Source organism: Adiantum capillus-veneris, chromosome 4 (genome assembly GCF_014529385.1).
Source record: "Adiantum capillus-veneris isolate H3 chromosome 4, ASM1452938v2, whole genome shotgun sequence".
NCBI classification, from domain to species: domain Eukaryota; kingdom Viridiplantae; phylum Streptophyta; class Polypodiopsida; order Polypodiales; family Pteridaceae; genus Adiantum; species Adiantum capillus-veneris.
The window spans coordinates 17,098,020-17,203,019 of NC_140934.1; the positions used below are offsets into that span (position 1 = coordinate 17,098,020).

Consider the following 105,000-nt stretch of genomic DNA (forward strand, 5'->3'; position numbering starts at 1 on the left):
CCGCGACATTCAGTTGAAGGGAAACTCATTGTTGCTTAGTGCTTACTATTTGCAGAGTTTTCTGCCTCCATCTTGCCATTTTCAGCCACTATCTGCTCTTATTGAAAGTGATTGTGGCCTAACAAAAGTCTTGCTGCAACCACAGTGGGATATAGAAGGTCATCAGCATTTCTTAATAGATGGTTCTTTTTCGAGCTTGTTTGAGATGCTTCATTCAGACACATTTATACAGGTATCTGACAATGAGAAAGGAAATGACAAAGAGATATCTGAAGATGTTTTAAGCATTGTGCATCTTGAAAGTAGTGGTGACGATATAGGACAGCTCAAAACTCATTCAATCGTCATTTGGATTAAACAAAATCCAGGGGCAAAAAAGTTAAATGATCTGTTAACATTATGTGGAGCTCCTTTGCAAGTTGCTGAACTTCCACAACATTATGATGGAAATTTTTGTTTTGAGTTACCTGCGACTCAGGATAAAACAAAACGAATGACAGGGATGGAACAACGCTTTGATGGTCACTTGTGGACTCGCCCATTTGTGACAACCATGGCAATAGCATGCACAATTCGTCTAAGCCACTGTTTGGGATTCATGCAGTGTAATTATTCAACGTGTCCTCATTATATTAAGGAACAAGAATTCAATAGTAGAGATTTTCATGGATATTTGGACAGACAGGTGAAAAAGGACTACCTTGCAATGGAAGAGAATACAACAATAACTTGTCATTATTGTCAGAAGGTTGTTACTTGTGTTGTTGCTTGTCCCTGCAAAATCTATTATGTTTTGCCTAGAGATGGCACAATGTCGCGACTGGCAATACATGTTGGTAAACATTGTCATAATGTTAAGGCAGGTACCTCTAGGGCTGCTATTTCAAGAGTGCGGAAACTGGTAGGTGCAGTACTAAAAATAGAAAAGGGTGGCCCAAGAAAAATTCAAATGTTGGTGGCTCAACAACTTGTTCTTCACTCCTTGATTGGTGAGGAAGCTGAAGCTACATCCGATGTACAATTCAATGATTTTTTGGAAGAAATGATGCCATTGGTTCAAACCAAAGGGTAAGAAAACTCAATTTGGTTCCTTGAATTTGTTAATTTTTTAACTATTATAAATTTAGCCTTCTTGTGATGCATCGTGTAGGTTTTCTTCAATTGTTTCAAAGGAGAGAAAGAGTCAAGGTGCTGTTATTGGGGATGGATATGATAATATTTTATTGCTTCAAAAAAAGTGCATGTTTCCTTTTTTTCATGGGAGTAGATTTCCTGGACAGGGTGAAGAGGATGACAAGTGCTTCCTATTTAAAATGTCCACTAAAGGACCAGCTTCTGGGATTGATCTAGTAAATCGGATGAAAAGAACTGAAACTGGTGACTTGAGAAATGCGTGGGTACATTTTGATTTTACCCATAGAATAGATGGATGGGCAACAATGTCATGCTCAGTTTATGATCCAAGGTAATCTTTAAGTATTTAAATATCTCGTATTTTTTTATCATTAAATAAAAGAAGATGTGTGAAAATGTTTATGTTGAATATCTTGCAGCATACGATCACTACAAATAATTGCTATATGTGAAACTAAAGAGGAGGATGCAAAGACTCAAGTTATTTTTTGGGAGAGCCTTAATTCAACAATGGAAAAGTACGGACATGGTGTAGCTGACTTTGCAGGTTTTATGTCTGATGAAGCTAGTGCAAATTGGAATGCTATTCGAATAGTCTTCAATGGCGGGCCAGATAATATCATGGAGGGACGTGAACGATCATGCCTATTTCATTGGGAGCAGAGTCTCCACAAATATGCTAAAAAGTGGATACCTCAACATCTAACAAATCAACACATTGATATGTGTGAGGACTAGAGAGCTTGTAACACCATTGTGCTTGCATCTCAAAAGGCACTTTCAATTCAAAAGTGGTGGAGACAACATCTATCTACAGAGAGCATCACAAGAGTGAGCAGATGTTTTAAATGGTGGGAGCAACGAATTTCACACTGGGGAGGAATTGGAACAGATGTAAGTACCTTTATGACAATCTATATTTTTAGAAAAAATTCTTTTCATACATGAAATTTATAAATTTTAATTCATGTTTTTTTGCATTTCATAGGGTGGTCTAAGTCCGTGGGAGCGGGCACAAATTCCCAATGTTAATTTATCAGAAAGTGTACATGCCAGTTGGTTAGCAGGTGAAGGTGGAAAGGGAAAAATATCCTTGTATGATGCATGTGTAACATATGTTATAAACTCATATATTCAATGTGCAAAGCGTTTGGGATATACTACTGGGCGTTATATAGGAACGGGTCCCACAATGGAGACCTTGCTTTCTCGAGTTGAATCTCAGCAAACTCCAACTCCAACCAACGTGGCCCATCTATTACACGAGGCTGTTGCAGGGACTCCCATGTATGCACAACCAATTTTGCATGGAGACAAAGAAACAGTACAACGCAAAAAGAGGGGCAGAACAGGAACAAGTAGCTCCCATCGGCCGGAATATGTCATGGAATCTAAGCAACGAAACCATCGCGGTCGACCAAAAAAAATCAAGCTTGATACCCAAGGACCAGGTATTTCTAACATTCCGCTGCAAATTAGTGACAGTGATGATGATATTGGATCTCAAAAAGAAACAACCACACCTTTGTCATCTAAAACAAACAATGTGTTTGAGAGTGATGTGCCACGCACTCAGTGGGCCCTCAGGAGAATGCCCATTCAAAGTCAAAGAAAATTTTTTGGAACAGTAGGGAGAAAAAATTGTGACAATATCTTGCATAGTCGCTCAATTGGTCTTGTTGCTCCATGTATATGGTCCGAAAGAATGTTCAAGGGTAAAACAATCGAGCAATGGTTATGGTTTTGTAATCATGATATTTTGCATACCCAATCAATCAAAAGACAAGTCAAAGATTTACCTCCTGCTCCAAATGTTTGGCCAGTAGCAAGAGGGACAGATATCTCCACACAGGAACTTGCCGCGTTGCATCAGAGTGGATTTCGGACAGAGAATTCAATGGTAAATCCACAACCTCTTGCTGGCGACTGCAAAGAAGGTGGTGGCAGCTCGAGGAAGAAAAAGTGGAGGCATGGAATCTCTAAAGAGGCCATGAAGAAATTGGAAGCATGTAATAGTATGACAATTATATTTTTGGATGAAGTGAAAAGGTCTCAAGAGCATGTAATTTTCCGAGTTCTCACTGAAAATAGTTATGAGATTCATATAAAACAGAGTCCAGCATGCACGTGTCCGGATTTTCAGAAGCGAGAGAATACCAACAAATCCTTTTTGGCATGCAAACATATGTACTATGTGTACACAAAAGTGCTCGGACTTGAACCTAAGGAGCACATGATTATTCATCAGCCAACCCTCTCACCAATGGACATCGCTTTTATTCTTGGACAACCAAGGATGATTTCTCCCTCCATTTAATTACAACTGGTTTGGTATGCTTCTTTCACTCAACTAGAATATTGATCTATGATATGAAAGTGTTTTTCTGTATTTATTTTGGTTTATTATACTTGTGATTATTTATCTTGAAAAAACATTGTTTATGCAGCAAAGGATTTCAAATTTCAAGCAAAAGATATGAAGCATCTTGCAAGCTATTTGGGAGCAAATTACTTGCCTTTTAGAGTGACCATTACATTTATGGCGACTATCCTTTTTTGTACTCTAATTTTGATCTTATCCTGTGGTAGTTTTGCGAATGTACTTACATCCTCAAACTTATGTTGTTTCAAAAAGCAATTGCTTGGGAAAAATAGTATTGTCTCTATCTGGCATTATTTTTTACGTCATCACATTTATATATGCTGTGGATTATATTTAACTCTGAAATTAGTGTTGTCTCTATTCTGCATGATTTTTTACTTTATCGCATGTTTATATGCTGTGGATTATTTGACTCTGATCACATGCGTTGCGAGCATATTTGACTCTAATGGCATGAGTTGTGAAATGGTGATTTTATTTGTTTACATTTTTTCCGTCGTTATGCCCTCTCGGTCTCTCTCTCTCTCTTTCTCTGCGTAGTGATATACAACTCTATGATTTTACTTTCTCTCTCTAGAAGAGAAGTCACTCTCTCTCTCAAGGATTTATGATCTCTTCTTCCAATGGTAACTCGCATAAATACTATCTCTCTAGAATTTATACTTTCTCTCTTCGTCAACCACACATATATGAAGTCTTATGACGATTGAAAATTACATTAAATAGATACTTTATGCTATGACACATATTTGGTTAAAAAAACTCTAAAGATTGCTAAAATTGTCAAAAAAAACTTGAAATGAAAAACTCGCAAATGTTAAATCCCCGTGCAAAGTAAGGAACAATATCATATCCATCTATAAAACTTTGTGGTTGGACCATCTTGAATAGCACACACATCCAAAATAGCCAAGATGTGTTCCCATTCTAGTGGCTTCAATGCTTCTTCAAGGAATGGTTTTGGGATATAATACTTATCTTTGATCGCCCTTCTAGGATACATTCCTCTTGCTTTAAGCTTCTGCATTGTGAAGCTCCACACATCCACAGTCCTTTAGGCTTACCCAGTCATGCTGAAAGTTTCAATCTTGCTATTGTAGCGGAATCAAACTCTTCTACTGGTGTTCTCGTCACACATCCTTGTAGCTATGGTCTTTCAACTTTATCCTTGTTGTGGTTTCCATGCATCTCTGGTAGATATGGTCATAACCCCAATCTTGGATCATTTTCAATTGTCGCATGAATGGTCTTCCTAGAATGATGTCATAGTTGTTCTTCTTCCCAAAATCAACAATAGCAGAGGTTTGCTCATATTCAGTGCCACAAGAAGTAACAACTACTTTTTCTAGCAATCCTATGGGCCTTTCCATGTGTCTGTCTGCAAGATGCAATTTCATCCTGGTAGCCCTTGCTACTGGTTTTTCCCATTTTTTTCAGATCTCTTTTGTTGCAATGGAAATTCCAGCTCTGTTGTCAAGGATTTCTATGGTTTTTACACCTTGTAATTCCACAAGAAGAGTAGTGTTCCCATCTTCTCCCTTGTAGTGCTCACCTACCTTGTTTAATGGAACTGGCCTAGTGTTTAGCTGAGGCATTTCAAGCTCTTTGATCCATGAGTTGATAGGTCTTTCACACCATATTTTTGTAGGCATTTTTCCATAGTAGTCCACATGTTTTGTCTTATTATGAGCAACTTGGCTAATGTTATTGTACAGGTGGCTGGTATCAAAAAATTGTCTATTAACGCTTTTGAATCAATGGCCTTGTTGGAAGACAGTCTTTATGATGGGACTACAACAACATTCAACTTGGCCTCGTGCTCTCTCATATGGGATGGTAGTGTTCTTAGCAAATGGGGTTGACTATCCAAAGACTGTACAGATCCTTTGTCTCCCCAACACAATTGCACTTCTAGATTCATTTGAGATACAGTCTCAAATTTCTCTATTGGTGGAAGAAACACTCCTCCTCCATCACCAGTCCGGCTTACTCGTCTGCTTAGCTCACAAGGTTCATTGGCCTCTCTGACTTGTTTTCACAGTTCTTCAAGACCATCTATTTCTTTACAACCCTCAGGTATAGCTAGGTGAAATCCCTTGGAAGAGTTATCCATGATATTCAACACTATTTTTGGTTCTAATGTTGGATCTCTAAGCTTTTGTCCGTACTCGTGGCTAGAATCTAGCTCTATTCGTTCCTCATTTGGTGGGATTATTGGTGTAGATAGGACAAGAATCACATCCTTAGGTTTTCCAACTAGTGTTTCTGCTAAAACTTGGGTTGTTTGAATCATTTTTTGGCACATTTCAAGCCTTTGCTTTCCACATATGGATATGTCATCCACCACTCTTCTTGGGTTTGGTTGTTTTTGAGCTGCACTTCATAGGCTTTCAAGAGGGCATCTAATGTCTAATTAACCTTCTCAACCAACATTGATCCTCCTGGACTAGCACTTCTTGGTTTCTCTTTTGTGGATGGTTCTTCTGGAGGTGACACTTCTATGCAACAGAAGGTACGACCCTTTCCTCATGATTTCTTATCTTCTGTTTAGCTTGGGTGAGCTCCTCAACTACGGAATTTTTCTCTCGTTCCCTACGTGCCTTCATCATAGCTTTTCTAGCTTTCCAACTATTCCGTTTGCTCTTGGTTTTATGACTAGGTGTGTTGGTCTTTGGTTCATCTATCCTTGGACTCATAGTTTTTGTTTTCTCTATCTTTGCATTCTCACCAGTTTCCTTTTGAGCTTGTGTTCTTGTAACTACTTGAATTGGTACAATGTTTTTGTTTTTTGAGCTATTCGGTAGCTAAATGATTCTTGAGATATTTGTTGTGACCTTTTATGACTCAGTTTAGGTTTTTTGGACAGTCAAGGATCAAGTGAATGATGCCACAATTAAGACAATAGGAATTTACTTGAGTGATCTCCATCTGAGGACATTGTTTAACCAATTGGTTGTCACAAATTTTGGGACAATCTATCTCTGGTTAAGGAGCTTCTTCTTGCAATTCCTCTTGGCTGTAAACTAGGCTTTGACCTTGTAATATTCAATAGCCTAGTAACTTGTGTGTAGTTCAAAATAGCATGAACATAGTGAGCATTTCATTAGAATAGATTCCGAATGAGGATAACAAGAGTGCTTGGGTGGAGAAAGCAACGTAAAGTATAACACCTAGTTAGATAGCATGAACAATACTTCAAAAGAGAGACAAATTTAGCTATTGACAACAGTTGAGGACCAGATTTATATGGGGCCAGTCCCCCCTCCAAAAGGCTTTGTATTATGGTTTCTCCCATCAAGAGAGACATTTTACAATACAATTCTTTGTGTTCCGTCAATACTAGCTAGTGCGATGAAGATGGAAACTTCAAGCACTAAGCAAAACACTTATTAAACACAACATCAATTCCCTCACGGTCTCAGACCCAAGACCTCACACACCTTCGAAGATGGTGAGAGCTAGCGGGGTATGAGAGTAGATTGAAAGGAAGAAGGAGTAGTCTTACGAGAAAGATGTACATCTCCTCACATAATCACTCATATTAACATAGCTTAGCTTAGTAATTAGCATGTTAGAGGATATGAGCATGCATGGAAGCTTGGCTCTTGGTTGGATTTGCATCACAAAGCCAAGAGTTGTTGGTGTAGGCCTCCCTTCTCACAAGCTTGGAGTAGGTGATAAGCTTTCCATTAAAGCTTGAGAAGGAGAGAGAGAGAGAGAGAGAGTCTTCTTACTCCACACATGGACTAGTGTGAGTGAGTATGCAATAATTCCTTGAGAAAATCAGTCCCCCTCTCTCACTTGGTCGACCCCTCTTGCTATTTGCTCATGCTCACACCCTATTGGCCCATGCCAGGCTTAGCCAATGAAATTTAAGCAGCATCAGTGATAGCCTTCTGACATGTGTCTCCCTTTCCCCTTTTGTGAGATATTTAGGTAGTTAATTAACACAAATAAAATCTCATTGGACCCCTTTGTCTCCTGGTCAATAGGAATTAGGCAAGCCATTGTGATGCGGAATGCTCATTGGACCCCTTGGGAGACTGTCCAATAATCTTCTAGAGAGCTTAGTTCTTATTGGTTATTTTATTAAGTGTTCTTAAAATTAATTAAACTAGATTTACTCTAGTCTAATTCTCATTGGTCCACCTCCATGACCATCCAATAGGATTTGAGTACACCTTGTGGGCATCTGGGCTAGGGAGTTGACATGTGCCCCTCTTCCCCTTTGTGTAAAGGAGCTTGTGAATGTGTGTGTGTGTGTGTGTGTGTGTGTTTCTCTCTCATCTCCTACTTCTAGGGCTCATCCCCTCCTCTGTAGGGATGCATGAAGACTTTTTGAGCACACACAAAGCATCAGTTTTCCTAGCTCTTGACCGTTGGACACAACCTTTGAATTTTGGAACCTTAGCATTTTGGAAGTCTTAATGGGTTGAACCTTAGGGTCTTTTGAGCCCATTGTTGCGCCTTGATCTTTTGCACATGGCCCCCCCTTTGGATCACTATTGTGGTTAGTCTACCAGCTTAACCAATATTCTAGCTTTTTCTCCCCTAGCACTTCCCCATATTAAATTATCAGTTTAACATGAGAAAATAATTTAGGAGAATTAGATATTATTTATGATGACATTACCTCTCTCTTAAAATCATAGTCATCCTCGACTATGGGGTAGACAAGATAAAGCATATTCATTATTCCTTTTTCTAGTGGGTAGAGGATCCCTATGTTACCCTACGACATCGTTCCAGAATGGATGACTAATCCATTTGGCGCTTGAGAGCCTAAGCTGCCGCAAGCATGTTTGCACATTAGTCCTATCAATCTTCTATAGTAGAGTGACAAGCTCTACTTGGTGTTTGGGAGACGTCGTCTCCGCAAACTTGATCTAAGCATGCATACTACTTTATATTTGTGCATAATAAAGAAAAAGAGAGTCTTATAAGATAAAAACTTTTCTTGTTTTAAACATTTGTACATTTGCTTACTCTAGGGAAGCATTGTAAGCATTGACAAGGTTTAGGTTATCCTTTAGTTGTATGCCTTGCATCCATCTAGCATCTTCAAAAGGATAATTTTTAAACTTAATAAGATATCATCGGATAGTCTTACCACCTCTTAGTACCTTGTCTTCATGTCGGAGAATGGACTTGGGCTGCAGCACCTCTTCTTAATCCTCGATCTCCGGTGGGTCTTCAATAGTTGGTTCTTGAAGTGGCTCTCCTTTGTAAGGCTTTAGTAGGCTCACATGGAAAGCATTGTGTATCAGCCAATGGCTGGGCAATTTGAGTTGATAGGCCATTTCATTGATTGGCCCAAGAATTTGAAAGGGAACACAGTACCTTTTTGCTAACTTAGCATAGTACTTTTGATGTCCCGTAGGATTCTTGCCTGACGTGTGCCTTAATCGAGCCTTTGGAAATTTGAGTAAGACCCAATTATTTTCTTTAAAGGCTTGGGCTCTATGCTTGTCAGCAGCATTCTTTATTGACTTATTGAAAGCTGGCGTATCTACACTGGGTATGGTGTTACCCATTTCCTTAGCATCTATGTACATATCTTTTTCCCTAAACCTAAAGTAGATTTTTCTTTCAGAGAATTTAACATTGGCAGCCATGTGAGCAAAACCATGGTGCCTCTAGGATTACATCCTCGTTCTTGAGAGGAGAGATAAAGAAGTCCTCTTTGTCCACATAGCTTTGGACATGGAGCCTCAATTTCTCGATTAAGGGAGTGGTTGAAGCTTCTTGCCCCTTGAAAGCACCATCTGCGGGTAGGACATCTCCCATCTCGTAAGCTTGTATGCCTAGCTTGGTGGCCAACTCTGTGGATATGAGATTGTGAGTAGAACCAGGGTCAAAGAGAATAAAAGCATCATGTTCTCTTACCTTTCCCCAAGCATGGCATAGAGGAGATCCTTTGTGGTGAGTTTTCTCCTCTTGGATTTCGACCAAGGTAGCTCTAGGAGGCTCATGGCAGGTGTTCTTTTGGAGACAAGCCCGATACGCATGCCCTTGCTCGCCGCACTTGAAATAGCGGTTATCCTTGCGATAACGCTCAAGCTCTTCAGGAGAGAGTTTGTTTTTGCCTTTGTAAACTCCCTTCTCCTTAGCTTTGTGGTTATTGAAATTGCCATTAGAAGACTTTTGGACATTGTCCTTCCCCTTAGCCTCATTGGAACCCTTGTTTTCGGTGGGCTTAGAATTTCTCTTAGCCCCTGTTTGGAAATTGATTTGAGAATCCACCATAGTATGGTGTATAACCGCCGATATGGTGTGTGGCCTTTGAGAGTTGACATACTCCACCATTTCTTCAGTTAAGCCCGCACAAAATTGTTGCTTTTGCTCTCCAAAATCCAACTTTTTGAAGATAGTGGCTTTGAGTTGTAAGTCCCAAAACTTGTCTACATATTTGTGAATGGATTTGTAGCGAGAGAGCTTCAAGCTTCACCATTCGGTGAGTACTTTGTCTTTGGCATTGGTGGCCAAAAACTGCTCCATAATGGAAGCTCTCAAATCTTTCCATGTTCATGGAGCTTCACCGTTGGCCCGTAGGCTAGACCACCATTGTCTGGCAAACTTTTGAAAGTGCATAGCTACATGGTGTAGCTTAGAGGACTCCGTGAAGCCCTCATCTCCAAACGCCACATTGAACTGTTGGGTAAAGGCCAAGACTTTGTCCGTAGCACCAAAGGTGCCATCGTAGGTAAGGAAAGAGATGCTCTCCCTCTTTGAACTTCTTGAGCTTGGACGACCTCTTCCACACAGCATAGGATTTCCTATGGCCTCTTCTTTTTTATGGTTCAAAAGTTGCACCATCACTTTCTTCAGAAGATGAAGAATTTGAGGAAGATGGAGAAGAGGGTGACCTTTTTCTCGCCTTTTTCTTGCCTTGATCTTCTTTGTCTGCACCGTCACTTTCATAAGAGGAAGAGGGTGAAGAAGATGGAGAAGAGGGTGTCCTCTTTCTCGCCTTTTTTTTCTCTTGATTTTTGTCATCCCTCTTTGAAGTATGGTATGGAGAAGTGTGTGATGGTCTTCTCCATTTTGGAGGTGATGGAGAGCGTTTAGCCCGCCATCTTTGTGGAGCCATCTCTATCGAGGTGGCAGGAGACTCACTTCTTTCTCGTTCCTTTGGTGGAGGCTCTTGAGTTCTCCTTTGAGATGGAGATGCGTCATCAAGGAGAAAATTTTTGAGCCCTTCGTATGGATCCTCTTCTTCTTCCCGAATCAGAGAGAGGCCTCTTTTGGAAGTCTCACAAGGAGGCTTCCTAGGTGCTCTCTTGTCATGGTGGGGAGTTTGGAGAATCCCATGAGCACGAAGCTGCCATTGCACTTCACTTTGGAGGGATGGACTACCCATGGCTTGTGAAGCCTAGAAACAAGATAGTTAGCAAGCATAGGGGCATCATTAGTAGCTTGCTCACTAGCAAAATCAAAGTTATCAACATTAATTCCACTATCTTTACTATTGTCAGACATTCTAACAACATTTAGGTGTAAAATTTTTAGGTGTACTTTGGCACTTCAAGCCCTAGTTGCTACTCCTCTTTACCTCTTTAGAAAAAGCACTCAAGCTACTGTACCCGTGGCTCAAATACCATTAATTGCAAGGAATAGAAGAGAAGGTTTTCCAACACCAAAAAAGCACCGGCTCCTGTCAAGCTTCTAATAGCTCAATATTGGTTAAGCCATAGGCAAGCCCCGTAGGACTCCACTATTAAGACCATAGCTCTTGACGGTGATGCCTCGTTATTTGCACGAAGGCAGCACACTGCAAGGCTGAAAAATCCCTATTCTACTTACTCAAATGCAATTAATAGTACCAACCATTTATAGCTAGCTTGAGGACCTCCCTTCTTGAGCAAGAAAAGAGAAACCTTGTGCTCTAATACCAATGTAACATTTAATGGCCTAGTAACTTGTGTGTAGCGGAAATAGCATGAACATAGTGAGCATTTCATTAATATAGATTCCTAATGAGGATAATAAGAGTGCTTGGGTGGAGAGAGCAACACAAAGTATAACACCTAGTTAGATAGCATGAACAATACTTCAAAAGAGAGAGAAATTAAGCTATTGACAACAGTTGAGGACCGGATTTACATGGAGTCCGGTCCCGCCTCCAAAAGGCTTTGTATTATGGTTTCTTCCATCAAGAGAGACATTTTACAATACAATTCTTTGTGTTCCATCAATACTAGCTAGTGCAATGAATATGGAAACTTCAAGCACTAAGAAAAACACTTATTAAACACAACATCAATTCCCTCACGGTCTCAAACCCAAGACCTCACACACCTTCGAAGATGGTTAGAGCTAGCGGGGTATGAGAGGAGATTGAGAGGAAGAAGTAGTCTTACGAGAAAGATGTATATCTCCTCACATAATCACTCATATTAGCATAGCTTAGCTTAGTAATTAGAATGGTAGAGGAGATGAGCATGCATTGAATCTTGTCTCTTGGTTGGATTTGCATCACAAAGCCAAGGGTTGTTGGTGTAGGCCTCCCTTCTCACAAGCTTGGAGTAGGTGATAAGCTTTCCATTAAAGCTTAAGAAGGAGAGAGAGAGTCTTCTTACTCCACACATGGACTAGTGTGAGTGTGTATGCAATAATGCCTTGAGAAAATTAGTCCCCCTCTCTCACTTGGTCGACCCCTCTTGCTATTTGCTCATGCTCACACCCTATTGGCCCATGCCAGGCTTGGCCCCTTTTGTGAGAACTTTAAGTAATTGATTAATACAACTTAACTCTCATTGGACCCCTTTGTCTCCTGGCCAATAAGAATCAAGCAAGCCATTGGGCTGTTGAATGCTCATTGGACCCCTTGGGAGATTGTCCAATAATCTTTTAGAGAGCTTAATCCTTATTGGTTCTTTTATTAAGTGTTTTTAAAATTAATTAAACTATATTTACTCTAGTCTAATTCTCATTGGTCCACCTCCATGACCATCCAATAGGATTTGAGTACACCTTGTGGGCATCTGGGCTAGGGAGCTAACATGTGTCCCTCTTTCCCTTTGTGTAAAGGAGCTTGTGCATGTGTGTGTGTGTGTGTGTGTGTGTGTGTGTGTGTGTGTGTTTCTCTCTCATTTACTACTTCTAGGGCTCGCCCCCTCCTACGTAGGGATGCATGAAGACTTTTTGAGCACACACAAAGCATCCAATTTTCCTAGGCTCTTGACCTTTGGACACAACCTTTGAATTTTGGAACCTTAGCATTTTGAAAGTCTTAATGGGTTGAACCTTAGGGTCTTTTAAGCCCATTGTTGCACCTTGCACTTTTACAGATGTCCCTCCCTTTGGATCCCTATTTTCCCTCCTTTGGATCCCTACTGTGGCTGGTCTGCCAGCTTAACCAATATTCTAGCTTTTTCTTCCCTGGCACTTTCCCATATTAAAATGATCACTTTAACATGAGAGAATCATATAGAAGAATTAGATATTAGTTATTATGACAGATCTAGCGAAGCCTCTATTCACAATGAACCACAATGTCATTTTGTCCATCTCATACCTTCTTTCTTCACGTCGAAACGCAGGAGGTGGAGGTTGTAGCAGCCTCACCACTCCATGTATTTCTCTCATCTTCTATCACTTTGAAGGGTAGTACCTACTTTGGTTGTCATAATACATTGAAGTTGGTACTAGTGCTTGTTTATTAGATGCTTCCATCATCAGTGTGTGTTTGGAGGATGCAGCGGACGAGCACCCAAAGAGCCGGCTACACCCCACACTTCATTGTATATCTTTTTTTTCGAAGAAGTCTTGTAACTAGAAATCAATGATTCTTGAAGTTTATTCATCTAGCCTATGATTCTCTATTTTTTGTTCAAAACCTCCAAGCCTTGTAAAGTGGCCAATGGCCGTGGGAGAGGGTCCCAAGTCTTTGGGTCAAAACCCTTAGTTTTCAAAAGTAACACCATCATTATCTCTAAGGAATTTTTGGACGTCGACTATGAGCCGCAACTCTGGTACGTCTTGTAATCAATCTTTCTCTTTGTTTGGCGTCGACTATGAGCTGCAACTCTGCTACGTCTTGTAATCAATCTTTCTCTTTGTTTGGTAATCAAAAATTGATTTTGATTAGTGCAATGTGTTTCTTGCCTCTTACTTTTGAATCTAAGTGTAATCATTCTCAATTTTTTGTGGTTTGCGACAACTTGTTTGTGAGCTAAATGCATGGATTTGAGTGCTAGAATGGTTATTTTTTGATGTTTTGACCTTGGAAGAGTGTTTCTATGCCATAGGGCTACCTTTTTGGATAGTTTTGTTGCATTTTTTGCATATTTTTGGGATGGATCGTGATTTTGATACCTCCTCAATGACCACAAAACTTGGTAGGATTGTGCCCTTAGGTGTTGTAATATGCCTCTTTAAGTTTTGTTGCATCCCAACATTGTTTAAATGTCAAAAAGGTGTGATGACCTAGAGTGGTGAGATTGGACATAGGCAGATTTTTGGACTAGAGAGTGATAGATTTTCTTTAGTAGATTGCAAAGTTTTGTAGGTTCACTTCTTGAGAGTGACAATCTCAAAGAATCTCCGTGCCCCATCTCAAGTTGGTACCCTGAGTATTGACGTATGTTAGTGCCAGATAGCTATGTTGCAGACGTCCATCGCCGTGATCCGCTAACATTGGCACCGTTGTTGGGAATACGATCCTTAGGTGATCAGTGACCTAGTCATACAAAAAACCCTCCTTTTCAGAGATTTTGACACCCATTCCATTTACACTTAGGCAGTAAAGAAACTAGATGGGGGTTTAGTATTTGATAGAGATTGAGTCCAGGGCTGACCAGCTCTACTCTTTAGGAGCAAGGAGAGTTGTGAGTGAGATACAAAAGGCATTTCATTCTTTGTTTTTCTCTATGCTTGAAAAGGACTGCTTCTCCATCCTTTACATTGTTGTTTTTGCATTATTCATTTCTATTCATAGATTCAATTTCAGTTCATAGGAATAGGTTAAGTAACATCTTCAGCCATGAAATGGGGCTAAAAGAATGAGCCTTATCATACACCGAGCGACATTTTTTTAGCGAATCAAAATCCGAGCAAAAATTAAGATGGCATGGGATTAATTGTTGAGCCCTCTTCTCTATTGACTTATCCAATAAATGGAATTTCTCAAGATCCCATTCCAAGCATGCTAGCTACCTCATCACTTTGAAAGGCACGCAACAATTTACCATCGATGGCGTCCACTATGGAGAAATCATTGGGTTAAGCCATGCCGTTGCAATAGCCTAGTTGCTAAGTTCGAGCTCCTTCATATTAAAAAAAAAGGCTTTGTTGTTTCCTCCGATTGCGCACATCTGTGCTCCAGCACTCAACAACACTTGGAAACTTCTTAATACACCACTTGCAATTTTGATCCTCGCTTTTGGCACCTGCCACCTCCGTTGCCTTTTCCTCTTTTAATTCACAAAGCATCCATCAAGAGTCTTCATTTTTAAAAAAAGGGTCCTCCCGTTGGTCTATCTCTATTACATTAAGTGGAATCTCCAGCGATTCCGTTCTGGAGCGAATAATCCAACTCAAAACTACCCCCACTGTTGTGCAGATCAACCTCGGGACCTTGACTGTGGTAGAGGGTGTCCTGCCATAAGCCATGGGAGCACTAGCACTTGCTCATCAAGAACGCAGGCCCAATTTTTTTATAAAAAAGGCCATTCATTGTCCCACCCTCCCTCGCGCAGGCACGCCATCACTCGGCACCTCCTACTATAGCACCACTGCTTTGTGCGATGCCAACCAAGGGATCCTCGCTGCCACCTCCCCCCTCCCCCCCTCTGCTTTCCATTTCATTTTCTTTATTTTGCATTTGCCTTTAACTCTTCAAAGAGATTTTCCTTTTGACAAATTGAGCATCTCTTGATGTTCCCGTTAAAAAAAACAAAGACGATGTCTCAATAATCGTAACTTCCACATGCCACTTGACAGATTCCCATCCCCCCCCCCTTCGACAGCTTGTGATCGTGCGTAGCTGGCAGTCTCTCCCTCCCTTGGCTTCGGCCATTTGCATGTGAGTCCTCCTTTGCCTCTCTCTCTCTCTCTCTCTCTCTCTCTCTCTCTCTCTCTCTCTCTCTCTCTCTCCATTGGATTTTTGCCCATTTCCACTTCAAAGGATCTCCAACAAATTCATGTTAAAACAAAATGCGTACTCCCTTACTCAATGCCACATGTTCCCTTGCCTCCATGTTGGCTCTAGCCTCACTGTGCGCCACCTGGCTCTCCCCCGGTTCTCCAAGGCACCTCCCATGTTGTGCGATAGCATGATTGCTACTCAACTCCTCAACCGCCACCCGTCCTTCAATCCGTCCGTCCCTTCCTTGGCTCGCACAACACCTAGAGACCCCCCTTCCATTTAACTCTTTAAGACCCTTAGAAAGTTTTTTTTTTTAAAGACCCTTAGAAAGTAGACTCAACTACAACACCTTACTCAAAATTGTTGGCACCTACTGGCTCATCTTAAAAGAAAATCAATAGGCCGAAATATTACCCCCCCCCTCCCCAAAAAAGACATAATGATGCACATAAGGCGTTTCCCCAACCTGCCTCCCCCCGTTTTCCCTCCGTTCCACCGTTGCTCTTGTCGCACATGCCTCTCCCTCTCCTCTTCCCCACTCCTCTTTTTGTAGCTCTATTGGCACACAAGCTTGTATTGCCTACCTAGGCACAGATAGCGGCATAGAGAGAGAGAGAGAGAGAAGAAGAAGAAGAAGAAGAAGAAGAAGCCTCTGTTGCACATGTTGTCTAGCAACCTTCAAAACCTAGGCAGAGATAGTAGCATAGAAATAAGAAGAAGAAGAAGCAGCAACGTTGGTGCACATGTTGCCTCACAACCTCCAGAGAGAGAGACAGAGAGAGAGAGAGAGAGAGAGAGAGAGAGAGAGGACTTGACGTGCGACGAAAGAGAGCCGCTTCTATTTCCAGTGAGAAAGAGAGAAACGCATATGTACATCCACCCACTTGGCAACACTCTCAGTGATTCCCCTCAATCCGGTTTTCTTTGAAATTGAAGAGGCATACTAATGTTCCAATAAAAGGCCAAAACGTTTTCTTCATTTGTTTTGATGGGAATCACACGAGATGCTCATGCTTGGTTTAAGTTAAACTTGGAGGTTGAGAAGTTGAGATCAATTTTTCCCTGGACTTTTCCATAAAGTTGGGGATGTCATACAGATGACTGGAAATGGAAAGGGGAAGGGTGATAAAAATGAATGGAAATGGAAAATCGGAAGGGTGAGGAGAGTTGAAAGAAAAGAGAGAGGTCTCATTCACCATCTATCAGCGAGACATTTTTTGCGTAGGGACAAATGGAGATAGAGGGCAATGCGGGAGCAACATTGATGGATTTTTTTTACGCACGCACTGTGAGGGCAGAGAGAGAGAGAGAGAGAGATTTTTTCTGTCTTCATCTTGATTGGCTGAGGAAGAGTTGACTGGGAGATGGGTAGAAGAGCAGCCCGCCACTGTCACAAGCTATGTTGCTACAAAAGCAGGGCAGCAACTTGAGCTCGCGAGGATATCAGTGTCATGGGCTGAGCTTGAGAAGGTGCTGGGTGTAGGTTGTCATAGCCACTTGGAGCTATGAGCTGGCATAGTGCTTCTCTGATTTGCAATGGGAGGAGTGATCGACGCTATCGCTATCAAGAGCTTTGTGAGGGGCGAAAGGGAGTTGTGTCTGAGCATGAGCATAAACTTATTCAGAGCCAAGTTGAGAGAATCTTGAGGTTGAATTAATGAAAAAGTTTTAAAATGGAGCGCAATGTTCAGGGAAAATGTGTCTCGGCTTGATAATACTCCAGCCACTTTGAATTTCAAAAAAGGCGGCTGGGGACAAGGGGGAAAACTAGTGTAAAAACCCAGACATGATTTTTCCCTAGCACTGATGGAGTGGGTGAGAACAAAGCCATGGCGATTCATAGGTAACAATCTAAACGAGCAAGGCGATAGGGTCACGAGCATCAGATGGCAGGGGCCAACCAACACGCACACGAAGGAGAGAGAGAAGGGGGGAGAGATACTTTCGTAGCAGCACAATGACTGGACGAATGCAAAGGGCAATTTTTTTTGCATCGCGCTCTCTCTCATGGTGCGAGACAAGCTATGGACGCCAGACTGTGTGTGTGTGTGTGTGTGTGTGTGTGTGTGTGTGTGTGTGTGTGTGTGTGTGTGTGTGTGTGTGTGTGTGTGTGTGTGTGTGTGTGTGTGTTAGGGAGGGTGTAGAAGATGTGTGCGCGAGGCAGATGGGGATGGCGCTACAATGGATGGAAAAGAGTAGATGGGGAGGGTCGCTGTAATTGATGGCAAAGAGCCTTCATTTTGTTGCGATGGTCTGGATCGTGCCCTCGCCTTCCAACTCGGTCTCTCTCGGTCTCCTTGCCTTGCATGCAATCATGCCTTGTACTGGCTATGTCATGGCCTCTACCGCTCGATCTCTGCATCGTCGCCTGCTGCTCGATGCTCAATACAGTCCGTGTGTCCGTGACCTTAGGCAGGAGTTTTAAAGTGGGGGGAAGAAGCCAGATACTTCAAGAACTCCATCCTGCATTGGTCACCCTGGCTCTCCAAAGTTGTAGATCCGCCACAAACTCCCTATTGGATTGAGACAGCCAAGAAGCTGAATAATAAGGGTCTAAACCGGATTGAGCACTTCTAGGACAGTGGCAACAAGAGTTGGAAAACCATTGACCTTATGGTTGCCCAATACCAACTTAATAGCTTGGAGGTCTTGCTTGTCCACAAAGTGATGAAAGAGCTTGACAACCTAGTGATGCCAATTTGTGATTCGGAGTTGGACTCGAATGCCTGGAAATGGCCCGGAAGCAATCTATTGTGGATACCCCATACTAAAAGCATTTATCAGACAATGATGCAAAAGAAGAATTGGTCTAACCCCCTTAACAAGCTATGGAAAAGCAATGGCAAAGGTGGGAGTATGTAATGGAGAACATTTGGAAGCCAAAGGTTCCGCAGTACATGAAGGTATTCTTATGAAAGGTTGTTGGGGTGCTTTACCGATGGGGGTGAAGATTCGGGAGAGAGGGATTGGGTCAGATCGATGCTTGGGGTACAGGTTAGCTAGTGAAGATCTAGCCCACCTATTCATGGACTGCCCAGTTATAAAAGGCCTCGCAGGGAAAGTATGCAAGTGGGTCCAGAGAACATGGAAAATTAGTTTTTTCAAGACTGACCTATGCCTTGGAGGGAAAAATTCAGGTAGTCCGGGACTCCTCGTTAGCACTCAAATCGTCTTCTTTCATAATATATGGCAAACAAGGAACCGCCGTGTTTTTGAAGAAGGATTTGAGATGGCAAGCTTCGCAGAAATTATATAAGAAAGCAAAGTGCTAATATGGGCACTCGGGTGCAAGCAGCACTCGGAGGATTGGTCTAGGACTACTTGTGCCTTGTTGTCAGCAGATGGAATGCCTAGGATGGGGGCAAATCTTGGCCATCGGTAAATAAAAGATATCAGAATGAGGCGGAGTGGTAGGGGGGGTTGCCCCGATAGCCATTGTAATTATGATCCCTGGATGTTGTCATGGCTTAACATGAGCATGACTTTTTTGGGCTGTTCAATATAATCCACTCACAATTGTGAGTTTTGCTTTTTTTTTTTTTTTAAGGTTTTTTTTTTAATTTTACATATTCACTACAAGAGAGTTTTTTTTTTTTTTTAAGCCTCCCTAATGGACTCAAAGAGAGAGAGTTTAAAAATTTAACTAGGGTAAAGGGGCCATATAAAAGACCTTTAACAAGCTGCCAGGCACATTTTGTGAGTACTGCTCTATTTTGAGCGTGGAGGGGTGCAATTGATAGTTGCAAGCAAGAGCTATCTGCAACATAATCAATGGTGCAATCATTAGTTCATAGGTTGAGATCGGTCTCACTCTTCCTCTTCACATGTATCAAAAACAAGGGCCAATAGCGCTTCAACCTGATGCCATTTCGCAAACGTTATTGCCAATGTGCCTCGAGCACTGATCTAGCGGACATGATGCAGCCTTAGCCGCTCTAACCACAAAACCCTTCCCTTTTCGCTATCCTAGAGGTGGTGCTTTCAAATATCATTTTTTGGAGTTGATGGGTCCACAAACGGGGACCCACCCCATTAATGGCTCCTTTACCCTACAAGAGAGTTTTTCTTTTTTTTTAAGCCTCCTTAAAGGACTTAAAGAGAGAGTTTAACTCCCTAAGGATCTGCGTCGATGCAGATCCTTTAGGGAGGTTTTTTAAAAAAAATTAAACTCTGTCTTTTTGGAGTCCTTTAGGGATGTTTTTTTTTAAACTCTGTCTTAAGGGTTTGATGGAGTGTCTCCTATTGAGCGACTCTAGCTTGCAAAGTTTAGGGGAGTCGAGAAGCTCAGGCTAGCCTGTGGGCAGGGCGGTTTGCTCTTCAGAGGTTGTTAGCATTGCTCTTTCGTATGGTAACAGGACCCTTGTGGAGGTGGGTTATCGTTGGATGGAGGATCTTGGATCTCCGGCCTTGAGGATGTGCTTAGTACGTGTCCTCTCACATTTTTTTGGACCGAGGGAGGCCATCCTCTTCTCCCCTTGCTTGGGGGCAAATGGCGACCAATACTTCTTGTGTTTCGGACGGTTTTGCGGCGGTCCTGAAAAGGGGGAGTTTTGTAGCATGACTCCCCTCTTTGGTGGCTCTAATCGTTGTTGCCTCTGCCTTCTTTGCTGGCGTTTGACTAGCCTGTAAAATCTTGTAGTGGTTCTCATCCGTCTGGCTCTGCTACGGTTCTTCTGGTGGTTTTGGGGTATGTTGACGTGGTGAAGGTCTTTTTTGGCTTGTTGTTTGTGGATTTTCGGCTTTGATATCCCAGCCTGGTGATGGAGGGTTATGCCTCCCCCCTTATGCAACCATGTTCCCTTATCAACCATGTTATACCAATAACACAATTGAAGAGAGAGAGAGAGAGAGAGAGAGAGAGAGAGAGAGAGAGGTCACTATGGAGTCTTTGTTAATTGCATGCACGATGAGAGCGGGAGGCGGGGGGGGGGGGGGATTAGAAAAAGTGGGGAACAAAATCTTAATGGATTTTTTTAAGATTATCTCTTTCAAGAAAGGCAGGGAAACAAGCATGCAGTAGTCGACACAACACAAACTTCTTGCTCGACCTTCAATTTTGTCTTTTGGGATCAGCGTAGATTCATCATAAAAGCTAAATAAAACTCAACAAGGATATATTGGTTAACAAATAGCAACAAATAGGTGACAGTCTCAATTTCCAGCACCCTAAAATATTCACGATACTCAGCTAATAAGGTTGCCCCATGAGCAAAGAGTTGAAAAATACTAAGGTCTACTGTAATTGAACAAAGAGGTGAAAAATACTCTAATATAGTGAAAGAGTGGGGGCAAGGGGTTTCTTGCAAGGTTAAACATTGATGCACAAGAAGGCTTGCAGTTAATGAAAAAGTACCTCTCACTAACTCGCTCGATTTTATCATTGATCAAAAAGGTTCGCTCGGAGTTTGGGATTCCTCGGAGGAACATAGGCAACATCTCCAGGTGATTTTTCAAGCATTGAGGGAGAACAAGCTTTTTATCAATCAAAAGAAAAGTGAATTTTTTACTTCAATAGATTCAATACTTAGGTCATATTATCTCTCAAGATGGTATTTGTATGGATCCATCAAAGTTGGAGGTAATAAAAGCATAGCCTAATCCAAGGAATCTACATGAACTAAGAGGCTTTATTGGTATGTGTGCATACTATAGATGCTTCATAGCAATATTCTCTCAAATAGCAAGACCATTACATGACTTAACAAAGAAGAACGTTAAGTATTCATGGACTGCTAAGGAGAAAAATGCTTTTGACACACACACACTCTCTCTCTCATTGTGTGTTTTGCAAGTGCAAGAGCTCCATCTGCTTCTCCAAGCTAGTAGGGAAGTTGAGAGCCTACACCAACACTCTTGGCTATGGAATGCAAATCCAACCAAGAGCCATGCTTCAATGCTTAAGCTTGTCATCTTCTCCATCTTCATTACTATGCCCTTATGTATGCTAGCAAGAAGAGTGATGATAAGTGAGGAACTATTTCTTTCTCCTATGAATGTTTCTTCTTCCTCTTCCCTACCCTCATTCCCCGCTAGCTCTCTCCACCTTTGAAGGTGTTTGAGGCCTTGGGACTGAGGCTAGGGATGGTTAATGTTTTTTACAAACTCTATGTTATGTTTGTGATGCATGAAGCTTTCCATCTTCATTGCATCACCTAGGTAACAAGGAACACAAAGATTGTATTGTACCAAGTCTCTCTTGATGGGAGAATCTATAATACAAAAGCCTATTGGAGGGGGGATTGGCTCCACATAAATCCGGTCCTCAACTGTTGTCAAGTTCTCTAAACTCTCTCTCTCTTGCAAAAGTATTATTCATGCCAAGTTAATTAAGCATTATGATTAAGCGGCTACCTCTAATTAAGAATCACCCTCTATGTTCTCAAAGTAGTCTCACAAAAATGCTCTCTTTAATTCTCCTAATTCCGCTATTCTCAAAGTTCATAGGCCATTTCCATTACACCACTAGCTTCATGAGTTCATTCAAGGATGTTTATGATTATGATTAGTCCATTCTCGATTAGCCATTTCCCTTGGTTAGAGTTTAATTTTCCCTATTTAATTCTTCATAGAAACTGATCTTGATCTCATGAATGTGTGAGCTCATAGCTTTCTGTTGATGGCCCCTTAAGCTCGAAAATTGGGGCCACCTGATCTACACCTAAGTACATATAATTGTGTGAGGGAAGACTACACAAATCAAGAATAACAAGACTTTTTTGGAGGATACCCTATGTGGGGAGCTTGTAGGACTCCTGTCAAGGCAATTGGCCCCAAACTTGTGGCGCCTGTGAGGTGACCATTTCAAATCCCCATCATCTATTTTGAAAAAGGGAGTGTGGGCGACGTGAAAATCAGATTTAAATTTACTTTATAAGCCTTGTTGGGTTCAAACTAATCCGAGTCGATTGGCCAGAAAACGTATTCCCCGTGACTTTGTTCTAATCAAGCGCGTTAACCAATCGTTTTTTTTTTTTTTTTTGGTGCACCCACCCGCTAACCAATAGAATACAAAAAGGGCGCTTTGTACACCCTCCGATCAGTCAGCCAACTACACCTCAAGGGACCATTCCCATAGCACCTTGCCCAAAGGGCCTTGAGCCTCATCACTCTAAGGATCTTTCCAGCACTGCAAGTCTAGCCCCGTTGTCCACAACCAAGAACTAGTTCCCACAACCATAGCGTACAAGATTCTACATCCAACACAAGCACCTCTTTGTGCTTACACTCCATAAGTAAAATTAACACATCCAAGCACAATCTCCTTTGTATGTATGTAATAATCCTCACACAAGGTGACCATCTTTGAGTCATCCTTATACATTAGAGATTAGACACTGCCCTTTCAAAGTCAAAAGTGGTAAGACCTTCTCCACACACACAAAAGTGCACTAGAATGGGAAAGGGAGACTTAAGCAAGTTCGATGGGATGGGGTTTATACTTGGCAATTAAAACTAAAGGGGTATCTAATGAAGAAGGTTCTTTGGGGAGTGGTAAAACCTATAGGTCAAGAAGAGATCGTACAAACTAGAGAATCCACAACACAGTTTCAAAGCAAGGATGAGCACACACTTGGGGTAATTCTCATTGCAGTTGATGATAACTTTGTGCACTACTTGGATGAATCTACCACTCAATGCTTGGCAAACAATAGAACGTATGTTTGGTGCTAAAGCAGAACACTCTAAACTCTCCCTCAAAATGCAATTATATGGTTTAATGATGAAAGAAGGAGAGGATCTCTCTAGCCTCATTAATAGGCTAAAGAGCATTCACACTCAATTGGTCTATATCGAGTCACCGATAGTTGAAGAGGAAAATATAGCTATTATTTTAAAGGCTCTCACCAAAGAGTTCAATCAAATAGTGACCATCCGCAAAGAAAAGGAACCAATCCCAAGTTTTGAAAGCGTCATCAATTCACTTCAAGAAGAGGCCAAGAAGAACGACAAAAGCACTAAAGGAACCTCTAGTGGAGCATATGTTGTCACTTGTAGCAAAAAGGAGTGCCAACATTGTGGAAGAAGTTGGCACAAGCAGCAAAAGCAACTTCAAAGACAGAGATCAAGGTAGAAACTCCAATAACAAAGGCAAAATAAATATGGCATATGAAGACTTTGAGACGCCAAAGATGGTGAGGCCAACACTTGCTACATCGACGACGTACTCTGAAGCACCAACTTCTGCAACCAATACACTCGTCAAGGGGAGGCATTTTCAACTATTCCTATTGCTAAATTCTCTAGGATAGATATTTGATTGTTATAATTCTCTAGGGGAGGAAACTTTGTATTTGTTGAGTGCTACATACAACACACACAGGGACGGTTATTGGAGTGTGTGACATGTTTTGCACCTTCGTATGGAGCCTTTCCCTAGCCACTTATGAATTCCTAGATATCCCAAATGATTCCCATACATATGTAGATATCCCATTGGTGTTTTTAGATATGTTCCACTTGCATATGAAGCCAAAAAATAGGTCAAAATAGACCCCTAAAAGGATGCATACGAGTATTCCACTTGACTTTTGCTGATCATTGAGCTCTCTCACACCTCATCCATCATGTAAGGAACAAGCTCTAGCATGTGCCAATATAAGAGCACTCTCACCGTCATTTTTATCTTCAATAATCAAGCTCTACTATGCTAATTCTATTCATGGGGGGCTCATTTGAATTTTTGGCATAGCTCTACATGAAAGTCTCTTCAACCATGTTTTTTATAAGTGCAAGCATCATCCAATGCACAACGTAAGATCAAAGCAGACCAAATCTCAGGACCCACTCACAATGGTATGTCAAAGGTCCTTTAATGCAAACGTAAGATCAAACCAAACCAGATCTTCGGACCCACTCACAATGGTATGTCAAAGGTCATTAAGGGTCAACATAGACTTATCATTTGAAGATGGAGGATAGATACCCATGCCAAAAAATTTAGAAGAGGAGTGCAGTAACTAGACTAAAGCGACAAAGAACCCAAAAAGATCCTCTTACACCAATAGTGCCAAGGTTTTAAGAGATCAAAAGAGTACATCCAGACTCAAAAGATTTTGGCAATAAATTACAATTTCCAAGGAAGTAGCAGATTCAGGTCCAAACATCAAGGTCATCCCGAATTACTATCCTTCAATTCATAGTCAATATTTGGTTAAGAAATTCCAACCATGTAAGGCCATACAACAAAGCCAAAAATCCTCATTATTCAGCAATAAACTAAGGGAATCTACTACCAAAAAAATTATACAAAGTTTCAAACTGAACAAACTTATTCAAAGTCAAATTTGGTATACTTTATCAAAAGTAAATATTTCCAAAATACGAGAATAACCAAGGAAGTATAGACTTTCTTATCTATTTATCAATAGATACAGAAAGACCAACACATTTACAATCCGAATCAAGTGCGAGTGAAACAACCAATCATGCTATCCTTTTGTGGAAATTATCTTTCAGAATGACTGAATCACAGCAAGAAGCTTAATGCCAAGTGGATACTATGCTAGAACCTTTTTCCTTGTCACCTTCATTAATTAACCATTTTAGAAGAAAGAGCCCAAAGCCAACAAGAATCTCGTTTATTCTTTACAAATAAACCAGTAGATAGTGTTTAGTAAAAAACTTAAGAAGAAGAAGCTTCCTCAACTATCTCCGTGTTGCTTGGAGAAAAGCACACCAATTTTCTTACACCATTTTGAAAGTAGGAAAGAACCACCATACCATCTAGCTCTCTCTCTCTCTCTCTCTCTCTCTCTCTCTCTCTCTCTCTCTATATATATATATATATATATATATATATATATATATATATATATATATATATATATATATTAGTGAGAAGGAAAATGAGTCGGGCCGTCCTCTAGCTCTTATGTTAGCCTCAAGTATGCCCAGCCATAGCAGTAGTATTTTCCCAACCAAGTAGCCATGTGAGCATAAGGAGACGGAAGGGGCCCATTGTGTTCATGGAAAACACTATGTATCTTTACAATGATAGACATGATGGAGGGGAATACACCCATTAGATCTCAACAAAGTTACCATGCGGAAGAGACACAAGCGGTCCATCCATAGCTTTTATGTGCTTCCAAGGGTATGAGAGCCAATGTACAGAACAAGAGAGAAGATGCCCATACATCTAATAGTCAAAGCTTACATACCATGAAGCTATAATCACAATAGTAAACTCAGTACCTCCCATAACTTACAAATAGAGGGGAAAAATATGTGGGCAATTTAGTAGGGATGCCTAATGTCACTTGCATGTAGAGGGGGGACAAGAGAGATGCCCCAAGTGGATGACATCCGCGGTGTAGATAAGGAGAAAGAGTTTATAGGACCTAGAGGTCTGACAGAAGGCAGTTAATGCCTCCTCATTGACCAAGGCAAGTCAAGTGGCCCAACCAAAAGAATTGCAATGGAGGGTTCCCACTTAAATGAGCATCTACATAAGGACATAAATTTTATGAGGAGAAGCCAACCAAAGAAAAGAAGCAGTAGAGTTTTCACACCCAAGTAGGCGCCTCCATATAAGGAGGTACTTCCTATGTGAGGGAAAAACCAAATAAGGTACAAGTCATCCAAAGCCAAGTGTGCATTCCTACAAGGGGATACTTTCCATGGGGAGAAACCAAAAAAAACCATTATGGTGCCACCTATCACAAGGTGTAGGGTTCAAAACCAAGCTATTAAAACCTAGTAAAAAGAGTTATAGTTCCAAGGAGAACCCTTATTTGCAAAGAGAGGGATATCCTTCAATAGTCAGGGTCAGAAAAAAGCAATGCTTTGAGAGGGAGATAGATAAGGTGAGTAAAAAAACCAATGTTTGAGAGAGGGGGAGAGAGAGAGAGAGAGAGAAGGGGGGGGGGGGGGGGGGGGGGGGGGGGGGGATAGATAAGGTGAGTAAAAAAACCAATGTAAGAGAGAGAGAGAGAGAGAGAGAGAGAGAGAGAGAGAGAGAGAGAGAGAGAGAGAGAGAGAGGCCTAATATATGTGAGACGTGATAATAGAAAAACCTTATAAGTCAAAGAAAGATTATGTAATAAAAGATGGCTTGTTCCTTACAATACATCCTTGAGAGTGAAATTTAATGCACATGTATGTAGTTATTGAGGTTTACTTAACCATATCAACATTAAAATACCTCTATAAATATGTGCATAAAGGTAACAACGGTGTATTTACAAACCACCGGCAATCTTGAGTGAACACATATTGATGGAGTTGATGAAATTTAAGAATTCTTGGATGCATGATATATACATGCCTTCTCAAAAGCATGTTGAAGAGTTTCTCAATATAAGTTTCATCAAGGAAAAAAAGATATACAATGATTACAACTATTAATGCTTACAGACAATATAAAATATAACTATCTAATTTTTAAATTTGGCACTCTTAAATAAGTTTACTTAGAGAATCAACGCCATGTTTTCTTACACAAAAGGGATGATTTGAGGAGAATTGTTGAAAATATATAATACAGAGTATGTAATATATAATATGATATGTATAGTACATAGTATAGAATATATATTGTATATTACATATAGTATATAAACTACATACTACATATATTATATATACTGTATACTACGTATAGTATATAAACTATAGTATTATATATTACTTACTACATATTATAGTATAACACATAGTGTTATATACTATAATCTACATTTTATAGTATGTAGTCTACTTTATGTAATATGTATTAAACTCTATATTATTGGTTTTTTATAAAGGAAAAATAGTCAAAAGATACAAGATGTTTTGAATATGATAAAGGGTATGATGAAGTAATTTCCAAAAAAGTAGGTCTAGAATAAGACCATATATGTGAAGATTATCAATCATTACTATTAGCTAAATATCAATATTTTTTGAGAATGCTTATTAGTAACTCTTTTGATGATTTGAATCCTTTTGACAGGTCAATTCGATGAAACTTATGTATGAAGTAGCAAGTATGCAAGAAGTCTTTTTTTGTGTTCATTATTTTTATGCTTGCTGATCAACTATTGTTTTGGAATTTCAATTAAATACATGTATGAAAGGACCTCTAAAGAGGGTGTCCATAATTTTTGTTGGGGCTATTTGATAGACAGTGATGTCTTCTTCTTTGCACAGATGGTGTGGTTCCCACATGACTTCTCAATACCAGAAGCGACTTTACATCAAACAAGTTCACAATTACGGAAATGATTGCAACAATTTTTTTTTTTTGTGATCTCATTTTACTAATTCCTTCATGGAAAAAATTTCAAACTCTCTCCAAAGACTGAATTTTTATCAGAAAAATGTTTTAAACGATAAATGTCGTTCATGAGTAGTAGAAGTGACAAAAAAGATAGAAAAATACCAATGTGTACAAAAAACCACACAATCAATGTTGTATATAAAGAAATATTGTATTTAACACCTTAAAATATTTTGAACAGAAAAGTTTAGAGCAAAAGCTTATTTATAATAGGTTAATATCTTCATATAATTCTGGATTTGAATTCATCTAAATATATATTCATAAAAGAGCCCAGGAAAAGTCCATTTGTAATCTTCCCATGATGCCTTCAGGCAATACATTGACTATCTACACATAGGAAGCCAAGAGGCTCAATCTCTGGAAACACATTCTGAGTGTTCTAAACACACGGTGTAGTGTGGGGATTCGCACGAGGGAAAACAGCAAAATTAACTAACACATTGAAGACTACAAAATTACATGATTGTGAGAAAATATGCCATTTATATTATAAACAATGAAAAAATCACAATCTTCATTTAAGCTCCTCCATTTAAAAAATGCATTTTCTACACCACTACAAATGATGCACAATTTAGAAAAATATCAATGCAGCAGACAATACAACGGATCGCCAAGAAAGCTTTGGAATGGTTTTTTAAATCAATGCAACGAGAGCAGCAACTCCAAAAATGAATGCCTTTTTTAAAAAATCTGACAGAGGGTTAAAACATAACACATGTCTTGGAAATGCATGATGGGTATGTAGGAAAAGAGAGATCAGAAAGTACCGAAAGGTACCTAGGTACACAAGAAAAATTTAAAAAAATCCAACAAGGGCATTACGATCCTAGTCTTCCAAACAAAGGTGTTCATCTTCTCCCATGTCTACTAGTCTCTATGAATACATTTGAAAAGAGACCCAACAAATTCAGGACAAGGATGCCACAAAAGGCCTGTTGAAACATATTGTGAATGGCAATATTTTGCATAATTATATGTAAGAAAGCATACCACAATGTTTTGAGCACCCAAGGAAGCATGAATCAAGAAACTTTCTAACCATCTTTTAGTTTATTTTTGCATAAAGCTTTACATAAAAAAATTTGACCGTTTATACACAAGTAAAAAATATTTACTCTGTATTTACCATCCAAACCACTAGTGGGGTGGAGCCACAATTGAATTGACAACATTGCATTATGGAATTTCAGCATCTACACCACCGTCTGAACCTAATCCATTGAGGCACACACAATTTGTGAATTCCCCAATCCCACCAACAGGCTGAACCCACAAATACACCGAGCAGAAGTCACTTTGTCAGAAAAGAAAATTTTGAAAAAGACGCACCCCCCAGAAACTCCTAAATTCTGGACGGCAAAATGTTGCTATAAAGAAGCACAATCCATGCATCCTGCTCTTTTACTACCAATCACAACAAAGAGTGGCCTACTGAATATGGGCAATGGGCAATACTCAAGACAAACGTAATTTTGGCCATTGACTCCTGAAGCTTAGCTTATTAACAACTCCCTTATTCCTATTTACAATGTCACGCGCAACATTACTCCATGAAGGCTAGTTTTTTGTCTTGCTTCAGTTTTAGCATTGACTCCATCTTTTTCGAATCTCCCATGTTCATAATTACAAGTCAAGAGCGACATTGCTCTTGGTACTATGGATTTCTCCTTGTAGGCTTTCTTGGGATTGTTAACTAGGTAGGGAATACGGAAAATGTTCCTGTCCCCCACTCCTGAAATGACATCAACATCTCTTGAACCACTTTTCAAGAGTGTCTCTCCAATCTCTTGGCCTACTGAGCATATAAAGGCCTTAAATTTGTCTGAGTCCCTGTTTCTCTGGTGAAACAGGCCAAAAACTTACTGTAGACTGCATTCATACCTTTGGAAAGAAGGCATCTATTGGAAGATGTTTCCCGTTCCCTTCGGCTTTACCAAGACGTCCCCTTTTAGGGGGAGTTCCTTTACAAGATGGGCTGCATAACAAAGAGAAGATTATTAACTTTGTACATGAAAGCTGCAAATTATTAATAAGCATATATGCAAACGACTATAGCGTGGTATGTTGAAATGCCTACTTCAAATGCCTTTTGCTTTCTTCCTTGGAACTTCTGGAGTGCTCTTCCTGTTCACCAGAGTTGATGTGTCCATATTGTAGCATTTGAGCAAAATGAAAATCCATATGCTCTTGTCTCTCACTATCCAGAAAAGGAGGAATCTCTAATTTACAAAGTGAACAGTAACTGTCATCTACCCACTTCATTTCATTCGATAGTCTGGAATCAAATGCACAGCCACTATCAATCGGATGATGAAAACAATCACCCAAACCTTGTCGTCTCCTCTGCACGTCACTGCTATCTCCAAATCTAAAAGTGGAATGCACACACTCGCCCACTGCATTGGATAGATGATCTCTTCTTGTGAGTGTATTAGGATCAAAAGATGGAGTACTGTCGGAATTTACAAATGTCAACAAAGGTGAACAACTGACTTCAATTCTCTCAGAACAGGACGGGTCTAATGCAGCATCTTGCATACAACTACGTCTCTGTGCATTATCGTCTTCAATATCACAGGGAGAGACCTTTCCTGTCTCAGACATTTTGCACACTTGTTTATCATTTGTACAGAAAAAATCTGCTAGGGTCCGCTGGTTTAAATCCGACGCCTCCCCTTGAAAATGAGATACACGCAAACCTGCAAGGGGCACATCAATTATTTAACTTGAATAAAAGCTCTGCTAAGAAATAAGATGCTCATCTACTTCGCACCCAACTCTGCCAGATTACCTACCCATTAACCTCAGCGACACTGGTAGCTCTGCTTTCAAAAGCTTTGAAGCATGAACAAGCAGGTCCTCTTTATTGTGAATAAACATGGGAAGCGTCAATGAACGGGTCTGGACCTGTCAAAAGTAGTTGCCGGTTCAAAAATATGAAACAAGAGTATTGCATGTCGCTTATTTAGATAAGGGCAACCTCAAACTTGACTGTCTTGAGCTTCAGAGTTAATGTTCGACCCTGCAATCCTTCACGCTCCATGTCTTTGGCAACATTTTCAGCAAGTTCGTCTGCATAACAATGCTTAATCCTTGAGCTTGATACAAAAGAAGAGGTTATATTAGCATGCTTGATTATGACTTCAAATGTGATGCCTTAAAAGAACAAACAGGTGGTCTTTAATAAAAAAATCGGCAGCTTATCTCGTTACATGCACTCCAACCAACTACAGTGAGATTCATGTCAAGATAGTCAGAAGTACAGATTTGAATAGTTCCAATTTTAAGGATTGTATGCAGCACTTTATTCACATATCCAGCTAGCCAATCAAGTGGTGTCATGACATTGTCAGAGGAAGTTTGGCAACTTCCTAGAGCCGTATACCACAAACAGAGCATGAGAGCCTCAAGAAAACATCATAAAAGATTCATGTCACATGAGATACAAGAACCGAAACTCGATGATTACCAGCCCTTGATATGCAGGAGGCAACTACTCACATGACTCCCACATGGAACATTTGTAACTACTCTGAAGGCCACTCATACGGTCAAAGGCCTTATATATGTGTCTTAATCCAAACAAAACAACAGATTTTTAAAAACGGTATTGAATAGTTCAAAGGTGTTGATAACACTTTCTAAAAACACTTAGTGTTTTGCACACCTAGTTTGGCAAAGAGGCTCTCCTCACTGCTGATGGTAGAAAAGGTGCGCTCACAACTCAGGCTTTTACGTGCCTCCTCAAGTGGAGTATCAGAACCTCCAATCCCCAGACCCACTGAAAGGAAAAAATCTGCACGAGGAAATAATTTTCAAGTGTTAATGATAAAAAGTTATTTAAGAACCAAGGTACACAGCACAGTAAATACAGCAGCACTGCAATCAGAAGACAAAGAAGGTAGTGATCCACCTAAACAAACAGCTCCAGGCTACAGCCATTCTTCTACTACTACTTGTCAGCATTAAGGTCCTCACCCTCCCCAGCTTCCCCCCCTTACCCCCTTTTCCTTCAAGCCCCAAGAGAATGAAAGTTAAAGGATAAGTCCAATGATGTATGCAAGCAATGGAGGCACGTGTCTTGCAAGCAAGACCATCCAAACATCAGGTACAAGCAAAGCAGGAGGAAGCCATGAGGCAAGGCTAGGAACTTTTTCTACTTAAAGACAAACAAACTTGTCCAAACTAACCATTACAAGTGTCCTTCACGACAAAATGTATGTGGCGGGCATCTCCACCTGTCTGTTTGATGTGACATCCATGCCTAAGCCTTTGATTGGATCATTTTCTTCAATTCTAGGGCACAAGTTGGATGGCTCTATGTGAAGAACAACCCATTGTAGCAGGCTACAATGTCACTTTCACAGGACACACAGTTAGTAAAGTTGGAATGGGCTGGTTCACACTGGACGGACTCTCTGGGCTGGGCAGTGACACATGGCAGGGATACGGACTGTGGTCTAGTGAACATCGTGGCCAGGTCACCACCACTCAGTTTGGGGATAGACTTAGATGGCTGGCATTTATGAGCCGTTGGTGGCTCTTTATGGTTGTACATATGAGTAGTTGTTGGGTCATGATTATCATCTTCTTCATATATGGTCCAACGTCATCATCTAGGGTAGCAAGTCTATACACAGCACGTCTACACCATCCCTGCACATCTGAGCCTCGACACCCCCATTGTACCCGTGAGTTCTGGCTGGAGCTGAGTGTGCTGTCACGCCAGAGTTTGTATCAGTTCTTTGAGATAGTCAAGTCCATATGTTCCGGTCTGCTACTGTGTCTCTGTGTTGATTAGCTGTTATCTATTGTTTCTTGTGTTTTCATTATGTTTTGAGTGAGATGTCACACACATTGCATTGAGGAGCACCCACTGTAGAGAGCACGACACACTATCCGCGCTACAGGTGCTCTCATTTTTGGCACACCCGATGGGACCTCAACTAAAGTCTCACTCTCTGTTGAGGTACAAATCGAGGAGCTAGGTGGTTTTTACCTAGCTTCGCCTACTTTGCCTTGCACTGTGCAGCCTGCTTGGTCCAACCAGCTCTCGTCCTGGTCTAGGCCTTCCTCGTCCCTGGTCTAGTCACTTGCCCTGGTCTAGTAGAGTCTAGAAGTGTAAGGTCTTCTTGCCCAAACCTTGGTTGGGTTTGTGGTCGCTCCATGACACATACAAGGCGTTCATTAGAGCGTCAAAGCGCACTATTGAGACCTCTGTAGTACTACAACAGAAGACGACCCTTGGTATAAGTCCACCAACCTCATCACCCATACCTCCACATACGGCATCACCCATTCCTCCATCCGGTTCCACATCTTCCAGGTCACCTTTCCCAATAAAGCTCTCTCCTATTTTGTTACAGCAGGCTATTGAGCAACGGGCTCCTGAGCACGAGGCCATGGAGGCGTTGACCAATGTTTTGGCCAAGGTAAACATCAAGTTTCCTACTTTCAAGGGACTCTCCTCAAAAGATGCAGACGACCATGCAAGGAGGTTTGTATCTCTCTGTAGAGGTCGTGGTCTTAATAGAGAAGATGCTTATTTGGTGTTGTTTCCATCTACCTTGGATGGCTTAGCAAACAAGTGGTACAGTCAATTTGCAGAGAATCACTTTTTAACTTGGGCAACTTTAAGACAACAGTTTTGTGAAGCTTTCAGACCAGGGGGCTTCCAAGAAAGGGTTCTAGATGAGTTGGCCAACCTGACGCTTCAGCCCAAAGAGACTTTTGCCGAACTCATGACCTGATCAAAAGTCTCTGGTCACCAAGCTTCCTCACTTGGTCTCAACCACCAAGTGAGTTCATGGTCAAGAAATGGGTAGAGAAGGCTCTTCCAAAGACTTCTCAGCAAAAACTGAGAGAGAATCTCCGACCTGATGCCACCTTGGAGGAGTTTGTTGTGACTGCTACTAGGATAGAGGGGGCAAGGAAGCTGTTTACCGACTCTTCTCAGGTAGAGACTGCCTCTGTACTTTTGGAGAGTCCATCTGACCCTTAGACTTCTTTACGTAGGGAACTTGAAGCCCTAAAACTACAACGCGCTCTTCAAGAGGAGAAATCAATCTCTCTTAGACAGGAGAAACCCCCACATCTCGAGGCTTTGGATCAAATCAAGAGAGAGCTAGAAGAGCTTCGGTCTCAGCAGGAGACTAAGGCTATGGTATGGTGCAGCTCGTGTCGCTCTCCAGGACACCCTCCACAGGACTGTCCCCTTCAGTCTTATTGCCACTTCTGCGAAAAGTCTGGGCATGAGACAAGGATTGCTACTATATCAAGGGATTGCGGCAAATATAACAAGTCTAGGTCCTTCTCTCCAACAAGGGCTAGCACCTGCATCCAACATGGTTTCATCCCTATGGCCATCAAAACCCAATGCCACCTCTGCTGACAACACCTCCTATGCAAGGTATGCACAACAACTTTGCATCCCCCAACTTTTATCATGCTAATGCTCCTTCAGTTCCCCAAAGCTTCTACACATCAGCATCCGTCCCCATGCAACAAGGGCCAAGACCACCTCACCCCTCCAATAGGCCAATTTTGTGCTACAAGTACGGGGAGTATGGACATTATCAAAGCAAATGTCCGTTGCCACAAGGGTCCCCTCCTTGCCGACACTGCCCTGAAGCTAAGGATCGCTATAGTAAGGACTGCTCAAAACAACGTGCATCCACATTTGCAACCACAAGCCAGAACCAGCACGAGTTTACATTCCCAAAGGTTAACCTCATCACAGTAAGCACCATTCCACAAGCCCGGCCTTCCACTCTTGTAGTTGCCTCTCGAGATGGGTTGAAGCAGGTGGAAGAGCCGGTTGGTGTGCTCACACGGGCACAGAGAGATGCTCTTGGTCTCAGCCTCCCTGGTGGTCCAACTTTTTCGTCTCCAGTCACACAAATGAGTCAAACTCCCCTAGTAGCTGACAAACCAGCATGTAGTGCCAAGAGCCAACCTACCTCTCTTCTATCAGATATTGATGGTGCTTTCATGGAAGTAGTAGAGGACTTGCAGAAGCTTAAGATACCAGAGCAAGCACTGATCAAAAGAGAGAAGCCTACAGCAGACACTATCTTGAAAAACACCTTTCAGCAAGTGTCACTATATGACATGCTTCGACTTGACCGAAGTGACACCCTTTCCATCATCCAGTCTCTGTATCTTGGTGCAAGGCCTAGTGGCGGGCACTACCTGTGCAGCCCTCGAAGTCCTACATGATTTCTTATCCAGCTGCTCCCCTCACCGACTACAAAAGTCCTCGTCTCATTGTGTCTATTCTTGGGCATCAATTCTCAAGCGTCATAGTGGATGGTGGATCTGGGATCAATCTGATGCCAGAGTTTACTATGTTGGCTTTAGGTCTGCAGCCTAGCCGCCCTGCTCCATTAACTGTTACATTGGCGGACCAGAGGACAGTCTATCCAGTGGGGGCATAGTAGAGAAGGTGCCTCTGAAGGTACAAGACTTCACATGTAGCTTGGATTTTGTGGTGGTCAGTCTTCCCTAGGTGGAGGGAGGATTTCCTTTGCTTATTAGTAGACCATGGTTGCGGCACTTCATGATTGGGGAAACGACGCCATGTGGATACACAGTCCTGGCTCCCCTATGCAGCCAATTCGACTCGAAGGAGGTATGGATCCAGTGGTTCATCACAGCTCATTGTTAGTACAATCCAACCCCGACCTCGAGCAGCCCATCCCACCTGACGGATCAGTGGTTGGAAGCTACCACATCAATGCCGTGCTATGTGGTCTCTATTCAAGCCTCACCTGTGCCTGTAACACTCTCTCTCCCAGCTCCTCAGGCCGACACCAATGTCCCAAGCCCTACAGCAGAAAGTGTGCCAGTCAAAGAAGCAAGTGTGTTAGTCCCTGATGACCATGATTCAAGTGTTCCTCTGATGGAAGTCGTCGGCCTTGGTGAACCTATAACACATCACCGAAGGGAGAAGAGATCTCCTCTGCATGAGCTCGCCAATGTTCCACCTCTTCCTCGAACATCTCCCGGGCCTGACGCCCCGCCCACTCAAAAGCACTCTGCTATGTCTATGTCTGAAGACTTACCCTTTGAGGAGCTTCCGCCAGGATGGTTACAAGAGGAGTATGCAGAGTTTCCAATCGATCAAACATCAGCCCATGATGTCTCAAAGCTCCAAGAGGCAGCTCACTTTTCATCTTCCGAAGCACCCTCCCCAGTTACACCTCCTGACTCGATCAAAGAAGTCAACCTGGGCGACCTTGACAACCCTCAGCACGTCCTCTTAGCAGCTTGGTTATGGGAGCATCCCGTGTTACTCGATCAGGTAATTTCTTTTATACACTCTTTTAAAAATGTTTTTGCTTGGTCCTACAAGGATTTGGAAGGGATCCCACCAGAATTGGGTGTCCACACTATCCCTCTGGTTGAAAGGGCTAAGCCTATCAGAGGCCGAGCTTACAAGCTCAACCTAAAGAATGCAGAGGCTGTCAAGTCAAAGCTCGAAAAAATGCAAGAGACAGGGATCATTGTACCTGTGGAGCACTCTGAGTGGTTATCACCCCATGGTGATAGCACCTAAGAAGAAGTCTAATAAAATCCGTGTGTGCGTAGATTACCACGCTCTGAACAAGGTAACTATCCCAGATGGTTTTCCCACACCTTTCACTGAGCGTGTGCTAGAAGATGTAGCAGGGCATGTATTGTACAGTTTCATGGATGGGTTCAGTGGATACAATCAGTTGGGTATCCATCCAGGTGATCAGATTAAAACAGCCTTCGTGACTCCCTTGAGTATTTTTATCTACACTAGAATGTCGTTTGGGTTGAAAAATGCTCCACCTTCCTTCAATCGAGCAACGGATCATCTTCGCATCTTCATGGACAATTTTTCGACCTTCTCAGGTGCTCAATGTTCAAACCCAGTGGAAAATCTGGAGGAGCACCTCGCTCTGCTCTCTGTTGTCTTCCTCAGGTGCAGAGAAGCACGCCTAAAGCTCAATCCTAACAAATGTCATTTTTTGGTCATTGAGGGCACACTTCTAGGCCATGTGGTGTCTGCCAAAGGTTTAGCGCCTGACCCAGAGAAGATCGTGGCCATCTTGAAGTTACCACCTCCCATCAACCCGAAAGGTGTTCAGAGCTTTGTAGGCCACACAAGCTATCATCGTGGGTTTATACGAATGTATGCACACGTGGCTCAACCATTGACCCGACTCACTAGTGCTACTGTACCCTTCCAATGGTCAAAACCTGAGACTAAAGCATTTGCATACCTCAAAAAACGCCTCACTGAAGCACCTATTCTACTGGCTCCAGATTGGTCTCTCCCTTTTCATGTGCATACTGATGCCAGTCAACTGGTTGTGGGTGCTGTGCTGACTCAGCCTAGTAAGGAGTACAACCTTGATCGCCCTGTTCAATATGCAAATCGCCTGCTCACCAAAGCAAATCGCAACTACAGCACCACAGAAAGGGAAGGTTTGGCTATGGTGTATTCTTTACAAAAGTTTCGTCATTACTTGTTAGGTGTTCACTTCACTATCATCACGGATCATCGTGCGCTACGCTATCTTCTGAATAAACGCCAAGTTGCAGGAAGAGTCTAAATGGCTACTGATATTCTAGGAATTCGATTTCGACGTAGTTCTTATTCTAGGCAAGCGGCACGTCATGGCCGACCATCGCTCTCGCATACATACAGGTGAGCCCGATATTGGGGTTGATGATGAATTTCTGGATAGTCATCTCTTTAAGGTCGACACGACCCTAGAATGGTATGGAGATGTGTTACATCTGCTCTCTGCTGGCCTATATCCTGAGAATGCTTCTCCCTTGCAAAAAAGAAGACTCTTGCTGAAGTCTAGACCCTTCTTTGATTGGTGAGCAGCTCTACAAATTTGGGCCAGATGTGTGTTGCACAAGTGCGTCTCCCCTCATGAAGTAGACCACATTCTGGAAGATGCACACAGTGGTCCTACAAGTGGCCATTACCCTACTCACATCACGGCGCAAAAAATCTTACAGACGGGCTTATGGTGGCCCTATCTATTCAGGGATGCTATTGCTCATGTCAAGATTTGTGATGTCTGTCAGCGATGTGCGCCCAAGCCTAGCAAGAAGTCCAATCGCCCTCTGCAGGTATCTATGGCGTGGTTGCCCTTTGAGCGATAGGGCTTGGACTTTGCTGGTCCGATTGCTCCACCTGCTCAACCCGGCAATCGTAAGTATCTCCTGGTAGCGACAGATTATGCAACAAAGTGGGCCGAAGTGGTGGCTACCATTGACTGTACAGCCGCCACTGTCGCAAAATTTTTATATGAAAATGTTTTTTGCAGGTTTGGGTGCCCTCTAGAAATCACCAGTCATCGAGGTAGTCATTTCATCAACGACCTTATCTCCACACTCCTCACGAACTACAAGATTTTTCATCGCAAATCTCGCTCTTACTATCCTAGAGCAAATGGGCAAGCCGAGAGCATTAACAAAGTGCTAATCGCGCTTCTCAAGAAAGCTTGTCACCTGCATATAACTTCTTGGGCTCAAGCTATCCTTGGCACAGTCTAGGCTTATCGCACCTCCTTCAAGGCAACCAATAACCACACCCCATTCCAGCTAGCTTTTGGTCTAGAAGAACTTGGACCATATGAGTTCGACTCAGGTTCAGCAAGAGTGGGAAGCGTTCGCGTCACAGCAGGGATTGCTTCCGCAAACCTCTCCCGTCTCTCAAAGTTGAAGAAAGCAGAATGTTAGCTTCACACGCTCTGCAAGCCATGCAACTTCGTCGCAAAGCGTGTCATGATCGCCATCTAAGAAAGCCGAAAATAACGCAAGGAACATTGGTGCTACTCTATCAAGCTAAATATTTGAAAAAAGCTAAGAAGCTGGTCCCAGCCTGGCAAGGGTCATTCATGGTACAAGAGATTTTTCCACAGGGGGCTGGCCAGTTAGTCACTCTGACAAGTGTTCCCTTGCCACAGGGGGCTGGCCAGTTAGTCACTCTGGCAAGTGTTCCCTTGCCACTGGTAAATGGATCAAGAATTAAGTGCTATCACTCTCTTGCCCTAACTCTTTAGAAATCTGGTCATGTTATCCCTTCCACCAGCAACCGTATGACTGTCCCGTCCTCACCTCTCTCCGGCTTTCCATTTTCCCTCTTCTCAAGTCTTCATCATGTCAGTTCTCATCTCAGTTGTAATCGGTGTTATCTTTAAAATTCTCTTTGTTTTACTGTGTGCATCCATTTTGCTCTCCTCTTATTGATAGAATTGGGTTTTTGGAGTCCTACTATGATCCAGCGTTACTGCTCTGTTTCTACTGCCTCTCTGTCCTCATGGATTTGTTGAATGTCTGAGGTTCAACTCTCGTCAGATAGATTTTTGATTTTTGGTATTATTTCTAACACGTTCAAACCTGCTCTGATGTATCTCCCTTTCCCACTCTCTTATGGTGAGCTCTCACACACACACATCTATTTCTTTGCCTTTCTTGTGTGATCTCTTTCGTAACACTCTTTCAATATGCTTCACTCCTGCTACCCTACTCCTTTCATTGCTCTTCCCCCTCTCTCTCACATACATGCAAGTTTGCTCTAGCTGGGCGTGTTTGCTCTAACCTTTCTGATCGCCCACATCCTAGTTAAGGAGAAGCACCACATCCTAGTTAAAGAGAAGCAGGCAAATTTTTTATTATGGCAACACAATACAACTTTTATCTCTCCCTCTCTCTCCCCTTCTCCTTTCTCTCTCTCGTACACTGTGCCCCTTTGCCCCCTAACCGCCCCCTACCCACCCTGCCTGCTCACCCCCTATCTACCCCTCGCCCCCCCCTACCCACCCTGCCTGCTCACCCCTATCTACCCCCCCCCCCCCCCCCCCCCCATCTAGTCCTCGCCCCTACTATCTACCCGTCGCCCTAACCTATATAGCCCTATCTACCCCTCGCCCCCCAGACCAACCCTCGACCCTGTCCGCCCCTATCGAACCTCTCGCCCCTCGTTCCCTAGCCTATCTACTCAACGCCCTCCTTCGGTCCCTAACCACCTTCATCTCTGCAGGCCTACGTGCACTGTCGTCTTGCCGATGCAGGCCTACGTACTCAGTGTCCCTATCATATCTCTGGATGATGGTGTTTTTGCCGTCTTGTCACTGCAGGCCTACGTGCATTGTCGTCTGACTTCCTCGAGACTACATCCTCTGACTTCCTCGAGATTACATCCTCAGCCTGCTCTCAGATTTTCAAGCTACCACTTTCAGCAGCACAGATCTGGATTATGCGGATTATGCTGTTTACAGATTGCGATTGTGTTAGAGGCACAACGTGATGTGCTGATGGATGTATGATCCTGGGATGTTTTCTATGTATGCTCTTGTGGCCTAACAGAATCTACTCTGCAATGAGATCACTGCTATAAGCTTTTGGGGTTTTTGAAAAATACTACTAAATTGTTTACAGATAGTCGTCAATCAGTGGATATGGCAGAAGGCAAAAAACTGTTGCTGAGGAAAAGGCCTCAATCACACAGGCAGGCTAATTATGAAACTGAAGCGGAATCAGAACCTAGCAGCCATGGGGTCACGGATATGACGTCAAGTGCTCCATCTGACAAAAGTTACAAGGCCTGGGCATCAGATGCAGATTCTAGCTCAGGCTCGGACAATGGTAGCGGCTCAGATAGTGGTAGCTCAAGTGATAAAGAGAAAGATCCAAAAGGGAAAAGGAAAGTCATGAGTCACATGATCAGTCATGAAGTTGCAAGGCCTGAAAAAACAAAACACAAAACAAAGTTTTCGCTAAATTTTCACATGCAGCATCCCAAGCCAAACAACTCTTATAGATGTTCTTTCACACGACCAATTGGACAACTTGGGTATCAAATCGCTAGCTGAAGCTATCCTTCTTGATGACATACCTGTCGGCATGATTCATGAAATGTTGAAAATTTTTCCAAAAGTCAGAGTACACACTTTGACAGCTGCGCGTCTAGGACATGCAATGGGGATGACCAACTTTCCCTCATTGTAGCCAAGTACTAGGTCTTACTCAAAGCTCTCCAAAGCTGATACCATACAGGCATGCAAGGCATTGTTCGAACCTGATCATCCAAATCTGCAGCATCACAAAGCTCACTTAGCAATATTCAGATATTACTTTTTAGTGAGAGATGCTCAAGGACCAAAGAGGAAATGCGAAGTACCTACCACGTTCCCACAATGTGATGGTCTTTACTGCTTAATAAAGAACATACCTTGTGGGTTTCATCAGATCCTCTTTACATCATTGCAGACCATGGCGAAAAGGTTTAGAGCACAAGTGCAATCACCTCAATCTAGCTTCCAATGTTTTGCCGCGCCACTATTGTCTTGGATGACCGCATCAACCCTCTTGAAGTAGATGAAGATACAGCATTGCCACTGCAAGCAAAAAAAAAGTCTCTTGGCACAGATGATCAGAAGAAGAAACAAAAGAAAAGAGTCAAAGTGGTCAAAGATATGGCAGGGACACTACGACCTCTGCCATTTTCAAAGAGCCAGAGTCGGGTGACGCATCCTCCACACGTCCTTCCTCTACCTCTATCCCCGTCTCTACAATGCCGGAGGCCATCCAGAGCTCCGCTGTTCTTGGTATGCCCACTCTTGTTACTGAGGCGGTCTCTCTCCCTCAGGTACCTCTCCCTACTACTCCCGTCTATACTCATGCCACTGTTACCACACCTTTCTCACCACCTGTGGTACCCTCGTCATTCTCTCCCATCTCCAGCTCACCCACTGAACCTGCTACCACTATCACCCCGACAACCACTGTAGTGCCTCTTGGGCACCCTACTACCACTGTCACCCCGACATCGACTGCAGTGCCTCTTGGGCACTCTACACCTTCAGGTGCTACTACTGCTTCTTCCAGTGGAAGTGACTACTTCGTTGTTCAAAATCTCTGAAGAGAACTTGCAAGAGTCAAGAAATGCTATTGCAATGATTGAACTTGGTGCCGAGAAATTAGCAACTACCCACCAGAAGCACTCGGCCATATATGCGGCCATGGAAGGCTACTTGTGAGTTGCACAGAGTGCCATTGCTCATAGAGATGCTACCATTTTCACCTTGCGTAAGGCTCTGCATGCTGGATGACAGATTCAGGAGCTCACCATTGTACATATGCAATACCTAGTGGTTTTCTCTCACAGTTTTTCAGTATTCCTCTCACGGAGACGGTGAGAGGTCTTGTGGCGGGCAACTTGTAGGCAGGCTACAATGTCACTTTCATAGGACACACAGTTAGTACAGTTGGTTTGGTTTGGTTCACACTGGACGGACTCTCTGGGCTGGGCTGGGCAGTGACGTGGCAGGGATACGGACGGTGGGCAGTGACGTGGCAGGGATACTGTCACCAGCGTGTGACTACTATCTATCCTTTTTGTTGATTTCTTTCTTATTATCTATTTACTTTCACTTTTTGGAAACACCCCTCGGGAAATCTAACTGCCCTGCATTGCATAGCTAGTGTGGAACTGTCCAGAGGGAGTCCAGGCCTGAGGGCAAGAGAGCACTAAGGTTGGACAAGGACTATGGTTAGCCAAGTGGGGTCATTGACTAGCCAAAGTGGAATCCTTTGCTACAGAGGCTACATTTCAGTTTTGGATGTGGCCACAGTGTACAAAGAGGGTCGGATGACCTAGAAAGATATAATGGCAGCATCTCCTAAAATTTAGGGAACTGCTATTTTGGGACCTGAAAATGTCTTCGCGTCATTACGTGCAGTTTGACATGGGGATCATTTTGTTACTCTGTGGCCAAGTCAACAGAGGCTGCAGGTGAGATATTTTTAGACCCGAGGGTCTAAAGCGGGAAAATGCACAAATGAGTGACACTTGGCACTCTGAGGCCAGTTTACTACTTATAGAGAAGGCAAAAACGTGATTTATAGCTGGGAGGCTCATTTTGCAAGTCTCTGTCACAGGTTAAGAGCTATGGAGTGCTTGCTTTCCCTCTTATGCACAGTGCGGTGCCAGGAGTGATGCCCTGCACGCTACGCACTGCCCTCTCTCTCCCCTTTGGCAGTATGTTATGCCCCTCTAGTGGGCCCTTCATTTGACCAATGTACAGTTGTGTGGGTTCATGCGCGATTGCCGAGGCAAGAGCCTCTTGCACAGGTACTGGATTAGCTAACGGCTAATCCCCCCGCAGGTACATGTGAATTCGGAGAGGTTTCACGCCAGAAATCTCGTCCGATTCAAAGGGCAAGTAGCCCTACAGGTGCGGGAGCTCGAGGACTTGCTAGGGATGCGACCGGCACGCGAAACGGAGCCCGAAACAGTGAATTACAGCCTGCTGTGTATTTTTGCAGGTTTAGGGTTTTGGCCCTAAACGGACCCTAATACCCCCAGGAGGTTCGGGGACGCAAGGGGACCGCTGTAAAGGCGATCTGGCGCATTTTCAGGGCTGAAAACAGAGAATTCAGCGTGCTGCAGATTCTCGCCAGGTTTTGCAAAGTGCCCGTATGCGTCGGGAAAGTCGGTCAATGCGTGGGAATACTGACCGTGAAGGGTTCTAGTACAGTTATGCTGCCGAAATCGGGCTGGAACAGTGGAAATTCAGCCGAGTTTGTGCGGGGCAGCTTGTAGGAACCACAGCGTTTATTCCCTCTTTTGAACAATAAAGAAATACCGAAAGGGGCGCCTAAGTTAGGGGCCAATCTGGTGTCCGTCTACTTATACAGGTGCAATCTAGCAGCCTGTATCCCTCTCCCCTTTGATGTGTCTTGAAAGTACAGGTAAAATAGACGACTAATAATGGGTGAAAGCTAAATCAAGGTTTAAAGTAAAGTCTACCGCCCTTTTTGGATTGAACAGGCCGGTTTCATGGTTCCATCGACGGGATTAAATCACTTTTTCCCATAGAAGTGAGCCTTGGGCAGTTTTCGGCTTGAAGACACAGGGGATCATAGACGAGACACAGGGAATTGTAATTATGGCTGACAGACCAGATGATGTGACTGAAGAGGTTTCCTCTTCACAGGGTCAACAGACACATGAAGTGGGTGAGTCCTCAAGACCACCACAGACTGATGATGATATATTCAGGACCCAGTTGGCTACTGCTGTGGCTATGTTCACACAAGTAATGCAGAACCCAAGGTTTTTAGCCTTTTTGCAACCTCCTGTTCCGTCTCAGCAAGTTGGGTCACTGGATCATATTCAAAAGCCTGTTAAGGCTCGAACACAGGTGATTCATACCGCACAGTCAATGGAAACACCTGTACACTTGACGGAGAACATGCAGTCTCCACAACGTATGCCTAAGGTGCAAGAACAGGTGGCTGAGATGCCAGTTTTTCAAGCTGTACCAATTCAGCCCGCCACCTTTCAGCAGCCTATAGCTGGTTCTAATGGGCAGGGAAGCAACTTACAGGCTATGCAACAGGTCTTCCCACCACCTTCAGTACACCCTGGCTATTTTGGAGGTGGATCCGTATTCCAAAGCATGGCTGGTCATGCACCTGGAAATCAGTTTTATACGCCAGGAACAGTGTTTGCGGGTGCTCAAACGATGATGCCTAACCCCATGTACAGTGTCATGGGTATGCAACCAGGGTTTCAAAGCACTCAGGGACAATTTGGGATGCCACAAGCAAATTTTGGTATGGCTGGAATTACAAATCAGCAGCCAAATATGGCATTTCCAGGTCAAGTTAATAGCGGCCAAGGAACACAGATGAACCTTAATAGTGTTCCCATGTTTCAGTCACTTCCATATGACAATTTAACGCCGCTGGAGAGGCCAACTCCGTACAAAGAAGGTGGCAAAGGAGTGTCATTCACGACCTTTACAGGGTTTGATGACAGGAAAAAGGCTCTTTCATTCCTCCAGCAGTTTGACAAGGCCTATGCAGGGGGAAACTTTACAGAGGCTTCAAAGGTCCGCAAGGCAGCCACTTTCTTGACAGGGAATGCGGGACAATGGTGGACAACTTTATTGCTTCAAGGACAAGCTCCGTCCACATGGATTTACTTCAAGCAGATTTTTGCAGCAGCATGGTTATCTGATGATTTCGAAGCAGATGTCATGACAGAATGGCACCAGCTTAATGCTGCCACTTGCAGAAATCTGGATGATTACAATCGGAAGTTTTGGAAAGCTCTACTTCCAGTAACTTCCTATAGGTTTGTGCCATTGACAGAACAGATAGAAAAATACTGTTGTGGCCTACCCAAAGGATTGAGAAAATACTGCACAAAGACCAAAGTCACTACTTTGACGCAGCTCATCGAGGTAGCAAACACTGGCAATGGTTTGCTCAAGGGAGAAGATTGTGAATTTAACACTGGCGTCAAGGCAGGATCAGGCAAGAAAAATTCAGCCAAGAAGCACGTTCCCGATGAGGCTCCTAAAAGGACTCAGGAGTCGGCCAACGCAAGGAAAGACAAAGCTACGGCTGAATCAGAAAAAGAACCCGCAAAGAAATGGAAAAGACGTTTTCCTCGCAAGTCAGAAGAGCAAAAGAAGGTCCTGAGGACAGAGAACAAATGCTTTATATGTGAGCAGCCTGGCCACATTGCTTACAACTGTCCTACAAAGAAAAGGCCAGCTGATTCTGAAGACAAGGAAGACAAGAAAGGAAAGAAGCCCATGGCTGGTCTAGTGCCAGATATGGTGGGCGACAAGCCAAATTCAGATGCAAGTGAGCTTTGCAGAGCATGGGGAAAGGTTAGGGATCAAACAGTGCTTATCTTCTTTGATCCAGGTGCCAAAGCCAACTTCATTTCCCCAGAATTGGCTTCAAAGTTGGGAATCAGACCTGAAGAGATGGGGTATACAGCAGAGGCAGGTTTGGCATGTCCTGGCCATACAGAGGCTGTGACACCCATCATTGGAAAGTTGCGTCTACATATCCAGTCCTATGTAGATGCTGAAGAATTTTACATCATGCCACTGGACGGATGTGATGTGTTGTTAGGTATTCCTTGGTTGTTTCGTGTACAGGGAATCCTGGATGCCTACAACAAAAAGATCACTGTACAGAGCAGGGGAAAGACTCACATTCTGGATGTAAAGCTTAAAGGGGAGTCTATTCCTACTGTATCAGCTTCTGTTATTACTTCTGTAATGAAAAAGCATCTTTCTGCGTACTTGGTTTTTGCACGTGAAGTGTCAGATTGTGATGAATCAAATTTATCTGTGCTAGATAAAGAAAGGTCAATGTTTTTACAACAGTATAGTGACTGTTTTTCCGATTCATTACCGTCTCAATTACCGCCAGAGAGACCCGAGGACCATGCGATAGATTTGGTGCCAGGCTGTAGCCCACCAAATAAGCCTCCGTACAGGGTTAGTGCGGCTCAGCAGAAAGAGATAATGGGCCAAGTACAGGAGTTGTTAGAAAAAGGGCTGATTCAGCCCAGTTCATCTCCATTCTGTTCTCCAGTGTTGTTGGTGCAGAAAAAGGATGGCTCATGGCGTATGTGCATCGACTACCGTGCACTGAACAAGAATACCATCAAGAATAGGTTTCCTATACCTAGAATTGATGATATTATGGACAAATTAGAAGGAGCAGCTATGTTTAGCAGGATAGATCTAAAGAGTGGGTATCATCAGATCCGCATTAGATCAGAGGATGTGCACAAGACTGCTTTTAGAACGACGTTTGGCCTTTACGAATTTTTAGTGATGCCCTTTGGTCTCACAAATGCTCCTGCTACGTTCAATAGGATGATGGACAGAATTTTCCGTCCACACCAGCAGTTTGTTGGTACGTTCTTTGATGACATGATAGTCTATTCAAAGAATGAAGAGGAGCATAGGCATCACTTGGCCATTGTGTTCAAAGAGCTACGCAGTCATAGGTTGCTCATCAATGCAAAGAAAAGTGAGTTTTTTCTGGAAGAGATTCACTTTCTGGGACACATTGTCTCAAAGGACGGTGTCAGAATGGATCCTGCAAAAGTCGAAGCGATCAAGTCATGGCCAAATTTGAAGACGGTGCATGATGTCCGAAGCTTCTTGGGACTATGCTCCTATTACAGAAGGTTTATCCGAAATTTCGCTGAGATTGCTTCACCTTTACATGCTCTTCAAAAGAAGGCAGTCACCTTTAGATGGACACAAAAAGAGATTTCAACTTTTAATCTCTTAAAGGAAAAGATGACTTCGGATCCAGTCATTGTGTTGCCAGATCTTAGGAAGTCATTTGTGGTCCAATGTGATGCCTGCGGTAGTAGCATTGGTGCTGTGCTAATGCAAGATGGCAAGGTAGTAGCCTATGAGAGCAGAATTTTGCAAGGGCCAGAGATGACCATGCAGGTCTATGAGAAAGAGTTACTGGCTGTGATTCATGCGCTCTTAAGTTGGAAACACTACCTGCTAGGTGCAGATTTCGTTGTCCAAACGGACCATCAGACCTTGCGATACTTCTTGACACAAACAAAGTTATCTGAGAAGCATATGCGATGGGCAAATATCTTGTCCATGTTCCATTTTCAGATTGTGCATGTGGAAGGCAAGAAGAACGTTGTGGCTGATGCCTTGTCAAGGAAGCCACAAATTTCAGCTGTGTCGATTCCTTATCATCATGAACTTGATGATATGAGAGAACAGTATGCAAATGATGAAGATTTTGCAAGGGTCTTCGAGCAGCTAATGGATGGACAACGTCATGAACACTATCTTCTCAAAGATGGGTTCATGATGATGCATGGCAGATTGTGTGTCACAAAGCCATTGCGACGCAAAGTTATGGAAGAGAGTCATGTCCCACCGTATGCAGGGCATCGTGGTATCGATGCTACAGTGAAAGCGGTTGAGACATTCTTGTATTGGCCTACATTGAGAAGGGATGTGGATGCCTTTGTGCGAGAATGCCTAATATGCCAAAAGGTCAAGTTTGACAGGCAAAAGGCACCAGGGTTATTGCAACCACTACCTATTCCAGATAAACCATGGGAAAGTATTGCTATGGATTTTATCTTTGATCTTCCAAGAACGCAGACAGGAAATGATGGTATTTGGACCATTATTTGCAGATTCAGCAAACAGGCTCATTTTATTCCTGTCAGGAAGAAGATAAAGCCAGATCAGATGGCACGCTTGTTTATGAGCAATATTTTCAAGTATCATGGCATGCCACAGTCGATTATTAGCGACCGTGATCCACGCATGACTAGTTTGTTCTGGAAAGGCTTGTTTGAGAATATGGGTACCACGCTCAAATTCTCTTCGTCATTTCATCCTCAAACAGATGGGCAGTCAGAAGAGGCAAATTCTACTGTCCTAGATCTGCTGAAGTGCTATGTGTCAGAGCATAAAGGAAAGTGGGAGCAGTATTTGCCATTGGTGGAGTATGCATACAATAATACAGTGCATTCATCAACTGGCAAGGCACCTTTCGAGATAGTTGAAGGTGGCAAGAAAGTTCCTCCCATACTGCATACAAAGGACAAGATATTTGAAGCAGATAAGTATGTTCAAGACATGGATGAAATGTACAAGAAGGTCAAAGTGGCCTTAGAAAGGACTCAGGCAAAACAAAAGAAAGCAGCTGATCGTCACCGTCGTGAAGTGGTATATTCACTTGGTGATTGGGTGCTTCTACGGTTTGAAAAGGCAAGGTTAAAGAAGATGAAGGGCAAGGAAAGACTGTTTCCAAAGCTCAGCATGCGTTACTATGGGCCTTTTCAAGTGTGCGACATAATCAGTGATGTTGCATATAGGCTGAAATTGCCTGACAGTTGGAAGATTCACAATGCGTTTCATGTGAGTCTTCTCAGACCCTATGTGGGTGATGTGCCAGAAGCTATTCCAGCTGAAGATCAGCCGGAAGTCGAGGAACTTGACGAGATCTTGCTCCCTGAACAGATTTTGGCACACAAAGAAAAGAAAGTGAAAGGCAAGGTTGCTAGGCGTTACTTGGTAAAGTTCAGAAACTATCCACCAATGGATGCTAAGTGGATGGAAGAAGGTGAACTTGCAGAGTCACCAACTGTGTTATCACTTTACCTGGAAGCCTTCGATTTGCAACCTACCTTGACCCCTTGAGTTTCAAAGCTACATGGATTGTCAGTGTGACAATGGCTTCTGAAACAAATGATGTACATGGTATTTAAAGTGAGCTCAAATCAAATACCTGTTACATGAATGTTAGAGCTGTACAGATTGTCAGTTTGGCAATTGCTCTTATGGAATGTCCAAAAGTTTGGTTAGTGCTATAGAAGTGAGTATTTCTTGTCAGTTTGTCAAGGATACAGTGATTGCTTCTATTCAGGAGTACATGTGTAACTGCATTCTTAAACTGTCGGTTTGGGTATGCTCGAAAGTGTTACGGGATCCAACGTGTACTATAAGACAGTGGCAAAATGTGCAGCTACCATTTTGTCATTGGAAAGTTAGTGACTCAAAGCAATGGCAGAGTGTGCAGCTACCACTATGTCATTGGGACAGGGTTCACACGCAGGCAATACATGAGTCGACGAGGTGTTGAATACACCAGGGTTGACAATGAGCATGTATGTGTCGTATATGTGTCGACAGGTGTTGAATACATCAGTGTTGACAGTAAGCATGTACGACATAGATGCAAACGAGGACGTTTGAGATTTCAAGAGGGGGGTATGTCACCAGCGTGTGACTACTATCTATCCTTTTTGTTGATTTCTTTCTTATTATCTATTTACTTTCACTTTTTGGAAACACCCCTCGGGAAATCTAACTGCCCTGCATTGCATAGCTAGTGTGGAACTGTCCAGAGGGAGTCCAGGCCTGAGGGCAAGAGAGCACTAAGGTTGGACAAGGACTATGGTTAGCCAAGTGGGGTCATTGACTAGCCAAAGTGGAATCCTTTGCTACAGAGGCTACATTTCAGTTTTGGATGTGGCCACAGTGTACAAAGAGGGTCGGATGACCTAGAAAGATATAATGGCAGCATCTCCTAAAATTTAGGGAACTGCTATTTTGGGACCTGAAAATGTCTTCGCGTCATTACGTGCAGTTTGACATGGGGATCATTTTGTTACTCTGTGGCCAAGTCAACAGAGGCTGCAGGTGAGATATTTTTAGACCCGAGGGTCTAAAGCGGGAAAATGCACAAATGAGTGACACTTGGCACTCTGAGGCCAGTTTACTACTTATAGAGAAGGCAAAAACGTGATTTATAGCTGGGAGGCTCATTTTGCAAGTCTCTGTCACAGGTTAAGAGCTATGGAGTGCTTGCTTTCCCTCTTATGCACAGTGCGGTGCCAGGAGTGATGCCCTGCACGCTACGCACTGCCCTCTCTCTCCCCTTTGGCAGTATGTTATGCCCCTCTAGTGGGCTCTTCATTTGACCAATGTACAGTTGTGTGGGTTCATGCGCGATTGCCGAGGCAAGAGCCTCTTGCACAGGTACTGGATTAGCTAACGGCTAATCCCCCCGCAGGTACATGTGAATTCGGAGAGGTTTCACGCCAGAAATCTCGTCCGATTCAAAGGGCAAGTAGCCCTACAGGTGCGGGAGCTCGAGGACTTGCTAGGGATGCGACCGGCACGCAAAACGGAGCCCGAAACAGTGAATTACAGCCTGCTGTGTATTTTTGCAGGTTTAGGGTTTTGGCCCTAAACGGACCCTAATACCCCCAGGAGGTTCGGGGACGCAAGGGGACCGCTGTAAAGGCGATCTGGCGCATTTTCAGGGCTGAAAACAGAGAATTCAGCGTGCTGCAGATTCTCGCCAGGTTTTGCAAAGTGCCCGTATGCGTCGGGAAAGTCGGTCAATGCGTGGGAATACTGACCGTGAAGGGTTCTAGTACAGTTATGCTGCCGAAATCGGGCTGGAACAGTGGAAATTCAGCCGAGTTTGTGCGGGGCAGCTTGTAGGAACCACAGCGTTTATTCCCTCTTTTGAACAATAAAGAAATACCGAAAGGGGCGCCTAAGTTAGGGGCCAATCTGGTGTCCGTCTACTTATACAGGTGCAATCTAGCAGCCTGTATCCCTCTCCCCTTTGATGTGTCTTGAAAGTACAGGTAAAATAGACGACTAATAATGGGTGAAAGCTAAATCAAGGTTTAAAGTAAAGTCTACCGCCCTTTTTGGATTGAACAGGCCGGTTTCAGATACGGACGGTGATCTAGGGGACATCGCGGCCAGATCACCACCACTCAGTTTGGGGATAGACTTAGATGGCTGACATTTATGAGCCGTTGGTGGCTCTTTATGGTTGTACATATGAGTAGTAGTTGTTGGGTCATGATTATCATCTTCTTCATATATGGTCCAGCGTCGTCGTCTAGGGTAGCAAGTCTATACACAGCACGTCTGTACCATCCTTGCACATCTGAGCCTCGACACCCCCATTGTACCCGTGAGTTCTGGGCTGGAGCTGAGTGTGCTGCCACGCCAAAGTTCGTATCGGTTCTTTGAGATAGTCTTTGAGATAGTCAAGTCCATATGTTCTGGTCTGCTACTGTGTCTCTGTGTTGATTAGCTGTTATCTATTGTTTCTTGTGTAATCATTCTGTTTTGAGTGAGATGTCGCGCACATTGCACTGAGGAGCACCCATTGTAGAGGGCACGACACACTATCCGCTACACCCATGAAACTTGAAACCATTGACTATAGGTTTCTGTTAATTTGCTGCTGCTGTTGATGGTGGGGATTCCTGAAAAAAGATCCTCACCTCCTTAATCCACGGAGTCCATCATGAAACAACAATATGTGCTGCAAGATTCGCAAGCTAGCACACATGTCGGAAAATCATTATATTTGCCTGCCAAACCTGGCAACCTCCATGACACTTGAACCTATTTGAGACTAAGAACTTATACCTCATGATGTAGCTGCTGCTTAATTTTCTAGCTGGAAAAACATTGTCCACACAGCAAGAAAGTTGTCAAGGACAAGAATCTAGGCAGAGAGGAGAATGATAGCACAGATCATCTTATAAGAAGATGGAAAACATCCTTGCTCTTGCACTGTTGGAATATTGTTATCCATTTGCGCAAAGCTAGCAGCAGCTGTCGATTCAAATACCCCAAGATGGATGTCCTGGGCTGATTATAAAGTCATTTACTGTGGCCTCAACCCCCTTTGCCCATCACATTAAGGTTTGGCACAATAGGATTTCTCTACAAGGTTTAGAATAAGCTACTTTGCTGATTTTGTGTTTTCTTGTGTGAAAAAGGTGTGACCATTGCAGATTCGCACCGCAATGCATGAGGTTTGCATCCTCGCTAACAAGTTTATTCCCCTAAGAGGAGGTTAGCACAGCCACACCAGTCCAAATTAATGTATGCAAGGTGGCTCCAGGTTACAGTTTTACCTTCCAAAAGCACACCTAGTTACACTAGAGACCTACCCAAAGGTCACCACATTCTTACCTTCCAAATAATCAAGCTTTATCTATGCTTTCTAGAGTATACCCTTCTATATCCGCTTTAAAGTCTTTCTTCCATCAAATTTAATAATATAAGGTTGCAAAATAAGCTATTTCCTACCAATTTCAAGTCAGCAGCAAAAATTGCTTTTGCTTAGTCACATGCCAGTTCACAATGCCTAAATACTCAACGACTGGGCTAACTGAAAGCTCTACCTGTCGAAATAGGAGAAAAGACTGCTGCAATAAGCCCCCTCTTTTTTAATAAATCCTCACACACACCAATGGAAAGGACTTCCCTCAATAATCGCTCTGTCACCTTTCCAATTCCACTTACCTGCAATTAAATCAAGGGTTGAAACCTTGGACAAAAAATGTTCATTCATAATGTACAAACCCACAAATGACTACTTTGCGAATGGGTAAGGTTGAAACAAACGCCATAACTGCAGCCCGCTCATTTTGCACGATGAACTGTCCATTTGGTTTATTTATGTCTGAGCACACCTGCAGCCACAGCAATAGAACTGTTAACAAAGCAATTAGAACTAAGGTACTCCTGATCCTCAAAGCTTCTAGAATGTAAAGGCCATCTAGCCAAGGTATGTGTGCTTTTTCTTGGAACTGTAAAATGCAATATCAAAAGATCCGTCAGAAAGATAGTCAAAACGAGTTGTGTCTCAAGAATCCTATAGGAGCTGCAAGCCCCCATTAATTTTCTCTGTCGTCATTTTTGACCCTACAAAAGCTCCAAAGCTGATTGTGTTGCTCCTCGGCCACCCCCTTGACCTTAAAAGTTATCAGTGAGCTAACACTAACATAATTCACATGGCACAAAGAACCATGTGCACATGACATCACTATTTATACCAAAGAGTACACACATACCACACAGCACAGAGCATGCACTAAACACAACCTTTCACATTGAACCTTATATCCTTGTCCAGCATCACACATTAAACTCAGATAACTCTATAAAGCCATCACATCCAAGTCTAAACGTTTCAGATTAGACCATCTAGAGTATCTGATGCACTAGTACAATCACACCATAGTGTCAATCGAACTCTTAAGGTTCAGAGATAAAATGTTGCAGTTGTTGCTCTCTTATAGAAGTTCCGTAGGTGAAGTGATGTCAGCCCAGTACCTCGTAATTGCACCAAAAGGGCTCTTGCGCTCCATCCAGTAAAGAGATCAGAAAAGAGCTTGGAATTGTGCCACAACTGCCAGTTCATGTGTTTGTCTGTTCTTCCTCACCATAAATCATAGTTACCCAAAACCGGAACGGGGAACGGAGAACGGCAATGGGTATGAAATGCCATTCCCTGTTACGGATGGACACTCATGTCCTAAACACGGAACAGGGATTCGGAATGAGAAGTTGGAATGGGAACGGGGAACTGAAAATGGCCATTGTAACTATGCCATAAAACGAAGAAACTCTAGAAAGAAGAAAGAGGGGGTGGGGGGAACAGGACAGCTCATATTTTAGTCCCCAATACTGGTGTGTCAGCTCAATTTTCTCTCCATCTCTTTCTCAGTCATGCTTCTGAGTAATATTTTCATTGATCGAATTGTTGTTATTGCTATATAGTATATACTCCCCCCTTGTGACAGCCATAAAGTCACCCTTAATAGCTTCTTGTCCTGTGTATTTATAGAAGCTACATCAGCCCTCAGATCTGCAAATCTAAGTCCCCTATCTCTCACTTAGAAGTACCCAGAATAGCCACTGTGCGTGACAGAAGGCCATGGGGTAGAATGGGTGCAAGGGTTACGATGCCCCAAAAAACACGTTCCGCAACAAAATAACAGAAAGGGTTTCAGAAGTGGAACATTTTGGCAAAATTGTCGATAAAAATTCATACAACATAAATGCATTCAGTGCAGGTGACGGGTCTTGTTAGTATATGTATTCCAAGGTCAGCACAATAATTCAGGTCCAAACAGCTTAACGATGAATCAGGTTCCACCTTTTCAGCAATCGTTGAATACCCCTTCTTCATATTGACTAGCTCGGCAGGTAACAAGAATAATATGACATTGCTAGACTGCACATGGAGGAGACCAGGACATCACCTATGAATCTTAGCAAGTACACCTCAAGAACTGCAGTAAAAATCTAGGATAGCATCCCAAAAAGTGCAGCCCCTAATCCCACAGGTTTGTTAATGTCCACAACACACACCACACCACAAGTATGAAAATGATAATGTAGCACCTATAATCTTTCATAAAGAAGCAATTTCATTGTCTGCTAGCAATGATACTTCTATCAAATTGAACGAAGAAAGACATTTTGTCAGTTATGTTGAGAACACTAGCAATATTTACGTGTCCTTGTTGGGAATTTGCCTAGCAAAAAATTTTATCAAGACAAACTTAAAAGGCTAATCCAAGGTCCATCCCCGGCTGCTAAACTAAAGAAGGTGAAACCATGCAGCAAATCAAGAAAAGAAACAGCCAACCTTTGCAATCAGACGATTGGGCCCTACTCCCGCACTGCATGTCAATCCAGTCAGATCAAAGACTCGCCTCCTGAGTTCTTCTGCAATCTTGAAGTATAATGATACTAAATACCCAAAACCTTAGAAAGGATTCAGTAAGCATCAAACACTTACTTCTGCAGAGCTCAAGTTCCGAAGAGAGCACTGTTCTGTGATGTCCAAGTATGCTTCATCCAAGCTTCTTGCAAGAAAGTGAGGATCATAGTCACGAAAGACTGTCACCAATCACCCCACAATACATTTTCGTATTTTTAAACATTCGCGGATTGCAGTTTTAGGCTCAATGACAAAATGACACACAGCATCTTCTCAATACCTTGACGAACCTTTTCACTGTAAAGAGTATACTTCTCAAAATTTGGCCGAATAAACGTCAGATCTGGGCACAATTTACAAGCAATAAACCCCGGCATAGCCGCCCTGACTCCAAATTTGCGGGCCTGAGACGTGAAAAATGCGGTGCCAATGTTAAACACACAAAAACTAAAAGAATCATTATGAACACATACAAGTAAGCGCTCTGGACTTTCTGTTTTCATGATAAAACAGCTCCAAAAACCTCATAATTTGCTGTACAAATCATGGACATCCCCCCTACAGCCATGGGTTTCCCAACCAATGTAGGATCCTCCAAGGTCTCTACAGCCGCATAAAAAGCATCCAGATCAACGTGCATCCAAATACGCGAAAGATCTCGTTCCACTTCAAAAGTGTTGATTTTGATATCAGCAACCTAGCCAAGAAAAAATGAATGAATTTCTAAAAGAGTAGAGAAAATAAAATTTGTAACAATATATGCTCAACCTTTTCATGGCTGGTAATGTCGGATTGAGTAAGAAGAGCAACTTGCGTTTGCATGTACTGGATTTTCTGCAGAACCATAGTCTCTCTGCGTTGTTCATTTTCAAAGTATTTGGACCCCTTGCTCATCTCATAAACCACCCTCTGAACCTTCTCCTTATCCACTCCATCCATCCCTGCAGTTCGGCAAACGGTTCATCATTAGACTATGCCCAAATGATGCCAAAAGCATACATCCCTCTGTGCCTGTTTGTATGGGTACCTGCTTTGGCGTTGGTAAAAACAGTGTGATAAGAGTGCCATGGTCGGTCCGACGCCATGGCTCGAGCAGCAAGCCCGCGCTAATCAAATTTGAAGATCGTTTGCTTACTGCCGAAGCTTGCGACTTTCACAAACGTCCCTCAACATTTGTAAAACAAGTGAAAGGGTCACAAAAACAATAAGAAGTGATAAAACAGGTGTCACTCTTTGGGAAAGGATTGCCTCAGCTTACTCTTGAGCCGATTAAAAATCGAAACTAGCTAGCTGCAAACCATGGTCAACGGAAGAAAATCCGATGACATATGTGAGCAAGTCGTCCAAAAATTTTACAAATCTCAAAATTTCTACTAGTATTTTTGGTTTTTTTTTTTATGAGGAGGAAATTCGATGAACAACCGCTCAATAAAAGAGACTTTCTCGAACGTCAACACTGACTGGAATCAAGCTATAGAATGCAAAAAATGTAAAGCCATGTGAAGTTGTGAAATGAAAGGTGAAATAAAAAGAACTAATTAATATATATGTGTGTGTATAGAAATTATTAGAATTATGCAAGATGAAGCTTCACTTTAGCATTCTAAAAACAATAGAATGCAAAAAAAAACATGTGTGTGTGTGTGTGTGTGTGTGTAAATTTACTAAAATTATGTTGGTGAAGCTTCACTTTAGTATTCTGAAACAATAGAGTGCAAGAAAAGTAAAGACATGTAGGATATGAAATGAAAGGTAAGTCTCTATCATACATACACCGAACAATGAAAGTCTCCCTAACCCAACACAACACTAAGGGTTTCTTTTAGAAAGCCAAAAATGAGCACTCAATGACAGATGATCGACGTTTATGAAACAAGGCCGACACTAACACGCAAACGGCGACAGTCGGCACTGCCTGCTATTAGAGAGAGAGAGAGAGAGAGAGAGAGAGAGAGAGAGAGAGAGAGAGAGATAGACTTAGCACATGAGGCCAGACGGCCGTCGTGCGACGGTTCCTTCATTCCAAGAATATACTCCGGCCGACCGGCAATATTGAGCGCATGATAGCCAGTCGGCGCCCAATTGGTGGCCGACTGTCAAGCCGCCAGGAGCTTTGAGCGGATAGTGGCCGGATGGAGACAATAAGCCCCAGATCTCCCTAAAAATTATTTACTGAGTTTCTTTTTTTTTGTTAGTTGCATAGTTGCGCGCTACGGGGGGAGATCCACTTCGTCAAAGTCACCTAGGATTTTCGAACCCAACCCCTCCACAGGCCATACACACGTTCTCCTCGAAGGTTGCCCAAGCCTTTCAAGGATAGAATGCTTTTTTTTGTTTTAAATGTCATGCAAGCATACATCAATCAAACAGCACACACAAGCAAACAGTGAAACATATGAGGCCGTAAACACGCAAAACAAGCATATGAAACAAGCAAATGATAAAGTATGCACACACGTAGAAACATGCAACAATGCAAAAATAAAAAAGCGTACCGTTAGATCCAGCTATTCTTGCAGAACACATAAAAAAACAAAGTCAGTTTGATTCGTCCAATCAATGCACGCATTAAGATTCGCACTCTAAATTTTGCGAGATTCGCTTATTGAAATCCGTATATAGTGTCGTGCACATTCTTAGGCCTGTTGCGCGCTGACGCATCATCGCACGCCACCTCAAGGCCTCCTTCGCATTGGGGTGTGGGTCGATTTGCTCCAAAGGCTGCGGTTCACCCTTCAATTACACAAAATTGTGCAATACACAGCAAGCGCTAATAACCAAGGGAGCAAAGGGAAGATTATGTCTATCAAAAACATTCTTTTGTGGCAGGTCTTGGCCACCTTTGGATTTATAAGCTTTGAGAAGAAAACTCGTTGGCTTATACGCTGAATCCCTCATAATATACGGCCTCACTCTCAAGCCGCTCACTTCTAGAAGAGGCGTATTCAAAACCTCGTTCCGCTTCATTTGAGCATATATTGTAGACCCCTTGAAGGCTGTGGAGTCGTGTGTGCCTCCTGGTGCACTACAAACCACATTCCAAAATATTTTTCTGGAGTCAACAATGCCCTGAAAAAGAATGCTATGGAATCCATGGCGACTAACATACTGTGCAGGAAAAAAGTCGCCCTGAGGCTTGCGTGCAAGGTTTATGTGAGTGCCATCAGCAGGTTCGTAATGTCGTGAAAATCTTCTATGATCTTTGCTAGTCGCCTACCCGAAGGCGTCTCTAAGTGGGTCCGGACAAGCATCTCCTGAGTGGTGAGTGTTGTGATGATAAGCTTGGTATACTTCCTAATGGTAGAATCTCCCATGCCAAATAATTGACATAATGTTCTGCAAAATGGCCATGTGCAAGTCTCCGTTGCACGCAACCAAGTGCTTGATCAGCTTGGATTGGCACCCTACCCTAGACCATCCATGCACATCAAGACACGGGATATGGGGAAGGATCAATTCTTTCAGCTCATGAAATGCCTCGTAAGACATCCTATAATACATCCTAAAAATAGCTTAACAGTTTACTCGCCTTGATGTCCAAATAGCTGATCGAATGACATTCCAAAATGTCACCTGCCTAGGGAAGCACCACCACATACGTGGCTCCATCCCAATCAAACCCTCCTCTATCAAGCCAAACATGGATGTAATGCAACAGACTACACAACCACTCAAACAAAAATACATAGACTGCATTCTATGCCTACTACAATCCTACCCTGGGTCTTCCTCACTAGGGGAAACAAAACTCAGATTTAGCAACAACAAAAGAAGCAATTCAGCTACATCAATATCCTCCATCCTACATTTTCAAAAAACAAAATAACGTATTAAAGAATAATACCAAGAAAAGTATGATTCCATTTAATTCCTCCCTCTCTCGCTCCCTCCCTCAAAACAATTTTATGGCGATTAGTAAAGTACCTTGGGTTTGTTGACAGTCTTTGCGAGGTCTAGTTGAAATTTTATGTACATCTCCATTCGTCGAGCCTCTTTGTCCATCCTAAGCTTCAACGATCTTTCTTCTTGGGCAGCCCGCTCCTTCTCGCAGTCTTTCATTGTTTGGGCCACCCCTTTCATCCCCTTCCTGAGCACTTTGGCAATAGATCCTAGCGATATGCGTTTGGGCTCTTTCACTTTTTGAGCTTTAACTCCAGGAAGGTTTCGACCTGAGGGATCCGTGTTGCATCCCCTGCATCCACTGCGCCAGGCACACTCACAGCCTCCTCTACAATAGTCTCACCCTCGTCTCCACCCTCGCCCCATGTCTCTCCCCCTCATCCTCTCCATCATTCACTATAAGAGGTACTTCACATAAGCGACGCTCGTAGTGCGATGCTTAAAAGTGAAAAATCCACGGCGTCGCTATGGTCGTCGCTAGTTTACTTGTAACTTAGCGACGCTCATAGCGATGCCCATAGCAACGCCGACCGGGATAAAAAATAAATCGAGAGCGCTCGAAAACTCAAATCTCATATCTGAGTTTCCGACGCTCAACCAAGCAAAGGTAAACTGCGCTCTCCCTCTCTCTCTCTTTCTTCTCCACACACACACACACACACACGAGGAGAGGAAGGAGAGCCAGGTATGCTCCTTCCCTCTCCTCTCTCTCATGTTCCTTTCCCCTCTTTCTGTCTCTCTCCCTCTCTCTCTCTCTCTCTCTCTCTCTCTCTCTCTCTCTCCCACATACACACAGACACACATTGTGTTTTTGAGAGAGAGAGAGAGAGAGAGAGAGAGAGAGAGAGAGAGAGCACATGCATAAACAAAAAAACACACACACACACATGCATAAACAAAGAATGCATACACACACACATTGAGAGAGGAAAAGAGAGAGAGAGAGAGAGAGAGAAAAGAGAGAAGAAGAAGAAGAGAGTTTTAACGTCGTAGGAAACTATCCCAAGAGACCTTAAAGATCTAGCCGACGAGGAGTTAAACTCAAGACCTGTTATTCAAGAGGGGCATAACCAATCTACCACACTTGGGTGATAGAAAGGTTATACCATTTTCCTCTTTTTATTGGCGCGCACACACACACACACATACACACACCCGAGAAGAAGAGATTTTTAACGTCGTAGGAAACTATCCTAAGAGACCTTAAAGATCTAGCCAACGAGGAGTTGAACTCAAGACCTGTTATTCAAGAGGGAAATGGCATAACCAATCTACCACACTTGGGTGATAGAAAGGTTATACCATTTTCCTCTTTTTATTGGCACACACACACCCACACACACACACTCGAGAAGAAGAGAGTTTTAACATCGTAGGAAACTTTCCCAAGAGACCTTAAAGATCTAGCCGACGAGGAGTTGAATTCAAAACCCGACGAACAAAGAGAAAGAGAGAGAGAATAAAAAACCAAAAAGAGAGAGAGAGGGGGAGAAGACGAAAGAGAGAGGTAAGGGGAGAAAACAAAGAGAGAAAGAGATTATGTTAAAATTTAAATTAGATTAGGTTAGATTACATTTAAATTTATGTTTATGTTGAATTTAAGATTAGGTTAGATTTAGATATACGTTAGATTAGATTTAGGTTTATTTAGGTTAGATTAAATTAGATTTAGGTTTATTTTTAGTTAGATTTACGTTAGATTAGATTTATGTTTATTTACATTAGATTTAAATTTACGTTAGATTATATTAAATTTAGGTTTATTTTGAGTTTAAGATTAAATTAGATCTAAATTTATGTTCGATAGACCATGTGGACGACCAGCAATTCCACCTGCATGTTCGACTGTTGCTGCCGAGAGAGAGAAAGAGTGAGAGAAGAGCGCGCGCGCGCGAGCAAACAATAAATTTGAAATTTAAAATCGTGTTATGAAGTGAGGCGCATTCACATCTATGCAGCTAGTAGCCCCATTGGTATGCCTTTTACCCTTCAATGGAGCGAATCACCACATGTTCAATTAAGTTAGATTTAATATTAGATTTTAGATCGAGTTTTTATATTAGAGTCTACCATTGAGATTACGACTAAAAAAAATAGAGTTAGACGAACGGTGATCCCTCTCTTCCTCTCTACGGATGCGATCTTACATTGGAAAGCTTTCAACGGCATGATACTCAGATTGGAGGCCAACATGTAATGTGTTAAGTAATCCCTCGCACAAAGATCTACTGTGAAAAGATGTTAAGATGCTGTGAAATGCTACAGCTAGAGAAGAGGCAAAGGGGTTTTGTCCACTACATGCACTATCATGTAGACATGGGTGTGTAGATTTCTTGTATCCACAAATATAGGCATTGACCAATAAAGACGAGATTATAACCCGGTGGTTCTGATCTCTGTGCACCTCTAGACCGAGGTGTGCCGAGATTGGAGATGACTAGAGAGTGTGAGGTAGTTTATGGTGTGAACAAAGAGAGAGAGAGAGAGAGAGAGAGAGAGAGAGAGAGAGAGAGAGAGAAAAGACGGAGAATGCCAATAGAAGATTACATTTGTTGTCCAGGTTATAAGGTTTTTACCCTCATTATGAGTAGTGACGAGGATGTGGGGCCATCCAACCGAAACACCTATCTCTCAACGAGGATCTTATGTCCTTGTAATCAATGCAAGCATGTTGTGCGACGGACAAGACGCGTTTCTTTGCAGCACATTTGCGAATTTGGCGAGTTCGATCCATCTATTATAGATCAAGTTGTTGCCAATTATAACTCGTCGGACTCTGACGATGGCCAACAGGCGGTAATCTTGCAACCCAATAGACGTGTTCACAGGCACTTTGGTAAAGCAACATATGTGAGGCCACAAGATGTAGCCTCTGACAACTTGGGGGAGGATCATGTAGACCAAGCCAACTACAACATTCCCCCGTGGTTGACTACGAATCAGGGGCACCTATGGCTAAGCTTGATTGTGTCGGGCGGTATAAAGTGAAGAATATGGATGTGTATCTTTGTCCACTATTGGAAGAGCTACAACAATTGTGGATTGGCATAGAAGTGGTGGATATGAGCGGACACACAGGTCGACGGAATGCTTTGATCAGAGGCATTCTAATGTGGACCATGCATGACTATCCCGGACTAACAGAATGTCAGGTGATTTACACTTAAACTCAAACACTGTAAATCTTGGTTTTTCTCAAGCTTATCTATTATCATGTGTATACATGCAGGGCTTCAAACAAGCGGATATAGAGCATGTGTCACATGTGGACCTAGACTGTATGCACATCGAGCGCCCTCATTGAAGAAGAAAATCTATGAAGGTCATCAAGCGTATCTTCCAGAGAATCATGTGTTATGTGATGGTTTTTTGGGAAGAGAGCCATCAAGGATGTCTGCACAAGCATGGTTAGAGCAGAAGGAGATGTGTGATGACGGTTTTCCCCCAGGGATGAAGAGACTCTCTCTATGGTACGAGCTACCATATTGGCCCCGACTCATGATCAATCACTTGCTCGATCGAATGCACATATTCAACAATGTGGGTAATCTGCTATGGGACCATTTGACCGGCAAGAAAGAGACTTTGGGAGCCACGATTGACCTTAGAAATGTGGATCGTATGGAGTAATATTGGCTACAGATAGCATCCGATGGATCAATAAAACTCCCTAAAGCGCCATGGATTTTCAGAGGAGCCCAAGAACGCAAAGTAAAGGAGACCATTCGATCTTTGCGGACCCCCACTGGCGTAATGCACTCGCTCCGAACGTGTTTTACTAAAGAAGGAAAGCTTACAGGTTTGAAGTCACACGACTGGTATAAAATGTGTCAGGTATGTTCATAGTGGAATATATTATAGTGGGAATTGTGTAATAAAATCGTGTGTGGACTTTAATATCATTGTTGCACGTGTTTTGCAATTTATTTTACCGGTGGCCATTGAGGGATGTTTGTCTCTTGACGTCCGTAACACAATCTACAAACTTGTGAAGTTGGTGCAATGGATCTCGCAAAAGGAGATCAACATAGACTCCATACCATTCGCTAAACTAAACGATGTAGAGGTTGTGTGCATGTTTGAGAAACACTTTCCTACTACCATGCTAACCATGCGAGGATGAGAGAGAGCTCTCTTAAAGCCATAAATATTATATTTGAACAATTTAGCTCCATTTTATTATGTATAATGGCTATTTTTCCATTTCTGTCTATATGCGTCATTGTATTTAATGGTCTTTGCGTCCACTCCAGGTACGTATGCTCTAGGTATGTTCTCACAAGCAGGGACGACGAGCATTGTGCTCCGAGTGGGATGTAGACTGAAGCTGCAATCGCGAAGCTGGTTTGCTCAATATAGATGCTGCTCATCCCACCGCTAGATCTAATTGATCGGGTGAAAGAGACACTAAGAAGCACTACTACTGCTTCTTAGCGTCTCTTTCACCCGATCAATTAGATTTAGTGGTGGGGCAAGCAACTTCTATGATCAGACCTTCGCAATGCAGCTTGAGTCTCCATCGCACCCGGAGCGCAGTGCTTTTACAAATTCACAAAAATTCAATGAAATCTCTCTACACAGAAATCCCTCCCCCTTTATGAGTCTCCTCTGTGTGTGTGTGTGTGTGTGTGTGTGTGTGTCCATGTTTTCTTCTCAATTCATTCAATATTAAGTTTAAATGTTCGTGTGTTTAATGTAGGTATGGATGATGAGGAGTTTCTTTCTTCTTTGTCACCCGAGTACAGACAGTGGTACGTGGAGCGTCATTGCTCTGGAGCACCATCACACGTTCCTACTCCTTTAGTGTCTCCCTCTGTTTTGGAGCATTCAGCACACTCCGAAGCTTCGGTGTCAACGAGACAATCTTCACACTCGTCTAGGCACCGACGCTCTAGTGGTGGCGACGGCGGTTGTTGTGGGGATGCCGCCATCGATGCCTTGACACCACCTCGTGTTCGACGAAGCTCTTTATCCTTCCCTTCTTTGTCCGCCCCCACACCAGCCACGACATCACCATCTACACCAGGTTTTGCGCGGCTAACGGTCGTTCCTAGCAGATACACACCACTAGCTACTCCTCCAAGAGTCACTCCAGTCGTGACTCCTCGCTTCAGGGCCCAGACTCCAGTGGAGACACTTGACGTCCGTACCCCCGTCGACACGCCGCTAGAGACCCCTGCCGGGACACCCAGGTTCACGCGTCACCGGCGAGAGGGCTTGCCTTACTCCGTCGACTTCAGTGGCGGCATCATCTTTGATGATGAAGGCAAGAAGGTGATCTCGCGCATGCGCGGTCTTTGCTCGCAAGAGTTTAGACACTACATACTAAACACCTGGAGTGAAGTACCAAGTGATTTAAAAGATAGAGTCATCAGCATGCTGCATGACGAGTTTCCTGTTTCAACACGGGATGACCGCTTCAATGAAAACCTGATGTAGGTTCGAATGCGCGAATACTGCAAGCACAAGCGTTCCAAAGTGCAAAAAGCAATTAAGCATGGGTGGAACAGACCAGATTGGCTGGCCAAAGAAGATTGGAAGAATGCGAAGAAAGAAGCGCACGAGAATCCCGACAAGTGGAACCAACAAAAGGAGGCAGCCAGAGCGCGAGTAGAGGCAGGGAGCTTGCACCACTTGGGGAGCGGCGGGTGGGCATCATTTGATGCCGATTTTGTAAGTGTTTTCGCATTGCTCTTTAGTCTGCAAAGCACCTTAGTCTGCAAAGCACGATAAGCACCTCAAGCTTGGGCCGGTTTCCCACTTTAAGCACAACCCTAGCTTGCCTAAGTTCAAAAGACTTTTTAACACTAACCTGTGGAGGTCTTTAAGCTCCATTAGGTAGCATTGCTCTTTGACAGACCATCTCTCATTTGGAGCCTTTTACCTTGGCCCCGTGTTCAGATAGATCCATAAGCACATGTCTATTCCTAACCCTTGTTCCCGTTTATTCTCCCACATTGAATGATTAGTTTAATATGACAAAATCATTTGGGTTGGTTAGATATTAGATTTTATAACAATCTTTTAGCTCAGCACGACAATTTCTTAACGTCTGAAAGAGAGAGGTTTGAGATGGAGGTGCAAAAGGACAGGGTCATTCTAGATGACATGGTGGTGGTTCACTCTAGAGATTGTGATCCCAAAGGAGATCTGTACAAAAAATACAATCAGTTGCCACTATCATATAGACTTGAGTGGTGTCCTATGCAAAAAAACGAGTGCAAGCTAATCCAAGAGTCCTTTGGATTTCTTTTAGATTTGAATTTACTATTTGCTAGTCTTATGAAGAACCTTGATGAAATCATGGAGGAACAAGATCTACCACCAGATAAACAAGAGGATGTGGAGAAGGACTACGATGAAGTGGATGAGATAGAGGAGTCTATTAGCTTTGAGGCAAAAGCAAAGGAGGTTGAACAATGCAAAATGTTGTCTGTGAAAACATCAGAAATCAAGCTACCATTAGATGTGTCTAGATTCAATGAAACAAGCTGAGTTTATGCTTTCTCATGTGCGAGAATTTAGATTTGGTGACAGGACATACATTTTTCTCCATGAATTCAAATAAGTTTTGACCGAGGGAAGACTTTTCACTAGGCACCATCTCAAAATTCCACGAGTGGCTTATGATTTTAGAGAGAGGAGTGGATTTGTTTCTAAAGGCAATAGTGATGATGAGGCAATGAGAACCTTCAGTAACCCACTCGAGTGCCTCAAACTTTGTTTCCAAAAAGTGGAGAACTATAAGGAGACACTCCCTGATGAGGCCACTTTTCAAGCAATCAAGAATAGCCCGAAGCCCTCAACGAGTAATGAAGAAGCACATGACACTACAAGCCATGCTTAACATTAGCGACGCTCATACTGCGACGCTCAAACATGAAAATGCACGACGTCGCTATGTTAAAGTAACATAGCGACGCTCATAGCGACGCCGACATGGCTAAAAAAATAACCAAGAGCATTCGAAAACTCAGATCTCAGATCCGAGTTTTCGACGTGTGCTCAAAGCAAGCAAGGTAACGCTCTCCCTCTCTCTCTCTCTCTCTCTCTTTCTTCTCCACACACACACACACACACGAGGAGAGGAAGGAGAGCCAGGTATGCTCCTTCCCTCTCCTCACTCTCTTGTTCCCTTCCCCTCTTTCTCTCTCCTTCTCTCTCTCTCTCTCTCTCTCTCTCTCACACACACACACACACACACACACACACACACGAGGAGAGGAAGGAGAACCAGGTATGCTCCTTCCCTCTCCTCACTCTCATGGTCCCTTCCCCTCTTTCTCTCTCCCTCTCTTTCACTCACACACACATTGTGTTTTTGAGAGAGAGAGAGAGAGAGAGAGAGAGAGCACAAGCATAAACAAAACACACACACACACACACACACACACATGCATACACAAAGAAATCACACTCACATTGAGAGAGAAAAAGAGAGAGAGCATGTATAAACCATAAATGCGCACACACATGCATAATTAAAGAAAGCACACACACATTGAGAGAGGAAAAGAGAGAGAGAGAGCATGCATAACCCAAAAAGCGCACACACATGCATAATCAAAGAATGCACACACATTGAGAGAGGAAAAGAGAGAAAGAGAAAGATATATATAAAACAGAGAGAGAGAGAGAGAGAGAGAGAGAGAGAGAGAGAGAGAGAGAGAGAAAAGAAGAAGAAGAAGAGAGTTTTAACATCGTAGGAAAGTATCCCAAGAGACCTTAAAGATCTAGTCGACAGGAGTTGAACTCAAGACATGTTATTCATAAGGAAAATGACATAACCAATCTATCACACTTCGGTGATAGAATAGTTATACCATTTTTCTCCTTTTTTTATTGGCGTGCACACACACCCGAGAAGAAGAGAGTTTAATTTAATGTTGTAGGAAACTAATTAAAGAGACCTAAAAATCTAGCCGACGAGGAGTTGAAACCAAGACTTGTTATTCAAGAGGAAAATGGCATAACCAATCTACCACACTTGAGTGATAGAAAGGTTATACCATTTTTCTCTTTTTATTGGCACACACACACACACACACACAAGAAGAAGGGAGTTTTAACGCCGTAGGAAACTATCCCAAAAGACGTTAAAGATTAATTAGGGTTTTAGTAGACTTACGTTAAATTAGATTTAGGTTTATTTAAATTAAATTAGATTAGATTTAGGTTATTTTTAGTTAGATTTACGTTTGATTAGATTTAGGTTTATTAATTTAGGTTTATATATGTTATATTAAATTAGATTTACGTTATTTAATTAAGGCTAGAAGAAATGGCGAAGAAATCGTTTAAGATAAGGTTAGAAGAAATGGCGAGAAAATTTCTTGCGCTCACAGCTTCGACAGTCCATGCAGACCAGCAATTCCACCTGCATGTTCGACTGCTGCTACCATAGAATAAGCCGTCATGTTTAGCTAATGGAAGAGCAAATTGAGTATACACAGAAATTAGTGATGCAAGATGACGATTCCAAGGGTCACACACACACACACACATCACATCCCGTCAAATCTAGAATAAGAATTAAGTGCCTTGAGCAGACATCAGCTACATTGCAAGAATGACGTACCTGCATGCTACAAACAAAGATCTACTATGAAAAGATGTTAAGATGCTGTGAAATGCTACAGCTAGAGAAGAGGCAAAGGGGTTTTGTCAACTACATGCAGTATCATGTAGACGTGGGTGTGTAGATTTCTTGTACCCACAAATATAGGCACTGACCAATAAAGACGAGATTATAACCCGGTGGTTCTGATCTCCGTGCACCTCTAGACCGAGGTGTACGGGGATTGGACATGACTAGAGAATGTGAGGTAGTTTACAGTGTGAACAGGGAGAGAGAGAGAGAGAGAGATAAAAGACGAAGAATGCCAATAGAAGATTAAATTTGTTGTCCAGGTTATAAGATTTTTGCCCTCATTATGAGTAGTGACGAGGATGTGGGGCCGTCCAACCGAAACACCTATCTCTCAACGAGGATCTTATGTCCTTGTAACCATTGCAAGCATGTTGTGCGACGGACAAGACGCGTTTCTTTGCAGCACATTCGCGAATTTGGCGAGTTCGATCCATCTATTATAGATCGAGTTGTTGCCAATTATAACTCGTCGGACTCTGATGCTGGCCAACAGGCAGCAATCTTGCAACCCAATAGACGTGTTCGCAAGCGCTTTGGTCAAGCAGCATATGTGAGGCCACAAGATGTAGCCTCTGATAGCTCGGGGGATGATCATGCAGACCACATTCCCAACGAGGCAATGTTTGAGCCCGAAGTTGATGAAATGATCGAGACGATCATGGATTCAGAAAGGCTTGTCTATGATGATATGAAAAGTGAAGCCGATACGCCATTGTATAATGAACCACGTGTGTCTAGATTGAAAGCGCTCCTGGTTCTTCTCAACATGCAGACAAAGTTTGGATGGAGTGACACTAGCGTCACAGCGCTTTTCAGGTGATCTATTACAATTAGTTTACTTTAATAAAACTCTAAATGTATAATGATCTGATAGATTTTTACACAATTCTACTGTATTTTTATGTTGTGTAGATTGCTCAAAGAGCACATACTACCAGTTGATAATGTAATGCCAGATTCTCGAGAGGAAGCAAGAAAGATTTTGCGAAACTTGGGGATGGATTATAATTCGATCCACGCTTGTCCTAATGACTGCATTCTTTTTAGAGGGGAATACATAGACATGGAGAAGTGTCCGAAATGTGATTCCGAAAGATATTGAGTAGATCTCCACGGAACAAAAATTCCACAAAAGGTTTTGCGACATTTTCCTCTGCTTCTTCGCATCAAGCATTTCTTTGAATGTAAGTCCATGGCCGCCCTAGCATCATGGCATGAGGAGAATAAATCTTCGGATGGTGTGCTACGGATTCCTGCAGATTGTGCAGCCTGGAAACATATAGATGGAACATGGACGGATTTTGCCAGGGAAGCTCGAAATTTGCACTTAGGCCTGGCTATGGAGTGCGTAAATCCATTTGGTCAAAGATCAACATCTTACAGTGTATGGCCCGTTGTCATCGTCAACTACAACATTCCCCCGTGGTTGACTACGAAGAAGGGGCACCTATGGCTAAGCTTGATTGTGCCGGGGGGATATAAAGTGAAGAATATGGATGCGTATCTTCGTCCACTATTGGAAGAGCTACAACAATTGTGGATTGGCATAGAGGTGGTGGATATGAGGCGACACACAGGTCGATGGAATGCTTTGATCAGAGACATTCTAATGTGGAGCATGCATGACTATCCCGGACTAACAGAATGCTCAGGTGATCTATTCACAGTCCTCACTCAGACACTGTAAATCTTGCTTTTTCTCAAGTTGATCTATTATCATGTGTATACATGCAGGGCTTCAAACAAGCGGTTACAGAGCATGTGTCACATGTGGACCTAGACTGAATGCACGTAGGACGCCCTCACTGAAGAAGCAAATCTACGAAGGTCATCAAGCGTATCTTCCAGAGAATCATGTGTTACGCCACCGAGGATGTCTGCACAAGCATGGTTAGAGCAGAAGGAGATGTGTGATGACGGATTGCCCCCAGGGATGAAGAGACTCTCTCTATGGTACAAGTTACCATACTGGCCCCGACTCATGATCAATCACTTGCTCGATCTAATGCACATATTCAAGAATGTGGGTAATCTACTATGGGACCATCTGATCGGCAAGAAAGATACTTTGGGAGCTAGAGTTGACCTTAGAAATGTGGATTGTATGGAGCAATATTAGCCGCAAACAGCGTCCGATGGATCGATAAAACTCCCTAAAGCACCATGGATTTTCACAGGAGCCCAAGAACGCAAAGTAAAAGAGACCATTCGATCTTTGCAGACCCCCATTGGCATAATGCACTCGCTCCGAACGTGTTTTACGAAAGAAGGAAAGCTTACCGGTTTGAAGTCACACGACTGACATAAAATGTGTGAGGTATGTTCATAGCGGAGTATATCATAGTGAGAATTGTGTAACAAATTCGTGTGTGGACGTACTTTAATATCATTGTTGCACGTGTTTTGCAGTTTATTTTACCGGTTTCCATTGAGGGATGCCTGTCTCTTGACGTCCGTAACACAATCTACAAACTTGTGAAGTTGGTACAATGGATCTCACAAAAGGAGATCAACGCGGACTCCATACCATTCGCCAAACTAAACGCTGTGGAGGTTGTGTGTATGTTTGAGAAACATTTTCCTACTACCATGCTAACCATTCAGGTGCATCTTCTTGTTCACATAGTTGATGAGGTGGAAATAGCCGGCACAGTACATTCTAGATGGATGTTCTTTTTAGAACGTTTCATGAAAACGCTCGAGGGATATGTGCGTCAGAAGGCACGTCCGGAGGGTAGCATGGCAGAAGGTTGGCAGGTATCAGAGTCCCTAGTGTGCATTGGAGAGTGCCTAGACGGATTTGATAAAGCCCGGGACACGCTATGGCGAACCATAGATGATGAGCGCATATCTGGAATTGTCATGTGCAATCTCGGTGTTGAGAAGAAGATGACGGAATATCTAGAGGCTAAAATCAATCGATTTTGCATGCTTCACAATCCAGTCATGCAGAGTGGATCTCACAATATGAGGATGCAAAGCAAGAGCGACAAAGGACAAGAATCGAGTGGATACGGGGAAGACGACCAACGATGCACTATCCGACGGGTTTGGAGAGCCTACCAACATTCATGAGCTTAAGATGGTTGCACAACCAACTGAAGGGTGCACAACAATGCGGTCAAGAAGTGACTGAGGAAGAGTGGGAGTACTCTAGGGGTTGCGCGACCAAGGTAAGTTTGCAATGTACGACTAGTAACTTTCTAGATGTTTGAACGGCTACTCATAATCTTTTTTGGTTGTAGTATAAGTCATACACAGCAGCATGGTGTAAAGGTCGACATTTTAGGGTGGAACGGATCGACAAAAAACGTTTTACTCAAGATTGTGGAATCATGACAAAATTTGAAAAGTCTAGTCGACGACGGTCCTTTGATGCAGATCCTGTGGTGGCCGAATTCACTTACTTCGGCACGCTACAAGAGATTTTGAGGATCGATTATAGAGGATTTTTTGTCGACTTGTTCGACGTGCAATGGTTCAAGATAATCATGGAGGGTCGCAACGCTGCTGTGCGTATACGTAGAGGAGAGTCTGGTTTTCTTGAGGTGGATTCAACTAAGAAATGGACTGACCTAAGAGACACTTTCGTACTACCCGAGCATTGTGAACAAGTAAGTATGTAAATAGTTAACGTGTGTTTTAGAATTTATGTGCTTGGAAGCTCTCATGTAAGTTATGTGGCTCTGGCAGGTGATATTTCATCCCACAAAGTCTGTATCCAACTGGTGGTACGTCATAGAGGTAGCCCCTCGTAGTGCACGGACGTATGAAGGCTACCATGAACCAATCACAGCGGCATCAATGGAGGAGATCGGAGAAGATGCCCAGTCAGAAGCTGTGGAGGTGGTGCCAGATGAACATCATGCTGCTACTCTCTATGGGGTGCATGCAGAGGATCTACAAAATGAAACAGAGGACATCTGTTTAAACGGAGAGCTCTATATAGATATAGGAAGTTATGCTGAGCTATGCGAGGATGAGAGAGAGATCTCGTAAAGCCATAAATATTGTATTTGAACAAGTGTGCTCCATTTTGTAAATTCAGAGTTATGCACTTGCCTCTTTCATCACTCAAGTTGAATCGAAGAAGAATGCTTTCTGTTGCTGCTAGCCTTTGAACATTCCAAAGCTACAAGTACTGGAGTGTTCTTGTACGATTCTCCGGATCTTTAAGTATTTGCATCATTGCGTCATTGTATTTAATGGTCTTTGCGTCCACTCTAGGTACGTAAGCTCTAGGTATGTTCTCATTAGCAGAGACGACGAGCACCTCCTCCTCCTCTCTCTCTCTCTCTCTCTCTCTCTATCTACTTGTCCATGTTTTCTACTCCATTCATTCAATATTAGGTTTAAATGTTCGTGTGTTTAATGCAGGTATGGATGATGATGAGTTTCTTTCTTCTTTGTCACCCCAACAGAGACAGTGGTACGTGGAGCTTCATCTCTCAGGCGCACCATCCCGCGTTCCTACTCCATCCACATCTCCCTCTGTTTCAGTGTCCTCAGTGCGCTCTGAAGCTTCGGTGTCAACGAGACGATCTTCACACTCGTGAAGGCACCGACGCTCTAGTGGTGGTGGTGGCGGTTGTTGTGGGGGTGGCGCCACCGATGCTTCGACACCGCCTCGTGTTCGACGAGGCTCTTTACCCTCCCCTTCGTTGCCCGTCCCAACACCAGCCACGGCATTGCCATCGACACCAGGCTTTGCGCGGCTGAGTGCCGTTCCCCACAACTACACACCACTAGCTACTCCTCCAGGAGTCACCTTAGTGGACACTCCTCGCTTCGGGGCTCAGACTCCTGTGGAGACACCTGGCGTCCGTACCCCCGTTGACACGCCGCTAGAGACCCCTGTCGAGACACCGAGGTTCACGCGTCAGCGGCGAGAGGGCTTGCCTTACTCCATTGACTTCAACGGCGGCATCATCTTGGATGATGACGGCAAGAAGGTGATTTCGCGCATGCGTGGTCTTTGCTCTCAAGTGTTTAGACACTACATACTAAACACCTGGAGTGAAGTACCGAATGAATTAAAAGACAGAGTCATCAGCATGCTTCATGACGAGTTTCCCGTTCCAACACGGGATGACCGCTTCAATGAAGATGTGATGAAGGTTCGAATGCGCGAATACTGCAAGCATAAGCGTTCCGAAGTGCAAAAAGCAATCAAGCATGGATGGAACAGACCAGATTGGCTGGCCAAAGAAGATTGGAAGCATGCGAAGAAAGAAGCGCGCGAGAATCTCGACAAGTGGAAGCAACAAAAGGAGGCAGCCAGAGCGCGAGTAGAGGCAGGGAGCTCGCACCACTTGGGGAGCGGCGGGTGGGCATCATTTGATGCCGATTTTGTAAGTGCTTTTGCATTGCTCTTTAGGTTTGATAGTTTAGGATTTAGGGGTTTTTAAATTCTAACATGATGGATTCTTTGTATGTTTTAACAGTGGTCGATGTGACAGGACGTGACCCCACACCGTACAACCGCGAGTACGCAGGCAAGAAGGGCTTAAACGCCCCGATGGACATTATGAGTTCTCGCGGTGACATGGTTAATATTAGGGTTTACTCTTTTCTATTTGTTGTATTGTTTTATAAATTATATGTTTATGCTTACAAAAAGCTGTCTTATTGTTTTTTTTTTTTGCAGAATCCGACAGATGCGCGGCTTGGACGCGATGAGACGTTTGATTAGACGACGTCAGTCTAGCCCTAGCTAGATAGCATTAGTTTCCTTTTGTCATAGCATATGTATCATGAGATGACGTTTATACGTCTTTTTGAAAACCATGTATATTTTTTCAATAATGACAATGGTGTTGTAACTATTACATTTGCAAAGTTTAACAATCAAGTGATTTTGCCCGTGATGTGTACAATTGTCATTGATTTACTTTCATCAGTTTACTTTTGTCAATTTTGTATCTTTATTCTGCAAACAATACTATGGATGATGAGTTAATGGTTATATTGTCTTGTGGGCGACTACTTTGGGTCTATATCTAAGCTTGCACTTTCTTTCAAAGGTGAATCTGGGCTTATCTTGGATTCATTTAGGTTTACTCAATTATTGAAACATGCATTCAATATGGTTGATGGGTTGAATGCCCTGCCACCATTTTTTTTTCTCTAGGGCGTCGCTATGACTGTCGCTATATAAGGCTTTGCAGTGTCGCTATAAACGTCGCTATAGGTGGCATGTAAACGTCACTATGATCGTCGCTATAGGTGTCACTATATAGCGACGCATATAGCGACCGTTATAGAGACGTTCCCATATTGACGCTGTTAGTGACGGTCTTAGCGACGTCGGGGAGTATAAAAACCCAATGTATTTTTGTCACTAACAGCGTCACAAGTGCACACAACCTATTGTAGTGATTGCAGCCATCACCCTCGTGAGTGCCCTGACTCCCTGTATGAGTGCTTTGCGAGCTAGCACTATCAAAGGCTACTGGAATGCCAACACATTGTGGAGTGGATGACCACAAAGTGTCGACCACCTCAAAGTATCCCCATGTGGACCTTACCCCCCCAGTGGTTGTTTTTTTTTATTTTTCTTTTTTATATTTTTTTCTAAGAGTGTCTATGTGGTTCCTGACCTGCTCTTGTGTGAAGGTGCCAGTGACCTCATTGTTTAATTGCAATGTAACTTCATCCCAGTCTTTCGGTCGCAAATCGCCTTTGTTCACATGAGACCATCGATCTTCGTAGTATTTAAACAAGGTCGATGTTGCAGGCTCGTCCCACACTGGTATCGCCACACGAGGGCGTTTAGCCCCCTTGGTGGACTCACTAGATGAGGTCACAAGAGGACGCAATAGAACAATAGATGGGGTAGTGGACAAAACAGAAGGCCTAACATTCAATGCGGGCATGGTCGTAGAAGCCCCCATGCAAGAAGTAGGCCCCATGCGTGGAGGATTGAAGCCTTGGGGAATCAAGGGAGACAATGATGCAGGTGGGGGCCTTGGACGTATGAAAGAAACACCTGGAACAACATTCGGCTGGAGAGGGATGGTCGACTGGCTCAATCCTATGTTCTCAATTGGCTGACCCTCGCTCAATGAGCCTCCCCAACCATCCTCCTTAAGCAATTGCATAAACCCCAGGTCTTCGTTCAATTGGGTTTCAAACATTGTTTCATGACCACGCAACCCACTAGGCTCTCTCGAAGGAACACTCTCTTGGTTGCCTAACGCTCCCTCGTTAACCCTAGCCATTCGTTGACCACCTCTAGTTGCTTGGGGATGCATGCATTGTAGTGACTCATTGGAAGCTCACCTGCACATATCCCTAACAATCAATGACATGCATTCATAGAGAAAAGAAGAAAACCAGCATTTCAACTATTGGGACATACCTAAAACCAAAAAGCTATTCTAATCAAAGACTATTTAAGAAATTTGTTTTTTGCAAATGTATAAAATGTACACAGTACCCATTATTCATTGCACAAAACTCATAAACCATAGAAATTTGTTTTCTACATAGTACTCATTATCCTAATACCATACTCATTAACCATAGAAATTTGTTTTTTGCACATTGCTCATAAACCATACACAATTTATGCGATAGTGAGTGAGCGTGTGTGTGTGTGTGTTTTTTTTTTAGATAAGCATGGCATGGATGTGTGTGTGTGTGTGTGTGTGTGTGTTTTTAAAATAAGCATAACATGGCATAATCAAAGATTGTCTGTGTAATTGAGCAACATGGCAGAATCGAAGACTGTGTGTGTGTAATTGAGCAGCATACCTCGATGCCTTCAACAACGTTTGATCGCGAGCTTGTGGAGGAGAAGATGTGCGAAACAGCGAAAGGCAACAGCGAATATATGCAAGCAAGCCGTTGTGCATGCCGGCAAGGGGATGGAGGGCCGTTGCGGTCTCTTGCTTTTGATTGGCCAGCCAAATATGGCATGGCTAGCCTGAGTGGGGAGACCTAGCTCTTCTCGGCGAGCGGCTAGCACAAAATGCTCACTACGAGAGAGAGAGAGAGAGAGAGAGAGAGAGAGAGAGAGAGAGAGAGAGAGAGAGAGAGAGAGCTCTTTGACTGCGTTGATCGGCAGAAAAAAATGAGAGCACGCTCTTGACTACTTTGAATGGCAGAGAGAGAAAGACAATCTATTTTTACTAGGAAGCCTAAAAGAAAGCTTTTTAAAAAATGTGCACACAATTTGATAGGCCCCACGCCTATGTCACTGCCTGCAAGCAGGCAATGCCAACAAGGCCATCACTAAATTGCCCACGGCGGCACTGAGAGAGAGAGAGAGAGAGAGAGAGAGAGAGGAGAGGGAGAGAGAGAGAGAGATAGATTACTCATAATCAAGAGAGAACTACTGCTGAGGTTTAGTAAGGTTGAAGTGTACTGGAATCTCTCTTTTTGGCCTGCCCCGAAGGGGTGAGGCCTTAGTGATGAATGAAAAATGAGAGGATATTTTTTTTAAAAATACAATTTTTTCAATTGGTTGGAAGAGATGAAAGATGCTCATTACAAAGAAATCCAAAATATTTTCACATTGGTAGTTCATGTAAAGTAATCGTAGTTCTGCTCAATTTTGAACTCAATTATCAAAGAGAATCACTTCAGATTCTCTCTCTCCCTTTTTTAGGCCACAAGATGCTAGAGAGAGAAGGTGAGGGAGGAAGAGACCCATGGGCTATCAGATTATCCAATGATTAGTTATGTTTGCCAGATCCTCTCTCTCTCTCTCTCTCTCACAAACACACACACACACACACACACACACACACACATCCCCCCATCCCCTCTCTCTGCAAGTCACACGCAGGCTCCCGATCCCCTCTCTCTCTCTCTCTCTCTCACACACACACACACACACACATTCTGTAAGCATCACAGTGTGGCATCAAATCCACTGACAAATTAAGAGGAAAAACATTATCTAAGTTTTGTTGTGGTGCTTCTTTCACCAGATGTGAAGAGAAGCGCCCTCTGCAGATGTTATCACCTATAATGGTTTTACCTTGAAGGCTTGTGGCAAGATGTGAGTTTATGAGAGAGACAATCAATGGTCTTTCTAGATCTTCTTGCAAGATCGGTGAGACAATTCACAAGGAGACTGGTCACGTGTTGTTGGAGAAAGGTGTTGTGCTTGGCTGTTGGGTAGCGACATGGGCGGCCTTCTCTCTCTTGAGCACAACTCTCTCTCTCTCTCTCTCTCTCTCTCTCTCTCTCTCTCTCTCTCTCTCTCTCTCTCTCTCTCTCTCTCTCTCCTCTGTGTGTGTGTGTGTGTGTGTGCGCGCGTGGTGAGGGCCATGGCACGGGCACAGACACCCTGGGTTGGAGGCTACTCTTCGCTGATGGTAGTTGAGGCAACGTGCTGCAAGGTTCAGCAAGGAGCTGCGTTTAGGAAGGGTAGAGTCCATAGCAACCAAAGCCCGGGTGGAGCTATTGTTGGGGACCAGTCAAGTTGTAGACGAAATAATAATCTTGAGAAATGGCATAACGTAAGAGATTTGAGGAGGGGGGAGGGGGAAAGAGAGAGAGCTTTCAGGAGCCATTTTTGCGCATTAGGCAGTCATAGAGAGCTATGTTCCCATAGTCTCTCAGAGCAGCCAGTCTTCAAGGCCTAGCAACTATGAAGACGATCTTGGCTTTGCAGACCATGGACATCCAAGATGGGGTGAAGTTGGAGATCAAGGCCAAGCAGAACCGTGTCGCTAGCCTCTGCGTGCAGCTTACTTGCCGCTTCAAGCACCACAACCTGGACATGCAGATGATCGAAGACGACAAGAAGCTCAAGCTCAAGGCCTGGTTTGGCTCCCGCAAGACCATAGCTACCATTCGCATTGTCCTCAACCATGTGCAGAATCATATCACCGGTGTCACAAAGGATTACTATTACAAAATGTGTTTTATGTGTGTCCACTTTCTGATCAACGCCAATATCTCCTCTTCCAATGATAACATTGAGATTCGGAACGTCCTAGTGAGAAGCGGGTCGCACTACAAGAGGTTGTGTGCACTTGTGACGCTGTTAGCGATGAAAATACATTGGGTTTTTATATTCCCCGATGTCGCTAAGACCGTTGCTAAAAGCGTCAATATGGGAACATCGCTATGAGCGTCGCTACAGACGTCACTATATATCGACGCCTATAGCAACGACCATAGCGACGTTTACAAGCCACCTATAGCGACGTTCATAGCGATGCTACAGAGCCTTATATAGCGACGCCCGAGAGAAAAAAAAATTGGTGGCAGGGCATTCAACATGCATCAACCATATTGAATGTTTCAACAATAGAGTAAACCTAAATGAATCCAAGATAAACCCAAATTCACCTTTGAAGAAAGTGCAAGCGTAGATATAGACCTAAAGTAGTCACCCACAAGACAATATAACCATTAACTCCATCATCCAATAGTATTGTTTGCAAAATAAAGATACAAAACCGACAAAAGTAAATTAATAAAAGTAAATCAATGACAATTGCACACATCCTAGGCAAAATCACTTGATTGTTAAACTTTGCAAATGTAATAGTTACAACATCATTGTCATTATTGAAAAAATATACATGATTTTTCAATAGTTACAAAAAGACGTATAAACGTCATCTTATGATACATATGCTATGACAAAAGGAAACTAATGCTATCTAGCTACGCTAGACTGACGTTGTCTAATCAAACGTCTCATTGTGTCCAAGCGGCGTATCTGTCGGATTCTGCAAAAAAAACAAGAAGACAGCTTTTTGTAAGTATAAACACATAATTTATAAAACAATACAACAAATAGAAAAGAGTAAACCCCAATACTAACCATGCCGCCGCGAGAACTCAGAATGTCCATCAGGGCGTTTAAGCCCTTCCTGCCTGCATACTCACGCTCGTACGGTGTGGGGTCATCGACCACTATCAAGACATACAAAGAATCCATTATGTTAGAATTTAAAAACCCCTAAACCCTAAACTATCAAACCTAAAGAGCAATGCCAAAACACTTACAAAATCGGCGTCAAATGATGCCCACCCGCCGCTCCCCAAGTGCCTCTACTCGCGCTTTGGCTGTCTCCTTTTGTTGCTTCTACTTGTCTGGATTCTCACGCGCTGCTTTCTTTGCATTCTTCCAATCTTTTTTCGCCAACCAATCTGGTCTGTTCCACCCATGCTTAATTGCTTTTTGCACTTCGGAACGCTTGTGCTTGTAGTATTCGTGCATTCGAACTTTCATCAGGTCTTCATTGAAGCGGTCATCCCGTGTTGAAATGGGAAACTCGTCATGCAGCATGCTGATGACTCTGTCTTTTAATCACTTGGTACTTCACTCTAGGTTTTTAGTATGTAGTGTCTAAACACCTGAGAGCAAAGACCGCGCATGCGCGAGATCACCTTCTTGCCTTCATGATCCAAGATGATGCCACCGCTGAAGTCGACGGAGTAAGGCAAGCCCTCTCGTCGCTGACACGTGAACCTGGGTGTCCCAGCAGGGGTCTCTAGCGGCGTGTCAATGGGGGTACGGACGTCAGGTGTCTCCATTGGAGTCTGGGCCCTGAAGCAAGGAGTCTCGACTGGAGTGACTCCTGGAGGAGTAGGTAGTGGTGTGTAGCTGCTAGGAACGGCCGTCAGCCGCGCAAAACCTGGCGTATGCCGTGGCTGGTGTGGTGGCGGGCAAAGAAGGGGAGGGTAAAGAGCCTCTTTGAGTACGAGGCAGTGTCGAGGCATTGACTGCGACATCCCCACAACAACCGCCATCGCCACCATTAGAGCGTCGATGCCTAGACGAGTTGTGAAGATCGTCTCGTCAACACCAAAGCTTTGGAGCGCGCTGAACGCTCCGAAACAGAGGGAGACACTAAAGGAGTAGGAACGCGTGATGGTGCTCCAGAGCGATGACGCTCCACGTACCACTGCCTCTACTGGGGTGACAAAGAAGAAAGAAACTCATCATCATCCATACCTGCATTAAACACACAAACATTCAATCTTAATATTGAATGAATGGAAAAGAAAACATGGACAAGTAGAGAGAGAGAGAGAGAGAGAGAGAGAGAGAGAGAGAGAGAGAGAGAGAGAGAGAGAGAGGACTCATAAAGGGGAGCGATTCCTATGTAGAGAGATTTCGTTGAAGTTCTGTGAATTTGTAAAAGCACTGCGCGCCAGGTGCGATGGAGACTGAAACTACAATCACGAAGGTGATCCGTCTCTGCTCATAGATGCTGCTTGCCCCACCACTAAATATAGCTGATCGGATGAAAGAGACGCTAAGAAGCAGTAGTAGTTCTTCTTAGCGTCTCTTTCACCCGATCAACTAGATCTAGCGGTGCATCTATGAGCAGAGATAGATCACTTCCTTCGCAATTGCAGCTTCAGTCTCCATCGCACCCGGAGCGCAGTGCTCATCGTCCCTTCTTGTGGGAACATACCTAGAGCATACGCACCTAGAGTGGACGCAAAGACCATTAAATACAATGACGCAATGACGCATATAGACAGGAATGGACAAAAAACCACGTGAATACAATATATATTATAAAACGGAGAAAAATTATTCAAATACAATATTTATGGCTTTAAGAGGTCTCTCTCTCATCCTCGCAAAGCTCATCATAACTTCCTATATCTATATAGAGCTCTCCGTTTAAACAGATGTCCTCCGTTTCAATTTGTAGATCCTCTGCATGCACCCCATAGAGAGTAGCAGCTTGATGCTCGTCTGGCACCACCTCAACGCCTTCTAACTGAGCATCTTCTCTGATCTCCTCCATTGATGCAACTGTTATTGGCACATGGTAGCCTTCATACGTCCGTGCACTACGAGGGGCTACCTCTATGACGTACCACCACTTTGATGCAGACTTTGTAGGATGAAATATCACTTGCCAGAGCCACATAACTTACATGAGAGCTTCCAAGCACATAACTTCTAAAATTGGATGTTAACTATTTACATACTTACTTGTTCACAATGCCCGGGTAGTACGAAAGTGTCTCTTAGGTCACTCCATTTCGTAGTTGAATCCACCTCAAGAAAACCAGACACTCCTCTACGCACAGTAGCATTACGACCCTCCATGATTATCTTGAACCATTGCACGTCGAACAAGTCGACAAAAAATCCTCTATAATCAATCCTAAAATCTCTTGTAGCGTGCCGAAGTAAGTGAGTTTCGCCACCACAGGATCTGCATCAAAGGACCGTCGTCGACTAGACTGTTCAAATTTTGCCATGATTCCACAATCTTGAGTAAAACGCTTTTTGTCGATCCGTTCCACCCTAAAATGTCGACCTTTACACCAGGCTGCTGTGTATGACTTATACTACAACCAACAAAGATTATGAGTGGCCATTCAAACATCTAGAAAGTTACTAGTCGTACATTGCAAACTTACCTTGGTCGCGCAACCCTGAGAGTACTCTCACTCCTCCTAAGTCACTTCTTCACCGCACTATTGTGCACTTTTTAATTGGTTGTGCAACCATCTCAAGTTCATGAATGTTGGTAGACTCTCCAGACCTGCCGGATAGTGCATCGGTGGTTGTCTTCCCCGTCTCCACTCGATCCGTGCCCTTTGTCGCAAGATTGCACATGACAATCCTAGATATGCGCTCATCATCTATGGTTCACCATAGCCTGTCCCGGGCTTTATCAAATCCGTCTAGCCACTCTCCAATGTACACTAGGGACTCTGATACCAGCCAGCCTTCTGCCATGCTACCCTCTGGACGTGCCTTTTGACGCACATATCCCTTGACCGTTTTCATGAAACGTTCTAAAAAGAACATCCATTTGGAATGTACTGTGCCAGCTATTTCCACCTTATCAACTATGTGAACTAGAAGATGCACCTGAATGGTTAGCATGGTAGTAGGAAAGTGTTTCTCAAACATGCACACAACCTCCGCAGCGTTTAGTTTGGCTAATGGTATGGAGTCTACGTTGATCTCCTTTTGTGAGATCCATTGCAACAACTTCGCAAGTTTATAGATTGTGTTACGGATGTCAAGAGACAAATTAACATCCCTCAATGGCCACCGGTAAAATAAACTGCAAAACACGTGCAGCAATGATATTAAAGTCCACACACGAATTTGTTACACAATTCCCACTATGATATATTCCATTATGAACATACCTGACACATTTTATGCCAGTCGTGTGACTTCAAATTGGTAAGCTTTCCTTCTTTAGTAAAACAGGTTCGGAGCGAGTGCATTACGCCAGTGGGGGTCCTCACAGATCGAATGGTCTCTTTTACTTTGCGTTCTTGGGCTCCTGTGAAAATCCATGGCGCTTTAGGGAGTTTTATCGATTCATCGAATGCTGTTTGTGGCCAATATTGCTCCATATGATCCACATTTATAAGGTCAACCCTAGCTCCCAGAGTATCTTTCTTGCTGGTCAGATGGTCCCATAGCAGATTACCCACATTCTTGAATATGTGCATTGGATTGAGCAAATGATTGATCATGAGTCGGGGCCAATATGGTAACTCGTACCATAGAGAGAGTCTCTTCATCCCTGGGGGCAAACCGTCATCACACATCTCCTTCTGCTCTAACCATGCTTGTGTAGACATCCTCGGTGGCTCTCTTCCCAAAAAGCCGTCACATAACACATGATTCTTTGGAAGATACGCTTGATGACCTTCGTAGATTTGCTTCTTCAATGAGGGCGCCCGACGTGCATTTAGTCTAGGTCCACATGTGACACATGCTCTGTATCCGCTTGTTTGAAGCCATGCATGTATACACATGATAATAGGTAAGCTTGAGAAAAACCAAGATTTACAGTGTTTGAGTTTAAGTGTAAATCACACGAGCATTTTGTTAGTCTGGGATAATCATGCATGGTCCACATTAGAATGCCTCTGATCAAAGCATTCCGTCGACCTGTGTGTCGGCTCGTATCCACCACTTCTATGCCAATCCACAATTGTTGTAGCTCTTCCAATAGTGGACGAAGATACACATCCATATTCTTCACTTTATACCACCCCAGCACAATCAAGCTTAGCCGTAGGTGCCCCTTCTTCGTAGTCAACCCACGAGGGAATGTTGTAGTTGACGATGACAACGGGCCATACACTGTAAGATGTTGATCTTTGACCAAATGGATTTACGCCATCCATAGCCAGGCCTAGGCGCAAATTTTGAGCTTCCGTGGCAAAATTCGACCATGTTTCATCTATATGAAGATTTATTCTCCTCATGCCATGATGCTAGGGTGGCCATGGACTTACATTCAAAGAAATGCTTGATGCGAGGAAGCATAGGAAAATGTCGCAAAACCTTTTGTGGAATTTTTGTTCCGTGGAGATCTACTCTATATCTCTCGGAATCACATTTCAGACACTTCTCCATGTCTATGTATTCCCCTCTGAAAAGAATGCAATCGTTAGGACAAGCGTGGATCGAATTGTAATCCATCCCCAAGTTTCGCAAAAACTTTTTTGCTTCCACTCTGGAATCTGGCATCACATTATCAGCTGGCAGTATGTGCTCTTTGAGCAATTTACACAACAAAAAAAATACGATACGATTGTGTAAAAATCTATCAGATCATTATACATCTAGAGTTTTCTTATTAAAGTAAATACATTGTAATAGATCACCTAAAAAGCGTTGTGACGCTAGTGTCACTCCATCCAAACTTTGTCTGCATGTTGAGAACAACCAGGAGCGCCTTCAATCTAGAGACACGTGCTTCATCAGACAATGGTGTATCGGCTTCACTTTTCATATCATCATAGATAAGCCTTTTTGAATCCATGATCGTCTCGATCATTTCATCGATCTCGGGCTCAAACATTGCCTCGTTGGGAATGTGGTTTGCATGATCATCCCCCGAGCTATCAGAGGCTACATCTTGTGGCCTCACATATGCTGCTTGACCAAAGCGCCTGCGAACACGTCTATTGGGTTGCAAGATCGCTGCCTGTTGGCCAGCATCAGAGTCCGACGAGTTATAATTGGCAACAAGTCGATCTATAATAGATGGATCGAACTCGCCAAATTTGCGAACGTGCTGTAAAGAAACATGTATTGTCCGCCGTACAGCATGCTTGCATTGATTACAAGGACATAAGATCCTCGTTGAGAGATAGGTGTTTCGGTTGGACGGCCCCACATCCTCGTCACTACTCATAATGATGGTAAAAACCTTATAACCTGGACATAAATTTAATCTTCTATTGACATCCTCCGTCTTATCTCTCTCTCTCTCTCTCTCTCTCTCTCTCTCTTTGTTCACACTGTAAACTACCTCACGTTCTCTAGTCATGTCCATCCCCGCACACCTCGGTCTGGAGGTGCACGGAGATAAGAACCACAGGGTTATAATCTCGTCTTTATTGGTCAATGCCTATATTTGTGGGTACAAGAAATCTACATACCCACGTTTACATGATAGTGCATGTAGTGGACTAAACCCCTTTGCCTCTTCTCTAGCTGTAGCATTTCACAACATCTTAACATCTTTTCACAATAGATCTTTGTTCGAGGGACTACTTAGCACATTACATGTTGGCCTCCAATCTGAGTATCATGCCGTTGAAAGCTTTCCAGCTTAAGGTCGCACCGTAGAGAGGAAGAGAGGGATCACCGTTCGTCTAACTCTAATTTTTTTACGGTAATGTCAAAGGTAGACTCTAATATAAAAACTCAATCCAAAATCTAATCTTAAATCATAAACATGTAGTGATTCACGGCTAATTGAGTATGGTTAGTGTGTGAGTTAATAGGTGTCAGATTTTGATGGGAATATACATATTGTTGTGTAACTAGTGGAAAAAGTGCACCTTCATTGACATGCACTAAAATCTAACCTAAATCTAAAAAAAGCTAGTCCATCGAACATAAATCTAGATCTAATTTAATCTTAAACTCAAAATAAACCTAAATCTAATATAATCTAACATAAATCTAATCTAACGTAAATAAACCTAAATCTAATCTAACATAAATCTAACTCAGAATAAACTTAATCTAATCTAATCTAACATAATCTAACCTAAATAAACTTAAATCTAATCTAACGTAAATCTAAATCTAACCTAATCTTAAACTCAATATAAACATAAATCTAAATGTAATCTAACCTAATCTAATTTAAATTTTAACCTAATCTCTTTCTCTCTTTGTTTTCTCCCCTTACCTCTCTCTTTCGTCTTCTCTCCCTCTCTCTCTCTCTTCGGTTTTTTATTCTCTCTCTCTCTCTCTCTCTCTCTCTCTCTCTCTCTCTCTCTCTTTTGTTTTTTCCTTTCTCTCTCTCTCTCTCTCTCTCTCTCTCTCTCTCTCTCTCTCTCTCTCTCTCAATGTGTGTGTATGCATTCTCTGTTAATGCATGTGTGTGTGTGTGTGTGTGTTTTTTGTTTATGCATGTGCTTTCTCTCTCTCTCTCTCTCTCTCTCTCTCTCTTTCTCTCAAAAACACAATGTGTGTGTGTGTGTGTAATTGAGAGAGAAAGAGAGAGAGAGAGAGAGAGAGAGAGAGAGAGAGAGAGAGAGAGGGAGGGAAGGGAATTTGAGAGAGAGGAGAGGGAAGGAGCATACCTGGCTCTTCTTCCTCTCCTCGTGTGTGTGTGTGTGTGTGTGTGTGTGGAGAAGAAAGAGAGGGGGAGAGGGAGAGTGAGGGTTACCTCTTTGCTTGAGCGTCGAAAACTCAGATCTAAGATCTGAGTTTTCGGGCACTCTCGGTTTATTTTTTACCCCTGTCGGTGTCGCTATGGGCGTCGCTATGAGCGTCGACAATCTTGGAGAAGGAGATGGAACTCTTGCATTTTGCACTTCACACAATGAGAGAGAGCGAGAGAGAGTCTGTGTGTGTGTGGTCGACCCCCTCCCTTTTTTGGTCGACCCCCTCTTCTAGCTCAAGATGGAGCTCATTGGACCCGTGCAAGCTTGACCAATCACATGCAGAGTGCATATCAAGTAAGCATGCTAGCCTTGGGACAAGTATCCCGCTTCCCACTTCGAGAGAAAGGGCTTGATATATGCATAATCAATTAATTTAATTAACTAAATTATCATTAGACCTCAAGAGGGCAACGAATAGGCTTTAGGAACACAATGAGGGCAACATGAAGAGGAACTTGACAAGTGTCCTCGTTGCTTCTTTAGACCAAGCTTGACTTGTGTGAGGTTGTGTGTGTTCTCTCTCTCTAGCTCCTACAATGAGGGCTCACCCCCCCTTGATTAGGGACTTTTCGGAACACCTTGAACCCTTCAAGCGTGGGGAAGGTTCTCACTACAAGCTCAACTCAAGCTTGGAGAAGGTTCCCACATCAAGCTCAGCCCTAGCACCTCAAGCACGACAAGCACCTCAAGCACCTTAGTCATCAAGCACGACAAGCACCTTAGTCTGCAAAGCACGATAAGCACCTCAAGCTTGGGCCGGGTTCCCACTTTAAGCACAACCCTAGCTTGCCTAAGTTCAAAAGACTTTTTAACACTAACCTGTGGAGGTCTTTAAGCTCCATTAGGTAGCATTGCTCTTTGACAGACCATCTCTCATTTGGAGCCTTTTACCTTGGCCCCGTGTTCAGATAGATCCATAAGCACATGTCTATTCCTAACCCTTGTTCCCGTTTATTCTCCCACATTGAATGATTAGTTTAATATGACAAAATCATTTGGGTTGGTTAGATATTAGATTTTATAACAATCTTTTAGCTCAGCACGACAATTTCTTAACGTCTGAAAGAGAGAGGTTTGAGATGGAGGTGAAAAAGGACAGGGTCATTCTAGATGACATGGTGGTGGTTCACTCTAGAGATTGTGATCCCAAAGGAGATCTGTACAAAAAATACAATCAGTTGCCACTATCATATAGACCTGAGTGGTGTCCTATGCACAAAAACGAGTGCAAGCTAATCCAAGAGTCCTTTGGATTTCTTTTAGATTTGAATTTACTATTTGCTAGTCTTATGAAGAACCTTGATGAAATCATGGAGGAACAAGATCTACCACCAGATAAACAAGAGGATGTGGAGAAGGACTACGATGAAGTGGATGAGATAGAGGAGTCTATTAGCTTTGAGGCAAAAGCAAAGGAGGTTGAACAATGCAAAACGTTGTCTGTGAAAACATCAGAAATCAAGCTACCATTAGATGTGTCTAGATTCAATGAAACAAGCTGAGTTTATGCTTTCTCATGTGCGAGAATTTAGATTTGGTGACATGACATACATTTTTCTCCATGAATTCAAATAATTTTTGACCGAGGGAAGACTTTTCACTAGGCACCATCTCAAAATTCCACGAGTGGCTTATGATTTTAGAGAGAGGAGTGGATTTGTTTCTAAAGGCAATAGTGATGATGAGGCAATGAGAAAGTTCGAGTGCCTCAAACTTTGTTTCCAAAAAGTAGAGAACTATAAGGAGACACTCCCTGATGAGGCCACTTTTCAAGCAATCAAGAATAGCCCGAAGCCCTCAACGAGTAATGAAGAAGCACATGACACTACAAGCCATGCTTAACATTAGCGACGCTAGAACATGAAAATGCACGACGTCGCTATGTTAAAGTAACATAGCGACGCTCATAGCGACGCCGACATGGCTAAAAAAAAAACCGAGAGCATCCGAAAACTCAGATCTCAGATCCGAGTTTTCGACGTGTGCTCAAAGCAAGCAAGGTAACGCTCTCCCTCTCTCTCTCTCTCTCTCTCTTTCTTCTCCACACACACACACACACACACACGAGGAGAGGAAGGAGAGCCAGGTATGCTCCTCCCCTCTGCTCACTCTCTTGTTCCCTTCCCCTCTTTCTCTCTCTCTCTCTCTCTCTCACACACACACACACACACAAACACACACACACACACACACACACACACACACACACACACACACACACACACACGAGGAGAGGAAGGAGAGCCAGGTATGCTCCTTCCCTCTCCTCACTCTCATGGTCCCTTCCCCTCTTTCTCTCTCCCTCTCTTTCACTCACACACACATTGTGTTTTTGAGAGAGAGAGATAGAACGAGAGAGAGAGAGAGAGAGAGAGAGAGAGAGAGAGAGAGAGAGAGAGCACAAGCATAAACAAAAAACACACACACACACACACATGCATACACAAAGAAATCACACACACATTGAGAGAGGAAAAGAGAGAGAGCATGTATAAACCAAAAATGCGCACACACATGCATAATTAAAGAAAGCACACACACATTGAGAGAGGAAAAGAGAGAGAGAAAGAGCATGAATAAACCAAAAAAGCGCACACACACATGCATAATCAAAGTATGCACACACATTGAGAGAGGAAAAGAGAGAAAGAGAGAGATATATATAAAACAAAGAGAGAGAGAGAGAGAGAGAGAGAGAGAGAGAGAGAAAAGAAGAAGAAGAAGAGAGTTTTAACATCGTAGGAAAGTATCCCAAGAGACCTTAAAGATCTAGTCGACAGGAGTTGAACTCAAGACATGTTATTCATAAGGAAAATGACATAACCAATCTATCACACTTCGGTGATAGAATAGTTATACCATTTTTCTCCTTTTTTTATTGGCGTGCACACACACCCGAGAAGAAGAGAGTTTAATTTAATGTCATAGGAAACTAATTAAAGAGACCTAAAAATCTAGCCGAGGAGGAGTTGGAACCAAGACTTGTTATTCAAGAGGAAAATGGCATAACCAATCTACCACACTTGAGTGATAGAAAGGTTATACCATTATTCTCTTTTTATTGGCACACACACACACACACACACAGACACACACAAGAAGAAGGGAGTTTTAACGCCGTAGGAAACTATCCCAAAAGACGTTAAAGATTAATTAGGGTTTTAGTAGTCTTACGTTAAATTAGATTTAGGTTTATTTAAATTAAATTAGATTAGATTTAGGTTTATTTAAATTAAATTACATTAGATTTAGGTTTATTTTTAGTTAAATTTACGTTTGATTAGATTTAGGTTTATTTACGTTAGATTTAGATTTACGTTATATTAGATTAGATTTAGGTTTATTAATTTAGGTTTATATATATTATATTAAATTAGATTTAGGTTATTTAATTAAGGTTAGAAGAAATGGCGAAGAAATCGTTTAAGATAAGGTTAGAAGAAATGGCGAGAAAATTTCTTGCGCTCACAGCTTCGACAGTCCATGCAGACCAGCAATTCCACCTGCATGTTCGACTGCTGCTACCATAGAATAAGCCGTCATGTTCAGCTAATGGAAGAGCAAATTGAGTATACACAGAAATTAGTGATGCAAGATGACGATTCCAAGGGTCACACACACACACACACACACACACACACACCACATCCCGTCAAATCTAGAATAAGAATTAAGTGCCTTGAGCAGACATCAGCTACATTGCAAGAATGACGTACCTGCATGCTACAAACAAAGATCTACTATGAAAAGATGTTAAGATGCTGTGAAATGCTACAGCTAGAGAAGAGGCAAAGGGGTTTTGTCCACTACATGCAGTATCATATAGACGTGGGTGTGTAGATTTCTTGTACCCACAAATATAGGCACTGACCAATAAAGACGAGATTATAACCCGGTGGTTCTGATCTCCGTGCACCTGTAGACTGAGGTGTACGGGGATTGGACATGACTAGAGAATGTGAGGTAGTTTACAGTGTGAACAGAGAGAGAGAGAGAGAGAGAGAGAGAGAGAGAGAGAGAGAGAGAGAGAGAGAGAGAGAGAGAGAGAGAGAGAGAGAGAGAGAGAGAGATAAAAGACGAAGAATGCCAATAGAAGATTAAATTTGTTGTCCAGGTTATAAGATTTTTGCCCTCATTATGAGTAGTGACGAGGATGTGGGGCCGTCCAACCGAAACACCTATCTCTCAACGAGGATCTTATGTCCTTGTAACCATTGCAAGCATGTTGTGCGACGGACAAGACGCGTTTCTTTGCAGCACGTTCGCGAATTTGGCGAGTTCGATCCATCTATTATAGATCGAGTTGTTGCCAATTATAACTCGTCGGACTATGATGCTGGCCAACAGGCAGCAATCTTGCAACCCAATAGACGTGTTCGTAGGCGCTTTGGTCAAGCAGCATATGTGAGGCCACAAGATGTAGCCTCTGATAGCTCAGGGGATGATCATGTAGACCACATTCCCAACGAGGCAATGTTTGAGCCCGAAGTTGATGAAATGATCGAGACGATCATGGATTCAGAAAGGCTTGTCTATGATGATATGAAAAGAGAAGCCGATACGCCATTGTATAATGGAGCACGTGTGTCTAGATTGAAAGCGCTTCTGGTTCTTCTCAACATGCAGACAAAGTTTGGATGGAGTGACACTAGCGTCACAACGCTTTTCAGGTGATCTATTACAATTAGTTTACTTTAATAAAACTCTAAATGTATAATGATCTGATAGATTTTTACACAATTCTACTGTATTTTTATGTTGTGTAGATTGCTCAAAGAGCACATACTACCAGTTGATAATGTAATGCCAGATTCTCGAGAGGAAGCAAGAAAGATTTTGCGAAACTTGGGGATGGATTATAATTTGATCCACGCTTGTCCTAATGACTGCATTCTTTTTAGAGGGGAATACATAGACATGGAGAAGTGTCCGAAATGTGATTCCGAAAGATATTGAGTAGAATTCCACGGAACAAAAATTCCACAAAAGGTTTTGCGACATTTTCCTTTGCTTCCTCGCATCAAGGATTTCTTTGAATGTAAGTCCATGGCCGCCCTAGCATCATGGCATGAGGAGAATAAATCTTCGGATGGTGTGCTACGGATTCCTGCAGATTGTGCAGCCTGGAAACATATAGATGGAACATGGACGGATTTTGCCAGGGAAGCTCGAAATTTGCACTTAGGCCTGGCTATGGATTGCGTAAATCCATTTGGTCAAAGATCAGCATCTTACAGTGTATGGCCCGTTGTCATCGTCAACTACAACATTCCCCCGTGGTTGACTACGAAGAAGGGGCACCTATGGCTAAGCTTGATTGTGCCGGGGGGATATAAAGTAAAGAATATGGATGCGTATCTTCGTCCACTATTGGAAGAGCTACAACAATTGTGGATTGGCATAGAGGTGGTGGATATGAGGCGACACACAGGTCGATGGAATGCTTTGATCAGAGACATTCTAATGTGGAGCATGCATGACTATCCCGGACTAACAGAATGCTCAGGTGATCTATTTACACTCCTCACTCAGACACTGTAAATCTTGCTTTTTCTCAAGTTGATCTATTATCATGTGTATGCATGCAGGGCTTCAAACAAGCGGTTACAGAGCATGTGTCACATGTGGACCTAGACTGAATGCACGTAGGACGCCCTCACTGAAGAAGCAAATCTACGAAGGTCATCAAGCGTTTCTTCCAGAGAATCATGTGTTACGCGACGGCTTTTTGGGAAGAGAGCCACCGAGGATGTCTGCACAAGCATGGTTAGAGCAGAAGGAGATGTGTGATGACGGATTGCCCCCAGGGATGAAGAGACTATCTCTATGGTACAAGTTACCATACTGGCCCCGACTCATGATCAATCACTTGCTCGATCCAATACACATATTCAAGAATGTGGGTAATCTACTATGGGACCATCTGATCGGCAAGAAAGATACTTTGGGAGCCAGAGTTGACCTTAGAAATGTGGATCGTATTGAGCATTATTAGCCGCAAACAGTGTCCGATGGATCGATAAAACTCCCTAAAGCACCATGGATTTTCACAGGAGCCCAAGAACGCAAAGTAAAAGAGACCATTCGATCTTTGCGGACCCCCATTGGCATAGTGCACTCGCTCTGAACGTGTTTTACTAAAGAAGGAAAGCTTACCGGTTTGAATTCACACGACTGACATAAAATGTGTCAGGTATGTTCATAGCGGAGTATATCATAGTGAGAATTGTGTAACAAATTCGTGTGTGGACGTACTTTCATATCATTGCTGCACGTGTTTTGCAGTTTATTTTACCGGTTTCCATTGAGGGATGTCTGTCTCTTGACGTCCGTAACACAATCTACAAACTTGTGAAGTTGGTACAATGGATCTCACAAAAGGAGATCAACGCGGACTCCATACCATTTGCCAAACTAAACGCTATGGAGGTTGTGTGTATGTTTGAGAAACATTTTACTACTACCATGCTAACCATTCAGGTGCATCTTCTTGTTCACATAGTTGATGAGGTGGAAATGGCCGGCACAGTACATTCCAGATGGATGTTCTTTTTAGAACGTTTCATGAAAACGCTCGAGGGATATGTGCGTCAGAAGGCACGTCCGGAGGGTAGCATGACAGAAGGTTGGCTGGTATCAGAGTCCCTAGTGTACATTGGAGAGTGGCTAGACGGATTTGATCAAGCCCGGGACACGCTATGGCGAACCATAGATGATGAGCGCATATCTGGAATTGTCATGTGCAATCTCGGTGTTGAGAAGAAGATGACGGAAGATCTAGAGGCTAAAATCAACGGATTTTGCATGCTTCACAATCCAGTTATGTAGAAGTGGATCTCACAATATGAGGATGCAAAGCAAGAGCGACAAAGGACAAGAATCGAGTGGATACGGGGAAGATGACCACCGATGCACTATCCGACGGGTTTGGAGAGCCTACCAACATTCATGACCTTAAGATGGTTGCACAACCAACTGAAGGGCGCACATGCGGTGAAGAAGTGACTGAGGAAGAGTGGGAGTACTCTAGGGGTTGCGCGACCAAGGTAAGTTTGCAATGTACGACTAGTAACTTTCTAGATGTTTGAACGGCTACTCATAATCTTTGTTGGTTGTAGTATAAGTCATACACAACAGGATGGTGTAAAGGTCGACATTTTAGGGTGGAACGGATCGACAAAAAAAGTTTTACTCAAGATTGTGGAATCATGGCAAAATTTGAAGAGTCTAGTCGACGACGGTCCTTTGATGCAGATCCTGTGGTGGCGGAATTCACTTACTTCGGCACGCTACAAGAGATTTTGAGGATCGATTATAGAGGATTTTTTGTCGACTTGTTCGACGTGCAATGGTTCAAGATAATCATGGAGGGTCGTAACGCTGCTGTGCGTATACGTAGAGGAGAGTCTGGTTTTCTTGAGGTGGATTCAACTAAGAAATGGACTGACCTAAGAGACACTTTCGTACTACCCGAGCATTGTGAACAAGTAAGTATGTAAATAGTTAATGTGTGTTTTAGAATTTATGTGCTTGGAAGCTCTCATGTAAGTTATGTGGCTCTGGTAGGTGATATTTCATCCCACAAAGTCTGTATCAAACTGGTGGTACGTCATAGAGGTAGCCCCTCGTAGTGCACGGACGTATGAAGGCTACCATGAACCAATCACAGCGGCATCAATGGAGGAGATTGGAGAAGATGCCCAGTCAGAAGCTGTGGAGGTGGTGCCAGACGAACATCAAGCTGCTACTCTCTATGGGGTGCATGCAGAGGATCTACAAAATGAAACATAAGACATCTGTTTAAACGGAGAGCTCTATATAGATATAGGAAGTTATGCTGAGCTATGCGAGGATGAGAGAGATCTCTTAAAGCCATAAATATTGTATTTGAACAAGTGTGCTCCGTTTTGTAAATTCAGAGTTATGCACTTGCCTCTTTCATCACTCAAGTTGAATCGAAGAAGAACGCTTTCTGTTGCTGCTAGCCTTTGAACATTCCAAAGCTACAAGTACTGGAGTGTTCTTGTACGATTCTCCGGATCTTTAAGTATTTGCATCATTGCGTCATTGTATTTAGTGGTCTTTGCGTCCACTCTAGGTACGTATGCTCTAGGTATGTTCTCATTAGCAGAGACGACGAGCACCTCCTCCTCCTCCTCTCTCTCTCTCTCTCTGTCTCTCTCTCTCTCTCTCTCTCTCTCTCTCTCTCTCTCTCTCTATGTCTATCTACTTGTCCATGTTTTCTACTCCATTCATTCAATATTAAGTTTAAATGTTCGTGTGTTTAATGCAGGTATGGATGATGATGAGTTTCTTTCTTCTTTGTCACCCCAACAGAGACAGTGGTACGTGGAGCGTCATCGCTCAGGCGCACCATCGCGCGTTCCTACTCCATCCGTATCTCCCTCTGTTTCGGAGTCCTCAGTGTGCTCTGAAGCTTCGGTGTCACCGAGACGATCTTCACACTCGTGTAGGCACCGACGCTCTAGTGGTGGTGGTGGCGGTTGTTGTGTGGGTGGCGCCACCGATGCTTCGACACCGCCTCGTGTTCGACGAGGCTCTTTACCCTCCCCTTCTTTGCCCGTCCGGACACCAGCCACGACATTGCCATCGACACCAGGCTTTGCGCGGCTGAGTGCCGTTCCCCACAACTACACACCACTAGCTACTCCTCCAGGAGTCACCTTAGTGGACACTCCTCGCTTCGGGGCTCAGACTCCTGTGGAGACACCTGGCGTCCGTACCCCCGTTGAGACGCCGCTAGAGACCCCTGTCGAGACACCAAGGTTCACGCGTCAGCGGCGAGAGGGCTTGCCTTACTCCATTGACTTCAGCGGCGGCATCATCTTGGATGATGACGGCAAGAAGGTGATTTCGCGCATGCGTGGTCTTTGCTCTCAGGTGTTTAGACACTACATACTAAACACCTGGAGTGAAGTACCGAATGAATTAAAAGACAGAGTCATCAGCATGCTTCATGACGAGTTTCCCGTTCCAACACGGGATGACCGCTTCAATGAAGATGTGATGAAGGTTCGAATGCGCGAATACTGCAAGCATAAGCGTTCAGAAGTGCAAAAAGCAATCAAGCATGGATGGAACAGACCAGATTGGCTGGCCAAAGAAGATTGGAAGCATGCGAAGAAAGAAGCGTGCGAGAATCCCGACAAGTGGAAGCAACAAAAGGAGGCAGCGAGAGCGCGAGTAGAGGCAGGGAGCTCGCACCACTTGGGGAGCGGCGGGTGGGCATCATTTGATGCCGATTTTGTAAGTGTTTTCGCATTGCTCTTTAGGTTTGATAGTTTAGGATTTAGGGGTTTTTAAATTCTAACATAATGGATTCTTTGTATGTTTTGACAGTGGTCGATGTGACAAGACGTGACCCCACACCGTACAACTGCGAGTACGCAGGCAGGAAGGGCTTAAACGCCCCGATAGACATTATGAGTTCTCGCGGTGACATGGTTAGTATTAGGGTTTACTCTTTTCTATTTGTTGTATTGTTTTATAAATTATATGTTTATACTTATAAAAAGCTGTCTTATTGTTTTTTTTTTGCAGAATCCGACAGATGCGCGGCTTGGACGCGATGAGACATTTGATTAGACGACGTCAGTCTAGCCCTAGCTAGATAGCATTAGTTTCCTTTTGTCATAGCATGTGTATCATGAGATGACGTTTATACGTCTTTTTGCAAACCATGTATATTTTTTCAATAATGACAATGGTGTTGTAACTATTACATTTGCAAAGTTTAACAATCAAGTGATTTTGCCTGTGATGTGTACAATTGTCATTGATTTACTTTCATCAGTTTACTTTTGTCAATTTTGTATCTTTATTCTACAAACAATACTATGGATGATGGAGTTAATGGTTATATTGTCTCGTGGGCGACTACTTTGGGTCTATATCTAAGCTTGCACTTTCTTTCAAAGGTGAATCTGGGCTTATCTTGGATTCATTTAGGTTTACTCAATTATTGAAACATGCATTCAATATGGTTGATGGGTTGAATGCCCTGCCACCATTTTTTTTTCTCTAGGGCGTCGCTATGACTGTCGCTATATAAGGCTTTGCAGTGTCGCTATAAATGTCGCTATAGGTGGCATGCAAACGTCACTATGATCGTCGCTATAGGTGTCACTATATAGCGACGCATATAGCGACCGTTATAGCGACGTTCCCATATTGACGCTATTAGTGACGGTCTTAGCGACGTCGGGGAGTATAAAAACCCAATGTATTTTTGTCACTAACAGCGTCACAAGTGCACACAACCTATTGTAGTGATTGCAGCCATCACCCTCGTGAGTGCCCTGACTCCCTGTATGAGTGCTTTGCAAGCTAGCACTATCAAAGGCTACTGGAATCCCAACACATTATGGAGTGGATGACCACAAAGTGTCGACCACCTCAAAGTATCCCCATGTGGAACTTACCCCCCAGTGGTTGTTTTTTTTTATTTTTCTTTTTTATATTTTTTTCTAAGAGTGTCTATGTGGTTCCTGACCTGCTCTTGTGTGAAGGTGCCAGTGACCTCATTGTTTAATTGCAATGTAACTTCACCCCAGTCTTTCGGTCTCAAATCGCCTTTGTTCACATGAGACCATCGATCTTCGTAGTGTTTAAACAAGGTCGATGTTGCAGTCTCGTCCCACACTGGTATCGCCACACGAGGGCGTTTAGCCCCCTTGGTGGACTCACTAGATGAGGTCACAAGAGGACGCAATAGAACAATAGATGGGGTAGTGGACAAAACAGAAGGCCTAACATTCAATGCGGGCATGGTCGTAGAAGCCCCCATGCAAGAAGTAGGGCCCATGCGAGGAGGCTTGAAGCCTTGGGGAATCAAGGGAGACAATGATGCAGGTGGGGGCCTTGGACGTATGAAAGAAACACCCGGAACAACATTAGGCTTGAGAGGGATGGTCGACTGGCTCAATCCTATGTTCTCAATTGGCTGACCCTCGCTCAATGAGCCTCCCCAACCATCCTCCTTAAGCAATTGCATAAACCCCAGGTCTTCGTTCAATTGGGTTTCAAACATTGTTTCATGACCACCCAACCCACTAGGCTCTCTCGAAGGAACACTCTCTTGGTTGCCTAACGCTCCCTCGTTAACCCTAGCCATTCGTTGACCACCTCTAGTTGCTTGGGGATGCATGCATTGTAGTGACTCATTGGAAGCTCGCCTGCACATATCCCTAACAATCAATGACATGCATTCATAGAGAAAAGAAGAAAACCAGCATTTCAACTATTGGGACATACCTAAAACCAAAAAGCTATTCTAATCAAAGACTATTTAAGAAATTTGTTTCCTGCAAATGTATAAAATGTACACAGTACCCATTATTCATTGCACAAAACTCATAATCCATAGAAATTTGTTTTCTACATAGTACTCATTATCCTAATACTATACTCATTAACCATAGAAATTTGTTTTTTGCACATTGCTCATAAACCATACACAATTTATGCGATAGTGAGTGAGCGTGTGTGTGTGTGTGTGTGTTTGAGATAAGCATGGCATGGATGTGTGTGTGTGTGTGTGTGTGTTTTTAAAATAAGCATAACATGGCATAATCAAAGATTGTCTGTGTAATTGAGCAACATGGCAGAATCAAAGACTGTGTGTGTGTAATTGAGCAGCATACCTCGATGCCTTCAACAACGTCTGATCGCGAGCTTGTGGAGGAGAAGATGTGTGAAACAGCGAAAGGCAACAGAGAATATATGCAAGCAGGCCGTTGTGCATGCCGGCAAGGGGATGGAGGGCCGTTGCGGTCTCTTGCTTTTGATTGGCCAGCCAAATATGGCATGGCTGGCCGGAGTGGGGAGACCTAGCTCTTCTCGGCGAGCGGCTAGCACAAAAGTGCATGCCACGTCACATTTTACTTAGCCGGTCGGAGACAAAAGCACCTTGTGCTCACTGAGAGAGAGAGAGAGAGAGAGAGAGAGAGAGAGAGAGAGAGAGAGAGAGAGAGAGAGAGAGAGAGAGAGAGCTCTTTGACTGCGTTGACCGGCAAAAAAAAATGAGAGCACGCTCTTGACTACTTTGAATGGCAGAGAGAGAAAGACAATCTATTTTTACTAGGAAGCCTAAAAGAAAGCTTTTTAAAAAATGTGCACACAATTTGATAGGCACCACGTCTATGTCACTACCTGCAAGCAGGCAATGCCAACAAGGCCATCACTAAATTGCCCACGGCGGCACTGAGAGAGAGAGAGAGAGAGAGAGAGAGAGAGAGAGAGAGAGAGAGAGAGAGAGAGAGAGAGAGAGAGAGAGAGAGAGAGAGAGAGAGAGAGAGAGAGAGAGAGAGAGAGAGAGAGAGAGAGAGAGAGAGAGAGAGAGATTACTCATAATCAGGAGAGAACTACTGCTGAGGTCTAGTAAGGTTGAAGTGTACTGGAATCTCTCTTTTTGGCCTGCCTTGAAGGGGTGAGGCCTTAGTGATGAATGAAAAATGAGAGGATATTTTTTTTAAAAATACAATTTTTTCAATTGGTTGGAAGAGATTAAAGATGCTCATTACAAAGAAATCCAAAATATTTTCACATTGGTAGTTCATGTAAAGTAATCGTAGGTCTGCTAAATTTTGAACTCAATTATCAAAGAGAATCACTTCAGATTCTCTCTCTCCCTTTTTTAGGCCACAAGATGCTAGAGAGAGAAGGTGAGGGAGGAAGAGACCCATGGGCTATCAGATTATCCAATGATTAGTTATCTTTGCCAGATCCTCTCTCTCTCTCTCTCTCTCTCTCTCTCACACACACACACACACACACACACACACACACACACACACACACACACACACACACACACACACACACATCCCCCCATCCCCTCTCTCTGCAAGTCTGACGCAGGCTCCTGATCCCCCCTCTCTCTCTCTCTCTCTCTCTCTCTCTCTCTCACACACACACACACACACACACACACACACACACACACACACACACACACACACACACATTCTGTAAGCATCACAGTGTGGCATCAAATCCACTGACAAATTAAGAGGAAAAACATTATCTAAATTTTGTTGTGGTGCTTCTTTCACCAGATGTGAAGAGAAGCGCCTTCTGCAGATGTTATCACCTATAATGGTTTCACCTTGAAGGCTTGTGGCAAGATGTGAGTTTATGAGAGAGACAATCAATGGTCTTTCTAGATCTTCTTGCAAGATCGGTGAGACAATTCACAAGGAGACTGGTGGTACGTCATAGAGGTAGCCCCTCGTAGTGCACGGACGTATGAAGGCTACCATGAACCAATCACAGCGGCATCAATGGAGGAGATCGGAGAAGATGCCCAGTCAGAAGCTGTGGAGGTGGTGCCAGACGAACATCAAGCTGCTACTCTCTATGGGGTGCATGCAGAGGATCTATAAAATGAAACAGAAGACATCTGTTTAAACGGAGAGCTCTATATAGATATAGGAAGTTATGCTGAGCTATGCGAGGATGAGAGAGAGATCTCTTAAAGTCATAAATATTGTATTTGAACAAGTGTGCTCCGTTTTGTAAGTTCAGAGTTATGCACTTGCCTCTTTCATCACTCAAGTTGAATCGAAGAAGAACGCTTTCTGTTGCTGCTAGCCTTTGAACATTCCAAAGCTACAAGTACTGGAGTGTTCTTGTACGATTCTCCGGATCTTTAAGTATTTGCATCATTGCGTCATTGTATTTAATGGTCTTTGCGTCCACTCCAGGTACGTATGCTCTAGGTATGTTCTCATTAGCAGAGACGACGAGCACCTCCTCCTCCTCTCTCTCTCTCTCTCTCCCTCTCTATCTACTTGTCCATGTTTTCTACTCCATTCATTCAATATTAAGATTAAATGTTCGTGTGTTTAATGCAGGTATGGATGATGATGAGTTTCTTTCTTCTTTGTCACCCCAACAGAGATAGTGGTACGTGGAGCGTCATCGCTCAGGCGCACCATCGCGCGTTCGTACTCCATCCGCATCTCCCTCTGTTTCGGAGTCCTCAGTGCGCTCTGAAGCTTCGGTGTCAACGAGATGATCTTCACACTCGTGTAGGCACCGACGCTCTAGTGGTGGTGGTGGCGGTTGTTGTGGGGGTGGCGCCACCGATGCTTCGATACCGCCTCGTGTTCGACGAGGCTCTTTACCCTCCCCTTCTTTGCCCGTCCCGACACCAGCCACGGCATTGCCATGGACACGTAACTTTGCGCGGCTGAGTGCCGTTCCCCACAGGTACACACCACTAGCTACTCCTCCAGGAGTCACCTTAGTGGACACTCCTCGCTTCGGGGCTCAGACTCCTGTGGAGACACCTGGCGTCCGTACCCCCGTTGACACGCCGCTAGAGACCCCTGTCGAGACACCCAGGTTCACGCGTCAGCGGCGAGAGGGCTTGCCTTACTCCATTGACTTCAGCAACGGCATCATCTTGGATGATGACGGCAAGAAGGTGATTTCGCGCATGCGTGGTCTTTGCTCTCAGGTGTTTAGACACTACATACTAAACACCTGGAGTGAAGTACCGAATGAATTAAAAGACAGAGTCATCAGCATGCTTCATGACGAGTTTCCCGTTCCAACACGAGATGACCGCTTCAATGAAGATGTGATGAAGGTTCGAATGCGCGAATACTGCAAGCATAAGCGTTCCGAAGTGCAAAAAGCAATCAAGCATGGATGGAACAGACCAGATTGGCTGGCCAAAGAAGATTGGAAGCATGCGAAGAAAGAAGCGCGGGAGAATCCCGACAAGTGGAAGCAACAAAAGGAGGCAGCCAGAGCGCGAGTAGAGGCAGGGAGCTCGCACCACTTGGGGAGCGGCGGGTGGGCATCATTTGATGCCGATTTTGTAAGTGTTTTCGCATTGCTCTTTAGGTTTGATAGTTTAGGATTTAGGGGTTTTTAAATTCTAACATAATGGATTCTTTGTATGTTTTGATAGTGGTCGATGTGACAAGACGTGACCCCACACCGTACAACTGCGAGTACGCAGGCAGGAAGGGCTTAAACGCCCCGATGGACATTATGAGTTCTCGCGGTGACATGGTTAGTATTAGGGTTTACTCTTTTCTATTTGTTGTATTGTTTTATAAATTATATGTTTATACTTACAAAAAGCTGTCTTATTGTTTTTTTTTTGCAGAATCCGACAGATGCGCGGCTTGGACGCGATGAGACGTTTGATTAGACAACGTCAGTCTAGCCGTAGCTAGATAGCATTAGTTTCCTTTTGTCATAGCATATGTATCATGAGATGACGTTTATACGTCTTTTTGAAAACCATGTATATTTTTTCAATAATGACAATGGTGTTGTAACTATTACATTTGCAAAGTTTAACAATCAAGTGATTTTGCCTGTGATGTGTACAATTGTCATTGATTTACTTTCATCAATTTACTTTTGTCAATTTTGTATCTTTATTCTGCAAACAATACTATGGATGATGGAGTTAATGGTTATATTGTCTCGTGGGCGACTACTTTGGGTCTATATCTAAGCTTGCACTTTCTTTCAAAGGTGATTCTGGGCTTATCTTGGATTCATTTAGGTTTACTCAATTATTCAAACATGCATTCAATATGGTTGATGGGTTGAATGCCCTGCCACCATTTTTTTTTCTCTAGGGCGTCGCTATGACCGTCGCTATATAAGGCTTTGGAGTGTCGCTATAAATGTCGCTATAGGTGGCCTGTAAACGTCACTATGATCGTCGCTATAGGTGTCACTATATAGCGACGCATATAGCGACCGTTATAGCGACGTTCCCATATTGACGCTGTTAGTGACGGTCTTAGCGACGTCGGGGAGTATAAAAACCCAATGTATTTTTGTCACTAACAACGTCACAAGTGCACACAACCTATTGTAGTGATTGCAGCCATCACCCTCGTGAGTGCCCTGACTCCCTGTATGAGTGCTTTGCGAGCTAGCACTATCAAAGGCTACTGGAATGCCAACACATTGTGGAGTGGATGACCACAAAGTGTCGACCACCTCAAAGTATCCCCATGTGGACCTTACCCCCCCAGTGGTTGTTTTTTTTTATTTTTCTTTTTTATATTTTTTTCTAAGAGTGTCTATGTGGTTCCTGACCTGCTCTTGTGTGAAGGTGCCAGTGACCTCATTGTTTAATTGCAATGTAACTTCACCCCAGTCTTTCGGTCTCAAATCGCCTTTGTTCACATGAGACCATCGATCTTCGTAGTGTTTAAACAAGGTCGATGTTGCAGTCTCGTCCCACACTGGTATCGCCACACGAGGGCGTTTAGCCCCCTTGGTGGACTCACTAGATGAGGTCACAAGAGGACGCAATAGAACAATAGATGGGGTAGTGGACAAAACAGAAGGCCTAACATTCAATGCGGGCATGGTCGTAGAAGCCCCCATGCAAGAAGTAGGCCCCATGTGAGGAGGCTTGAAGCCTTGGGGAATCAAGGGAGACAATGATGCAGGTGGGGGCCTTGGACGTATGAAAGAAACACCCGGAACAACATTCGGCTGGAGAGGGATGGTCGACTGGCTCAATCCTATGTTCTCAATTGGCTGACCCTCGCTCAATGAGCCTCCCCAACCATCCTCCTTAAGCAACTGCATAAACCCCAGGTCTTCGTTCAATTGGGTTTCAAACATTGTTTCATGACCACCCAACCCACTAGGCTCTCTCGAAGGAACACTCTCTTGGTTGCCTAACGCTCCCTCGTTAACCCTAGCCATTCGTTGACCACCTCTAGTTTCTTGGGGATGCATGCATTGTAGTGACTCATTGGAAGCTCGCCTGCACATATCCCTAACAATAAATGACATGCATTCATAGGGAAAAGAAGAAAACCATCATTTCAACTATTGGGACATACCTAAAACCAAAAAGCTATTCTAATCAAAGACTATTTAAGAAATTTGTTTTTTGCAAATGTATAAAATGTACACAGTACCCATTATTCATTGCACAAAACTCATAAACCATAGAAATTTGTTTTCTACATAGTACGCATTATCCTAATACCATACTCATTAACCATAGAAATTTGTTTTTTGCACATTGCTCATAAACCATAAACAATTTATGCGATAGTGAGTGAGCGTGTGTGTGTGTGTGTGTGTGTGTGTTTTTTTTTTTTTTGAGATAAGCATGGCATGGATGTGTGTGTGTGTGTGTGTTTTTAAAATAAGCATAACATGGCATAATCAAAGATTGTCTGTGTGATTGAGCAACATGGCAGAATCAAAGACTGTGTGTGTGTAATTGAGCAGCATACCTCGATGCCTTCAACAACGTCTGATCGCGAGCTTGTGGAGGAGAAGATGTGCGAAACAGCGAAAGGCAACTGCGAATATATGCAAGCAGGCCGTTGTGCATGCCGGCAAGGGGATGGAGGGCCGTTGCGGTCTCTTGCTTTTGATTGGCCAGCCAAATATGGCATGGCTAGCCGGAGTGGGGAGACCTAGCTCTTCTCGGCGAGCGGCTAGCACAAAAGTGCATGCCACGTCACATTTTACTTAGCCGGCCGGAGACAAAAGCACCTTGTGCTCACTGAGAGAGAGAGAGAGAGAGAGAGAGAGAGAGAGAGAGAGAGAGAGAGAGAGAGAGCTCTTTGACTGCGTTGATCGGCAGAAAAAAATGAGAGCACGCTCTTGACTACTTTGAATGGCAGAGAGAGAAAGACAATCTATTTTTACTAGGAAGCCTAAAAGAAAGCTTTTTAAAAAATGTGCACACAATTTGATAGGCACCACGCCTATGTCACTACCTGCAAGCAGGCAATGCCAACAAGGCCATCACTAAATTGCCCACGGCGGCATTGAGAGAGAGAGAGAGAGAGAGAGAGAGAGAGAGAGAGAGAGAGAGAGAGAGAGAGAGAGAGATTACTCATAATCAGGAGAGAACTATTGTTGAGGTCTAGTAAGGTTGAAGTGTACTGGAATCTCTCTTTTTGGCCTGCCCCGAAGGGGTGAGGCCTTAGTGATGAATGAAAAATGAGAGGATATATTTTTTTAAAATACAATTTTTTCAATTGGTTGGAAGATATGAAAGATGCTCATTACAAAGAAATCCAAAATATTTTCACATTGGTAGTTCATGTAAAGTAATTGTAGGTCTGCTCAATTTTGAACTCAATTATCAAAGAGAATCACTTCAGATTCTCTCTCTCCCTTTTTTAGGCCACAAGATGCTAGAGAGAGAAGGTGAGGGAGGAAGAGACCCATGGGCTATCAGATTATCCAATGATTAGTTATCTTTGCCAGATCCTCTCTCTCTCTCTCTCTCTCTCTCTCTCTCTCACACACACACACACACACACACACACACACACACACACACACACACACACACACACACATCCCCCCATCCCCTCTCTCTTCAAGTCTGACGCAGGCTCCTGATCCCCTCTCTCTCTCTCTCTCTCACACACACACACACACACACACACACACACATTCTGTAAGCATCACAGTGTGGCATCAAATCCACTGACAAATTAAGAGGAAAAACATTATCTAAATTTTGTTGTGGTGCTTCTTTCACCAGATGTGAAGAGAAGCGCCTTCTGCAGATGTTATCACCTATAATGGTTTCACCTTGAAGGCTTGTGGCAAGATGTGAGTTTATGAGAGAGACAATCAATGGTCTTTCTAGATCTTCTTGCAAGATCGGTGAGACAATTCACAAGGAGACTGGTCACGTGTTGTTGGAGAAAGGTGTTGTGCTTGGCTTTTGGGTAGCGGCATGGGCGGCCTTCTCTCTCTTGAGCACAACTCTCTCTCTCTCTCTCTCTCTCTCTCTCTCTCTCTCTCTCTCCTCTGTGTGTGTGTGTGTGTGTGTGTGCGCGCGCGATGAGGGCCATGGCACGGGCACAGACACCTTGGGTTGGAGGCTACTCTTCGCTGATGGTAGTTGAGGCAACGTGCTGCAAGGTTCAGCAAGGAGCTGCGTTTAGGAAGGGTAGAGTCCATAGCAACCAAAGCTCGGGTGGAGCTATTGTTGGGGACCAGTCAAGTTGTAGACGAAATAATAATCTTGAGAAATGGCATAACGTAAGAGATTTGAGGAGGGGGGAGGGGGAAAGAGAGAGAGCTTTCAGGAGCCATTTTTGCGCATTAGGCAGTCATAGAGAGCTAGGTTCCCATAGTCTCTCAGAGCAGCCAGTCTTCAAGGCCTAGCAACTATGAAGACGATCTTGGCTTTGCAGACCATGGACATCCAAGATGGGGTGAAGTTGGAGATCAAGGCCAAGCAGAACCGTGTCGCTAGCCTCTGCGTGCAGCTTACTTGCCGCTTCAAGCACCACAACCTGGACATGCAGATGATCGAAGACGACAAGAAGCTCAAGCTCAAGGCCTGGTTTGGCTCCCGCAAGACCATAGCTACCATTCGCATTGTCCTCAACCATGTGCAGAATCTCATCACCGGTGTCACAAAGGATTACTATTACAAAATGTGTTTTATGTGTGTCCACTTTCTGATCAACGCCAATATCTCCTCTTCCAATGATAACATTGAGATTCGGAACGTCCTAGTGAGAAGCGGGTCGCACTACAAGAGGTTGTGTGCACTTGTGACGCTGTTAGCGACGACGAAAATACATTGGGTTTTTATATTCCCCGATGTCGCTAAGACCGTTGCTAAAAGCGTCAATATGGGAACATCGCTATGAGCGTCGCTACAGACGTCACTATATATCGACGCCTATAGCAACGACCATAGCGACGTTTACAAGCCACCTATAGCGACATTCATAGCGATGCTACAGAGCCTTATATAGCGACGCCCGAGAGAAAAAAAAATTGGTGGCAGGGCATTCAACATGCATCAACTGCGCATGCGCGAGATCACCTTCTTGCCTTCATCATCCAAGATGATGCCACCGCTGAAGTCGACGGAGTAAGGCAAGCCCTCTCGTCGCTGACACGTGAACCTGGGTGTCCCAGTAGGGGTCTCTAGCGGCGTGTCAATGGGGGTACGGACGTCAAGTGTCTCCATTGGAGTCTGGGCCCTGAAGCAAGGAGTCTCGACTGGACTGACTCCTGGAGGAGTAGGTAGTGGTGTGTAGCTGCTAGGAACGGCCGTCAGCCGCGCAAAACCTGGCGTATGCCGTGGCTGGTGTGGTGGCGGG

General features: G+C 43.3%; 1 protein-coding gene and 1 pseudogene across 2 annotated transcripts; both read right to left on the reverse strand.

The window, feature by feature from the left end:
- Positions 1-29,354: 29,354 nt before the first annotated feature.
- Positions 29,355-55,933, reverse strand: LOC147458787 (DNA/RNA polymerases superfamily protein). Of its 2 annotated transcripts, XM_086510226.1 has the most exons (13): positions 55,760-55,929; positions 55,501-55,673; positions 55,256-55,429; positions 55,013-55,136; positions 54,811-54,911; positions 54,658-54,744; positions 52,598-52,693; positions 52,403-52,523; positions 31,538-31,666; positions 30,851-30,942; positions 30,666-30,777; positions 29,948-30,569; positions 29,355-29,845 (listed from the first exon to the last, which is right to left on the reverse strand). In XM_086510226.1, exons 1-13 carry the CDS (start codon positions 55,815-55,817, stop codon positions 29,746-29,748), a joined length of 1,989 nt encoding a protein of 662 aa, XP_086366352.1. In that variant the 5' UTR covers positions 55,818-55,929; the 3' UTR covers positions 29,355-29,745. The 2 variants fall into 2 exon arrangements, with proteins under 2 accessions (XP_086366352.1, XP_086366353.1); XM_086510227.1 differs by lacking the exon at positions 31,538-31,666 and having other exon boundaries at positions 55,760-55,933.
- A 1,538-nt stretch (positions 55,934-57,471) lies between these two features.
- LOC147458788 (uncharacterized) lies at positions 57,472-73,981 on the reverse strand (annotated as a pseudogene).
- Positions 73,982-105,000: the final 31,019 nt, after the last annotated feature.

Coding starts and splice junctions, on each gene's coding strand:
- LOC147458787 (XM_086510226.1), bottom strand. CDS start 55,817: ATGGCGTCGGACCGACCATGGCACTCTTATCACACTGTTTTTACCAAC. Junction 55,137..55,255: donor TTTGTACAGCAAATTATGAG/GTTTTTGGAGCT, acceptor TTCACGTCTCAG/GCCCGCAAATTTGGAGTCAG. Junction 52,694..54,657: donor CCAATCGTCTGATTGCAAAG/GTTGGCTGTTTC, acceptor CTGTGGCTGCAG/GTGTGCTCAGACATAAATAA.